This window comes from Lampetra planeri, chromosome 3 (assembly GCF_965212315.1).
Source record: "Lampetra planeri chromosome 3, kcLamPlan1.2.h2, whole genome shotgun sequence".
Classification (NCBI taxonomy): Eukaryota; Metazoa; Chordata; class Hyperoartia; order Petromyzontiformes; family Petromyzontidae; genus Lampetra; species Lampetra planeri.
In genome coordinates, this window is record NC_136109.1 from 7,092,305 (window position 1) to 7,199,281 (window position 106,977).

Consider the following 106,977-nt stretch of genomic DNA (forward strand, 5'->3'; position numbering starts at 1 on the left):
GGTGACTTTTTTTAGGTTTATCTGGTGATTCCCTAACTTTGTAGATCTGACAAAACTGGGTAAATTTCCCCTCGTTTTTCAAGAAAAATAAAAGAGTATGCCTGCAATTGCTAGCATACACCTCTACACTTGAGGGAACTCCAGAGGGTATTTGGCCTACTCTTCCATGTGCTTAAAGAGGTGGGCCTAGTCACAGTTTACCCTACCACATGTTACTAGCTGATCAACTTAATTGTTGTATAACCATTAATGATGCTGGGTGGACAGAGGCTGCACTACTTCCACTGCTGTGCCATGATATCAAATTGAACCATTGTTCTCTGGATTGCAAGTCCAGTATGCTAATCATTACACAATGTTTGAGTCATACAAGCCAGGATAATGTCTGATACCTTACCCTATGCCACATTTGTGCCATGATGTATTTTTATTGAGTACCAAGGAATTACTCGAACCTGCACTGCATGAAAAATCTACGGTGGCTGCACAAGTGGGTCCTCATCTACAAACCAGTGGTCCACAAATTTAAACATCAAGCAACAATATTTATGTTTAATGCCACCACACTTGAACATAACCACTGTCAGCTTCGCAGGTGAGCAGTTGAATGATTATGAGTTGAATGATGACAGGACAATGGTTATGTTCTTGTTCAATTCAGAGCTCACAATAGTAAGGTTACTTTAATCAGACTTGGATTGATTGTTTTTTATTTTATCATTAATAGTGTGAGTTGTTTGAGGTAATGGCTATGCTGGTATATGGATATAGTAAGTGTAATGATTTTACGTAAGTATGTTTACAGAGACATTACTCCAGGAGACGAGAAACTGGGACCAATCCTGAAATTAATATTAAAACTGTATAGTCGATGTATTAAAGTTCTAAAATACGTATATTTATTGAAGCAAAGGATTATATTGCATATCACTTACATTGATTGCAATCATTTAAATTTGAATTGACTTCCTGCAACTGGGCATTACAATATTTAGCTATGGACCTTGGCCTAATGACAATTGCCATGATTTGCAAAAAAGTCCGTACATTAAGACGTCTATGGGTCGTAATCTTGTCTTAGCTACGATTAGTTGCGTATGCGTAACCCTAATTTATAGGGGTGTGGCGATAGAGTGGTACTGAATTTGGCAGCTAAAGTGGGAGGAGAGACTGAGTTGGGCCAGTAAAATTCAAAGTGCTGCAAGAGAGATGTGAAGAAAAGGAAAAGCTCCATCTTGGCTAAACTTTCCCCCAAACAGACACGGGGACCAGCAGGGAATGGCAGGAAAGCATCCGATTTGATACACTGGCCATCTTTATCAAGGAAATGATCAGGGTTAAACTTATGTGGTGTTTTCCAGTGGATGTCATCGTAAAAAGCAGACATGAGGTTTACCATTACATGGGTTCCCTTTGGAAACAAGTATTCGTTGAACTGCACATCTTTAGATGTAGGGTGCAAAATTCCAAATGGAAGAATGTTACCAAAGCGCTGTATCTCATGGATCACAGCATTCAAGTACGGCAGGCTGCGTCTGTCCTTCATACATGGCGGTCGCTCGGATCCCACAACTCTGTCAATCTCCTCATGACATCGGGCTTGAATGTCGGGGTTCATCATCATGAAGAGGAGGCCCCAGCGTAGTGTGTTGGAGGTAGTCTCCATGCCACCGATGAAAAGTTCCATCAATATCAGAATGACGGTCTGGTCAGTAAAGCTCCTGTTGGGATTGTCCTTCTCCTTATCAATCTGAGCTAGATATGAGTCAATCAGGTCCCTGGGGTTGTGTTGATCTCTTGTGGCACGGTGCTCAGATACTTTATCCTTGAGCAAGCATTGCAACTTTGTGTGAATATGGAATACTTTCTGCCATGGCCCAGGCAACTTTAGCAGAAATGGGAATGCATTACACAGTATTACCAGCGACTCTGCTTGTAACTGCACGAGATGCTCAAGCAGGTGTGTAAGCTTTTGGAACTGCTCATTGTTATAATCATATCGGATCCCGTTCAGGAGGGAGCAAATTATGTTGCCCACAGCATTGTTTAAATTACATTTAGGGTCAAACGCTGAGGTTTCCTGTTTGAAAGTCTCTATTAGGTACCTCGCTTCTATCAATATTTTGTCGACTATTGTTGCCTTTCCGAAGCAAAAATTGCGCAATGTTGACAAAGCAAATCGGCGCTGCTGCTTCCATGCGTCTCCATAGGGTGCTAATGCGATACCAATGTTGTGAGTGAGTTTAGTAAAAAGGGGAGTTATTTGTCGGTCAGCAAACTCGTGACCTCGATTCACCAGGACCTCTTTGACTGCCTGGTAGCCGCTCACCAACACAACAGGCGTACTCCCCATCATTATGGTACAGACTTCTCCATATTTTTTGGCCAATTCTTGCATGCCAATGTGGGGATTCTTGCAACTTAAGGCAGTGATGTTCCCCAGCAGCGGTAATGGTTTAGGACCAGGAGGGAAGCCCACTGGGCAGATTGTTGACCCCACCACTTGCAGGGCAGCCCGTACAGTTAGGAACACTATACAGATCAGGGCCAGGCTGATCAGCACTTGACTCATTATCAAGGATTTCCATTCTGGCGAAGTTGCGACATCATCAGCCAGCTGCCCCATCTTGTCGTTCTGTGTTGTAGAGCAGTCAGCAGAGTGAACGCACAGCTCAAGTAGTAGGGTGCACCAAAAGTTGTCTGCACACACAGACACATGCATAGCCTATTTATGAGGACACTACACTAAGCAGAATTAGGCAGCGGTTTACTCGCCTAATTCTACCAGAATATTCAGACAAGTAATAATGAGGGAATCCATTTATATAGATATCATAACTTTAATTGAGGTGACATTGTGAAATAAAGTGTGGCTTGGAAGCATATACTTTTTTTAAAGCAGTTGATATATTTAATCATAAGCTTCAGTAAAAATGCTATTCTGATACAAGCTAGTATGTTCAGTTTTTATAGTGAGTAATGCATATGTTAATCATTGGTCCACATATATTATTATTAAAATGTTAATACATGCATTTGTAATGGTTAACATTCAGGCAGACCTCGCTTAGCTCGATCCCATATAATTCTGATTCGTTATAGTGCTCTTGTCCTGGAGAAAAGTATTTTTTATAACAAAAAAATGAAATCAAAACATAAAGCGCTTACGAGTGAGAAAATATACCTTTCCCCATTCTTCACTCAGACTCCCCCCCCCTCCCCACAAATCAAACTATTTGTGGTCACGATTATTTCTGTAAAAAAAATATATATATATTTCTTCCAACGTTTTTACAGTTTGTTTAGCCAGATGAGAACTCACGAGACCAGTATAAAGTCTCAGGCTCCACCTAAAAGAATCCTCACCACAGAAATTTAACTGAGGGCATCACTAAGACCCTAATTGGAAGCGGAGCAGCTCCAACCTCGTCTTAGCATTATTATTATTAGCACTATTACCAATACCCCAATGAAGCCCTCATATTGCTTATATTAAAAAAATAAAAATGTCGGGAACGCATCTCCACATACACAATAATATAATTAACCCTTTAAGCGCTATTTCAATTTGCTCTCACTTCAGGAATGCCTCTTGAATGTTAAACAAGGTCTGCCTATATAATAAAAATCTCATTGGGTGTTCCTATGAGGTCATGACACTGATTTAAAGTAACTCAGAGATTCAGACATCTTAGATTGTTAGTCAGAATTTTTAGAGATTTTGTCCTGATGTTTAACGTAGTTTCAAATTCAATATTGTACCTGGTAAATATGGTTGTGATGGCTCTTCAGCCTACCAGTGGACTAAACAACAATATTTGGTGCATTAAATGTTTAACCAAGTAGCCGGCCTCTCCTGTCTACTACCATAACCATATTAAAGAAATAATACTGTCTTGAACGAATCTCCATATATACAATAGTATAATGTATAATGAATATACAATTGTATAATCAACCTCCAACGTCGGCAATGTGGTGTGTGGAGCGGGTTGCAGGGATTTTTGCAGCTGCATTAGCATCATTGCTACATAGGCACTTGTGGACCGCCCATGCTCCTGGTTCGGTTGATAGCTGCATTGGCATTGTTGCTGCGCGTTATTGCACCGCCCATATTTCCGGTTCTGTTGATGCACTTGGGCTATGCCCATACCCAAACTCGTATAAACAGCTTGCCTTTAGAGGCTGACTCCTTTGCCTATGACGACCGCTTGTATTGCGATCGAAACGTCGTGATATGTTTATTCACTTAATTTTTTATTTTATTGTTATTTTTTCTGTCTACGTGACTTTACCGAAAAAACCATAGAACATAGAATATAATAAACCCTATTTCAATTAGCTCTCACTGCCTATACGGTCTGTATTATAAAATGTGCTACGGCTCAACAAAATATGTAAGCATTGTTAAACTCATAAACAAAAATAAATATTTACATTTGCATGTAATACTGTAATAAATAGTGTATAGTACATAAAACGTGAAATAACATGAAAAGAAAACAAACTCCGTTTTATTTTCACTTACCTTGAGTCGCGATCCTGGCTTGCTTGTCAGAAGGGGCTTAATAAGTCACTACTTGCACACACACACAACAACGACAACGACCACCCGTATAACCTTAACAGACTGTTTGCGCAAGTGCTGTTAGCCAGTACCTATGAAGGCCGACACGACACATGAGGGGGTGGATGGCCAACACCGCACCCTGCTGCCTTTGTCTCCCTAGTGGCGTTGTCTACACATTGCACCAGGTACTCATTTAAGGCTGACTCGACCTCAGGGAGGCCCAGGGGCCAGGACCGGTTCAGAAAATCGTCACTGGTGTTGGCCATGAGTGGGAATCGAACTCAGGTCGCTGGGGTCGCGCGCTAACCATTGCACTTCGATGATATTTTCTTTTTTAAACATATCTAATGAAAACCTGTTCGTAAGTGCGGATGTTCGTAAGTGGGGCATTCGTAAGTGAATTACTACTTGTATATGCAGTAATTAACCTCAAATTTAACAAAACAAAGTTATTAACTTTCATACATATCATTAAATGAATGTGACCAATAGGTCTCCACCAAAAATGGCAAATTACATAATAGATGCTCAAAAACACACCCTGTATCTAGATCGACCAGCCCACATGCCACACAACACTGCTCAATCCCCGAGTAGATGGAGTTGGAAAAAAATGTGAAATTCGAAATTCGTTATATTCAAAATGATAACAATCAAAAACGTACAATTTTTATCAACATCAGAAATTGTAAAAATAAATGTTTAACTCATCAGGAAAATGTATCCCACAAAAACCCTTGTCGCATCAGTGAGCTTGTGTACCGCTGTTCGCATTTAACCTCGATGGATAATAAGTGGCCAGTTCACTGTTGTGCGCCTCACTAACGTGACTTGACTGGACAATATCACCAAAACGAGTTGACCACCCACTGCGCAGCTGCATTACATTTGACTGAATTTTCATTCCCGATTGGGAAAACTGTTTTTGGGTAACTTCTGGCCTGCAAGAGGTCGACAAAAGGTTCTGAGAAAGTAATTTATTTCCCATATAAATCACTTTGAACATAGCTTCAATCATACATTTTCTTAAACATACACACAAATGTTTCCTTTTAGAATTACATGTAACTTGGATAGTTCTTACGTTTGAACATGGGCGATGCACGAGCATGACGAGGGGTAGAGTGATATTGACCAGTAGCTGCATTTGATAATTAGAAAATGTTTTACTAAGTTCGCCTACACACATACAATGTGTGAGAATTGGTACTGCCGCTTTGAAAGAGATGCCGAATGCGTCTGGAGAGGTCCGTAAAAATGTCATTGTGTTATACATGTTTGTGTGGGGTGACCATCGTATAGCACATTCTTTCCACTTGTTTTAACATAGCACCATTTCCACCACACGTGTGTTAGGTTGAGTCGACATGGAGGCTGTCTGGCACAATGTATTGACATGAGGTAAGTTGCACGTGGAAAAATGCATGGGTGCTACAATTGTGACGCAATACAATAACAGCAAATCTACAAGCAAATTGCAAATATGCGGAACATAAACACATGAACTGCTCATTGCGTACTAACATTCATCAGGATCTGTTCACAAAGTCACAATCTGCATGCATATTCCTGCGTCAAATTTCATCACTGCTCATGCATCTGATGTCTCCGCTCCTCGACAACACCTTTCACGTCTGCCAGATCCAGCAACTTCTGCGCACCACAGTCCCAATAATTTGAAGGCACGTCCTCAAACTGTGAACATGGAGTAACAGACCACCCATTTTTATCTCCAGCAGCAGTACTCATGGTACAGTCAAATATTGACATTCCTTACATTCAGAGTGTGTGTCTGCTACCGTGATGCGGCTGACTGGTATGTGTGTATGTTATTAGAATTCTGGTGAGTGGTGGTACAGTGGAAAGTGCATTTCACCATGAACTTGGCAAACAGACTTTGATTCCCAGGCACGTCTAAAATCAGCAGCAGATAATATCAGAACTCGGATTGGGCCTATTTAGCCTCAAATGAGCACACTGTAAAATGTGCAATCATCAGCACTCTAGAGACAAAGGCGGCCGAACGTGTTTCTGGCAACATCACCTCCTTGTGAGCCATGTTGGCCTTAATAGTAACTTGCTAATAGCGATTATTCATACGCCTATTTAAAACTAGCCCTCAGATAAACGTGTTTATTAAAATTTAATAAGGCTTCGTAGTCTTCAGTGCAGTCTCCAACCTTTATTAATTATATCTCTCCTGGCCTATATGTTTTTTTACAGCAGTGTTATTGACGAGTGTGTTTTTGCACATATTTCTATAGGTAATGATTGAGCATTCACATCAGCAGATATCCCAGGTATGTACATACAGTTGTCCGATTTTGGGTAACGTGCAAACTCAAACAAAAACTGCTTTTAGTATAAAAAAAATTATGATATAAATGGGAGGGAGGTGTATGGATAGAAGGGGATGGACGGCCACGTCCAAAGGGCTTGCGTTCTGCTGGCTATATTTATAAAAGTTTGTGTTGTTAAGCTTTGTTTGTAACCGTTTTATCACTAGCCCTTCCCTATTCACGACCACAGTAATTATTTTAAAAAATGTACTGTTAAATATACTCTGGTAAAAAAAATTGTCATAGAACAATAAAAAAATTGGCTTGTAAACCAAATGTTACATATATATTCAATGTCAATGTTGTTATGTCGATTCACCATTTAACAAGTCGTAGAATGTCAGATTTGTCAGCACATATAAAACTATGTGAATGTGTATATGTGAATGATTGCACAGTCTTATATTTAAATAATAAGGAAATGTGGGAGCATAGAGGTGAGGCATGGGAATTCGAAGCTGTTGAAAACACACTTCCCGCGAGATAACATGAGAGATTATTGGTGGTGAGTGTCTGTTCCCAATGAATATTAGCATCCATAGAGTCAGATGGGTTCTATCACTTTCTTACTTAATTCATGGCTAAAGTGTGCCCACAGGATAAAGTCAATGTATTGCAAATCATTAATGCCTGCGTCGGATGACACTTGTGTAGTTAGTCACTCAGAGACACTAATAGTAGGAGGCACTCTTTATTATAGCCTTCACAGGTACATGGAGTAACTAGACTATGGTCAGGGCAGCTAACAGGCTGCCTGACTAACAACGCCGAGGAGGTTAACACGGTGACGGAGACTCCAGTAGCACGACGGGTTCCAAACAACAGCCCCAAACCTTGCTCGGGATCCCCTTTCATCCACCCAACGTGGCCTCGCTCTGCCTTCCGCCACACCCCCCTTCTAGAACTTACTAGAAGTCCCGTGCTTTACCTCACGTGCCCCCTCTATCACCTTTGCCCCACATCCCTTTCTCCGGCTTACCACATAACCTGCTGGCAGACAGAGCTGCTACAACAGCAGATCCCCTTCTCTGCCAACAACCAGCGCTTCGCGCCATAGTGACCCATTCCATGTCACTACACTTGCACCAGAGCAGAAATGATTGGAAGGGATCGGTTATATGAGTTTAACAGTTACAGGAGGTTGATACACTTCTGGAATCCATGGGCTTGTTATCACCACATGGAATTTGCCAAATTTCACAAGCAAGACCATCCATCCAAATAATCTTGAGACTTAAATAGGCTTTCTGGTATTTAAAAACAATTGCTATTCTTGAATATTTTTGAAAGGGTAAAGTAATGAAAATTAAAATTATGTTTTTAAAACACGCATGCTTTCAGTGAAATAATTCAAATTACGGATATTTTCACGATTAAAATGCATTTATACAATTATAAATTAATATCCAAAATCAGAATGATTAAAACCCATACAAATCTGTTTTATAACGCAGTAGTTGGGTTCCTGAAGAACACTGCGTTATAGAAACATCGCGTTACAATAAATAATATAGGGTAAAGCACTGTCTGTGATAACATGTGAGATGCGTATGCAGACTGAGGTGCGTGGTTAGCATCTAGCAGGATCCAGCAGCATGTCGCCTTTCGTGATGCTGCACCAAGGTAGCCGTATAACCGCTTATTCCTTACTCGTGCGACGTTATGTTCACTCAATTGCGTTATATCCAATTCGCATCCGCGTTATAAAAAAAACGTGTCCTTCATACATTTGTAATGAGAGCGCCATGTGGGGCGTTACTTGTCATCCAGTTGTGGTTTATCTGGGGTAGGGATTACATCTAGAGCAAAGGTGAGGGAGCAGAGCCACCCGGGAAGCCTCTGGAACGTTCCCAAAGGTTCCATGAGGGGCGTGGCCAGAGGCGGTGTTTGGTTGCCGGGGAGCACATATAAGTGGGGGCCGGAGCAAAGTGCAAGGTCGGTTTTGAAGATAAAGAGGAGCTCCCCGTTGCTGCTGCCCGCCATCTCCATTGGCCATGTGGCGGATCGACCTCCAGCCGCTCAACCACTCCCTAGCGTGCCATCAGCCAGCGGCGTGTTAGCGAGCGGGTGAGCGCCACGTGGCATGGGGCAGCGATTCCACCTGGGCGGCGATTATTCTGTAGTGAGAGTGAGACAAGAGACAACCAAGCTGTACTGAAGATTTATTTATAACCGACTTCAAGTTCTTACCGTGTCGGAGCCACTTATTACAGTGCTGTCAAGATGTGCACTGTTTCTGATAGAATTCTACGCAAGACACAATGTCTAAACATCAGAAAAAGAAGAATCCACCTGCAGTGTCCTCCGACGACGACGAGACGGCGACTCAGCTCCTGCAGACCCTGGGTGCTGTGGCCCCGGTGATGGAGCCCACGACGGGTGCCGATATCGCACCTGTGGCGGACGGCGCAGCGGAGCCGGGTCAACAGCTTCGCCCTGACGAGCCGTGGCAGAGGGTGGAGACCCAGTTGGGCACGCTAACAACTGTGCTCCTCCGCCTTGTCACTCTCGTCACACCGATCGCCACTGGAGGTAGTCCGGTGGTGGACCGTACGGGGGTGGACATGCAGAGGGCCGGTGACGGTGCCTCGGAGGGGGTCCCCCTTTGGTGAGTACAGCCGCCATTTTGGGCGGGGTGGAGACGGCTGCCATTTCGCTGTTCCCGCCAAGTTTGCGTGTCACGGCCGCCATTTTGACCACCGCTGCGGAAAGCGGTACGTCGGCCGCTAGTTCGTCGCTGCCGCGCGAAGTTTCACCGTCCATCGCAACGCCCGCTGCGAAGGAGAGCGCCGACCCCACGTGCGCGAGTTCGTGGCAGCTGGCGGCGATTGGAGTGCCTTTCACTGGCGCTTCGAGGCCACCTACAAATCAGTCCGATGGTCGGAGGAAGAGGCGCTCATTGCCTTGCCCACCATGCTGGACGATGATGCATTGGCCGTGTTTCGCTCCATTCCCGCCGAAAAGAAGAAGACGCTTACACAAGCCTTTCATGAGATGGCGGAGGTCTACAAGCCGCCAGACAACAGAACAAGGAAATTTCAGCACCATAGGTGGGAGAGCTCAGAGTCGCCCCTTGCTTACAGAAGCGCCTTGATGGCCTTGGCAGTTTATGCATACCCCGATGTAACACAGGAACTGTTAGATCCGCTGGTGATGGAACGCATGTTGGTGTTGGCGAGGGAGATGGATGTTGCCCTTCCCACGTGCGGCCATGAAATAAAGACGTCCTTGTGGGCCGCACGTTGCCTCAACGCACGTGAAAATTTGAAGCGCTGGGCGCAGATGGCGGCGTGGACGGGGGCTCAGCTAAGGATCGTCAGCCCATCGGCTGGTCTCCATCGAAAGTGGTCATCATTCCCGAGGAGGCGCCGTCGACGGGCGACGTTGCAGCGGCTGTCCCTCGCTGGAATCGGCGCCCTAAAGATGGTCGAAGTCACTATAATATCTACCGACTGCGACACGACAACGATCTGCTCCACCAGCGGCCTCCCGTCATGTGCTACAGATGTGGCTGTGTGGGCCATTTCTCCCAGGAGTGCCGCGCTCATCTTGCGTCGCCGTCTGGATCGCCGACCAGGTCTCCTGCAGCCGACCGTCCGCCGTCACGTCCCTCCATACAGGCGAGTTGGCACACGTCAGGCACCCGGGCACGTTCGCCATCTCATTCATTTCATGTCCCCGGGATGGGTGCATCGCATTGGGATGATTAGTTAAGTTGTTTGCATTTGCGTACCATTGCAAAGGGTTGGCCGGTTTCGCAGACACAGTGGAAAAAATTGGCTCGACGGGTGGTTGCCGCGGTGGTAGGATCGTCGACGGTGGCAGCCACTGTTCAAGGAGTTGATGTCCGTGTTTTGGTTGATACGGGAGCGTCTGCCACAATCATTTGAGATGTTATTTTCCCGTTGTTGTCGATCCCTGCTTCGCGTGTTCAGCCGGTGTATGATGTGTGTATTGCTGCTAACAGGGGAAGTATGGGCATCATTGGCCAGGTTGACACGTGCATCGCCATTGGGGATATTCGCGCGTCAGGACCCATGCTGATTTCGTGTACATTGGCCATGCCATGTTTGCTAGGCATTGACTTTTTGTGGAGAATGCCACTTAAGATTATTGTGGATCAGGGATGTCTGGAATTGCCGTCGGGTCGTAAATTGCGCTTTTTGTCATCACCGCTTCCACGACCAACCTCCTCAGCTACGGTTCAGGCTTTGGTTGATGCCACTATTACGGTTCCATCGGGTTTCCCAAATGTTGGTTCCCCTCCGTTATCGCAAAAAAAATCGCTTGCGATGTCGGGGTGAATGGGATTCTATTGACGCCTTCGAATACTGCTAGGTGAGGGTTGACGTTGGTTTGTGCTCAAACCATTCTCAGAACGGGTCAGGCCCCGTTTTTTCAGGTTTTTAATGGGGGCCCTGGCAATGTTATTGTGCCTGTGGGTCCTGTTCTCGCTCATGCTACCACCGCATTTACCGATTGAGCGGAACACACACCTGCGCAGGCTGTCTGCACTGTCGGGAATAAATGTCTGGTGGATGATCGATGGATCGCCGAATTGTGCGGCGAGAATGCCTCTCTGTCTCCGGTTGCGTATGTTGTTGTCCAAATTTTCAAATGTGTTCAGCAAGGACGACTTCGACTTGGGTCGGACGTTCTTGTTGTCCCATCGCATTGAGACGGGTGATGCTAGCCCATTTGGTTGAACCCACATTGTATGGGGCCGTCAGAAAAAGAGAGCGAGCGGCGCGCCGTTGATGACATGTTGGCTGCTGATATTATTTTGCCATCCACTAGCCCATGGGGCGCCCCGGTAGTTTTGGTTAAAAAGAAGGATGGCAACCTCCGGTATTGCGTTGATTTTAGCCACCTTAATAAGGTCTCCGTGGCAGACACGTATCCTTTGCCGTGGATGGATGATTCTTTGGATGCTTTGTCCTCAGCGCGGTTCTTCTCTCTCCTGCATCTCTCTTCTGGTCTTTGGCAATTTCCCCTCGATGAGTCTTCGAGGCAGAAGACCGCGTTCCATACCCCGCAGGGTCTTTTTGAATGTCACTGTTTGCCAATGGGATTGAATGTCACTCCTGCAACGTTCCAGAGACTCATGGAACTTGTCCTGGCTGGCTCCAATGGGACACTTGTCTCATTTATCTGGACGACGTCATCGTGTTCAGTCGGTCGTTTGATGACCACCTTCTCCGACTGCGCGCTGTTTTTGAGCGCATGCATTCTGCTAATCTCAAATTTAAAACAAAAAAAGTCACTTTTTAAATCCTTTATATTAAGTTCGCTTGCTTGCTTGCTTGCGTGCTTGCTTGCTTGCGTGCTTGCTTGCTTATGACCGTGCAAATCTTTCGGTCGTTTTTTAACCCACTTCCCGTGATCCAATCGAGCTGACATTTTGCACACAGACTCGTTGTGCGTGACAATTTCTTTTCGTGAAACATTTTTTCCAAAATTTTAAAACTTTTTAGGTTAAATTTTTTATATTTAATTACCAATTGCTTAATACTGGCAGACAATCATCTGACCCATAGGTGGCAGCCATCTCAAGCCAGAGGACGAGAAGACTCTAGCCGCCACGCATATAAAGGATTTATAGTGAAAAACTTTATTTTTACGGGTTTACTTGTTACATACTTCTGTGCGATCTTTGGGTCACGTTGTGAGTGCCAACGAGATTTCGACGGATCCGGAGAAGACGGCGTGTGTTCATGATTGGCCGGTCCCTGTGAGTATAGGGGATGTTCGGAGCTTTGTTGGCTTCGCCTTCCATTATCGGCAGTTCATTCCTGAGTTTGCGTCCATTGCTAAGCCATTGCATGTGCATACGGGCAAAAATCATAGGTTCCACTGAGGTCCAAAGGAAGAGGCTGCATTCAATGCCTTGCGTGATAGCCTGTCTGACGTGCCTACTCTTGACTACCCTATTTTTCGTCCCCCTTCATCCTCGAAACTGATGCCAGTGACACAGGTATCGGGGCTGTCCTTTCGCAGGTGAAGGGGTGCGTAGAACGTGTTGTGTATGGTAGTTGGGTACTTTCGCCGGCAGAGACCCGTTATTGTGTCACTCATCGGGAGCTGCTCGCGATCGTTCATTTTGTTAAACTTTTTGGGCCTTATTTATATGGTAGGAAGTTCATTATACACACGGATCACGCTGCCCTCCAATATTCTTTGAAGATCGGGCAGCCGGGAGGTCAGTTGGCACGTTGATTGGAGTGCTTATAGGAGTTCACATTTGACGTCACCTACCGGAAGCGGCCTCGTTATGCCAATGCTGACGCGTTGTCGCAGTTACCTCACACGTCTCAGTGTGTGTGCCATTCCGGTACAAATCGCTGTTCTCCTCTGGGCACGTCTCGGCCGATGGCTGTGTCCTCAGTTGAGATGCATCTGGATGATGCAGCAGTTCCCCCCACCAATGCCGTGTTGCGTCTCTCACAATTGGTGTGTATGCGGGAACAATTTTTTTCTGACACATCTTTGACCTCTTTGCGTGATCAGGCCTTACCGATTGCAGGTGATTCGGAATCTGTTAAGACGGGCCGTTTTTTTGTTCTTGATGCCTTGTTGATGTGGCAGGATGACATGTCGCTCCGACCAAGATTGGTTTTGCCAAGTTCTCTACGTGCAGGGTTGATCCACACGTTGCACTCTGAACGCATTTTCATCTTGGCGTTTAGAAAACGTTGCTTACCTTTCAGAGGGATTATTATTGGCCGGGTATGACGTCTGACGTCATTGGAGCACTCCGCTTGTGCACTGAGTGTGCCCAGAGAAAGTCACCCCGGCAACGTTACATTCCGCCTTTGCAGTCCATCTCTGTCACGCGCATCAATGAATTAGTTGCATTGGATGTGTTGGGACTGTTCCCCGTGACGCTTCGTGGGAATAAATATTTTTTTCCCGTTGGCCAGTGGCGTGGCCCCTGCCAGATCAATCCGCTTTAGCCATTGTTGACGCCTTCGTGAATGGCTATGTGATGGAAAAAAGGGCTCCGGAAAAGTTGCTTACCGATCAAGGTAGGAATTTCACTTTTAAATTGTTGCGTGACGTGTGCACTATTCTGGGTACAAAGAAGATTTCGACGTCTCCCTACCACCCTCAGACGGATGGTATGGTCGAGCATCTAAATCGTACCTTGTCCGCCATGTTGTGCCAGACTGTTAATGAGCGACAGGTCGACTGGGATCTGCAGATACCCAGCGTCCTCTCTGCCTACCGGATGGCGCCTCATGCTTCTACGGGATACTCGCCATTCTTCCTCATGTATGGGAAGGAGAACGTGCCACCTGTTGATGTCCAATTTGGTTCCCCTGTGCTGCCTCGTAAGTCGACTCTTCCAGATCACATCCGCGAGTCCGTTCGATGTGTTTCCGAGTTACTGCCCCTGATGGGCCCTGTCTGCTACTGCAGGTAAGTGCAGGCAGCCCATTTAAAGCGCTACACATACACACAAATATTTTCTTTAAAAACGATGTTAATTGCACAGCTCTCAAGTTCGAAGATGTGATTCACAAGGATGAGTGGGTGACTTCAAATTGACTAGTAGCTACATGAAACAAGGAGGAAATTGCTTTGCTAGCCCTTACATATAAATCGGTAATTCCGACGTGAGATACATGCCGAATGCGGTTTGGGAGATCAATAAACAAGGTCACTGTGGTAGATATCAATCGCTCAACAACCGCGGGGGTTAGGTTCCTGGAAAAGGCTGCGGTAGGCAAATCTGCAGTTGGTAAAGTACAGGGTCTTTTGAAAATAGAGGGCTAAATAAATAAACAAACATCATTAACTTTACATACCTTTTAAATGTAACAATGATGATGACGATGAGATGATGGGGGAATGGGTGGTTAGGAGGAGGGGCTCAGCCCACCCTCCCCCTCTTCCTCCGGGTCATCAATAACAGATCGGTGGGCAGGGGTACGTGTACGTTATCGGAACGGAATCAGAAGAAAAATAATATCACTTCATTGGTACGTATTCTGACCTGTATATATTTGATGCTGAAATCAAACAGAGCTACTTTTTTCATCACGCACATGGTTTGATCGCTGGACTGGCTACAGCCTTTGCAGCGGTTTTACTGGTTTCGTTAGATCGGCCCGGGACCACGGGATAATGTTGAAAGCCAGATAATTGCATGCCAGATAATCGATCAACTATATATAGTATATACAATATTAGAAAAAACTTTGGCTGGCTGGTGAAAGACACTTGTTTACATACTGTTTTTGCTCATTATTTGTATATTTGGTGGGGATTTCATCCTTCAAACGTGAGTTTTTCACTTTTATATATCATTTGATAACTTATTTATTCTTATAGACACTTTTGTGTTCTGTTTGATGTTCATTTCTGCTCATTTGTTTCACCGCTCAGGGCATGGCTGTGTTCTCTGCAGTACTGTGTTCAAATCAGCACTCGTGTCTTGTGTTCTGCAGATCCTCCGTTAAAGTTATGTGTATATGTTCTTTCCTTTTATTCTCCCGTTCTGTTTGTGTTATCTTTTTGGGTGTAATCCATGTTATTAGACCTTTTTTGCGACTGTACCTCACGAGTTTCAAAGAGTACAGATCCGTTGCTGCGCAGATGCACTGTTATAGTGCATGGCAGTGCTCACCTTATGAAGCAAATTAGTTCCTGAGACCCGTTCGTAAGTAGAATACGTCGGAACACTACAATGCACTAGCCATAGCGTCATTGTTATGAAATGCCTTCTGGTTCAACAAAAAGGGAAGTATTGTTTACTCACGATTAAGAATAAATATTGTACATTTGCATGTGTGAGGAAGCTCCTTAGCAGGTTCCATTTTCAAGAGGATAATCTTTATTTTAAATGAACGTAAATACAGCGGTGAGTACAACTATCTCGACTCGCAACGGATTTGATTATCTGCAGCCAAAGTAATTTCCATTACATGTGTAGTGAGTGCAACTGAGTAGCAGATGATGTCTTAGGGAGCAACAAGTTTTATTAAACTATTTGCACAACATACTCCAGGCTATTAACACAACATACACTCGGGTGGTGACCACCCAACTAACTATGTTATGGCGGAACTAGACACGGTTCCGCTATCCCAGTCCGGAGCACAAGCTGGGTCCCGGACCGCGTTAGTGGCGACTTCTTCAAGCTTGACGTGGATCTCTGCCTCTCCAACAGTAAGAACCCGAGCCCCTCCCGGGGCCCCCCTTATATCGGGATGGGCTGGGGCTGGTTCCACCTCTTGCCCCGCTCACCTTCTCGAACTCTCTCGCCCTTGCCCAAAGGCTCTCGAGAGTTCTTCCCGGACCATGTGACCACTCATTGGCCCCCTCTACCGGTGGCCCCCCTCCAGTATCATCCGGTCACATGTCCCCAGGTCAGCCAGAGTATCATGCCCCCAACGTAACCCTAACTGGCTGACACTCTCTCGCTCTCTCAATGGGAGCCCGCACCGCACGCTGTGCGTGGTGCCACCGCACTTAACCAGCGCTCACCCAAGCCCCCACTAGGGCTGGTACTACACCCCGTGTCCGGGGTGTACACACAACAGTATACATCCCACCGTGGCCTCACAGGCCCGGCACCACACAGTGACATTACAGTCACTACATCACCACCCCCCCATCCATAGCACTCAGCCGTCCCGGCTGTCAACTTCCCCTTAACGAACTAACGACGAAATATATACAACAAAACGCACGTGTGCTCCAACAATAACCAAACAACCAATAAATACCCAAACCCACCTGTACAATTATACACTGACTAACAAAAACATTATGCAGAACAACAAGAATAACAATCACGACATGCAGGGCCCCCGCAATCAACATCTTCCACCCACAACAAGTAACAACACTCGTGAGCTCAATGGCGCGTAGGATCAGCCAATCACGCGAGCGTGACAACCAATGACGGCGTGGGAGTGTGCAACGTGCGCGGATTATGCAACCCGAGTCCTTGAGTGAGTCCGTGATGCCAGACCTCCAGCGGGGTTGGGCTTGTCCGCCGTGGATGACCCAAAGGAAAAAAGCAATAAATCATAAGAAGCCATTTCTTCACGAAGAGCAGTAGGCCAGACCATCCGACCTTCCACGTCCGGAGCATACGAGGCCGATACTAGCGGCCGCACACAATTGTGCAGCGCCTGGGGGCGGGACAGAGACACTATCCTGAGGACTGGCATCAGCAGATGCACGCCTCAGCTCGTCGGGCAAACCCGACACTCGGCCCCTGCAATATGGAGATTAAACAAATTCACATGGGGCAATAAACAGCTTCAGACGAGAGAAGTGAACAAACCAACTTCGCTTACCAAGCCGAATCTGGACACATTGTGGACGCACAACCCGAACAACATCAACTGGCCCCTGCCAGGGTTGCAGCAATTTAGAGGATGTGCCCACAGGCACCTGCGGAAAATGCAAAGAGGCCCTGTCGCCCGGCGACCAATCGCACAGGGAAACACGAGCCCCCTTCAGCCGCTCGTTAGCCAACTATCTGGCTCGAGAGTTGACCCTGGAAGCTTCCCACGCTTTGGAGAGCTCAAGAGTGAAACGAATGGAATCTGATTTTTTTTACACTTTCACGGCCGGCGCGGCCTGCAACTGTACATTGATGGGAGGATCATATTCCCGTCCACACATCAAAAAGAAGGGAGAGTAGCCGGTGGACGTGTGAGGGGCCATCCTGTAGGCGGTGAGAACCGCTGGGACATGCAAGTCCCAATCCAGCTGTGCCTTGCTGACCAGGTGACTCAACATGGAGGTCAGCGTTCTATTCAGGCATTCGACCATGCCATCCGTCAGCAGATGGTATGGTGATGTGCGCACCTTCTTTGTCCCCAGCAAATCGCAAACCTCACGCAGCAGTTTCGAAGAAAATTTCTTACCTTGATCGGACAAAAGACGCTCAGGGGCACCCTTATCTAGGACATAGCCATTAAGGAACGTCTCGGTCACAGCTATAGCCAATTGATTCGGTAGCGGCCAGGCCATAAGCCAGCGTGAGAAATATTCAACGCTAACGAGCAAGTCACTACACATGAACTGGAGCAGTCTTGCTCAATGTTTTCTGTCTTGTATATCTCGAACAGTCGGTCCCGATGGATTCCACAATGTAGATCTTGAGTAGTCAGCCCCGATGTCGTCCACCTCCCGTCGTCGATCAGTCCCCGAGCAAGCGCCCCGAGCACGGGCCTCGCTCCCCCTATTATACTCGCAAGGCCGCGCCCCTCTCTAGCCTTGGTCTCCCCACAGTTTGTAACATTGTGACAGTACCTTCCGGCCACCTGTCTTTATGCATCTCCATTCGTCCTTCCAGAGCCTTCCCTCATACAGTACCCTGCACCTGTTTTCAGCCATCTCCACTCACCCCACTCGAACCTTGCTATGTACAGTACCCTACACATGTATAGTGACTAACTCGGAGATGATAAGACTTGGAGGCACTTCTTTATTAACAAGCACCATCGGGGTTAACACTTTTAATAATTAGTCTGTCTATTGTTGGCGATGCTACTCAGTCAGAACAGTTGCTACGCTGCATGAGGAGTGGCGCCCCAAGATGGTGAAGACGGAGACGACGACGAGAAGAATGGTGAAGACGATGAGAACAATGGTGACGAAGGACTTCAGCAGCACGATGGGGATCCCACTGCAACAACAGCCCCGAGATCCCCTACAGGGGCTCCTGTTATACTGTCAGCGTGGCCTCGACCTGCCTCTGGCCACGCCCCCTTTCTGTAATTTCCTCGTGGGTTCTTGGTGTGCCTCTTCTGTTACCTTTCCCCTAGATCCCTCTCTCGTGTTTTTCCTGGCCTGCTGACGTCAGGACTGCCAAACGCCTCAAATCCCCTTTTCCTGCCAGCAACCAGTGCTATGCCACTACACATGTAATACTGTGAAAAAAACTGTATCGTAAATAAAACACAAAGTAACATGAATATATAAAAACGGTTTTATTTTGACTTACCTTGAGACCTGATACCTTGAGTCACTACAATTGCACACACAAATACAAACAGACAAACAGTAATTACAAAATGTAACGTATCGACTTCACACACGTACTGGAGGAGGGCTTCTCATTTATTTCTCGTTGACTTAAAGTTACGACTTTTAATGGCACAGTCACTAAAATGTATCTCTGACTGGCTATATAGTTGGCTGACTATACAGCGACATGGCGATGTCTGACTATACAGCTGGTAGACTATATAGCGACTTATAACAATGTTCACTAAATAGTGAGACAGCTACACAGCGCCTACAATGGCAACGAGGAGACAGCAGCGATGACGATGACAATGAGGAGACAGCAGCAACGACGATGATGAAGATGACGAGGAGGACCCCGAATTCCTCACGCGCCCAGAACCCCGTACCACTCTCCCTTATATCCCCTGAACGCGGCCATACTCCGCCCCTGACCACACCCCTCTTTGAAAAGTCTCTCGCGGGTTCTGGGAGCTTCCCGATAGACCCCCTCTTTGACCCTTGGTCCAGTTTATCTCCCTCTTGTGGCCACTCCCACGTACTTAGGCTCTTCTGATTAGTCCTTACAGCCACCAGTCAGCGCACTTACGCTACACGTGATACTATGAAAAAAACTGTTTTGTAAATAAAACACAAAATAAAGTAACATAAATATAAAAAAACTGTTTTATTTTAATTTACCTTGAGTCCTGATACCTTGAGTCGCTATAATTGTGTAGAGGTGATAGACACTCTATTCGGTAACCTGCGGGGCCACTATGTATTAGAGGGCCAATGCAGTGTTACCGCTCTGGGACCAACGGCCGGGGTCAGGGAGAGGTGAGAGCGGATCGTAAACACGGATTCCCACCAGACCAACAGCCAGGGGTCAGATGAGGTAAAAGGGGATCAAAAACGCGGATTGTAAAGAACCAATCAGAGGGTTCCACGAGGGAGCATGGGATTGGATAAGGACTGTTACAAACGGGTATAAAAGGGCGAGCGCGGGGAGCGCCCGCCAGTTCTCCTCACACAAAGACAGAAGCCCGGCTGAAGAAGCTAGGACCCTGGACCAAGCCTTCCAGCTCTTGTAAGAGCTAAGGCTCAGTGTTCCAGTGGTCAAGGGGAGAATAGGTCCTGGCAGGCAGGACCCTGGCTCCCCAGCCTTCCAGCTCTTGTAAGAGCTAAGGCTCTGCGCGACCAGTGGTCAAGGGACCCACCGAGCCAGCGGTGGGTCAAGCTAGCCTCCCCTAGTTCCCAGCCAGAGGACGCTAGGGCAGCGGATAGACTGGGAATAGCGCCCGCCAGTTCGGAGGCTGTACCTCCCTAGGCTAGCAGTCAGAGCCGTGTAAAGGTCCCGCTAGGTACGGAGACTGTACCTCCTCAGGCTACGGGTGAGGGAACCGTATATCCCTATGTGTGTTTATAGGGACTGTGTCGGAAGAAATACAATAAACCAGTGTGTGCCTTAAGAAGGTTATTCATCTGTTATTACAACACTACAATTGCACACACAAATACAGATACACACCCCAATGACAACGATCCTCTGTATGGCTTTACCAGGCTACTGGGGCAAGTGCTGTTAGCGGGCAGCGCCAATGAAGGCCGGCATAGCACACGAGGGGATGATTGTCCAGCGCCATGCCCGGCTGACTTTGTCTCCCCAATGACGATGTTTACACACCGCACCAGGTGTTCAATTGGGGCTGAGTCGACATAGGTAGTCTCAGGACCCGTTAAAATAATCTTCAGTGGTGTTGGCCATGAGCAAGAAGCAAACAAGGGTCGATGTTTTTGGAGCGCAGCCTGCTAACCTCTACACTACCGCTCCCAAATACACTTACTTTCACACACACGCACAATGTGCGAGTGTGCACACACACTCCCAGCGCGAGGCTGACTCGTTACATCTTGAGGATCGCTCCACTGATCAAAATAGTTCCACAGTTCAGTTTGAAAGTGCGAGTTCTAGTTTTAAGTCAATGCTTTTCTTTCATATTTTACTAGCGGTAAGTACCCGGCGTTGCCTGGGCAAAAAAGACAGAAACACACATCGACCTACACACAGACATTGACCCACACAAACAAAGACATCGACTTACACACCCATATATGGTCTCACACACACAGACATCGACTTTAAATACACACACATGGAATTACACAAATTGATGTACACACATACAGCGACTCACACACATACGTTGAATCTCACACACACATCGATCTAAGCACACATGGACTTACACACACACATCGACTAAGAGACACACACATGGACTCATACACACACATACATGGACTCACACACATATTGGCCTACACACAAATACACATAAGGACTCACACACACAGACATGGACTTTAGATACACACACATATCGACTCACACACACATTGACTTACACACACAGATATGGACTTACACACACATATGGACTAACACACACATATGGACTAACACACACACACATGGACTCACGCACACATGCACATTGATGTACACACACACATCGACTGACAAACATAGACACACACAGTGACTTACACAGTCACATGGAGCCATGCACACACATCGACTAACACACAAACACAGTGACTTACACAGTCACATGGAGCCATGCACACACATCGACTAACACACACATCAACTTACACACACAGACATCTGGCGTTGCCCAGGCAAAAAAGACACAGACACACATCGACTAACACACACACATGGACCTAAACGCACACACAGGTGTTGTATATGTGCCGGATTATGAAATTTTGATAAAAAAAATGTTAATGAAATTTTAAAAAATACTTAAATCGCATACATTATGTTAATAGTTGTTTTGTATGCATAAATTATGATAATCACGGAGATAATCGTATTAATGTATGCGAATGCTTGCGATTATGTTAATGCTTAGCTTCGTTATCCAGAGTTGTATCAATCGGGATAAAACGATTATCTTTGATTAAACATTTACTGATTATCTTAGTGTGTTTATGTTAGGTCTCCAAATTCATATCTCAACGCAGGTTACAGTTCTTATGAATAAGACAGTTTTGCATGGACTTGGAAAGAAACACTCGAGATACTTCTGTGTTAACAATTTTTTTAATTCTAAACAAACATATGACACTCTAACATGCACAGGCAAAAGTATACGTCAATAGATTCATCGGCAAGATTATATGTTAACGAAATGTTTGACAATAGTGGGTGGGTGCATGTGTTCGTGGGAGAGCGTATCTGGCTCTGCCTTAATTAATTCTTCGGCGAGACTCTATGACAAAGAAACAGGTTTGACACGATATTCTCTCTCTGTAAACGTATCGATTCGCAATGAGGATTTCGAGAGTTTTAGTTAGCATCGATGAATCTATTGGTTGCTTATGCGATAAGAGAAACGAAAATAAAAAGGCAAGAAAAACTTCACACTCTTATAACCGACTGATTCTTAATTACTCAGAGGGCCACGATTCCTCACGGCCAGCTGGTGTTCCAACTTTATAATTAGTCTTCTGATGATTGTCTAGGGTGGGTCCCATTGTGGGAGAGGTGGATTGTCTCTTGGATAAATTCTTGCATGCCCCGCGGGAAGTTAGATGTGTGTGTGTATGTGCTTCCTTGAGTTTGTGAGTGGGGGAGGTGATACGACCGATTTGGAGATTTCCTCTCGCCTGTGCGGGTTGCAGCCGTGACTTTCTCCGCTGGGAGGTGAGCGGCGTCGGCCCGCTGCTGTTCGTGGAGAGGCTTGCCCGCTGGGTGGTGCCCGGCGGCGCTTGGCGGCGCTTGGCGGCCCTCGGCGCAGGCACCCGTACTCTGTGACTCTGACGGCGCGGTGGCTCGTTCTCTGTAGCTGACGGCGCGGTGGCGCGTTCTTGTAGCTGACGGCGCGGTGGCGCGTTCTTTGTAGCTGACGGCGCGGTGGCTCGTTCTCTCTCTCCACTGCTGGATGACGAGTCGGTTCTCGTTGGTGCTGGTCGATCTGTGCGTGTGTATTAAACACACGGCGCATGCGCTGGCGCTGTCCTCTTCCTCACGGCCGTTCGATCAGGCTTTCTCCACTGCTTCGTGCTCTCTGCTTTGCTCGCTTGGTCAACGCTTGGCGATCTCCGCCCTTTCTCCAGGTTGCTTGCTGGTTGTCGCTCTGGCGATGAACGCTGCTTTCGTTCGTTGCTGGGTGGACGTTGGGTGTCTTCGTTGGCTCGAGAGTGATAACTGGAATCTCCGTCAGTTTCACTCGCAGCTCGGCGGCTCAGTGTAGCGATTCTTCTTAGGTGGTGCAGACCTCAGCTTGTCAATGCACGTCGCTACTCCGCGAACATCGCCATTCTGGATGACGAGAGAGCTCCTTCGTTGGCGGCGACGATATGAGATGGGGGGCTGAGCCCCGGTGGCGTACACCCGGTGGTATATCGTTGTTGGGATTTTGCCTTGGCTTATATCGGGAAAATCCACTCTGGTTTTTTTTCGAGTTGTTCAAAGGCTGGAACCATATAATTATTTTTTTTGTTTGTGTGCGTGGACACATCTGCGTCCTTGTGTGTCGTGTGTGTGTCCGTCCGTGTGTGTCGTGTGTGTGTCCGTGTGTGCGATTTATTGGAGGAATAAGGTTCTTCAAAGAAGCAGCTGTCCGTAATAATTCTGGAAAGAGGGGTGGAGGTTTCCTCGCGAAACGGCGTCACATATGAGTCATCAACCTAAACCAGACTGACGATTCGCGTTCGCAAAAATCATAATCAACGTTTTGGGTTTGGATTATGAATAATATTGGTCACGAAAGCCTACGCGTTAAACGAGTTATATAATCCCTTCCCTCGCTCTGGGCGTCATCCTTTGTCTTACACAGCTTTAAGTTGTTCGTTTTCGGTTTGGAAGTTAATGAGACTCACTTTACTATTATAGTATTATTGTAATTTGATTGTAAGTGATTCAAGGTATGTGGTAGCCGTGTTCACGGTATTCTTATCGTGGTTTGATTTCTTTATGGGGAGGTGTTATTTGCTCGTGTGCGCAAATCTTGCTGTCCGTGCTGCGGGAAGACAAAGACGGCTGTGCTCCTTCGTTGGAGCACACTGCAGTCCTGCAGCCGTACGACGCGTGTGTTTTATTTTTTTATAAAGGCATCTGTTGAATTCCTTTCTTGTGGGCACCTTCCCCACTCGCCATGAGACTTTTTATGAGGGCCATTTCCCTGTTTTGTTTGTGCCTGCTCTGTGGCCTTTTGAAGCGAGGTGTGAACATCTGCCCGTGGAAGAGGGGAAACGGGTTTTCGCTCATCCTTTGTTTGTTCCCAAGTTGCCACCGGTGGCTGTTAAAAAGAAATATAGTATTGGCAGAATTATTCTTAATATATTTTTTTTTTAGAAAGGGGATAGATACAGCACAGGACTCAAACACACACACACATCGACTGACACACACACATCGATTTACACAGCAATCTCTGATGATGCCACAGCTAGAGCAATTTTCTCTCTTATTTGCGAGCCTTAGCGAGGAGCAGTTAGAAAACAAAGGTCTTCTCAGTACTGGCAGGTGCATCAAGGAAAAAAATTAACCCGTAAAAACAAAGTTTTTCACTATAAATCCTTTATATGCGTGGTGGCTAGAGTCCTCTCGTCCTCTGGCTTGAGATGGCTGCCACCTATGGGTCAGATGATTGTCTGGCACCATTAAGCAATTGGTAATTAAATATTTAAAAAAATTCCCCTAAACAGTGTAAAATTTAGGAAAAAGATGTTAACGAAAATGCATTGTCACGCACAACGAGTATGTGTGCAAAATGTCAGCTCGATTGGATCATGGGAAGTGGGTTAAAAAACGACTGAAAGATTTGCACGGTCCTAAGCAAGCAAGCAAGCGAACTTAATATAAAGGATTTAATAAAGGATTTAAAAACAAAGTTTTTCACTATAAATCCTTTATATGCGTGGCGGCTAGAGTCCTCTCGTCCTCTGGCTTGAGATGGCTGCCACCTATGGGTCAAATGATTGCATGGCAGCATTAAGCAATTGGTAATTAAATATAATATTTTTGTCCTAAAAAGTGTAAAATTTTAGAAAAAAAATTTCATGAACATTAATTGTCACACACAACGAGTCTGTGTGGAAAATGTCAGCTCGATTGGATCACGGGAAGTGGGTTAAAAAACGACCAAAAGATGTGCACGGTCGTAAGCAAGCAAGTGAACTTAATATAAAGGATTTAACAAGTAAACCCGTAAAAACAAAGTTTTTCACTCTAAATCCTTTATATGCGTGGCGGCTAGAGTCCTCTCGTCCTCTGGCTTGAGATGGCTGCCACCTATGGGTCAGATGATTGTCTGCCAGTATTAAGCAATTGGTAATTAAATATTTAATTTGTTTTCCCTAAACAGTGTAAAATTTTGTAAAAAAAATTTCACGAAAATTAATTGTCACACACAACGAGTCTGCGTGGAAAATGTCAGCTCGATTGGATCACGGGAAGCGGGTTAAAAAACGAGCGAAAGATTTGCACGGTCCTAAGCAAGCAAGCGAACTTAATATAAAGGATTTAAAAAAGACTCGATTTGTAGTCTCAATGTCTTCCAACATTTTCGTGGAGGCTTCTATATGTGCATCCATCAGCTTTGGTTAATTTTCCTTAATACATTTTAGAAGCTGTAAAGCATAATAGCATATTTAACGTAGGATCTCTCGAGCAAGGGCATGCAGGTTGTCCCTGTAGGGTGTTGTAGTCCCATAGACGTGAGGTATTTTCCAGCAATGAAGTGCAGTTTGTCGTGAAGGAGGATGAGGGCCTGTTTGAAGATGGCATGAGAAAAGTTGACGTCGAGGTTTGTATTTTGTCATTGAGCTCCGTGGAGGATGTCCTCACTCATGTTCTCTTTGTATTTTTCCATTCCCATGGGGTTAGATATCTGGTTCGTAAGTACAGGTGTTCTTAATTAGAGGACTGCCTGTAATATCCTTGCACCCATATACAGTGATACCTCGGTTCATGAACGCTTCTGTTCACGAACAACTCGGTTCACGAACAGAAAAGTTCATAAAAATATGCTCCGGTTCACGAACTCCGCTTTGGTTCACGAACAGGAGCCGCGGCCATTTTAATGCTATTGTAGTGACAGAACGGTCACTACTGTGTTGGCCTGTACGAAGGCTGGGGGCCCCAAGGGGGTGCCTGGGGGGTCACGTGGTGGAGGGATCCGGACCTTCCCAGAGGTGGGGGAAGTGAGGTGTGTCCTGGGAAGGGAGGCGTGGCCTGAAGAGAGCCAGCCACGCCGGGGCGGAGCCAGCCACGCCAAACGAGATATAAGCGTGGTGTGAACGCAGAGCGAGGCTGTTGTACTGTACTCCGAAGTGAAGACATCATAGGTCGTCAAGTCCCGAGTCGTCGTCCTGGGCCAGGCAGGCCGTTGCCTGCCTGGTCCAGTCTGTGTCGCGTTCCAGAGTGTTAGTGAGTTGAGGAAGGTGGTCACCACCTCATGTACAGCGTTATGTTATTTACCGTTTAATAAATAGTGTTGCCTCCAAGCTGCGTGTGTGTGCACCTAATTCGGTCTTACTACATTTGGTGTAGAAGTGGTCATCGAACTTTCGCTGATTAATTTGAAGAAGCTGTACCCTTCGCTGCCATGGTGTAAAAGCTGGCAGCGAAGTGCAAGACCCAACCGGAGGTGCGGATGGACGGTGTGGGTTGCACCTGGCCTCTCCCTGCGACGACCACGGAGTCTGGGGCCCCGGTGATGTGCCCCGGGGGATGGGCGACTGCAGCCTGCATGGGAGGAGGCTGCGAGCCCGGGCTGGTCGCCATCGACGGCGAGTTGGAGCGACGTCGCTCGTCAACTCGACCAGCTGCTGGTGGCAAGAGAGTGGCCGGGTGTTGGTGAGTGATGGTGAAATTGCAAGATGACGCAGCTGTTGCGTTCGCGCCGTTTCGGCGGTGCCGGCGTTCCTGCATTTCACTGCGGCGGCGTTCCCGCCAGTTTCACAGCGCCAGCGTTCCTGCCATTTGCATCATGCCGGAGGTTTCCCGCCACTTCAACGTGCCGGCGTTTCCCGCCACTTCAACATGCTGGCGTTCCCGCCATTTTTTTACGTGCCAGCGTTCCCACGGCGGCGGCGTTCCCGCCATTTCAACGTGTGGGCATTCCCGCACTTCCCACAGCGGCGTTCCCGCCATTTTCACCGCGGCAGTGTTTTCGCGATGGCGGCGTTCCCGCCTTTTGTGCCTTGTGTGCTGCGCCGGCCTGGCGGCGCGCCGCTGCAGCCCTGTGATTACGGGCCTCCCTCCCCACATTGAAGTAAGAAGAGCGGGGGAGGGCATCGGTGGTGAGAGCGAGAGGGGCCCGTGATTGAAGAGAGGGTTTCGACGTTGGAGACACTGCTGGGAGGGACTTTTTCAGTTTGACTCTCTGGTTTTGTGTTCCTCGCGGACGGTTTTTCCCTCTGTTCTTTTTGCATTTTGGCTTGTGCGAGTGTTATGTGGTGTTATATTGTTGTTGTGATGTTGTGGCCAGGAAGAGGTTGGCTTAGGGCTTTTGGTTTGCTATTCATAGGGATGTTAGTTGGGTGCTTGGTGTTGTGGTGTGTTGCTGTGTGGCGTTTTTGATGCTTGGCGTAGGGGTTTAGGATTGGTTTGTTGTTGCGGTTGTCTGGGATTGTTGTTGTTTATATGTGGGGACTGGATGGAGCATTGCGCCAAATGATTGACTGTACGAACTTCGTATACTGCATATACTGTATTCATCAATTCGGCGATTTTGGACGTTTGTGTCTAGTTTTTTTTTGCTCTCAAAATTCGAATGCCCTGAGTCCCATGGTTAATGTTGAAGGGGATTTTGAAATGACAGGTTCGGTTTGTTTCAAACTCACTGGTTGGTTCCTGTCCGTTGTTGCACAGATGATGTCTTTTGTGCGGGAATGCTCCTTGTGTTCTACGTGGATCGGGGGTGCGTTTCCGTTAATTGCCGTCAAATTGCGTTGCTCTCTCCACTCGGTTGGTACAGCTGCATGCTGCAATGCGAGTCTCGGAGATGATGTGCACGGATACGGGATGTGAGGTGTATTGTTGTGACCATTGAATATTCGGGATCGTCACAAATTGTGCGTACCTGTTCGGCATTGGATCAGTTCTGTGGGGGATCATAATTCAAATTGTATGTGTTGTGATGGTGTTAAATTGCGATGGTGACGTGCTGCCAGGGATTTGGAATTGTGCTGCTGGCTGTCACCTATCTTGGGGCGCAGGTCCTGACCAGGATGGCCCAGTGAGTGTTGCGTGTCTAACATGAACGTTGTGGTCCCGTCATGCTATGGCTGACGGCTTGACCTGACAGCCCGGAGATTGAAACACTCCGTGGTATGTCTAGCCTAGTGGGCTGTGTGCTCACAGGGCTCGGAGAGTGTGGTCCCGTCATGCTGTGGCTGACGGCTTGACCTGACAGCCCGGAGATTGAAACACTCCGTGGTATGTCTAGCCTAGTGGGCTGTGCGCTCACATGGCTCGGAGAGTGTGGTCCCGTCATGCAATGGCTGACGGCTTGACCTGACAGCCCGGAGATCGAGACACTCTGTGGCTTGTCTAGCCTTGTGGGCTGTGCGCTCACATGGCTCAGAGAGTGTGGTCCCGTCATGCAATGGCTGATGGCTTGACCTGACAGCCCGGAGATTGAAACACTCCGTGGTATGTCTAGCCTAGTGGGCTGTGCGCTCACATGGCTCGGAGAGTGTGGTCCCGTCATACAATGGCTGACGGCTTGACCTGACAGCCCGGAGATCGAGACACTCCGTGGCTTGTCTAGCCTAGTGGGCTGTGCGCTCACATGGCTCGGGGAGTGTGGTCCCGTCATGCTGTGTCTGACGGCCTGACCTGACAGCCCGGAGATCGAGACACTCTGTGGCTTGTCTAGCCTTGTGGGCTGTGCGCTCACATGGCTCGGGGAGTGTGGTCCCGTCATGCTATGGCTGACAGCTTGACCTGACGGCTCGGAGGTTGAGACCCTCCGAGGCGCGTTGAAACAGTGGGCTGGAGATTCGTAAGGTTCAGGTGGAGTTGTCCTGTTACGTTGAGACTGTATCCCTCAGTTGTTAGGGTGCATGTTGTGCAGTGAGTGAACGATGGGTCGTCTCAGCTTGGTCGGTACAGCTATATGCTGCGATGCGAGTCTGGGAGAGAGACTGGGTTAAAATCCCACCGATATGGCCGACGCGTGCTGCTGGTTGTGACGCCGCGTCGGAAAGGCGGTGGGGTGGTAACATGGAAATTCCCCCCCCGATATGACCGACGTGTGCTACTGGTTGTGACGCCGCGTCGGAAAGGCGGTGGGGTGGTAACATGGAAATTCCCCCCCCCCCCGATATGGCCGACGTGTGCTACTGATTGTGACGCCGCGTCGGAAAGGCGCGGGGGGGGTGCTAACGGGTGACTGTCATTGCATGCGTGATTCTAACGGGGGGGGCTGTGCTGGAGCGTAAGTGGGTTAGCCAGTTTTCATGTATATTTGTTGTTTATTCCCCGGTTTCTATGCGGTTCCCTTTTACCCTCGTCGATTCTGTATATATTACGTGATTGTATTTCTTATCGGTCGCCGGTCATTTATTGATGTTGCTGGTTCGGAGGCACACCTTTTCGATGCTTCACAGTTGTGTTACAGCCGGGGACGGCTGTGTGTTTATACAGGGGGGGGTGATGTAGTGACAGAACGGTCACTACTGTGTTGGCCTGTACGAAGGCTGGGGGCCCCAAGGGGGTGCCTGGGGGGTCACGTGGTGGAGGGATCCGGACCTTCCCAGAGGTGGGGGAAGTGAGGTGTGTCCTGGGAAGGGAGGCGTGGCCTGAAGAGAGCCAGCCACGCCGGGGCGGAGCCAGCCACGCCAAACGAGATATAAGCGTGGTGTGAACGCAGAGCAAGGCTGTTGTACTGTACTCCGAAGTGAAGACATCATCGGTCGTCAAGTCCCGAGTCGTCGTCCTGGGCCAGGCAGGCCGTTGCCTGCCTGGTCCAGTCTGTGTCGCGTTCCAGAGTGTTAGTGAGTTGAGGAAGGTGGTCACCACCTCATGTACAGCGTTATGTTATTTACCGTTTAATAAATAGTGTTGCCTCCAAGCTGCGTGTGTGTGCACCTAATTCGGTCTTACTACACTATTTCCAGGCTGATAGTAGGTTTTTACCCTTTTAACTGGTACAAAACTGACACCTTTATTCAAGGCATCATGTTTGCAATGACCACAACACAAGTAGTCAAAAAAAGCAAACAAAAAGAAGCAACTCTGATAAGGATGATAATATGCACTGTCCTTGAAGTTGATTGGCCCACACCCGAGACGGCTTTCTTTAGAGCCTAGTCCCCATTGGTGTAGGGCCAGATGACACCAGAAGGCGTACAACTCAAACACAGTGCAATATCAGAGTATTGAGAGCTCGGGGTAAGCATTTACACTATGAGATCTCTTTTACCAGTGGCAAAATATGATAGTAGGTTTTTACCCTTTTAACTGGTACAAAACTGACACCTTTATTCAAGGCATCATGTTTGCAATGACCACAACACAAGTAGTCAAAAAAAGCAAACAAAAAGAAGCAACTCTGATAAGGATGATAATATGCACTGTCCTTGAAGTTGATTGGCCCACACCCGAGACGGCTTTCTTTAGAGCCTAGTCCCCATTGGTGTAGGGCCAGATGACACCAGAAGGCGTACAACTCAAACACAGTGCAATATCAGAGTATTGAGAGCTCGGGGTAAGCATTTACACTATGAGATCTCTTTTACCAGTGGCAAAATATGATAGTAGGTTTTTACCCTTTTAACTGGTACAAAACTGACACCTTTATTCAAGGCATCATGTTTGCAATGACCACAACACAAGTAGTCAAAAAAAGCAAACAAAAAGAAGCAACTCTGATAAGGATGATAATATGCACTGTCCTTGAAGTTGATTGGCCCACACCCGAGACGGCTTTCTTTAGAGCCTAGTCCCCATTGGTGTAGGGCCAGATGACACCAGAAGGCGTACAACTCAAACACAGTGCAATATCAGAGTATTGAGAGCTCGGGGTAAGCATTTACACTATGAGATCTCTTTTACCAGTGGCAAAATATGATAGTAGGTTTTTACCCTTTTAACTGGTACAAAACTGACACCTTTATTCAAGGCATCATGTTTGCAATGACCACAACACAAGTAGTCAAAAAAAGCAAACAAAAAGAAGCAACTCTGATAAGGATGATAATATGCACTGTCCTTGAAGTTGATTGGCCCACACCCGAGACGGCTTTCTTTAGAGCCTAGTCCCCATTGGTGTAGGGCCAGATGACACCAGAAGGCGTACAACTCAAACACAGTGCAATATCAGAGTATTGAGAGCTCGGGGTAAGCATTTACACTATGAGATCTCTTTTACCAGTGGCAAAATATGATAGTAGGTTTTTACCCTTTTAACTGGTACAAAACTGACACCTTTATTCAAGGCATCATGTTTGCAATGACCACAACACAAGTAGTCAAAAAAAGCAAACAAAAAGAAGCAACTCTGATAAGGATGATAATATGCACTGTCCTTGAAGTTGATTGGCCCACACCCGAGACGGCTTTCTTTAGAGCCTAGTCCCCATTGGTGTAGGGCCAGATGACACCAGAAGGCGTACAACTCAAACACAGTGCAATATCAGAGTATTGAGAGCTCGGGGTAAGCATTTACACTATGAGATCTCTTTTACCAGTGGCAAAATATGATAGTAGGTTTTTACCCTTTTAACTGGTACAAAACTGACACCTTTATTCAAGGCATCATGTTTGCAATGACCACAACACAAGTAGTCAAAAAAAGCAAACAAAAAGAAGCAACTCTGATAAGGATGATAATATGCACTGTCCTTGAAGTTGATTGGCCCACACCCGAGACGGCTTTCTTTAGAGCCTAGTCCCCATTGGTGTAGGGCCAGATGACACCAGAAGATCTCATAGTGTAAATGCTTACCCCGAGCTCTCAATACTCTGATATTGCACTGTGTTTGAGTTGTACGCCTTCTGGTGTCATCTGGCCCTACACCAATGGGGACTAGGCTCTAAAGAAAGCCGTCTCGGGTGTGGGCCAATCAACTTCAAGGACAGTGCATATTATCATCCTTATCAGAGTTGCTTCTTTTTGTTTGCTTTTTTTGACTACTTGTGTTGTGGTCATTGCAAACATGATGCCTTGAATAAAGGTGTCAGTTTTGTACCAGTTAAAAGGGTAAAAACCTACTATCATATTTTGCCACTGGTAAAAGAGATCTCATAGTGTAAATGCTTACCCCGAGCTCTCAATACTCTGATATTGCACTGTGTTTGAGTTGTACGCCTTCTGGTGTCATCTGGCCCTACACCAATGGGGACTAGGCTCTAAAGAAAGCCGTCTCGGGTGTGGGCCAATCAACTTCAAGGACAGTGCATATTATCATCCTTATCAGAGTTGCTTCTTTTTGTTTGCTTTTTTTGACTACTTGTGTTGTGGTCATTGCAAACATGATGCCTTGAATAAAGGTGTCAGTTTTGTACCAGTTAAAAGGGTAAAAACCTACTATCATATTTTGCCACTGGTAAAAGAGATCTCATAGTGTAAATGCTTACCCCGAGCTCTCAATACTCTGATATTGCACTGTGTTTGAGTTGTACGCCTTCTGGTGTCATCTGGCCCTACACCAATGGGGACTAGGCTCTAAAGAAAGCCGTCTCGGGTGTGGGCCAATCAACTTCAAGGACAGTGCATATTATCATCCTTATCAGAGTTGCTTCTTTTTGTTTGCTTTTTTTGACTACTTGTGTTGTGGTCATTGCAAACATGATGCCTTGAATAAAGGTGTCAGTTTTGTACCAGTTAAAAGGGTAAAAACCTACTATCATATTTTGCCACTGGTAAAAGAGATCTCATAGTATTTCCAGGCTGTCACATGGTCGTGACTTCCTATAGGAAGATCGTGGAGAGAAGAAACACAGAAAGAAGTACTGTGAGTACTGTGAAGACACTTTCAGTGACTTTTTGCTTTTTGGTGTGCTTTTTAGCACATACAGCACTGTACTGTACTACTGTACTGTACAATACTGTACTTACTGTATTGTACAGTTCACCCGTTTGAGTGCTTACTGAAGTCATCTCAAGCAAGGTTAGTGTTCTCTCTTGATACATTACTATACTGTACAGTACTAATGTGTATTGTAATTTGTTTCATATTTTTGTGCTTCAAAAACCAAAAAAAAAGTCAGAACGGTTTAACCGGATTTACATTGAACCCTATGGGAAAATGTGCCTCGGTTCACGACCAATTCGGTTCGCGACCAGAGTCAGTTCACGAATTAAGTTCGTGAACCGAGGTATCACTGTATACGGCTGGGTGGACACTAGGGGGCTAAACTTACCCCACTTGTTACCACTGCTCGCGAGGAGATAGAAACTAACCACGAGTTTCGAATTGCAAGTCAAGTGTGTTAACCATTACACCATAAAAAATGCAACACATGGTTGTACATGTATCTTTATTGTTAATATCGTATATGTGAAAAACAGGCAAATGGCTTATGATAATTTTGTACAATGTTACCGGTAATGAAAGAAAAGCGGTTTTAAAAAGTGTAGTCTTATATCCAGCGATAATCCGTAACAATTTAGAAAAACTGGCATTTCAAAATCATTAATTAATATCATGCTGCAGAGATGACATCTCGTCTGGCCATTGGCCAAATGGCCCCCCAATCTTTCAGGTATTGATAGCTAGTCACTGAGAAAATGCATTATCTACGCGTAGGCTGAGCATAGTACATCAAACCCTTCCCTCGTTTTGGACAAGCTATCTCGGTTTTTTTTCTTGGTTCTTTCGGTAAAGTCACGTAGAAGGGAAGTAATAAAATAATAAAAATAAAACATAATAAAACAATTCTCACAACGTTTCGGCCACAACGCAAGCAGCCATCCTCAGGCGAAGAATGAAACACCCCAAGCTTGGAGCGTATATTTAAGCTGGGTTAGAGGGGGGGGAGGTGGGAAGAAGAGCGCCTAAACAAAATAATTTGCATATCAAGAGGAATTCAGCATATGGAAAATGCGTAGGAGGTGGGCGGGGGGGGTTCCAAATCAATACTATGCCCGTGCATTATGCAGGATTAGCAGCATCAAAGGGGGGGGGGAAGTGGGGGAGCATTAACAAAGGAAAGGAATGTTAATAGTATGTAGCTGTAGTTACTAAACAACCACGTAAAAAACTACAGTATAAACTGCATGACAAACTAAAGTATAAACTACATAGCATCATCAGTAAACTTACTATACTCTACAATAAGCTGAGTTACTAACAGTAAGTAATACATGAAAAATTCTACGTTGTAAAAAATTATATAATATGCTTCCATCTAAACTTTATTCTCTTACATCACACGCGTCTATACCGTACTATATACTTCCATAGGCAAAACCAACATTAAATTACATACTGTATTGCTATAAACCACCCTATACCTTATACATTTTTAATATAACACTATGTATTATTCTACCCACCCTAATGTGTATCAAAATGGTTTATTACGTCCTTCCAGTGATTGCTAAGCCAGAATCCATCTTCTCGGTTAAAATTGTCTCTGTGTTTGTAAATGTGGATCGCCTCATGTACGAATCTCTCATGATAGCCAGATGGCTTGCAGAGAACCTCTGTCTTGGAGAAGTCAATGTCATGTGAGCCCACTGAGTTGTAACAGTGATCTGCCACGGCTGAGGTGTTTGTCCTACAGTGTTTCAGGTCAGCTTTATGTTCACGGATGCGGTCCGAGACATGTCGTTTGGTTTCCCCAATGTAACTGCTACCACAGAGGCAACTTAGTTTGTAGACACCAGGGTACTGTATGTCTGGAACCACATCTTTTACAGACGGTACCAGATCACGGATTTTATGTACTGTGTTGAATCGGACCTGGATCTTGTGTTTAATCAGGATTTTGGAGATCTTTTTTGTGACCCCAGCAATGTAGGGTAAGGTGATGGTCTTGAAAGGCTCCTCAACAGGATCCTTCTTGGTGGTTGGAGTGATGGCTTTGCGGATTGTGTAGTCGGAGTAACCATTAGCCTTAAGAGCTTGGCGTACGTGTTTGAGTTCACTGGAAATGTGTTCATGGTCGGAGATGCATTGGGCTCTATGATATAGAGTCTTGATGAGGGAATTCTTCTGGGATGGATGGTGGTGGGAATCCGGTTTTAGATAAGCATCCGTGTGGGTGGCTTTCCTGTAGACAGAGTGGCTCATTGAACCATCAGGTCTCCTTTTGATTAGGACATCCAAAAAGGGTAGCTTGCCATCATTTTCGACTTCCATGGTGAATCTGATGGCTGGGTGTATGGAATTGATATGGTCGAGAAATTGGTCTAGAGCAGGCCGGCCATGTGGCCAGATGACAAAAGTGTCGTCTACGTACCTCTTCCATAAGGTCGGGCGTAGAGTGGCAGTCTGGATGGCGTCCGTCTCAAATTTCTCCATGAAGATGTTGGCTACAACCGGAGATAAGGGGGAGTCCAAATTCAACCGCCTCTCAAACAAGAAACCGGACCCACACATTGAAAAGCTAGATGTTAACAAAGTCGTAATTAATCGCAGTAACAGTCCTATTTCTGAAGGTTTGAAATCCGTTTTAGCTAAAGGACTAAACTTTGCAGTCACACCTAGACACATACCAGTTAATGATATAATTGCTCGAGTAGATGTAGCTCTCAAGGGCTTGAGTCACATCGCTGCAGACGTAGCAAGATCGGAAATCTCTGTAACCCTCAAAAACGCTAAGATGCCAGCTAGCAACATCAGCAAAGATGAGCGTTTTGAATTAGCTCAATTAAAAAAGAGGGATGACATTGTCATCCTCTCAGCCGACAAAGGCAATGCCACTGTCATCATGGACAAAATAGAATACAACAAAATTCAAGAACTACTCACCGATGGCAGCTATACAAAAATAAAAAGAGACCCCACCAACAGCCTCGTCTCCAAAACCAACAACATCATTTCTGCTTCAACCGCATTAATTGATCAGACCAAACAGTTCTCGTTGAAACCTTCTGCATCCAGGCCACCAAGATTGTACGGCTTGCCAAAGATACATAAAGAAGATACACCTCTTCGTCCCATTGTCTCTACTATCAACTCCCCGACTTACAAACTGGCTCGTTTTTTGTCCGAAATCCTACGGCCTTTCACTGGAAAAACCACCTCTGCAGTACTAAACTCTACTGACCTGGTATCAACAATCAAGGGGATTGCCCTGTCCCCAGACGACCTGCTTGTCAGTTTTGATGTGGTTTCCTTGTTCACCAAGGTGCCTGTGCCTGACACCATCGCAATCATTGAAGACTTGGTTCATCAAGGACTGAATGCTGGGGTACCCCCCCTGGTGAGACACTGCTTAACCAATACATACTTCACCTGGAATGGAACCTTCTACAAGCAAATTGAGGGCACCCCAATGGGCTCCCCCTTATCTCCGGTTGTAGCCAACATCTTCATGGAGAAATTTGAGACGGACGCCATCCAGACTGCCACTCTACGCCCGACCTTATGGAAGAGGTACGTAGACGACACTTTTGTCATCTGGCCACATGGCCGGCCTGCTCTAGACCAATTTCTCGACCATATCAATTCCATACACCCAGCCATCAGATTCACCATGGAAGTCGAAAATGATGGCAAGCTACCCTTTTTGGATGTCCTAATCAAAAGGAGACCTGATGGTTCAATGAGCCACTCTGTCTACAGGAAAGCCACCCACACGGATGCTTATCTAAAACCGGATTCCCACCACCATCCATCCCAGAAGAATTCCCTCATCAAGACTCTATATCATAGAGCCCAATGCATCTCCGACCATGAACACATTTCCAGTGAACTCAAACACGTACGCCAAGCTCTTAAGGCTAATGGTTACTCCGACTACACAATCCGCAAAGCCATCACTCCAACCACCAAGAAGGATCCTGTTGAGGAGCCTTTCAAGACCATCACCTTACCCTACATTGCTGGGGTCACAAAAAAGATCTCCAAAATCCTGATTAAACACAAGATCCAGGTCCGATTCAACACAGTACATAAAATCCGTGATCTGGTACCGTCTGTAAAAGATGTGGTTCCAGACATACAGTACCCTGGTGTCTACAAACTAAGTTGCCTCTGTGGTAGCAGTTACATTGGGGAAACCAAACGACATGTCTCGGACCGCATCCGTGAACATAAAGCTGACCTGAAACACTGTAGGACAAACACCTCAGCCGTGGCAGATCACTGTTACAACTCAGTGGGCTCACATGACATTGACTTCTCCAAGACAGAGGTTCTCTGCAAGCCATCTGGCTATCATGAGAGATTCGTACATGAGGCGATCCACATTTACAAACACAGAGACAATTTTAACCGAGAAGATGGATTCTGGCTTAGCAATCACTGGAAGGACGTAATAAACCATTTTGATACACATTAGGGTGGGTAGAATAATACATAGTGTTATATTAAAAATGTATAAGGTATAGGGTGGTTTATAGCAATACAGTATGTAATTTAATGTTGGTTTTGCCTATGGAAGTATATAGTACGGTATAGACGCGTGTGATGTAAGAGAATAAAGTTTAGATGGAAGCATATTATATAATTTTTTACAACGTAGAATTTTTCATGTATTACTTACTGTTAGTAACTCAGCTTATTGTAGAGTATAGTAAGTTTACTGATGATGCTATGTAGTTTATACTTTAGTTTGTCATGCAGTTTATACTGTAGTTTTTTACGTGGTTGTTTAGTAACTACAGCTACATACTATTAACATTCCTTTCCTTTGTTAATGCTCCCCCACTTCCCCCCCCCCTTTGATGCTGCTAATCCTGCATAATGCACGGGCATAGTATTGATTTGGAACCCCCCCCCGCCCACCTCCTACGCATTTTCCATATGCTGAATTCCTCTTGATATGCAAATTATTTTGTTTAGGCGCTCTTCTTCCCACCTCCCCCCCCTCTAACCCAGCTTAAATATACGCTCCAAGCTTGGGGTGTTTCATTCTTCGCCTGAGGATGGCTGCTTGCGTTGTGGCCGAAACGTCGTGAGAATTGTTTTATTATGTTTTATTTTTATTATTTTATTACTTCCCTTCTACGTGACTTTACCGAAAGAACCAAGAAGATGAATCCCTGCAGTCACGAAAGCTTTAAATCGAAATTTTATCTCGGTTTTGTGCCAAATTTATTGAGCTACAGTTCACCAATCGTGCCCTGTTGCTGGAGGATGTCGTTCACTGGGAGATTCCTGGATGCATAGTAACTGTACTGCAAGCAATGATTCTGCCACGGAAGGGCACACCATGCCGTCTTGTCTCCATCTTGTTTGCTGAGATCAGGTCACGTGCTGCCAGCCTCCAGTGGGGTTCATCTGCACGATTTTTCGTCCTGTCATGTACATTACTGTACACAGATATGTGTATGGTACGCTACATAATTTTTTTCATTCTATAAATTTACCACGTTAGTTATATTTAACACGAAAAAATAGTAATCATTTTTCATTTAAAACACTTCCTGTTTAATGTTTTGGTTGACGTTGGGAAATATAAAATAAAAGAGGGGATGTTGTATTCCAAACTATTAACCAAACTTTCGATTTAAAGCTTTCGTGACTGCAGGGATTCATCTTCTTGGGTCTTTCGGTAAAGTCACGTAGAATGGAAATAATAAAATAATACAAATAAAACATAATAAAATAATTCTCACGACGTTTCGGCCACAACGCAAGACCGGGTCTGTCGGGGAGACAGTGTCTGAATAAAACAACACCACGCTTGGAGCGTATATTTAAGCTGGGTTGGAAGGTGGGAAGGTGCGCCTTGACAAAAGAATTTGCATATCAATAGGAATTTAGCGTATTTATGGGAAATGCAGGTATGCGATTAGTACTACTTGTAAAATGCGTAGGTGGGCGGGGGAGTTTCAAAGTCATATTATGCCCGTGCATTATGCAGGATTAGCAGCATCAAAGGGAGGGGATAGGGGTAGCATTAATAAAGGGAAGGAATGTAATAGTATGTAGCTGCAGTAAATAAACAACCACGTAAAAAACTAAAGTATAAACTACATAGTATCATCAGTATACTAAATATACTCTCCAATAAGCTGAGCTACTAACAGTAAGTAATACATTACAATTCTATGTCGCAAAAATTATAATATGCACGGGCATAATGACTTCGAAACCCCTCGCCCACCTCCTACCACCATTTTCCATAAAATATGCTAAATTCTTCTTGATATGCAAATTATTTTGTCAAGGCGCCCTTCCCCCCTTCCAACCCAGCTTAAATATACGCTACAAGCGTGGTGTTGTTTCATTCAGACGCTTCTCCCCGACAGACCTGGTCTTCACCTGAGGACGGCTGCTTGCGTTGTGGCCGAAACGTCGTGAGAATTATTTTATTATGTTTTATTTTTATTATTTTATTATTTCCATTCTACGTGACTTTACCGAAAGAACCAAGAAGATATTAACCAAACCTTCGTTATATCTTTGTTTGCGGATAACGGATTTGCCAATTGCAGCTATTTTAAAAAATATAACCCCAATACTTTGCTGTACAGTGTTGTCAAACGTGGCTTACATAATTTTATGATAGTCATAATAGCATTTCGCAACATAGGATGATCAGAAACAAAATAACACCGTTTCATTCCCACCCTCTGGCACTCAGCAGCACTGTCTGCACATGTGGATCTGCACAAGCAGTTAATATACAAATGATATCAACCAAGTGTTGTAATACAAAGGAAAAATTGTTTACAAGTAGGGTTATTAAAGCACAATCGCTAACTTTCTTCAGAGACGGTTACTTATTCTCGAAGTCAGGAATCCGTAATCAATTCCAATGGGACTTTAGTAATGATTGCACTCACGAGCCAGCACAAAATCATAAATTGCACAGCACGTCATCTTTAGGTACCAGTGGTTGGCCCAAGTCTCCGTGTGTTAAGTTCAGTGTTGCAAACCAAAGCGATGAAAGAAGCAGGTTGACTATGGTCGAGTGACTTTTCTAAATGCGAACAGCGATAAAGAAAAGAACGATGTTGACTGCATTATGAAGGGGGGACATGACTGCTGGCTCAAAGCTGCCTGAGGAGCTGTGCAGGTAGCCATTTTTAAAGCCATTAATGAAGAACTACAATATTATATTCATATCTGAAGTCATCCATTTTCACATGATATAATGAAAATACATTTTAAGAATAAGTCATTTCATTCATTCAAGTTACGTATTTTTGGCAACATTTTTGGCAACTTTAAAATGTTAAAATAGCGATATCTGGTGACTTTTCGAGGTTATTCTGGCAATTCCCTACCTTTGTTAGATCTAACAAACCTGGGTAAATTTGCCCTTGTTTTTAAGTCAAAAAGTAAAAGAGTATGCCTGCAATTGCTTGCTTACACCTGTACACTTGAGGGAGCTCCAGAGGGCATTTGGCCTACTCTTCCATGTGCTTAAAAAGGTGGGCCGAGGCAGAGTTCACCCCATCACACGTTACTAGTTAATCAACTTAATTGTGGTATAACCATTAATAATGTTGAGTGGACAGAGGCTGCACTATTTCCACTGCTGTGCCATGATATCAAATTGAACCATTGTTCTCTGGATTGCAAGTCCAGTGTGCTAATCATTACACAATGCTTGAGTCATACACAGCCATGATAGTTTCTGACACCTCACCCTAGGCCACCTTTGTGCCATGATGTATCCTTATTGAGTACCAAGGAATTACTCGAACCTGCACTGCATGGAAAATCTACGGTGTCTGCACAAGTGGGTCCTCACCTCCAAATCAGTGGTCCTCAAATTTAAACATCAAACAATATGTATTCTAATGCAACAAGTCAACTTCGCAGGTGAGCAGTTGAATGACAGGATAATGGTTGTTGTTGTTCAATTCAGAGCTCACAATAGTAAGGTTACTTTAATCAGATGTGGATTCATAGTTATTTTTATTGTATCATTAAAAGTGTGAGTTCTGTGAGGTAATGTCTATGTTGGTATATGGATATAGGTAGTGTAATGATTTTACGTAAGTATGTTGACAAATGCATTACTCCAGGAGCCAAGAGACTGGAACCAAATCTAAAATTAATATTAAAAACTACGAAAGTTTAAGTATCCTTTATACTGTATAGTAAGTCCTAACATACATATATTTATTGAAGCAAAGGATTTTATGTGCAATTCATTCAATTTGAATTGCCTGTTCCTGCAACTAGGCATTACAATATTTAACTATGGACCTTGGTCTAATGACAATTTCCAGGATTTGCAAAAAGTCCGTACAAAGCCAAGACAAAAGGTGTTAGTTTTACACATTAAGACGTCTATGTGTCATAATCTTGTCTTAGCTACGGTGAGTTGCGTATGCGTAGCCCTAATTTATAGGGGTGCGGCGATAGAGTGGTACTGAATTTGGCAGCTAAAGTGGGAGGAGAGATGGAGTTGGGCCAGTAAAATTCAAAGTGCTGCAAGAGAGATGTGAAGAAAAGGAAAAGCTCCATCTTGGCTAAACTTTCCCCCAAACAGACACGGGGACCAGCAGAGAATGGCAGGAAAGCTTCCGACTGGACACACTGGCCATCTTTATCAAGGAAGTGATCAGGGTTAAACTTATTTGGTGTTTTCCAGTGGATGTCATCGTGAAGAGCAGACATGAGGTTTACCATTACATGGGTTCCCTTTGGAAACAAGTAGTCGTGGAACTGCACATCTTTAGATGTAGCATGCACAACCCCAAGTGGAAGAATGTTACCAAAGCGCTGTATCTCATGGATCACAGCATCCAAGTAGGGCAGGCTGCGTCTGTCCTCGAAACATAGCGGTCGCTCGGATCCCAAAACTCTGTCAATCTCCTCATGACATCGGGCTTGAATGTCGGGGTTCATCATCATGAAGAGGAGGCCCCAGCGCAGTGTGTTGGAGGTCGTCTCCATGCCACCGAGGAAAAGTTCTATCAAAATCTGAATGAGGGTCTGGTCAGTAAAGCTGCTATTGGGATTGTCCTTCTCCTGATCCATCCGAGCTAGATATGAGTCAATCAGGTCCCTGGGGTTGTGTTGATCTCTTGTGGCACGGTGCTCAGATACTATATCCTTGAGCAAGCATTGCAACTTTGTGTGAATATGGAATACTTTCTGCCATGGCCCAGGCAACTTTAGCAGGAATGGGAAAACATTACACAGTATTACCAGCGGCTCTGCTTGTAACTGCACGAGATGCCCAAGGAGGTGTGTAAGCTTTTGGAACTGCTCATTGTTATAATCATATCGGATTCCATTCAGGAGGGAGCAAATTATGTTGCCCACAGCATTGTTTAAATTCAAGTGAGGGTCAAACGCTGAGGTTTCCTGCTTGAAAGTTTCTATTAGATACCTCGCTTCTATCAATATTTTGTCAGCAATTGTTGCCTTTCCGAAGCCAAAATTGCGCAATGTTGACAAAGCAAATCTGCGCTGCTGCTTCCATGCGTCTCCATAGGGTGCTAATGCGATACCAATGTTGTGAGTGAGTTTAGTAAAAATTGGAGTTATGGGTCTGTCAGCAAACTCATGACCTCGATTCACCAGGACCTCTTTGACTGCCTGGTAGCCGCTCACCAACACAACAGGCGTACTCCCCAACATTATGGTACAGACTTCTCCATATTTTTTGGCCAATTCTTGCATGCCAATGTGGGGATTCTTGCAACTAAATGCAGTGATGTTCCCCAGCAATGGTAATGGTTTAGGACCAGGAGGGAAGCCCACTGGGCAGATTGTTGACCCCACTACTTGCAGGGCAGCCCGTACGGTTAGGAACACTATACAGATCACGGCCAGGCTGGTCAGCACTTGACTTGTTATCAAGGATTTCCATTCTGGCGAAGTTGCGACATCATCAGCCAGCTGCCCCATCTTGTCGTTCTTTGTCGTCGGGCAGTCAGCAGAGTGAAAGCACAGCTCAAGTAGTAGGGTGCACCAAAAGTTGTCTGCACACACAGACACATGCATAGCCTATTTATGAGGACACTACACTAAGCAGAATAACCTTTATATGGCAAGGGTTTACTCGCCTAATTCTACCAGCGTATTCAGACAAGTAGTAATTGGGGAAACCATTTAGATAACTTTAATTGAGCTGGCATTGTTAAGTAAAGTGTGGCTTGGAAGCATTATTTTTAAAAAAGCAGTTGATATATTCGATAATAAACTATACAATTTATTACAGTTAGTATTAAGCTTCAGTCAACAATGCTGTTCTGATAGTGAGTAATGCATATGAGTGAGAAATGCATATGTTAATCATTGGTCCAGATAAATTATTATAAAAATGTTAATGCATTCATTTGTAATGGTTAATATGCAGGCAGACCTCACTTAGCTCAAATCCGTAGGATGTTGATTCGTTATTGCGCTTTTTGTCCTGGAAAAAACAAATCAAACTATTTGTGGTCACGATTATATATGTTAAAAATCTATTTTTTCCCCAACGTTATTACAGTTTATTGAGCCAGATGAGAACTCACGAGATCAGGATAGAGTCTCAGACTCCACCTAAAAGAATCCTCACCACAGAAATTTAACTGAGGGCATCACTAAGACCATAATTGGAAGCAGAGCAGCTCCAACCTCGTCTTAGCATTATTATTACCAATACCCCAATGAAGCCCTCATATTGCTTATATTAAAGAAACAAAAAAATGTCGGGAACGCATCTCCACATACACAATAGTAGAATTAACCCTTTTAGCGCTTCAGGAATGCCTCTTGAGTGTTAAACGAGGTCTGCCTATATAAAAAAAAAAACTCATTGGGTGTTCCTATGAGGTCATGACACTGATTGAAAGTAACTCAGAGATTCAGACATCTTAGATTATTAGTCAGAATTTCTAGAGATCTTGTCCTGATGTTTGACGTAGTTTCAAATTCAATATTGTACCTGGTAAATATGGTTGTGATGGCTCTTCAGCCAACCAGTCGACTAAAACAATATTTGGTGCATTAAATGTTTAACCATGTAGCCGGCCTCTCCTGTCTACTGCCATGACCATATTAAAGAAATAACACTGTCGGGAACGAATCTCCATATATACAATAGTATAATGAATATACAATTGTATAATCAACCTCCACCGTCGGCAATGTGGTGTGTGGAGCGAGTTGCAGGGATTTTGCTGCTGTATTATCATCTTTGCTGCATTGGCACCTGTGGACCGCTCATGCTCCTGGTTCTGTTGATAGCTGCATTGGCATTGTTGCTTCGCATTAGTGTACCGCCCATATTTCCGGTCGTTGATGCACTTGGGCTATGCCCATCCCCAAACTCTTATAAACAGCTTGCCTTTAGAGGCTGACTCCTTTGCCTATGACGACCGCTTGTGTTGCGATCGAACCGTCGTGATATGTTTATTCACTTAATTTTTTATTTTATTGTGATTTTTTCTGTCTACGTGGCTTTACCGAAAGAACCATAGAACATAGAATATAATGAACCCTATTTCAATTAGCTCTCACTGACCATACGGTCAGAATTATAAAATGTGCTACGGCTCAACAAAAAATGTAAGCATTGTTAAACTCATAAACAAAAATAAATATTTACATTTGCATGTAATACTGTAATAAATAGTGTATAGTACATAAAAGTGAAATAACATGAAAAGAAAAAAAACTCGGTTTTATTTTCACTTACCTTGAGTCGCGATCCTGGCCTGCTTGTCAGAAGGAGCTTAATAAGTCACTACTTGCACACACACACGCGGGCACGCGCACACACACAACAACGACCACCCGTATAACCTTAACAGACTGTTGGCGCAAGTGCTGTTAGCCAGTACCTATGAAGGCCGACACGACACATGAGGGGGTGGATGGCCAACACCGCACCCTGCTGCCTTTGTCTCCCTAGTGGCATTGTTTACACAGCAAATCTGGCTGTGACGGTCCCACCTGATGACGGAAACTTGTGTTGCCTCCGAAACGTCGTGATTTTTATTATTTTATTTTTATTAATTTTTATTTCATTTTTTTACCTACGTGACTTTACCGAAAAAACTAAGAGTATGAATCCTTGCAGTCACGAAAGCTTCAAATCTAGAATTAATACGGTTCAGATAATCCTCACTGGTATTGGTCATGAGTGGGAATCGAACTCAGGTCGCTGGGTTCGCACGCTAACCATTGCACTTCGATGAGATTTTCTTTTTTAAACATATCTAATGAAAACCTGTTCGTAAGTGGGGCATTTGTAAGTCAATTACTACTTGTATATGCACTAATTAACCTCAAATTTACCAAAACAAAGTTATTAACTTTCATACACATCATTAAATTAACGTGACTAAATAGATCTCCACCAAAAATGGCAAATTACATAATAGATGCTTAAAAGCACACCCTGTATCGAGATCGACCAGCCCACATGCCACACAACACCGCTCAATCCCCGAATAGATGGAGTTGATCAAAAATGTGAAATTCGAAATTCGTGATATTCAAAATGATAACAATCAAAAAACGTTAAATTTTTGTCAACATCAAAAATGGTAAAAATAAATGTTTAACTCATCCCGAAAATGTATCACATGTACACAAAAACCCTTGTAGCATCAGTGAGCTTGTGTACCGCTGTTCGCATTTAACCTCGATGATAATAAGTGGCCAGTTCGCTGTTGTGCGCCTCACTAACGTGACTTGATTCGACAATATCACCACAACGAGTTGACCACCCACTGCGCAGCTGTATTACATTTGACTGAATTTTCATTCCCGATTGGGAAAACTGCTTTTGGGTAACTTCTGGCCTGCAAGAGGTCGACAAAAGGTTCTGAGAAAGTAATTTATTTCCCATATAAATCACTTTGAACATAGCTTCAATCATACATTTTCTTAAACATACACACAAATGTTTCCTTTTAGAATTACATGTAACTTGGATAGTTCTTACGTTTGAACATGGGCGATGCATGAGCATGACGAGAGGTAGAGTGATATTGACCAGTAGCTGCATTCGATAATTAGAAAATGTTTTACTAAGTTCGCCTACACACATACAATGTGTGAGAATTGGTACTGCTGCTTTGAAAGAGATGCCGAATGCGTCTGGAGAGGTCCGTAAAAATGTCCTTGTGTTATACATGTTTGTGTGGTGTGACCATCGTACAGTATATTCGTTCCACTTGTTTTAACATAGCACCATTTCCACCACACGTGTGTTAGGTTGAGTCGACATGGAGGCTGTCTGGCACAATTTATTGATACGAGGTAAGTTGCACGTGGAAAAATGCATGGGTGCTACAATTGTGACGCAATACAATAACAGCCAATCTACAAGCATATTGCAAATATGCAGAACATAAACACATGAACTGATAATTGCGTACTAACATTCATCAGGATCTGTTTAAAGTCACAATTTGCATGCATATTCCTGCGTCAATACCTCATCACTGCTCATTCGTCTGATGTCTCCGCTCCTCGACAACGCCTCTCACGTCTGCCAGATCCAGCAACTTCTGCGCACCACAGTCCCAATACATTTGAAGGCACGTCCTCAAACTGTGAACATGGAGTAACAGACCACCCATTTTTATCTCCAGCAGCAGTACTCATGGTACAGTCAAATATTGACATGCCTCACATTCAGAGTGTGTCTGCTACCGTGATGCGGCTGACTGGTATGTGTATGTTATTAGCATTCTGGTGAGTGGTGGTACAGTGGAAAATGCATTTCACCATGAACTTGGAAAACAGACTTTGATTCCCAGGCACGTCTAAAATCAGCAGCAGATAATATCAGAACTCGGATTGGGCCTATTCAGCCTAAAATGAGCAAACTGTAAAATGTGCAATCAATCAGCACTCTAGAGACAAAGGCGGCCGAACGTGTTGTTGGCAACATCACCTCCTCATGCGCCATGCTGGCCTTATTAGTTACTTGCTAATAGCGATTATTCATACGCCTATTTCAAAACTAGCCCTCAGATAAACGTGTTTCATTAAAATTTCATCAGGCTCCGTAGTCTTCAGTGCAGTCTCCAACCTTTATTAATTATATTTCTCCGCGAATTCCTGTTCTCGGCGCCTGTAATTAATTAGCACCGCCACTGACCCCAACTGCACCCACCCATTGCAGTGCCACCACGAGGCACCCTCCCCCCACACGACGAAACAAGCGGGCACTGCACAGGAGGGCTGGTAAACAAGCAGACGCGGGCCACCGTGCGCCCCCGACCGCCACGGGACGCACACAATATTTTTCGAAGTAAACACTTGCTCGTTTTTGCGAATGGGTCTAAATTTTAATTGCTCGTTTTAGCGAATTATCGTAGAAAGAACGCTCGTAAAGCAAGACACGCCAGTATAGTATAGGAATTTTGTCATTGGAATTATGAATGAGGACCTCACCATGCCGTGTGGGGGTGTGGAATTTTCTTTACCATACATTATCATGCTGGTCAGTGCCGATTGGTGAAAGCGGGGAGCATAGAAGTTGTAAATTGGCCAGAACTGCAATGTCTGCTGCCCACAACGTAGACCCACAGTAGCCTGTAACGCCTGTTTTATTCATGGTGGTCGTACATTCCAGCACTATCCAGGCTCAACACATCTTAGCTTCGAAGCACTGACAGGGTGCATTCTAGGTGATTTGATTTGATCCATACATCACATAAACACTGAAACAGACACACAGAAACATGAAGACACAGACTCATTCCTAGGTACACGGTGACAAGGATAAACGAGTAAAGACAAGATGCAGTGAGACAGGGGCTACTGAGAGGGAAACAGAAACAGATCCAGCATTCCATCACCCCCCTCCCCTCCCCCATAAAAAGTCAGGGCTCTGAATGAACCCCGACCTACTAATTCTTGCACAACCTTGCTTTAACACATTCCTGCGGAGGGAGCTGGTAGGAACGTTGGGTTGCTCGGTCAATGGCCAGGGTCAACGGCGGCGTGGTGTAATCCGCAAACATGCCCGACTATGAGGGCGGGCAAAAGCCGGCGTGAGTAGGTTAAACTTGAATTTTATAAGGGCACCACGGGGTGACCAGCCCCTCCCCACCCAGCCCCACCCCTCCCACCCCCCACCCAGCCCCACCCTCCCCACCCAGCCCCTCCCCACCCAGCCCCTCCCCACCCTCCCATCCCCACCCAGCCCCTTCCTCCCCAACCAGCCCCTCCCTGCACGACGGACGGACACAATAATCCCCTGTGGGCTGGTGTAACCAGCAGGTTCCTACCAGTATCACATTACAATGTCTCCATATTTACGTAAAGAGATCAGCATGGCTCGTGCAGCCTAAAACCTCCGCATTTCACGAACGCCTCTTACCTCTGCGAGGTCCAGCAGCTTCTGCAAACTCCACGCCCAGAGCTGCGAATTGACATTGGAATGTGGAACAAGCCACTTCCCGTAGCAGCATGGTACAGTCCATGTTGAACAAGCAACCCCCGTTAATTATCAATCGTGACTTACATTATTTCTGCCTTAATGTACACGCCGTTACATCTTAACAAAGCGCACACAACGCACCTATAGGGAAGCATATATTTTATTTCAAATCATAGCTGCATTCGGCACCGACACAGGATTACCTCGAAGATGAGCGCAGTGACTTTTTTTTTACAAAGTATTATAGTCAATTCATTTGTGAAAGAAAAAATTGCATGCAGACCGGATGTGTTAGAAGAAATGGGCAAACCCACAGTTTACCCAACGCCAATTAACCAGTCGACGGACTTAACATTTGTGTAACCATGTGTAAGGACATTGCGTGGCCCAGTGGGCTTGGGGGATGGTCGTGGTGACGGGAGAAGGGTCACACGAGGTGACTGTGCGTAGCAACCGAACAAGGCTGGGAGCGGTCGAGAGAAGGGGCGTGGCCGGGGGCGGGGCTTGGCCACGCAGATAGGGATATACAGAAAAGGCGGAGAGGGGTTCGGGGCTAATTGGGGAGTCGGAGTCCGGATCGTCGTCGCGGGGATCGTCGTCATCGACGTCGTTGTCGTCACCCTCTGCATCAACACCGGCGCGGACGACTACTCCGACGTCTTGCTATATAGTTGACCAGCTATATAGGAACGTCATGTAGCAGCTATGTCTCATCTGTTATGTCCGCCGGTGATACTGAATAAATACAACTGTTGGACATTACACATGTATAATGCTGGGTGGACAGAGGCGGGGGATTTAATAAACCTGCCCCATTACTGCCACTGCTGCGCAGGGAGATCGACGAATTGAACCATTGTCGTCTGGATTGTAAGTCCAGTGTCCTAACCATTACACAATGCTTTAGTCACACATAAGCTAGAAGAAATTATTTTGCCTCGCTAGACCACCTTTGTCCCGTGATTTATCTTAATTAGAACAAATACATTTCTGAAACTGCACTGCATTCAATTCTACGGTGGCTACACCAGTGGTTCCTCACCTCTACACCAGTGGTCCTCCCCTTTAAAGCTGAAACAATATTATTAGTATTAATGATTTTGGGACTAAAACCCTCCACTAGGCGGTTTGCACCAGGGACCTCTTAGCAAGCCTGTACATCTAAATGTCCTGTGAGTGCAACCAATATTAAAACACTCGCACATTACACATGCGCAATATTACCATGTAATGGTAGGTTGGGTAATAAATGAAAAAAAATACGCAGATTGTTCACTACTATGTTGTAAAATTATAATTTCTATTTAATGTCAGAGTAGAAGACGATGAAAAATACATTTTAACAAAATTATGGTATTAAATCAAACTTTAATTATGAGACAGTAGTCCCAAGGTTAATGTTTTTAATCCGTTCCATAAAAGCTGTTAACCGAATTAACCGTTAATTGAATATGGAAATTACATGTTAAACGCATCAATTCGTTCCAAGACGATTGGAAGTTGATATTAATAATTTAATGCTTTTATAAAGGATTACTTTCCTTAACTTTTCGTTTTGCGAATTAACTTCAGGGGTCATTGCAGTCACTATTCACTTATAAGTTGTAAAAACAAGCAAAAATCACTGGGTGTGCAAGGAAGCTGTTTCCACCGCCATAACAGAAAGCAATGTAAATAAAGCCAGTCGAGATCTAAACGCTCATAAGTGGGCATCGTTAATTGACTAAGGCATGCTCAGCCCATGTACGAGCCCTCAGATTGGCTGGAATTGTCACCCGCGTGCATAACGTAAATAGACCGTTAATGAAAATATTTACATTAGTCGAAACCTATGGGAGGCAAAACATTAACCAAAAAAACGTCAACCAATGTCATTGTTAACCGAGGAACTACTCTATGAACATCTGTAAAACAGCATACGTATACTTTATGGAGTAGACGTTTTAATGTTTTTTGTTTGCATTATGACTGCAGGTATTGTGGTCTATGCAAACATGACTCCTTGTAGAAAGATGTCAGTTTTGTTGCCAGATAGAAGGGTAAAAAACCAATTATCATATTTTTACTGGCAAATGAGGTTCCCATGGTGTAAATGCTTACCCCGAGCTCTCATACTCTGATGGTGCATTGTCTTTTAGTTGTGCGCCTTTTGGCGTAATCTGGTCCAACCCATGTGAGACTAGGCTCTAAGGAAAGCTGTCTCGGGTGTGGACCAATCAACTTCAAGGACAGTGCACATTATCAGAGTTATGTTTTTTTGTTTGCATTATGACTGAAGGTATTGTGGTCTATGCAAACATGACTCCTTGTAAAAAGGTGTCAGTTTTGTTGCCAGATAGAAGGGTAAAAAGCCAATTATCATATTTTTACTGGCAAATGAGGTTCCCATGGTGGTAGTCATAACTTTTCAAACAATGTTATAACTTTTCTAACACTTACACAGGCTAATACAGTACGTGTAATGACCGAAATTAAGAGACACTCACCCCAAGCCAATGTGCAGCCAAACTGTTATTCAGAAAGTAAGCCAAGGCCTCCTATTGTCAGAAAGAGGACTCCACGAAGATTGGTCGCGAGGCAGGGTTTGAAGAGATTGGAGGAAGGCTTTAAACAAGAAAAAGCTGCAAACATTGCGGGAAAGTTTGAGAAAATGGTCTCAATAAAAGGGGATGTTTGAGGGAATGGACGAGCTTCAAGAGCAAGAACAAAGCCTGGGCCTATAATAAAGAGGCTCCCAGTACACAGTCGTCGATGTCATTTCAACTGGTGTCAGAAGTGGTGTTAGAATGTTGCGCCCAAGCCACAAGAATTCTACTGATAAGGAGACCACCCGACAGAACTTCCCGGGAAAGGAGGCCCCGAATACTAACCTCAAGGTTGCGGGAGAGGCAATGATGGCATTGGTTGAGCAGGAGCTACAGCAACTACAGCAGTCAAAGAGCTTGCCTGCTCAGATGCCGCTGGTGACTGGGGACTAAAAGCGGCTGGAAAGGCGGATTGACCGCCTCACTGACGAAGTCTCCCAGCTAATAATTCAGTTCACTGGGAGACAGGAGAGACCAGGAGCGATGGTCATGATGATGGGAGAGCCGGCGGGCGGAGCTATCAGGCTGACAGCTGCGGAGACTGGGGAGCAGGGAGCGTCTAGAGTGACAACCGAAACACCATCACCAGGGACGGGCGCCGTGGCAAGAGAGAGTGGCAAAACGACCTTGCTGGCTGGGGCCGGTGAAGGAGTTTGTGGTGGGCAGCAATTGGGGGGCTTTCGTCCGCCAATTTGAGGCCATGTATCAAGCCCTGGACTGGTCTGAGGCCGAAGCGCTGAAGACCTTGCTGACGGCCTTAAATGATGAGGCCCTCGCCATTTTCAAGGCGATACCAACAGAGTGGAGGACCACACCCCAAACAGCCTGTCGCGAGATCGTGGAGGCCTTCAACCCGCCATTAAACGCAAAGAAGACATTTCAATAACGCAGGCAGGAGGAATCCAAGTCGCCCCTCTACTGCAGTGCCCTGATGCCGCTTAGCCAAGCAGGATATCCTTGCTTGGACGAGGCACCACAGTGGTGCTCCCTATAGTGGAGAGGAGGCATAGATCTTCTTGTAGGTGGCCCGGTGTATGCTGGCTCAAGAGGAGATGAGCTGATGGACCGGGGTAGTGGCTAGTGGCTCAGGTGGAGGAAAGCCCCGACCCTATCGGCTGCACCTCCTGCCAGGACTGTCGGGTGAGAAGTACCATCAGCGGGGTCAGAATCGCTGCAGCTGCCATTGAGGATGGTAGGGGTCCATGAGAGGAGGTGATGGCGGAGGTCCGTGGGTAGACCGGGCACCGCAGGGCGATCCCGCAATGACAGCGAAAATAGGAACCAAGGGGGGAGACCGCGACTCCACAGCAGGGCCCACCTATCACCTGCCATCACTGCGGTTGGCTGGGTAACATCGCATGGGGATGCAGAAGCGACCCACTACCGTGAGCGTCGAGAGCATCCACTTGCCCATCGGCGGCCATGGCTTAACAACATTAGGCGTGTCGTGAAACCCCAGACACCTGGCTAGCTAACCCACCTCATTGATCTAGGGACTCACCGCCACTCACCGCCTCCATCGCTACCCCATATGTAATATCTAATTCAACGACCGTCGGGGATAACGAAGTCGTGAAATCCCCTAAGGAATGTCGGGACGTGCTCCACCATCAGTGGCTCAGCGGGTCGTCGCGGCAGCCACGTGAATCTTGGTGGTGATAGGTTCAGTGGGAAGAGTGGAGGTCCAGTCTTACAATCATTTGTGTTCGGTAGATCCTCCGTTAACGTTATTGGTATGTATATGTTATTTCCTTTTTTCTCCCTTTCTGTTTGTGATAATATATTTTTTGGGTGTGCTCCACGTTATTAGACCTTTGTTGCTACTTTATATCACGAGTTGCAGAGAGTACAGCGCAGCCGGCGATGCGCAGAAGCACTGTTGTAGTGCTTGGCAGTGCTCGCCTTATGAACCTAATTAGTTCCTGATACCCATACTCTGAGGTTTTTTCGGTAAAGTCACGTAGGTAAAAAATGTTTTTTTAAGTTTATAAAAGTAATAATGGAAATAAAATAATAAATCACGACGTTTCGGAGGCAACACAAGTCTCCGTCATCAGGTGGAACCGTCACAGCTAAAATTACTGCATTTATTTTACACAAACGTATTTACAGAGGTGAGAATACGGCTTTCTCAACTCGCAACGGTTATAATTATCTGTAGCCCCAATATTTTCCATTTGATGAACTCGAACAATCTTGCTCAATGTTTTCTATCTGGTAGATCTCGAACAGTTGGCCCCGATGGTTTCCACAATTTAGATCTTGAGTAGTCGGCGCCGATGTCGTCCACCTCCCGTCATCCCCGAACAAGCACCCCGAGCGTGGGCCTCACTCCTCTTATACTTGCTCGGCCCCTGTCCCTCTCTAGCCTTGGTCTGCCCATAGCTTGTAACATTGTGACAGTACCTTCCCGCCACCTGTTTTTATGCATCTACACTCGCCCTTCCAGAGCATTTCCTCATAAAGTACCCTGCACCTGTTTTCAGCCATCTTCACTCACCCCACTCGAACCTTGCCCTGTACAGTACCCTAGACGTGTCGTGACTAACTCGGGGACAATAAGACTTGGAGGCACTTCTTTATTAACAAGCACCATCGAGGTTAACACTCTTGTAGTGAGTCCAACTGAGTCGCAGACGTTATCTTGGGAGCAACACTATTTATTCCGCATTAACACGTAACACAACACACTCTACACTCGGGTCTCGAATGCCCATCTAACCACGCTACGGCTGAACTAGACACGGTTCGCTATCCCGGTCCGGACCACAAGCTGGGTCCCGGACCGCGTGGCTAGAGGCTTCTTCTCCCCGACATGGATCTTCCAACACCAACACTTGAAGAACCCCGAGCTTCTCACGGAGCTCCCATTAAATGCTCACAGGCTAGGCTGGCTCTGCCCCTTGCCCCGCCCACCTTCCAGGTTTCTCGAGCTCCTTCTCGAATGTTCTCGAGAGCTCTTCGGGACCACGTGACCGCCCCTCGGCCCCCAACCACCGGTGGCCCACCTCCAGTATCGTCCGGTCGCGTGACAACAGGTCAGCCAGAGTATCATGCCCCAGAGTAACCCTGGCTGGCTGATGCTCACTCTCGCTACCTCACTGAGAGCCGGCACCACACGCTGCTCGCGGTGCCTCTGCGCTAAGCAGCGCTCACCCAACCACCGCTAGTGCTGGTACTACAGCTCGCAACCCGGGTTGGCCACAATGACATTACCGGCCGTGACTTCGCAAGTGACAAGTAGTCGCTACCCTCTTAATAATTAGTCCGTCCATTGTCGGCGACGCTACTCAGTCAGGACAGTTGGTAGGCTGCCTGACTAGCCATGCCCCAAGATGGTGAAGATGGAGACGACGATGAGAAGAATGGTGAAGACGACGAGAAGAACGGTGACGAAGGACTTCAGCAGCACGACAGGGAACCCACTTCAACAACAACCCCGAGATCCCCTACAGGGGCCCCTGTTATACTGTCAGCGTGGCCTCGCTCCGCCCCCGGCCACGCCCCCTTTCTGGAACCTACTAGCGGGTTCTTGGTGTGCCCCTTCTGTGAACTTTCCCCTACATCCCTCTCTCGTGTATATCCTGGCCTGCTGATGTCAGGACTGCCATACGCCACGGATTCCCTTTTCTGCCAGCAGCCAGTGCTATGCCACTACACATATGTAGTATAGTAGAACGACACGACTGTTTGGCTCGTTATAGGGGCTGTAGGCAGGTGTCACGGAGGTCGTGTCAGGCCGTGACACTCTGTGTGAACCCAACAGGACACGTGACTGGATAAAGGGGGGCCAGGGGCCCCAGGGGGTCACGTGGTTGGGGGCTCGGGCCTTCCCAAAGGATTGGGAAGGGGGGCATGGCCTGGGGTGGAGCCGGCCACGCCGGAGTGGATATAAGCGGGGTGTGGACGGAGAGCTGGGCTGTTCTGCTGGGTCAACTCTGGGAATGAAGCCGCCGTCCACGATCCTCGGTCTCTAGTCTCCGCTAGTGGACCAGACGGCGTGTTGAGCTGTCCTGGTCCAGTCATGTAGTATCCCAGTGTGTTAGCTAAGTTAGGAATGGTGGCTACCGCCCAATGTCGTTATCCTGTTAATGTTAAGTGTTACCAGTTGTGTTAGCTAATAAATAGTGTTGCCTCCAAGGTTCCAGTGTGCGCCTGAATTTAACCTACTACACATGTAATACTGTGAAAAAAACTGTATATATATATAAAAGGGAAATTTGCGGATATGTGTGTCTGTTCGAAATGTTTAGCCTACTTCCCAACATGCTACAAACCTGAAATTTGGCATGTGGGTAGGTTCTATACTGTACACAATGTAAAAAGTATAAAAATAGACTTTTGTATTTTGGATGGGGGAGGGGGGGGAATGACCGTGAGGTGTGTGGCGTCAACCCGCAACACACCTGAGTTAAGCGGTCTGCAATGCTTACCCCTACCGTATGGCTCTTTGCGCGCCGTAGTTCTAGAGCTGTTAACAGCGTGCCGGGAGATTTTAGGTGGCGCTTCGCTCCTGGCCGATGAAGCCATTGGCTTCTCGGAGTTTCAATACATATCCGTGCAAAGAACAGGTACAATTGCTATCTTAAATATAAAGCAGAAAATACATCTGTTTGTGTAAAGCAGCAAGAACTTTCGAACACTGAGCTCTGACGTCATGAAATTTGCACAGCTTATGCTGTCTGGAATTTCTAAGTGAACGCGACTATTTTCAGCTTGCCACATCATTGCTTTCCTGAGTTGCCAAATCGACCTTATGTAGCTGAAGGTTGAATTTCCTTGAGTGAAAAGCATCCGATTTAGTTAAATTGATTTCTTTTGGATTTTTTCTTGCAAACATACATTTTTTCAGGGTTTTTCAGTGAAATATAAGGGAATATTAAATTAATCCATAACAAGAATCCAAGTAAAGCTCGTCGTAAATAAAACACAAAATAAAGTAACATGAATATTTAGAAAACTGTTTTATTTTCACTTACCTTGAGGCCTGATGCTGGCTTGCTTGTTGGAACTGGGAGAATGAGTCACTACAATTGCACGAACAAATAGACGTTACAAAATGTAACGTATCGAATTCAGACACGGACTGGAGGAGGGCTTCTCATTCATGTTTCGTTGACATACAGTTACGACTTTTAATGACACGGTCACTAAAATATATCTATGACTGGCTATATAGCTGACTGACTGTACAGCGACATGGCAATATCTGACTGTAGAGCTGGTAAATTATATAGTGACTTATAACGATGTTCACTAAATAGTGAGACAGCTACACAGCGCCGACAATGGCAACGAGGAGACAGCAGCGATGACGATGAAAATGAGGAGACAGCAGCAACGACGATGATGAAGAATGACGAGGAGGACCCCGAATTCCTCTCGCGCCCAGAAACCCATTCCACTCTCTCTTATATCCCCTTAGAGCGGCCATGCCCCGCCCCTGGCCACGCCCCTCTTTGCGAAGTATCTCGCGGGTTCTGGGAGCTTCCCGATAGACCCCCTCTTTGACCCTTGGCCCAGTTCTTCTCCCTCTTGTGGTCACTCCCACGTACTTAGGTTATGCTGTTTTATCACCCGCAATTAGTCATTACAGCCGCCAGTCGGCGCACTGATGTTACACATGTGATCCTGTGAAAAAAAACTGTATTATAAATTAAACACAAAATAAAATAACATCTGTTCTAGCTCACGGCAGGTGTCTTGCCTCACAGCAGATGTGGGCGTATGTACACAGGAATTTCCTGTTTTTGATGCTAAGTTTGGTCACGTGACCAGGAAGTTGCGATTTAAGATTCCCGCTCAACCACGCGGGCGTCGGCCATTACACACATAATTCAAGATGGCGGCACACATCGCGTTCCAGTGAAGCCAGCCGCAATTGTCCATTGTGGGACTTTAAGAAGCATTGTCTGTAAGTTCGTTTATGTTCTTATAATATTGGCAATGCTGTTATAATGTTAGAATGGCCGTTATAATGATGTAAATGCCTTTATAATGCTGTTAAATTGTTATGATAAATACGAGGCCTAGTTAACAACGAAGCCTGCAACTTTCCTTATTGTGAATGTTACTTGTAATTTAATAAGTCGAGTCAAACTTGTATCCAAGTAACTTTATTGCGATCTGGAGAGCAAGGATGACAAAATGTCTCATTCATAGTGCAGTGTTATGTGTAGTACTGTACATCTGGGGTGCAGTGTGATGATAACACGGTGTGCCTTTATGTAACACAGTAGCTTATGCTCTTGTATAGCTATTCAGTGGTAATGTAGGTGTCTGGTCCATCCAGGATCTATTGTTGAGAAACATGTTATCTAAGACAATGTTATGATGCTGTGGTGTTCATTCATTGTGTTGGTGTTTCCGGGTATTAACAGATGCTGTATCTGTGCTGTTTTCTCACCAGTTTTACCTCGTTAAATTCAATAAATGACGTTTGGAGTCAGGCGTTCATCCTGGCTCTGAGGGTTTATTGGACGCGAGGTTAACTACTCAGCTAGCGGTGCAACGCAGCGCACAGCGAGGCCGAGATAACATCAATGTAAAAAAGTTTATTTTCACTTACCTTGAGTCCTAATACCTTGAGTTACTACAATTGCACATAAAATCAAGACACACACCCCAATAACAAAGATCCCCTGTATGACCTTACCAAGCTATTGGGGCAAGTGCTGTTAGTGAGCAGTGCCAATGAAAGCCGGCATAGCACACGAGGGGGTGAGTGCCCAGCGCCACGCCCGACTGCCTTTGTTTCCCCAGTGGTGATGTTTATGTGGGGGCCGCTGGCCCCCGGGGTCTCTCCCGCCTCCATCCCCTATTTCGTTTACGTTACCCCACCTCCCTATTACCCGCTACGGTTTCGCCTTCATTCGAACGCGACGCCCCTACTGTTACAGCCTCGCGCCGCGCTCCCACGCTGCGAGCATACGTGCGCACAGCATCATCAATCAAACGCCCCACTCCCCCTCTTTACACCGCTACGTACAGCTCTCGCACACTGCGAGCGTGTGCCTATCTATAGCCCTATGCGGCACGTTACCAACGCGCATCCGTATCCGCCACGTAACGAACGTATGCGCACTCACGCACGCAGCTCTGCACGGCACTCACTCAACACGGAGCACTCACGTTGTGATCGCACACCTGTATCATATACGTAGTGAACACACGCGCACCCACACGCGCACCGCTCTGCGCAGTGCTCCCCCGAGGCGAGCCGCAGCACTACAGAATCACTGCGTACACACGCGCACCCACACGTTCACACTGCACGACAAGATCACGCGAGACCACGCTTCGCTATTAATGATTTATTACCTGGTAACTAATGTTGAACGGTGGTTCCGGGCGCTTTTGATCTGCTAAACAGTGAGCGCGTAAATCCTAATTAATCCCTTTCTCACGCAGGCCCCCATCATCGAGGTTCATGCGGCGGCGTCCATTACAAAGGTGCGCCGTGGGAATTTGTGCACGGCTGCCCGCGTGACCCCACTCTCCAGGTTATTTCTACTATTAGCCTTATCCTTTAACTCCCCTAATAAAGGTGCCTGCGTGCCCGGGCGTAATTACGTCGTCCCTCCGCTGCCTGTGCGGGGGTGCCTGATTATGCAGTTCAGATGCGCTGCGTGTTTTCTAATGATGCTCCTCCTTCACAATGCTTATTCCCTCTGCCTGCCCCGTCGATACTCGCGTGTGTGGGGGGAAATGCGCCTCAACCGCGGTGGCCGAATGCCCCACGCCACGACCACACCATATTAAGGCCGACCGCAGCGCTGCGGTGCCACGTAGCACGGGGGAGGTCATCCAATTCCCTGATCGCCGGAAACCGTGAGAATTAATCCCGATAAGGGTTTCTCTGATAAAAACCGGTCGGTCAGGTGACCTTCCCTTCCAGCTCTATGGGGGGGGGAATGCGTGCGGGTGTGTGCTTATGTGGGGGGGGGTGATGGGGGGCAGTGCGGTGGGGGAAGCCGGGTGGCTCCCTGGCTCGGCAGAGCGGCCCCGTCGCTGTGGCACCACATAGCCCCCCGGGGTGCCAGTCCCCGTCCCGGGTTGACTGGAGCACCTCGCCTGGGTTGCCCCCACGAGGTATCGCCGCGGTGTCCGCGGGATTCGCCCGGCCCTTGTGGCTGGCCTCGAGGGTGGCGGCTCCGTCTCCCGGGGCTCCGGCGGTGGTCTCCTCCTCCATTCCAACAGCTCCCCTCGGCCCCTGGCACCTGCGGGCTGGGGAACAAACTCAGAGGCGGTGGGGTTTAAGGGTCGCCGTCCTCGTCGCCCCCGGCCCCGCCTGGGGCCCCTCGGAGCCCGGGGCTCCGTGGGGCCCATATACTGCGCGAGGCCCCCGGGCACGGGGGGTGGGGGGACCCCGGGGTTTCGGGGTACTTGGACGGCGGGGCTCCCCCCCTCAGGGGCTGCTCGCCACGGCTTCAGTCGGCGGATGTTGACCACCATCTCCCGGCCCCTCTCTCCTCCCTGAATCAGCACCGTCCATGGTGAGATCTGCCGTCTCACAATCCAGGGTCCTCGCCAGTAGGTGGTCAGCTTCCCCACCTGTCCGGCACCGACGCGGGGAGTGTACAGCCACACCTCGGAGCCCGCAGTGTAGAAGGGGGGCACCATACGGGGTCGGGCGCCCTGCTCTTGCCGCTGGTGTGCGGCCTCTCCGTGCGGGTAGGCTCGGCCCCTGGCCTCTCGGAGGGTCTCCAGCAAGTGCTCCACGGGGTGGCTCCCTTCCTCCCGTTGCGGCGGAGGGACACCGAACAGCAGATCTGCGGGCAGGCGAGACTCGCGACCAAACATCATTAGGAACGGGGTCTGTCCTGTAGATGTGTGAACGGCAGTGGTGTAGGCGAACAGGGCATAGGGGAGGTGTTCGTCCCAGTCCTGTTGATTCGCGGCCGCCATGCGTTTAAGCTTCCCGGCCAGAGTCTGGTTCATCCTCTCTACCATCCCGTTCGCCTGGGGGTGATACGCCGTGGTTTGGTCCTTCTGGATCCCGAACTCTCGGCACAGCGCCTGGAATAGTTCGGCCTCGAATTCACTACCCTGGTCGGTAATGACTCGTTCGGGGATCCCGCACTTAAGTACGTAGTTTTCCACGAAGGCCCGGGCAACTACGAGGGCTGTTTTATCCGGGATAGCCACCGCCACGGGGTAGCGGGTGAAGTACTCCACCGCTACGAGAATATACCGGTTGCCCCGGTGGGATCGTGGAAAGGGCCCCTGCAGGTCGATTCCGACCAACTGATTCGTCCGACTGACTCGGAACGGCCTCAGGGGTACCTGGTACCTCGCCGGCTTTTGCCCACACTGCTGACAGGCCCGGCAGCCCTGCACCCAGGCGGCCACATCTTGCGCCAATTTAGGCCAGAGATACTGGCGACGCAGAGTCTCCCGGGTGCGCCGTTCCCCATCATGGCCCCCGAGCGGGTGGTCGTGTACCAGTCGTAGTAGTTGGGGTCGCACATGGGCGGGAACGCAGATGCACCCCGGCTGCCCAGCGTCGGCCAGTTCCCTCACCACCCCGTTTTCTACACACAACCGGGCATACAAACCGCTCCAGGGCCCTGGTAGTGCATCCTTCTTCTCTCGCAGTGCCGCCTCCACCGCCGCCAGATCCGGATCCCACTGCTGGGTTTGTCGCAGCTGCTCGTCGTCCAAGCCCGGGAAGGCGCAGCCGACATCCTCTTGGATCCGCCCGGTTGGGGTGGGATTATCCATCTGTCCCCGGGCTCCTTCTGCAGGGGTTCCTGCGGCGCACACCGCACTCTCTCTCGGGGGGGGGAGTTTAGTTTCCGCGCGCTCCTTGGGTTCGGCTGCCTGGCGGCAGCGTCCCCCCGTGAAGCACGGGCAGGCGTCTCCCTCCCTCGTCTCAGCGCGCACCGCGGGCCGTCTTGACAAGGCGTCCGCGTTCGCGTGTGTCCGCCCCGCTCGGTACTCGATCTGCAGGTTGTACTCCTGCAGCTGCGCCAGCCATCGAGCCATCTGCCCCAGCGGTTCCTTGAATGTAAGGAGGAACTGCAGTGCATAATGATCGGTGCGCACACGACATCTCCTGCCGTACAAGTACGGTCGGAACTGTTTACACGCGAAAATCACGGCATACAGTTCCTGACGGGTTACGCAATAGTTCAGCTCGGCCCCGCTCAGGGTCCGACTGGCGTACGCGATGACCCACTCCGTCCCACCCTGCACTTGCGACAGCACCGCGCCCAGCCCACTGCTGCAGGCGTCAGTGTCCAAAAAAAAATCGGTGGTGAAATCTGGGAAAGCCAAGGTGGGGGTGTGGGTGAGGTGGTCTTTGAGTGTGGTGAAAGCCGTCTGGCAGGCCTCCGACCACTGATAGGGGTTCTTAGGGGAGGTGAGTTGGGTGAGGGGCCGTGCAATCTCACTGAATCCCTTTACAAATCGGCAGTAATAAGTGGCGAGTCCCAAGAATGACCTGATCTCCGTCAGGTTCCTCGGCCGCGGCCAATCCACTACGGCACGCACCTTCTCGGGATCGGTGCTCACCCCTGCCTCGCTGACTCGGTGTCCGAGGTACCCCACCTCGCGCTGCGCAATGTAACACTTACGCGGCTTGAGCTTGAGATGGAATACTTCCCGCAGCCTGGACCAGTGTTCGGACAGCGACCTACTGAACACTATTACGTCGTCCAGGTAAATCAGGCACTGTTCCCACTGCAAGCCCCGCATCACCAACTCCATCAACCGCTGGAACGTCGCGGGCGCGTTAGTGAGTCCGAACGGCAACACTCGAAACTCAAACAGGCCCATCGGGGTGGTGAATGCTGTTTTTGGCCGATCCTCCTCCGTCATCTCCACCTGCCAGTAACCGGACGCCAGATCGAGGGTGGAAAAATACCGCGCTCCTGCGAGACTGTCGAAGGTGTCGTCGATGCGGGGTATGGGGAAGGCATCGCCGATCGTGACTGCATTTAGTTTACGGTAATCGACGCAGAACCGGGTTGACCCATCCTTTTTCGTTACTAGTACCACCGGGGCAGACCAAGGGCTCGCGGAGGGCTGGATTATGTTATCGCGTAGCATGTCCCCAACTGCCTCTTTGATTTGGGCGCGTTCGGGTGCGCCCACTCGGTACGCAGGGAGTTTGATGGGTCGGGCTGCACCGGTGTCAATTTGGTGCTTAACAAGATCGGTCCGACCCACGTCCGAATCGTGTTCACTGAATACGTCGGCATACTCCCGCAGTAACTCGCGCAGCCGATCGGCCTCTCCCTTAGGTAAATCCGCCCATGGTACATGTAACGCGTCGAACAGGGGAACGACCTCGGCTCGGGGAGTCGGGCCGACTCGCCAGGCCAGGTCCTGGTCACCCTCAGGACGCCCGGGGTCCTCAGCCCAGAGTGCGAACACCGAGTCGTTCGAGTGGCGAGCGTGCAGGGGGTGTACGGTGGCTACCGGGGTGCGTCGTCATATCATTGCCGGGGTACTGTGTGGGTTAAACACACGTATAAACAGCCGGCAGCCATCTGCGTTTACCAGTGTGGCTGACCCTACCACCCCGTATCGCGATGCCAACTCCGGGTGAGGAGTCAGCATTACCTCGCACGATGGTCGGTGGGTTGGGTCGGTGGAGAGGGTTGCCACTGGCACCAGCATCTCGGCGAGAGGCCCGATGGTGACGGCCGACACCAGCGTAGCGGCCACGGGTGTGAAGCGTGGGCGATTCGGCTCCTGTCCTAGGAACGGAATCCGCTCCCCGCTGCCCTCCACCGTGGCGCATCGTTGCCGGGGCTGTACGTTAAGTCCCAACTTTTCCAGGAGGTCCGTTCCTGCAATGCACTCGTGGCACAACACACTCGAAACGTAGAATTCCTCTGTGCACACCTGGTTTCCTAGACGGACCTCGAGGGAGACCTTCCCCAGCAACCCCATCCCGGCTCCGCTTGCCGTGTGCAGCGCGCGATCCGGGGCCTGCAGGCAGCCCACGTCCACCCCGAGCATGCTGCAGTGCGCGGCGCTCATGAGAGAGGCCACGGCGCCCGTGTCCAGCAGGATCCGGGTGCGCTGCCCGTTCACCTGGCCTTCCACCAGCGACGTGGCTCCCGTTATCCCTGCCACCAGCTCCCGCAGCCAATCGCCCGAGGTCCCTGCGCCCTTGGGTGTTGTTGTTGTAACCTGTTTATGGATCACTCGCTCGCCATTATTATTACAGCTGGTTTGGGTCGGGTCTACGTCGATTTCATCCCCCGGTGGTCCCCTCTCTAGGGGGGCCTTAGTGTTTGACCTATGCATCTGCCTCGCACGGGCGAGCTGAGGGCAGTCCCTCATTCGGTGTCCCCGTTGGTCGCATATATGGCATGGAGGGGGAAGGTTGGCGGCTCTGTGGCGAACTTTCTGCCCACTCCCTCCTCCCCCCGTGCGCTGTTGCTCATACTCTGCCTCTAGTCGCGCCACTCTCCCAGTTAATCCTCCTACCTCGGCCTGGACCGTCTCTACCATTGTCTCCAGCGCAGTCATGTGTGTCCGTACTTGGGTTACCTTGTTGTCTACTTGGGTTACCCTGTCACCTACCTGGGTTACCCTGTCGCCTACCTGGGTTACCTTGTTGTCTGTCTGGGTTACCTGGCCGGAGACATCCTTTATACCCGTTTGTATACCGGCAACCCATCCCGGGGTTGTCTCGCGGGACACTGGAGGCTCTCTTTCCCGGCCCCTTACCGTCCTCGCGAGCTCCTGTTCCTCCTCCTCGTCTTCCGAGAGCAGGCTCGCAATGGCGCGCTCTCGTCCCAGCCCCCGGAGCTGCGCGCGTTCGCTGTGAATTCTTTCACACTTACGTGCGCGCTCGACAAGGGCGTTAAAGGGAAGACGTGGGCAGCTCATGTCTGGCTGCCACCACGCCGTGCGAGACAGGTACCGCTGGATTTTCTCGGCGGCCAGTTCCTCAATAACATCAGTTGCGTACCCCGGGCGTGCGATCTATGTTAACTCGCGCACATCCTCGGTGTAATCACGTAGATCTTCGCCAGTTTGGCGACGGCGCGCCTCTAAGGCCGATTTTGCTTCCTCCTCGTCACGCGTGCCAAAACGCTGATCGAGTCGGCGCATCAGCTCCTCTAGCTGTGTCTGTGCGCTCGCGGGTAACGCTTCTACAAAATCGGCTGCCCGCCCATCAAGATTCATATTAAGTTGACGTACTGCCTGCGCGTCCGTCCATCCATTAATTTCCTTGGCCCCTAAGAGATTGCGGGCGAATGCCTTCCACGAAGGGGCCCCCCGGCCGGTAAATATTAGTCTTATTTTAGCGTGAGGTAACGCGGGGGTCCATCCCACTTCTGACACCAATTTGTGGGGGCCGCTGGCCCCCGGGGTCTCTCCCGCCTCCATCCCCTATTTCGTTTACGTTACCCCACCTCCCTATTACCCGCTACGGTTTCGCCGGCAGTCGAACGCGACGCCCCTACTGTTACAGCCTCGCGCCGCGCTCCCACGCTGCGAGCATACGTGCGCACAGCATCATCAATCAAACGCCCCACTCCCCCTCTTTACACCGCTACGTACAGCTCTCGCACACTGCGAGCGTGTGCCCATCTATAGCCCTGTGCGGCACGTTACCAACGCGCATCCGTATCCGCCACGTAACGAACGTATGCGCACTCACGCACGCAGCTCTGCACGGCACTCACTCAACACGGAGCACTCACGTTGTGATCGCACACCTGTATCATATACGTAGTGAACACACGCGCACCCACACGCTTACCGCTCTGCGCAGCGCTCCCCCGAGGCGAGCCGCAGCACTACAGGATCACTGCGTACACACGCGCACCCATGACAAGATCACGCGAGACCACGCTTCGCTATTAATGATTTATTACCTGGTAACTAATGTTGAATCAGTGAGTCGACGAGGCTGGCCTATTCCACTAAACCGGTACCTATTCCCTATTTATCGGCTATTATCCTACTTCACCTCCCCACTCACTGTTTGGCGCCCGCGGAGGTACCTCGATACGTCGCACGGACGTCCGGGTCGCTGGCTGGAGCTGCTGCTGGTCCGCTGGCCTGGAGAGAAGAGAGCCCCTTCCCCCTTGCGCCCCCCCCTATTTATTCTCCCTACCTCAAAGGGATGCTGCGCTGAACAATGGGCTCGTGCACCTCGAGCCCGCGCACGGTGGTTCCGGGCGCTTTTGATCTGCTAAACAGTGAGCGCGTAAATCCTAATTAATCCCTTTCTCACGCAGGCCCCCATCATCGAGGTTCATGCGGCGGCGTCCATTACAAAGGTGCGCCGTGGGAATTTTTGCACGGCTGCCCGCGTGACCCCGCTCTCCAGGTTATTTCTACTAATAGCCTTATCCTTTAACTCCCCTAATAAAGGTGCCTGCGTGCCCGGGCGTAATTACGTCGTCCCTCCGCTGCCTGTGCGGGGGTGCCTGATTATGCAGTTCAGATGCGCTGCGTGTTTTCTAATGATGCTCCTCCTTCACAATGCTTATTCCCTCTGCCTGCCCCGTCGATACTCGCGTGTGTGGGGGGAAATGCGCCTCAACCGCGGTGGCCGAATGCCCCACGCCGCGACCACACCATATTAAGGCCGGCCGCAGCGCCGCGGTGCCACGTAGCACGGGGGAGGTCATCCAATTCCCTGATCGCCGGAAACCGTGAGAATTAATCCCGATAAGGGTTTCTCTGATAAAAACCGGTCGGTCAGGTGACCTTCCCTTCCAGCTCTATGGGGGGGGGAATGCGTGCGGGTGTGTGCTTATGTGGGGGGGGGTGATGGGGGGCAGTGCGGTGGGGGAAGCCGGGCGGCTCCCTGGCTCGGCAGAGCGGCCCCGTCGCTGTGGCACCACATTTACACACCGCACCAGGTACTCGTTTGGGGCTGAGTCGACATAGGTAGTCTCAGGACCGGTTAAGATATCTTCAATGGTGTTGGCCATGAGCAAGAAGCAAACTCGGGTCAACGCTTTTGTAGCACAGCCTACTAACCGCTACTCTACTACTTCCCACACACTCACTTTCACACACATGCACAATGTGCGAGTGTGTACACACACACTCCCAGCACGAGGCTGGCTCATTACATCTTGCAGAAAATCACTCCACTGATCAGAATAATTCCACAGTTCAGTTTGCAAGTGCGAGTTCTAGTTTGAAGTCAGTGCTTTTTTATATTTCATGGAAGCTAGTTCGTAAGTACAGGTGTTCGTAAGTGGAGGACTGCCTGTAATATTGTTGCACCCATATATCTGGCTGGGTGGACACGAGAGGGATAAACTTACCCCACTTGTTATCACTGCTCGCTAGGAGATAGAAACTAACCACGAGTGGTGAATTACAAGTCAAGTATGTTAACCATTACACCATATAAAAGATGACACGCAAAGAAATGCAACAAATAGTTGTACATTTCTCTTTATTTTTAATATCGTATATGTGAAAAAGAGGCAAATGGCTTATGATCATTTTTTACAATGTTACCGGTAATGAAAGGTAATCGGTTTGAAAAATTGTAGTCTATATACAGCGATAATCAGTGACAATTTAGAAAAACTGGCATCTCAAAGTCATTAATATCGTGCGGCAGATATTGATAGTGATACTGGTAGGAACTTCCTGGTTACACCAGCCCACAGGGGATTATTGTGTCCGTCCGTCGTGCAGGGAGGGGGTGGGTGGGGAGGGAGGGGCTGGGTGGGGAGGGTGGGGAGGGGCTGGGTGGGGAGGGGCTGGGTGGGGAGGGTGGGGAGGGGCTGGGTGGGGAGGGTGGGGCTGGCTGGGGGGTGGGAGGGGTGGGGCTGGGTGGGGAGGGACTGGTCACCCCGTGGTGCCCTTATAAAACTCAACGTTTAACCTATTCACGCCGGCTTGTGCCAGCCCTCACAGTCGGGCATATTTGCGGAATGCACCACGCCGCCGTTGACCCTGGTCATTGACCGAGCAACCCAACGTTCCTATCGGCTCCCTCCGCAGGAATGTGTTGAGAAAATGCATATTCTTCCCTCTTATGGGTGAAGCTATCTCGGTTTTGCACCAAATGTATTGAGCAACAGTTCGCCAATCGCGACCCTGTTGCTGGAGGATATGTAGTTCACTGCGAGATTCCTGTGTGCATAGTAACTGTACTGCAAGCAATGATGCCACATGCCATTGTATCTCCATCTTGTTTGCTGGTATCAGTTCCCGTGCTCCCGGCCTCCAGTCGGATTCAGCTGCACGATTTTTCGTCCTGTCATGTACATTACTGTACACAGATATGTGTATGGTACGCTACGTAATTTTTTTCATTCTATAAATTTACCGCATAAGTTATATTTAACACGAGAAAATATTAATCAAATTTAATACAAAACACTTCCTGTTTAATGTTTTGGTTGACGTTGGGTAATATAAAAACAAAAGGAGGGGATGTTTTCCAAACCATGAACCAAACCTTCGTTAGCCTATATATCTTTGTGTTTGCGGATAACGGATTTGCCGATTGTGGCTATTTTTAAGAACATAACCCCCGCGATGGGCAATGCTTTGCTGTACAGTGTTGTCAAACGTGGCTTACATCATTCTATTGTAGTGACGGTGATTGTCACTGTGTGGTGCCGGGCTTACGAAGCCACGGCGGATAATGTGTTGCCATTATGTGTAGCCCACTTACGGCGCATAGTACCAGCCCTAGCCGGGCTTGGGGGAGCACTCGTCAGTGTGGAGGCACAGCGAGCAGTGTGCTGTGCGAGTTCCCGGTGAGGGAGCGAGAGGGAGTGTCAGCCAGCCAGGGTTACGTTGGGGCATGATACGCTGGTTGACCTGCTGACATGTGACCGAATGATATTGGAGGGAGGCCACCGGTGGACAGGGGCCGCTGGGCGGTCACGTGGTCTAAAAGAGCTCTCAGGAGCCTTTGAGAAAGAGCTCGAGAGATCTGGAAGGTGGGCGGGACGAAGGGCAGAACCAGCCCAGCCCAGGGTGATATATCGGGGGCCCCGTGAGGAGCTTGGGGTTCTTTCGTGTAGTTGGTGATGAAGATCAATGTCAGGGAGAAGAAGCCTCTAGCCATACGGTCTGGGACCCAGCTTGTGGTCCGGGCCGGGATAGCGCACCATGTCTAGGTCTGCCGTAGGGTGGTTAGACAGGCATTCAATACCCGAGTGTGGGTTGTGTTATGTTATGTTGAAGTTGGTTGAATAAATAGTGTTGCTCCCAAGACAACGTCTGTGACTCAGTTGGACTCACTACACTATGATAGGGTAGTCATAATTGTGTAGTGACATAGAATGGGTCACTACGGCGCATAGCGATGGTTTCTGACAGAGAGGGGAATTGTGGGCGTAACAGCCGATCTGCCAGCAGAGCAGGGTGTAACAGCCGATCTGCCAGCAGAACATGCAATGCCATGGAATGGGTCACTCGGGTGCGTAGCGCTGGTTGATATGAGGACAAAGCAGCCCTGCCGGCTAACAGGGTATGTGATAGACCAGAGGTAAGGGATGTGGGCCAAAGGTGACTGAGGGGACACGTGGAGTATAGCCCATCTTCTGGTGGGTTCCAGAAGGGGGGGTGGCCGAGGGCAGAGCCAGGCCACGCCGGGAGGCATAATAGGGAAGTCCCGAGGCTGGATCAGGGCTGTCTGTCGTTGGAATGGAACCCGTCATGCTACGTCTTCATCTCCGGCGTCGTGGGTCAGGCAGCGAACCGGCAGTCCAGATCCGTTTATAGTTATACCGTGTGTGAACAAGTGTCTAAGTGTAGAATAAAAGTGTGTTGCCTCCTACTATTAGTGTCTCAGAAGTGACTCACTACAATATCATTTCGCAACACAGGATGATCAGAAACAATAACAAAACATTATCACCCAGTTTCATACCCACCCTCTCGCACTCAGCATCACTGTCTGCACATGTGAATCATCTGCACAAGCAGTTAATATACAAAAGATGATATTAACGGTTACTTATTCCGAAAGTCAGGAATCCGTAATCAATTCCAATGGGAATTTAGTAATGAATTGCACTCACTATCTATCACAAACTCATAAATTGCACAGCACTTGTAGACTCTTACTTGGTCAACAAGTCATCTTTAGGTACCAGTGGTTGGCCCAAGTCTCCGTGTGTTAAGGTCAGTGTTGCAAACCAAGTAATTGTGTTGCTATGTTTAGTGACTTTTGAGTTTTCCGAAGTGATGAAAAAATATAAGGTTGACTAACTATGGTCTAGTGACTTTTTAAAATGCGGACAACAGCAATAAAGATAACGTGCTGGTAAAGAACGATGTTGACTGCTGGCTCAAAGCTGCCTGAGGAGCTATGCAGGTAGCCAACTTGACTGACATTAATGCAGAACTACAATATTTAATTTATATCTACGTCATCATTCATGTTCACATGTTACGAATAAAATACATTTTAAGAATATGAGTAATTTCATTCATTCAAGTTACATATTTCTGGCAACATTTTTGGCAACTTTCAAATGTTAAAATAGCGATATCTGGTGAATTTTTTAGGTTTATCTGGTGATTCCCTAACTTTGTTAGATCTGACAAAACTGGGTAAATTTCCCCTCGTTTTTCAAGAAAAATAAAAGAGTATGCCTGCAATTGCTAGCATACACCTCTACACTTGAGGGAACTCCAGAGGGTATTTGGCCGACTCTTCCATGTGCTTAAAGAGGTTGGCCTATTTACAGTTTACCCTACCACATGTTACTAGCTGATCAATTTAATTGTGGTATAACCATTAATGATGCTGGGTGGACAGAGGCTGCACTACTTCCACTGCTGTGCCATGATATCAAATTGAACCATTGTTCTCTGGATTGCAAGTCCAGTATGCTAATCATTACACAATGTTTGAGTCATACAAGCCAGGATAATGTCTGATACCTTACCCTATGCCACCTTTGTGCCATGATGTATTTTTATTGAGTACCAAGGAATTACTCGAACCTGCACTGCATGAAAAATCTACGGTGGCTGCACAAGTGGGTCCTCATCTACAAACCAGTGGTCCTCAAATTTAAACATCAAGCAACAATATTTATGTTTAATGCCACCACACTTGAACATAACCACTGTCAGCTTCGCAGGTGAGCAGTTGAATGATTATGAGTTGAATGATGACAGGACAATGGTTATGTTCTTGTTCAATTCAGAGCTCACAATAGTAAGGTTACTTTAATCAGACTTGGATTGATTGTTTTTTATTTTATCATTAATAGTGTGAGTTATTTGAGGTAATGGCTATGCTGGTATATGGATATAGTGAGTGTAATGATTTTACGTAAGTATGTTTACAGAGACATTACTCCAGGAGACGAGAAACTGGGACCAATCCTGAAATTAATATTAAAACTATATAGTCGATGTATTAAAGTTCTAAAATACGTATATTTATTGAAGCAAAGGATTATATTGCATATCACTTACATTGATGGCAATCATTTAAATTTTAATTGACTTCCTGCAACTGGGCATTACAATATTTAGCTATGGACCTTGGCCTAATGACAATTGCCATGATTTGCAAAAAAGTCCGTACAAAGCTAAGACAAAAGGTGTTTAGTTTTACACATTAAAACGTCTATGGGTCGTAATCTTGTCTTAGCTACGATTATTTGCGTATGCGTAACCCTAATTTATAGGGGTGTGGCGATAGAGTGGTACTGAATTTGGCAGCTAAAGTGGGAGGAGAGATGGAGTTGGGCCAGTAAAATTCAAAGTGCTGCAAGAGAGATGTGAAGAAAAGGAAAAGCTCCATCTTGGCTAAACTTTCCCCCAAACAGACACGGGGACCAGCAGGGAATGGCAGGAAAGCATCCGATTTGATACACTGGCCATCTTTATCAAGGAAATGATCAGGGTTAAACTTATGTGGTGTTTTCCAGTGGATGTCATCGTAAAAAGCAGACATGAGGTTTACCATTACATGGGTTCCCTTTGGAAACAAGTATTCGTTGAACTGCACATCTTTAGATGTCGGGTGCAAAATTCCAAATGGAAGAATGTTACCAAAGCGCTGTATCTCATGGATCACAGCATTCAAGTATGGCAGGCTGCGTCTGTCCTTCATACATGGCGGTCGCTCGGATCCCACAACTCTGTCAATCTCCTCATGACATCGGGCTTGAATGTCGGGGTTCATCATCATGAAGAGGAGGCCCCAGCGTAGTGTGTTGGAGGTAGTCTCCATGCCACCGATGAAAAGTTCCATCAATATCAGAATGAGGGTCTGGTCAGTAAAGCTCCTGTTGGGATTGTCCTCCTTATCAATCTGAGCTAGATATGAGTCAATCAGGTCCCTGGGGTTGTGTTGATCTTTTGTGGCACGGTGCTCAGATACTATATCCTTGAGCAAGCATTGCAACTTTGTGTGAATATGGAATACTTTCTGCCATGGCCCAGGCAACTTTAGCAGAAATGGGAATACATTACACAGTATTACCAGCGGCTCTGCTTGTAACTGCACGAGATGCTCAAGGAGGTGTGTAAGCTTTTGGAACTGCTCATTGTTATAATCATATCGGATCCCGTTCAGGAGGGAGCAAATTATGTTGCCCACAGCATTGTTTAAATTACATTTAGGGTCAAACGCTGAGGTTTCCTGTTTGAAAGTCTCTATTAGGTACCTCGCTTCTATCAATATTTTGTCGACTATTGTTGCCTTTCCGAAGCCAAAATTGCGCAATGTTGACAAAGCAAATCGGCGCTGCTGCTTCCATGCGTCTCCATAGGGTGCTAATGCGATACCAATGTTGTGAGTGAGTTTAGTAAAAAGGGGAGTTATTGGTCGGTCAGCAAACTCGTGACCTCGATTCACCAGGACCTCTTTGACTGCCTGGTAGCCGCTCACCAACACAACAGGCGTACTCCCCATCATTATGGTACAGACTTCTCCATATTTTTTGGCCAATTCTTGCATGCCAATGTGGGGATTCTTGCAACTTAAGGCAGTGATGTTCCCCAGCAGCGGTAATGGTTTAGGACCAGGAGGGAAGCCCACTGGGCAGATTGTTGACCCCACCACTTGCAGGGCAGCCCGTACGGTTAGGAACACTATACAGATCAGGGCCAGGCTGATCAGCACTTGACTCATTATCAAGGATTTCCATTCTGGCGAAGTTGCGACATCATCAGCCAGCTGCCCCATCTTGTCGTTCTGTGTTGTAGAGCAGTCAGCAGAGTGAACGCACAGCTCAAGTAGTAGGGTGCACCAAAAGTTGTCTGCACACACAGACACATGCATAGCCTATTTATGAGGACACTACACTAAGCAGAATTAGGCAGCGGTTTACTCGCCTAATTCTACCAGCATATTCAGACAAGTAATAATGAGGGAATCCATTTATATAGATATCATAACTTTAATTGAGGTGATATTGTGAAATAAAGTGTGGCTTGGAAGCATATAATTTTTTTAAAGCAGTTGATATATTTAATCATAAACTATACTATTTATAACAGTTAGTATTAAGCTTCAGTAAAAATGCTATTCTGATACAGGCTAGTTTGTTCAGTTTTAATAGTGAGTAATGCATATGTTATTCATTGGTCCACATATTATTATTAAAATGTTAATACATGCATTTGTAATGGTTAACATTCAGGCAGACCTCGCTTAGCTCGATCCCATATAATTCTGATTCGTTATAGTGCTCTTGTCCTGGAGAAAAGTATTTTTTATAACAAAAAAATGAAATCAAAACATAAAGCGCTTACGAGTGAGAAAACATACCTTTCCCCATTCTTCACTCAGACCCCCCCCCCTCCCCACAAATCAAACTATTTGTGGTCACGATTATTTCTGTAAAAATATATATATATATATTTCTTCCAACGTTTTTACAGTTTGTTTAGCCAGATGAGAACTCACGAGACCAGTATAAAGTCTCAGGTTCCACCTAAAAGAATCCTCACCACAGAAATTTAACTGAGGGCATCACTCAGACCCTAATTGGAAGCGGAGCAGCTCCAACCTCGTCTTAGCATTATTATTATTATTTGCGCTATTACCAATACCCCAATGAAGCCCTCATATTGCTTATATTAAAGAAACAAAAATGTCGGGAACGCATCTCCATATACACAATAGTATAATGAACCCTTTTAGCGCTATTTCAATTTGCTCTCACTTCAGGAATGCCTCTTGAATGTTAAACGAGGTCTGACTATATTTTTAAAAAATCTCATTGGGTGTTCCTATGAGGTCATGACACTGATTTAAAGTAACTCAGAGATTCAGACATCTTAGATTATTAGTCAGAATTTCTAGAGATCTTGTCCTGATGTTTGACGTAGTTGCAAATTCAATATTGTACCTGGTAAATATGGTTGTGATGGCTCTTCAGCCTACCAGTCGACTAAAACAACAATATTTGGTGCATTAAATGTTTAACCATGTAGCCGGCCTCTCCTGTCTACTGCCATGACCATATTAAAGAAATAACATTGTCGGGAACGAATCTCCATATATATAATAGTATAATGTATAATGAATATACAATAGTATAATCAACCTCCACCGTCGGCAGTGTGGTGTGTGGAGCGGGGTGCAGGGTTTTTTGCTGCTGCATTAGCATCATTGCTGCATTGGCACTTGTGGACCGCCCATGCTCCTGGTTCTGCTGATAGCTGCATTGGCATTGTTGCTGCGCGTTAGTGCACCGCCCATATTTCCGGTCCTGTTGATGCACTTGGGCTATGCCCATCCCCAAACTCTTATAAACAGCTTGCCTTTAGAGGCTGACTCCTTTGCCTATGACGACCGCTTGTGTTGCGATCGAAACGTCGTGATATGTTTATTCACTTAATTTTTTATTTTATTGTTATTTTTTTCTGTCTACGTGACTTTACCGAAAGAACACTAGAACATAGAATATAATGAACCCTATTTAAATTAGCTCTCACTGCATATACGGTCAGTATTATAAAATGTGTTACGGCTCAACAAAAGAATTAAGCATTGTTAAACTCAAACAAAAATGAATGTTAACATTTGCATGTAATACTGTAATAAATAGTGTATAGTACATAAAACGTGAAATAACATGAAAAGAAAAAATACTCCGTTTTATTTTCACTTACCTTGAGTCCCGATCCTGGCTTGCTTGTCAGAAGGGGCTTAATGAGTAACTACTTGCACACACACAGGGGCACGCGCACACACACAACAACGACAACGACCACCCGTATAACCTTAACATACTGTTGCTACAATTGTGACGCAATACAATAACAGAAAATCTACAAGCATATTGCAAATATGCGGAACATAAACACATGAACTGATCATTGCGTACTAACATTCATCAGGATCTGTTCACAAAGTCACAATCTGCATGCATATTCCTTCGTCAATACCTCATCACTGCTCATGCATCTGATGTCTCCCCTCCTCGACAACACCTCTCACGTCTGCCAGATCCAGCAACTTCTGCGCACCACAGTCCCAATAATTTGAAGGCACGTCCTTAAACTGTGAACATGGAGTAACAGACCACCCATTTTTATCTCCAGCAGCAGTACTCATGGTAGAGTCAAATATTGACATTCCTCACATTCAGAGTGTGTGTCTGCTACCGTGATGCGGCTGACTGGTATGTGTGTATGTTATTAGCATTCTGGTGAGTGGTGGTACAGTGGAAAGTGCATTTCACCATGAACGTCTAAAATCAGCAGCAGATAATATCAGAACTCGTATTGGGTCTATTTAGCCTCAAATGAGCATACTGTAAAATGTGCAATCATCAGCACTCTAGAGACAAAGGCGGCCGAACGTGTTGCTGGCCACATCACCCCCTCGTGCGCCATGCTGGCCTTAATAGTAACTTGCTAATAGCGATTATTCATACGCCTATTTCAAAACTAGCCCTCAGATAAACGTGGTTCATTAAAATTTCATCAGGCTCCATAGCCTTCAGTGCAGTGTCCAACCTTTATTAATAATATCTCTCCTGACCTATATATTTTTTTACAGCAGTGTTATTGACGACATATTTCTATATGTAATGATTGGGCATTCACATCAGCAGATATCCCAGGTATGTACAGTACATACAGTTATCCGATTTTGGGTAACGTGCAAACTCAAACAAAAACTACTTTTAGTATAAAAAATTATGATATAAATGGCAGGTAGGTGTATGGATGGAAGGGGATGGACGGCCACGTCCAAAGGGCTTGCGTTCTGCTGGCTATATTTATGAAAGTTTGTGTTGTTAAGATTTGTTTGTAACCTTTTTATCACTAGCCCTTCCCTATCCACGACCACAGTAATTATTTTAAAAAATTACTGATAAATGTACTCTGGTAAAAAAAATTGTCATAGAACAATAAAAAAAATTGGCTTGTAAACCAAATGTTACATATATATTCAATGTCAATGTTGTTATGTCGATTGACCATCTAACAAGTCGTAGAATGTCAGATTTGTCAGCACATATAAAACTATGTGAATGTGTATATGTGAATGATTGCACAGTCTTATATCTAAATAATAAGGAAATGTGGGAGCATAGAGGTGAGGCATGGGAATTCGAAGCTGTTGAAAACACACTTCCCGCGAGATAGCATGAGAGATTATTGGTGGTGAGTGTCTGTTCCCAATGAATATTAGCATCCATAGAGTCAGATGGGTTCTATCACTTTCTTACTTAATTCATAGCTAAAGTATGCCCACAGGATAACGTCAATGTATTGCAAATCATTAATGCCTGCTTCGGGTGACACTTGTGTAGTTAGTCACTCAGAGACACTAATAGTAGGAGGCACTCTTTATTGTAGCCTTCACAGGTACATGGAGTAACTAGACTATGGTCAGGGCAGCTAACAGGCTGCCTGACTAACAACGCCGAGGAGGTTAACACGGTGACGGAGACTCCAGTAGCACGACGGGTTCCAAACAACAGCCCCAAACCTTGCTCGGGATCCCCTTTCATCCACCCAACGTGGCCTCGCTCTGCCTTCCGCCACACCCCCCTTCTAGAACTTACTAGAAGTCCCGTGCTTTACCTCACGTGCCCCCTCTATCACCTTTGCCCCACATCCCTTTCTCCGGCTTACCACATAACCTGCTGGCAGACAGGGCTGCTACAACAGCAGATCCCCTTCTCTGCCAACAACCAGCGCTTCGCGCCATAGTGACCCATTCCATGTCACTACACTTGCACCAGAGCAGAAATGATTGGAAGGGATCGGTTATATGAGTTTAACAGTTACAGGAGGTTGATACACTTCTGGAATCCATGGGCTTGTTATCACCACATGGAATTTGCCAAATTTCACAAGCAAGACCATCCAGCCAAATAATCTTGAGACTTAAATAGGCTGTCTGGTATTTTAAAACAATTGCTATTCTTGAATATTTTTGAAAGGGTTAAGTAATGAAAATTAAAACTATGTTTTTAAAACACGCATGCTTTCAGTGAAATAATTAAAATTACGGATGTTTTCACGATTAAAATGCATTTTTACAATTATAAATTAATATCCAAAATCAGAATGATTAAAACCCATACAAATCTGTTTTATAACGCAGTAGTTGGGTTCCTGAAGAACACTGCGTTATAGAAAAATCGCGTTACAATACATAATATAGGGTAAAGCACTGTCTGTGATAACATGTGAGATGTGTATGCAGACTCAGGTGCGTGGGTAGCATCTAGAAGCATCCAGCAGCATGTCGCCTTTCGTGATGCTGCACCAAGGTAGCCGTATAACCGCTTATTCCTTACTCGTGTGACGTTATGTTCACTCAATTGCGTTATATCCAATTCGCATCCGCGTTATAAAAAAAACGTGTCCTTCATACATTTGTAATGAGAGCGCCATGTGGGGCGTTACTTGTCATCCAGTTGTGGTTTATCTGGGGTAGGGGTTACATCTAGAGCAAAGGTGAGGGAGCAGAGCCACCCGGGAAGCCTCTGGAACGTTCCCAAAGATTCCATGAGGGGCGTGGCCAGAGGCGGTGTTTGGTTGCCGGGGAGCGCATATAAGTGGGGGCCGGAGCAAAGTGCACGGTCGGTTTTGAAGATAAAGAGGAGCTCCCCGTTGCTGCTGCCCGCCATCTCCATTGGCCATGTGGCGGATCGACCTCCAGCCGCTCAACCACTCCCTAGCGTGCCATCAGCCAGCGGCGTGTTAGCGAGCGGGTGAGCGCCACGTGGCATGGGGCAGCGAAGCCACCTGGGCGGCGATTATTCTGTAGTGAGAGTGAGACAAGAGACAACCAAGCTGTACTGAAGATTTATTTATAACCGACTTCAAGTTCTTACCGTGTCGGAGCCACTTATTACAGTACTGTCAAGATGTACACTGTTTCTGATAGAATTCTACGCAAGACACGATGTCTAAACATCAGAAAAAGAAGAATCCACCTGCAGTGTCCTCCGACGACGACGAGACGGCGACTCAGCTCCTGCAGACCCTGGGTGCTGTGGCCCCGGTGATGGAGCCCACGACGGGTGCCGATGTCGCACCTGTGGCGGACGGCGCGGCGGAGCCGGGTCAACAGCTTCGCCCTGACGAGCCGTGGCAGAGGGTGGAGACCCAGTTGGGCACGCTAACAACTGTGCTCCTCCTTGTCACTCTCGTCACACCGATCGCTGCTGGAGGTAGTCCAGTGATGGACCGTCCGGGGGTGGACGTGCAGAGGGCCGGCGACGGTGCCTCGGAGGGTCCCCCTTTGGTGAGTACAGCCGCGATTTTGGGCGGGGTGGAGACGGCCGCCATTTCGCTGTTCCCGCCAAGTTTGTGTGTCACGGCCGCCATTTTGACCACCGCTGCGGAGAGCGGTGCGTCGGCCGCTAGTTCGTCGCTGCCGCACGGAGTTTCACCGTCCATCGCGAAGCCCGCAGCGAAGGAGAGCGTCGACCGGGGCCGACACCTGCCCCACGTGCGCGAGTTCGTGGCAGCTGGTGGCGATTGGAGTGCCTTTCGCTGGCGCTTCGAGGCCACCTACAAATCAGTCTGATGGTCGGAGGAAGAGGCGCTCATTGCCTTGCCCACCATGCTGGATGACGATGCATTGGTCATGTTTCGCTCCATTCCCGCCGAAAAGAAGAAGACGCTTACACAAGCCTTTCAGGAGATGGCGGAGGACTACATGCACCAGACGACAGCACAAGGAAATTTCAGCACCGTAGGCGGGGGAGCTCAGAGTCGCTCCTCGCCTACAGAAGCGCCTTGATGGTCTTGGCAGTTTATGCATACCCTGATGTAACACAGGAACTGTTAGATCCACTGGTGATGGAATGCATGTTGACGTTGGCTAGGGAGATGGATGTTGTCCTTCCCATGTGCGGCCACGAAATAAAGATGTCCTTGTGGGCCGCGCGTTGCCTCAACACACATGAAAATTTGAAGCACTGGGCGCAGATGGCGGCGTGGACGGGGGACGCAGCTAAGGATGTTCAGCCCATCGGCTGGTCTCCATCGAAAGTGGTCATCATTCCCGAGGAGGCGCCGTCGACGGGCGACGTTGCAGCGGCAGTCCCTCGCTTGAATCGGCACCTGCGACAGGACAACGTTCTGCTCCACCAGCGGCCTCCCGTCATGTGCTACAGATGTGGCCATGTGGGCCATTACTCCCGGGAGTGCTGCGCTCATCTTGCGTCACCGTCTGGATCGCCGACCAGGTCTCCTGCAGCTGACCATCCGCCGTCACGTCCCTCCATACAGGCGAGTTGGCACACGTCAGTCACCCGGGCACGTTCACCATCTCATTCATCTCATGCCCCCGGGATGGGTGCATCGCATCGGGATGATTAGTTAAGTTGTTTGCATTCGCGTACCATTGCAAAGGGTTGGCCGGTTTGCGCAGACACAGTGGAAAAAATTGGCTCGACGGGTGGTTGCCGCGGAGGTAGGATCGTCGACGGTGGCAGCCACTGTTCAAGGGGTTGATGTCCGTGTTTTGGTTGATACGGGGGCATCTGCCACAATCATTTGAGATGTTATTTTCCCGTTGTTGTCGATCCCTGCTTCGCGTGTTCAGCCGGTGTATGATGTGTGTGTTGCTGCTAACAGGGGTAGTATGGGCATCATTGGCCAGGTTGACACGTGCATCGCCATTGGGGTTATTCACGCATCAGGACCCATGCTGATTTCGCGTACGTTGGCCATGCCATGTTTGCTAGGCACTGACTTTTTGTGGAGAATGCCACTTAAGATTCTTGTAGATCAGGGATGTCTGGAATTGCCGTTGGGTCGTAAATTGCGCTTTTTGTCATCACCGCTTCCACGACCGACCTCCTCAGCTACGGTTCAGGCTTTGGTTGATGCCACCGTTACGGTTCCGTCGGGTTCCCAAATGTTGATTCCACTCCGTTATCGCAAAAAAATCGCTTGCGACGTCGGGGTGAATGGGATTCTATTGACGCCTTTGAATACTGCTAGGCGAGGGTTGATGTTGGTTTGTGTTCAAACCATTTTCAGAACGGGTCAGGCCCCGTTTTTGCAGGTTTTTAATGGGGGCCCTGGCGATGTTATTGTGCCTGTGGGTCCTGTTCTCGCTCACGCTACCACCGCATTTACCGATTGAACGGAACACGCACCTGCGCAGGCTGTCTGCGCTGTCAGGAATTAATGTCTGGTGGATGATCGATGGATCGCCGAATTGTGCGGCGAGAATGCGTCTCTGTCTCAGGCTCAGCGTGAAGGGTTGCGTATGTTGTTGTCCGAATTTTCCAATGTGTTCAGCAAGGACGAATTCGACTTGGGTCGGACGTCCTTGTTGTCCCATCGCATTGAGACGGGTGATGCTAGCCCATTCGGTTGAACCCACATCGTATGGGGCCGTCAGAAGAAGAGAGCGAGCGGCGCGCCGTTGATGACATGTTGGCTGCAGATATTATTTTGCTATCCACTAGCCCATGGGGCACCCCGGTAGTTTTGGTTAAAAAGAAGGATGGCAACCTCCGGTATTGCGTTGATTTTCGCCACCATAATAAGGTCTCCGTGGCACACACGTATCCTTTGCCACGGATGGATGATTCCTTGGATGCTTTGTCTGCAGCGCAGTTTTTCTCTACCCTAGATCTCTCTTCCGGTTTTTGGCAATTGACCCTCGATGAGTCTTCGAGGCAGAAGACCGCGTTCCGTACCCCGCAGGGTCTTTTTGAATGTCACTGTTTGCCCATGGGATTGAATGCCACTCCTGCAACGTTCCAGAGACTCATGGAACTTGTCCTGGCTGGCTCCAATGGGACACTTGTCTCATTTATCTGGACGACGTCATCGTGTTCAGTCGGTCGTTTGATGACCACCTTCTCCGACTGCGCGCTGTTTTTGAGCGCATGCATTCTGCTAATCTCAAATTTAAAACAAAAAAATGTCACCTTTTACATACTTCTGTGAGATATTTGGGTCACGTTGTGAGTGCCGAGGGGATTTCGACGGATCCGGAGAAGATGGCATGTGTTCGTGATTGGCCGGTCCCTACGAGTATAGGGGATGTTCGGAGCTTCGTTGGCTTCGCCTCCTATTATCAGCGGTTCATTCCTGGGTTTACGTCCATTGCGTCCAGGTTCCACTGGGGTCCAAAGGAGGAGGGTGCATTCAATGCCTTGCGTGATAGCCTGTCTGACGCGCCTACTCTTGACTACCCTGATTTTTTGTCCCCTTTCATCCTCGACACTGATGCCAGTGACACAGGCATCGGAGCTGCCCTGTCGCAGGTTAATGGGGGCGTCGAACGTGTTGTTGCGTACGGTAGTTGGGTACTTTCGCTGGCAGAGACCTGTTATTGTCGGGAGCTGCTCGCGATCGTTCATTTTGTTAAACTTTTTGGGCCTTATTTATATGGTAGGAAGTTAATTATACACACTGATCACGCTGCCCTCCAATATTCTTTGAAGATCGGGCAGCCGGGAGGTCAGTTGGCACGTTGGTTGGAGTGCTTATAGGAGTTCACATTTGACGTCACCTACCGGAAAGGGACTCGTTATGCCAATGCTGACGCTTTGTCGCAGTTACCTCACACGTCTCAGTGTGCGTGCCATTCCGGTACAAATCGCTGTTCTCCTCTGGGCGCGATTCGGCCGATGACTGTGTCCTCAGTTGAGATGCTTCCGGATGATGCAGCAGATCCCCCCACCGACGCCGTGTTGCGTCTCTCACAATTGGTGTGTATGCGGGAACAATTTTCTGACGCATCTTTGACCTCTTTGCGTGATCAGGCCTTACCGATTGCGGTAAGGCCTTGTTGATGTGGCAGGATGACATGTCGCTCCGGCCAAGATTAGTTGTGCCAAGTTCTCTACGTGCAGGGTTGATCCACACGTTGCACTCTGAACGCTTTTTCATCTTGGCATTTAGAAAACGTGCTTACCTTTCAGAGGGATTATTATTGGCCGGGTATGACGTCTGACGTCATTGGAGCGCTCCGCTCGTGCACCGAGTGTGCCCAGCGAAAGTCACCCCGGCAACGTTACATTCCGCCTTTGCAGTCCATCTCTGTCACGCGCATCAATGAATTGGTTGCATTGGATGTGTTGGGACTGTTCCCCGTGACGCCTCGTGGGAATAAATATTTTTCCCGTTGGCCAGTGGCGTGGCCCCTGCCAGATCAATCCGCTTTAGCCATTGTTGACGCCTTCGTGAATGGCTATGTGATGGATAAAGGGGCTCCGGAAAAGTTGCTTACCGATCAAGGTAGGAATTTCACTTCTAAATTGTTGCGTGACGTGTGCACTATTCTGGGTACAAAGAAGATTTCGACGTCTCCCTACCACCCTCAGACGGATGGTATGGTCGAGCGTCTATATCGTACCTTGTCCGCCATGTTGTGCCAGACTGTTAATGAGCGACAGGTCGACTGGGATCTGCAGATACCCAGCGTCCTCTCTGCCTACCGGATGGCACCTCATGCTTCTACGGGATACTGGCCGTTCTTCCTCATGTATGGGAAGGAGAATGTGCCACCTGTTGATGTCCAATTTGGTTCCCCTGTGCTGCCTCGTAAGTCTACTCTTCCAGATCACATCCGCGAGTCCGTTCGATGTGTTTCCGAGTTACTGCCCCTGATGGGCCCTGTTTGCTACTGCAGGTAAGTGCAGGCAGCCCATTTACAGCGCTACACATACACACAAATATTTCCTTTAAAAAATATGTTAATTGCACAGCTCTCAAGTTCGAAGATGTGATTCACAAGGACGAGTGGGTGACTTCAAATTGACTAGTAGCTACATGAAACAAGGAGGAAATTGCTTTGCTAGTCCTTACATATAAATCGGTAATTCCGACGTGAGATACATGCCGAATGCGGTTCGGGAGATCAATAAACAAGGTCACTGTGTTAGACATCAATCGCTCAACAACCGCGGGGGTTAGGTTCCTGGAAAAGGCTGCGGTAGGCAAATCTGCAGTTGGTAAAGTACAGGGTCTATTGAAAATAGAGGGCTAAATAAATAAACATCATTAACTTTACATACCTTTAAATGTAACAATGATGATGACGATGAGATGATGGGGGAATGGGTGGTTAGGAGGAGGGGCTCAGCCCACCCTCCCCCTCTTCCTCCGGGTCATCAATGACAGATCAGTGGGCAGGGGTACGTGTACGTTATCGGAACGGAATCGGAAGAAAATAACATCACTTTATTGGTACGTATTCTGACCTGTATATATTTGATGCTGAAATCAAACGGAGCTACTTTTTTCATCACGCACATGGTTTGATCGCTGGACTGGCTACAGCCTTAGCAGCGGTTTTACTGGTTTCGTTAGATCGGCCCGGGACCACGGGATAATGTTGAAAACAAGATAATTGCATGCCAGATAATCGATCAACTGTATATAGTATATACAATATTACAAAAAACTTTGGCTGGCTGGAGAAAGACACTTGTTTACATACTGTTTTTGCTCATTATTTGTATATTTGGTGGGGATTCCATCCTTCAAACGTGAGTTTTTCACTTTTATATATCATTTGATAACTTATTTATTCATATAGACACTTTTTTGTTCTGTTTGATGTTCATTTCTGCTCATTTGTTTCACCGCTCAGGGCATGGCTGTGTTCTCTGCAGTACTGTGTTCAAATCAGCACTCGTGTCTTGTGCTCTGCAGATCCTCAGTTAAAGTTATATGTATATGTTCTTTCCTTTTTTTCTCCCGTTCTGTTTGTGTTATAATTTTTGGGTGTGCTCCATGTTATTAGACTTTTTTTGCGACTGTACCTCACGAGTTTCAGAGAGTACAGCGCAGCCGGCGCTGCGCAGATGCACTGTCATAGTGCATGGCAGTGCTCACCTTATGAACCAAATTAGTTCCTGTGACCCGTTCGTAAGTAGAATACGTCGGAACACAACAATGCACTAGCCATAGGGTCATTGTTATGAAATGCCTTCCGGTTCAACAAAAAGGGAAGTATTGTTTACTCAAGATTAAGAAGAAATATTGTACATTTGCATGTGTGAAGAAGCTCCTTAGCAGGTTCCATTTTCATGAGGATAATCTTTATTATAAATGAACGTATTTACAGCGGTGAGTACAACTATCTCGACTCGTAACGGATTTGATTATCTGCAGCCAAAGTAATTTCCATTACATGTGTAGTGAGTGCAACTGAGTAGCAGATGTCGTCTTAAGGAGCAACAAGTTTTATTAAACTATTTGCACAACATACTCCAGGCTATTAACACAACATACTCTCGGGTGGTGACCACCCAACTAACTACGCTATGGCAGAACTAGACACGGTTCCGCTATCCCGGTCCGGAGCACAAGCTGGGTCCCGGACCGCGTTAGTGGAGACTTCTTCAAGCTTGACGTGGATCTCTGCCTCTCCAACAGTAAGTACCCCGAGCCTCTCCCGGGGCCCCCCTTATATCGGGATGGGCTGGGGCTGGCTCCACCTCTTGCCCCGCTCACCTTCTCGAACTCTCTCGCCCTTGCCCAAAGGCTCTCGAGAGTTCTTCCCGGACCATGCGACCACCCATTGGCCCCCTCCACCGGTGGCCCCCCTCCAGTATCATCCGGTCACATGTCCCCAGGTCAGCCAGAGCATTATGCCCCCAACGTAACCCTAACTGGCTGACACTCTCTCGCTCTCTCAATGGGAGCCCGCACCGCACGCTGTGCGTGGTGCCACCGCACTTAACCAGCGCTCACCCAAGCCCCCACTAGGGCTGGTACTACACCCCGTGTCCGGGGTGTACACACAACAGTATACATCCCACCGTGGCCTCACAGGCCCGGCACCACACAGTGACATTTACAGTCACTACATCACCCCCCCATCCATAGCACTCAGCCGTCCCGGCTGTCAACTTCCCCTTAACGAAGTAACGACGAAATATATACAACAAAACGCACGTGTGCGCCAACAATAATCAAACAACCAATAAATACCCAAACCCACCTGTACAATTATACACTGACTAACAAAAACATTATGCAGAACAACAACAATAACAATCACGACATGCAGGGCCCCCACAATCAACATCTCCCACCCACAACAAGTAACAACACTCGTGAGCTCAATGGTGCGTAGGATCAGCCAATTACTCGCTATGACTCATGTGAGCGTGACAACCAATGACGGCGTGGGAGTGTGCAACGTGCGCGGATTATGCAACCCGAGTCCTTGAGCGAGTCCGTGATGCCGGACCTCCAGCGGGGTTGGGCTTGTCCGCCGTGGATGACCCAAAAGAAAAAGCAATAAATCAGAAGAAGCCAGTTCCTCACGAAGAGCAGTAGGCCAGACCGTCCGACCTTCCACGTCCGGAGCATGCGAGGCCGATACGAGCGGCCGCACACAAGGCATCAATCGTGCAGCGCCTGGGGGCGGGACAGAGACACTATCCTGAGGACTGGCATCAGCAGATGCACGCCTCAGCTCGTCGGGCAAACCCGACACTCGGCCCCTGCAATATGGAGATTAAACAAATTCACATGGGGCAATAAACAGCTTCAGACGAGAGAAGTGAACAAACCAACTTCGCTTACCAAGCCGAATCTGGACACATTGTGGACGCACAACCCGAACAACATCAACTGGCCCCTGCCAGGGTTGCAGCAATTTAGGGGATGTGCCCACGGGCACCTGCGGAAAATGCAACCAGGCCCTGTCGCCCGGCGACCAATCGCAAAGGGAAACACGAGCCCCCTTCAGCCGCTCGTTAGCCAACTATCTGGCTCGAGAGTTGACCCTGGAAGCTTCCCGCGCTTCGGAGAGCTTCTCAAGAGTGAAACGAATGGAATCCGATTTGTTTTACTTTCACGGCCGGCGTGGCCTGCAACTGTACATTGATGGGAGGATCATATTCCCGTCCACACATCAAAAGAAGGGAGAGTAGCCGGTGGACGTGTGAAGGGCCATCCTGTAGGCGGTGAGAACCGCAGGGACATGCAAGTCCCAATCCAGCTGTGCCTTGCTGACCAGGTGACTCAACATGGAGGTCAGCATTCTATTCAGGCGTTCGACCATGCCATCCGTCTGCAGATGGTATGGTGATGTGCGCACCTTCTTTGTCCCCAGCAAATCGCAAACCTCACGCAGCAGTTTCGAAGAAAATTTCTTACCTTGATCGGACAAAAGACGCTCAGGGGCACCCTTATCCAGGGCATAGCCATTAAGGAACGCCTCGGTCACAGCTATAGCCAATTGAGTCGGTAGCGGCCAGGCCATAAGCCAGCGTGAGAAATATTCAACGCCAACGAGCAAGTCACTACACATGAACTGGAGCAGTCTTGCTCAATGTTTTCTGTCTTGTATAACTCGAACAGTCGGTCCCGATGGATTCCACAATGTAGATCTTGAGTAGTCAGCCCCGATGTCGTCCACCTCCCGTCGTCGATCAGTTCCCGAGCAAGCGCCTCGAGCACGGGCCTCGCTCCCCCTATTATACTCGCTAGGCCCCGCCCCTCTCTAGCCTTGTTCTTCCCACAGTTTGTAACATTGTGACAGTACCTTCCGGCCACCTGTCTTTATGCATCTCCACTCGCCCTTCCAGAGCCTTCCCTCATAGAGTACCCTGCACCTGTTTTCAGCCATCTTCACTCACCCCACTCAAACCTTGCCCTGTACAGTACCCTGCACATGTGTAGTGACTAACTCGGGGACGATAAGACTTGGAGGCACTTCTTTATTAACAAGCACCATCGAGGTTAACACTGTTAATAATTAGTCTGTCTATTGTTGGCGATGCTACTCAGTCAGGACAGTTGGTAGGCTGCCTGAGGAGCGGCGCCCCAAGATGGTGAAGACGGAGATGATGACGTGATACTATGAAAAAAAACTGTATTGTAAATAAAACACAAAATAAAGTAACATAAATATCAAAAACTGTTTTAGTTTCACTTACCTTGAGTCCTGATACCTTGAGTCGCTATAATTGCACACACAAATACAGATACACACCCCAATGACAACGATGCCCTGTACGGCCTTACCAGGCTACTGGGGCAAGTGCTGTTAGCGGGAAGCGCCAATGAAGGCCGGCATAGCACACGAGGGGGTGATTGTCCAGCGCCACGCCCTTTGTCTCCCCAGTGGCGATGTTTACACACCGCACCAGGTGCTCATTTGGGGCTGAGTCGACATAGGTAGTCTCAGAACCTGTTCAAATAATCTTCAGTGGTGTTTGCCATGAGCAAGAAGCAAACAAGGATCGACGCTTTTGTAGCGCAGCCTGCTAACCTCTACACTACCGCTCCCCACACACTTACTTTCACACACACGCACAATGTATGAGTGTGCACACACACACTCCCAGCGCGAGGCTGACTCGTTACATCTTGAGGATCGCTCTACTGATCAAAATAGTTCCACAGTTCAGTTTGCAAGTGCGAGTTCTAGTTGTAAGTCAATGCTTTTCTTTATACTTTACTAGCGGTAAGTACCCGGCGTTGCCTGGGCAAAAAAGACAGACACACACATCGACCTACACACACAGACATTGACCAACACACACAAAGACATCGACTTACACACACATATATGGACTCACACACAGACATCGACTTTAGATACACACACATGGAGTCACACACACAAATCGATGTACACACATACAGCGACTCACACACACACATACGTTGAATCTCACACACACATCGATTTAAGCACACATATGGACTCACATACACACATCGACTAAGAGACACACACATAGACTTACACACACACATCAATTTACACACACACACATGGAATCACACACACACACATACATGGAGTCACACACATATTGGCCTACACACACATACACATATGGACTCACACACACAGACATGGACTTTAGATACACACACATGGAGTGACACACACACATATCGACTCACATACACATTGACTTACACACACAGATATGGACTTACACACACATATGGACTAACACACACACATATGGACTCAGACATACATACACTTCGATGTACACACACACATCGACTGACACACATAGACACACACACAGTGACTTACACAGTCACATGGAGCCATGCACACACATCGACTAACACACACACATCGACTAACACACACACATCGACGTACACACACAGACATCTGGCGTTGCCCGGGCAAAAAAGACACAGACACACATCGACTTACACACACACATGGAGCTTAACGCACACACATTAGGACTCAAACACACACACATCGACTGACACACACACATCGATTTACACAGCAATCCCTGATGATGCCACAGCTAGAGCAATTTTCTCTCATTTGCGAGCCTTAGCGAGGAGCAGTTAGAAAACAAAGGTCTTCTCAGTACTGGCAGGTGCATCAAGGAATAAAAAGGCTCGATTTGTAGTCTCAATGTCTTCCAAGATTTTCGTGGAGGCTTCTATTTGTGCATCCATCAGCTTTGGTAAAATTTCCTAAATACATTTTAGAAGCTGTAAAGCATAATAGCATATTTAACATAGGATCTCTTGAGCAAGGGCATGCAGGTTGTCCCTGTAGGGTGTTGGTAGTCCCATAGACGTGAGGTATTTTCCAGCAATGGAGTGCAGTTTGTCGTGAAGGAGGATGAGGGCCTGTTTGAAGATGGCATGAGAAAAGTTGACGTCGAGGTTTGTATTTTGTCATTGAGCTCCGTAGAGGATGTCCTCACTCATGCCCTCTTTGTATTTTTGCCAGTCCCAAGGGGTTAGATGGCTGGTTCGTAAGTACAGGTGTTTCTTCAGTAGAGGACTGCCTGTAATATTGTTGCACCCATATATACGACTGGGTGGACACAATGGGGCTAAATTTACCCCACTTGTTACCACTGCTCGCTAGGAGATAGAAACTAATCAGGAGTTGTGAATTGCAAGTCAAGTGTGTTAACCATTACACCATATAGAAGATGACAGACACAAAGAAATGCAACACATGGTTCTACATTTATCTTTGTTGTTAATATCGTATATGTGAAAAACAGGCAAATAGCTTATGATAATTTTTTACAATGTTACCGGTAATGAAAGAAACGCGGTTTTAAAAAGTGTAGTCATATCCAGCTATAATCAGTAACAATTTAGAACTGGTATTTCAAAATCATTCATTTATATCATGCTGCAGAGATGACAACTCGTCTGGCCATTGGCCAAAGGGCCCCCAAATCTTTCAGGTATTGATAGCGAGTCACAATGAGAAAATTCATTATCTACACGTAGGCTGAGCATAGTACATCAAACCCTTCCCTCGTATGGGTAAAGCTATCTCGGTTTTGTGCCAAATTTATTGAGCTACAGTTCATCAATCGCGCCCTGTTGCTGGAGGATGTCGTTCACTGGGAGATTCCTGTATGCATAGTAACTGTACTGCAAGCAATGATTCTGCCACGAAAGGGCACACCATGCCGTCTTGTCTCCATCTTGTTTGCTGAGATCAGGTCACGTGCTGCCAGCCTCCAGTGGGGTTCATCTGCACGATTTTTCGTCCTGTCATGTACATTACTGTACACAGATATGTGTATGTACGCTACATAATTTTTTTCATTCTATAAATTTACCGCGTTAGTTATATTTAACACGAAAAAATATTAATCATATTTCATTTAAAACACTTCCTGTTTAATGTTTTGCTTGACGTTGGGAAATATAAAATAAAATAGGGGATGTATTCCAAATTATTAACCAAACCTTCGTTATATCTTTGTGTTTGCGGATAACGTATTTGCCAATTGCGGCTATTTTTAAGAATATAACCCCCGCGATGGGCAATACTTTGCTGTACAGTGTTGTCAAACGTGGCTTACATAATTCTATGATATAGTCATAATAGCATTTCGCAACATAGGATAATCAGAAACAAAATAACACCGTTTCATACCCACCCTCTGGCACTCAGCAGCACTCTCTGCACATGTGGATCATCTGCACAAGCAGTTAATATACAAATTATGATATCAATTAAGTGTTGTAATACAAAGGAATAATTGTTTACAAGTAGGGTTATTAAAGGACAATCGCTAATCGGGCAAATTTCTTCAGAGACGGTTACTTATTCTCGAAGTCAGGAATCCGTAATCAATTCCAATGGGATTTTAGTAATGATTGCACTCACTAGCCAGCACAAACTCATAAATTGCACAGCATTTGTGACTCAATTTGTCCAGCAAGTCAAATTTAGGTACCAGTGGTTGGCCAAAGTCTCCGTGTGTTAAGTTCAGTGTTGCAAACGAAAGCGATGAAAGAAGCAGGTTAACTATGGTCGAGTGACTTTTTCAAATGCGAACAGCGATAAAGATAACGTACTGGTGAAGAACGATGTTGACTGCATTATGAAGGGGGGAAATGTGACTGCTGACTCAAAGCTGCCTGAGGAGCTGTGCAGGTAGCCAATTTTAATGCCATGAATGAAGAACTACATATATTCATATCTGAAGTCATCCATTTTCACATATAATGAAAATACATTTTAAGAATAAGTCATTTCATTCATTCAAGTTACGTATTTTTGGCAACTTTAAAATGTTAAAAGAGCGAAATCTGGTGACTTTTCGAGGTTTATCTGGCGATTCCCTAACCTTTGTTAGATCTGACAAACTGGGTAAATTTGCCCTTGTTTTTCAGTCAAAAAGTAAAAGAGTATGCCTACAATTGCTTGCTTACACCTCTACATTTGAGGGAGCTCCAGAGGGTATTTGGCATACTCTTCCATGTGCTTAAAAAGGTGGGCCTAGTCACAGTTCACCCCATCACACGTTACTAGCTGATCAACTTAATTGTGGTATAACCATTAATAATGTTGAGTGGACAGAGGCTGCACTATTTCTAATACTGTGCCATGATATAAAATTTAACCATTGTTCTCTGGATTGCAAGTCCAGTGTGCTAATCATTACACAATGCTTGAGTCATACAAGAAATGATAGTTTCTGACACCTCACCCTAGGCCACCTTTGTGCCATGATGTATCCTTATTGAGTACCAAGAAATTACTCGAACCTGCACTGCATGGAAAATCTACGGTGGCTGCACAAGTGGGTCCTCACCTTCAAACCAGTGGTCCTCAAATTTAAACATCAAACAATATGTATTTTAATGCCACCACACTTCAACATATCCAGAGTCAGCTTCGCAGGTGAGCAGTTGAATGACAGGATAATGGTTATGTTGTTGTTCAATTCAGAGCTCACAATAGTAAGGTTACTTTAATCAGCCGTGGATTGTTTTTTTTTATTGTATCATTAAAAGTGTGAGTTCTGTGAGGTAATGTCTATGCTGGTATATGGATATAGTGAGTGTAATGATTTTACATAAGTATGTTGACAGATGCATTACTCCAGGAGCTGAGAGACTGGAACCAAGTCTAAAATTTATATTAAAAACTAAGAAAGCTTAAGTATCCTTTATACTGTATGGTAGATATATTAAAGTCCTAACATACATATATTTATTGAAGGAAATTATTTCATTGCATATCATTCAATTTTAATTGCCTGTTCCTGCAACTAGGCATTACAATATTTAACTATGAACCTTGTTCTAATGACAATTTCCAGGATTTGCAAAAAAGTCCGTACAAAGCCAAGACAAACGGTGTTTAGTTTTACACATTAAGACGTCTATGGATCATAATCTTGTCTTAGCTACGGTGAGTTGCGTATGCGTAGTCCTAATTTATAGGGGTGCGGCGATAGAGTGGTACTGAATTTGGCAGCTAAAGTGGGAGGAGAGACGGAGTTGGGCCAATAAAATTCAAAGTGCTGCAAGAGAGATGTGAAGAAAATGAAAAACTCCATCTTGGCTAAACTTTCCCCCAAACAGACACGGGGACCAGCAGAGAATGGCAGGAAAGCATCCGACTGGATACACTGGCCATCTTTATCAAGGAAGTGATCAGGGTTAAACTTATTTGGTGTTTTCCAGTGGATGGCATCGTGAAGAGCAGACATGAGGTTGACCATTACATGGGTTCCCTTTGGAAACAAGTTGTCGTGGAACTGCACATCTTTAGATGTAGCATGCACAACTCCAAGTGGAAGAATATTACCAAAGCGCTGTATCTCATGGATCACAGCATCCAAGTAGGGCAGGCTGCGTCTGTCCTCGATACATAGCGGTCGCTCGGATCCCAATACTCTGTCAATCTCCTCATGACATCGGGCTTGAATGTCGGGGTTCATCATCATGAAGAGGATGCCCCAGCGTAGTGTGTTGGAGGTCGTCTCCATACCACCGATAAAAAGTTCTATCAATATCTGAATGAGGGTCTGGTCAGTAAAGCTGCTGTTGGGATTATCCTTCTGATCCATCCGAGCTAGATATGAGTCAATCAGGTCCCTGGGGTTGTGTTGATCTCTTGTGGCACGGTGCTCAGATACTATATCCTTGAGCAAGCATTGCAACTTTGTCTGAATATGGAATACTTTCTGCCATGGCCCAGGCAACTTTAGCAGGAATGGGAAAACATTACACAGTATTACTAGCGGCTCTGCTTGTAACTGCACGAGATGCTCAAGGAGGTGTGTAAGCTTTTGGAACTGCTCATTGTTATAATCATATCGGATTCCATTCAGGAGGGAGCAAATTATGTTGCCCACAGCATTGTTTAAATTCAAGTGAGGGTCAAACGCTGAGGTTTCCTGCTTGAAAGTTTCTATTAGATACCTCGCTTCTATCAATATTTTGTCAGCGATTGTTGCCTTTCCGAAGCCAAAATTGCGCAATGTTGACAAAGCAAATCTGCGCTGCTGCTTCCATGCGTCTCCATAGGGTGCTAATGCGATACCAATGTTGTGAGTGAGTTTAGTAAAAATTGGAGTTATGGGTCGGTCAGCAAACTCATGACCTCGATTCACCAGGACCTCTTTGACTGCCTGGTAGCCGCTCACCAACACAACAGGCGTACTCCCCAACATTATGGTACAGACTTCTCCATATTTTTTGGCCAATTCTTGCATGCTAATGTGGGGATTCTTGCAACTAAATGCAGTGATGTTCCCCAGCAACGGTAATGGTTTAGGACCAGGAGGGAAGCCCACTGGGCAGATTGTTGACCCCACTACTTGCAGGGCAGCCCGTACGGTTAGGAACACTATACAGATCACGGCCAGGCTGGTCAGCACTTGACTTGTTATCAAGGATTTCCATTCTGGCGAAGTTGCGACATCATCAGCCAGCTGCCCCATCTTGTCGTTCTTTGTCGTCGGGCAGTCAGCAGAGTGAAAGCACAGCTCAAGTAGTAGGGTGCACCAAATGTTGTCTGCACACACAGACACATGCATAGCCTATTTATGAGGACACTACACTAAGCAGAATAACCTTTATATGGCAACGGTTTACCAGCGTATTCAGACAAGTAGTAATTGGGGAAACCATTTAGATAGATATCATAACTTTAATTGAGCTGGCATTGTTAAGTAAAGTGTGGCTTGGAAGCATTATTTTTTAAAAAGCAGTTGACATATTCGATAATAAACTATACAATTTATAACAGTTAGTATTAAGCTTCAGTCAACAATGCTGTTCTGATAGTGAGTAATGCATATGAGTGAGTAATGCATATGTTAATCATTGGTCCAGATAAATTATATTAAAAATGTTAATGCATTCATTTGTAATGGTTAATATGCAGGCAGACCTCACTTAGCTCGAATCCGTAGGATGTTGATTCGTTATTGCGCTTTTTGTCCTGGAAAAAACAAATCAAACTATTTGTGGTCACGATTATATATGTTAAAAATCTATTTTTTCCCCAACGTTATTACAGTTTATTGAGCCAGATGAGAACTCACGAGACCAGGATAGAGTCTCAGACTCCACCTAAAAGAATCCTCACCACAGAAATTTAACTGAGGGCATCACTAAGACCCTAATTGGAAGCAGAGCAGCTCCAACCTCGTCTTAGCATTATTATTACCAATACCCCAATGAAGCCCTCATATTGCTTATATTAAAGAAATAAAAATGTCGGGAACGCATCTCCATATACACAATAGTAGAATTAACCCTTTTAGTGCTTCAGGAATGCCTCTTGAGTGTTTAACGAGGTCTGCCTATATTAAAAAAAAATCTCATTGGGTGTTCCTATGAGGTCATGACACTGATTTAAAGTAACTCAGAGATTCAGACATCTTAGATTATTAGTCAGAATTTCTAGAGATCTTGTCCTGATGTTTGACGTAGTTTCAAATTCAATATTGTACCTGGTAAATATGGTTGTGATGGCTCTTCAGCCTACCAGTGGACTAAAACAACAATATTTGGTGCATTAAATGTTTAACCATGTAGCCGGCCTCTCCTGTCTACTGCCATGACCATATTAAAGAAATAACACTGTCGGGAACGAATCTCCATATATACAATAGTATAATGAATATACAATAGTATAATCAACCTCCACCGTCGGCAATGTGGTGTGTGGAGCGATTTGCATGGATTTTTGCTGCTGCATTAGCATCTTTGCTGCATTGGCACTTGTGGACCGCTCATGCTCCTGGTTCTGTTGATAGCTGCATTGGCATTGTTGCTTCGCATTAGTGTACCACCCATATTTCCGGTCCTGTTGATGCACTTGGGCTATGCCCATCCCCAAACTCTTATAAACAGCTTGCCTTTAGAGGCTGACTCCTTTGCCTATGACGACCGCTTGTGTTGAGATCGAACCGTCGTGATATGTTTATTCACTTAATTTTTTATTTTATTGTGATTTTTTCTGTCTACGTGGCTTTACCGAAAGAACCATAGAACATAGAATATAATGAACCCTATTTCAATTAGCTCTCACTGACCATACGGTCAGAATTATAAAATGTGCTACGGCTCAACAAAAAATGTAAGCATTGTTAAACTCATGAACAAAAATAAATATTTACATTTGCATGTAATACTGTAATAAATAGTGTATAGTACATAAAAGTGAAATAACATGAAAAGAAAAAAAACTCGGTTTTATTTTCAATTACCTTGAGTCGCGATCCTGGCCTGCTTGTCAGAAGGAGCTTAATAAGTCACTACTTGCACACACACACGCGGGCACGCGCACACACACAACAACGACCACCCGTATAACCTTAACAGACTGTTGGCGCAAGTGCTGTTAGCCAGTACCTATGAAGGCCGACACGACACATGAGGGGGTGGATGGCCAACACCGCACCCTGCTGCCTTTGTCTCCCTAGTGGCGTTGTTTACACATCAAATCTGGCTGTGACGGTCCCACCTGATGACGGAAACTTGTGTTGCCTCCGAAACGTCGTGATTTTTATTATTTTATTTTTATTAATTTTTATTTCATTTTTTTACCTACGTGACTTTACCGAAAAAACTAAGAGTATGAATCCTTGCAGTCACGAAAGCTTCAAATCTAGAATTAATACGGTTCAGATAATCCTCACTGGTATTGGTCATGATTGGGAATCGAACTCAGGTCGCTGGGTTCGCACGCTAACCATTGCACTTCGATGAGATTTTCTTTTTTAAACATATCTAATGAAAACCTGTTCGTAAGTGGGGCATTTGTAAGTCAATTACTACTTGTATATGCACTAATTAACCTCAAATTTACCAAAACAAAGTTATTAACTTTCATACACATCATTAAATTAACGTGACTAAATAGATCTCCACCAAAAATGGCAAATTACATAATAGATGCTTAAAAGCACACCCTGTATCGAGATCGACCAGCACACATGCCACACAACACCGCTCAATCCCCGAGTAGATGGAGTTGATCAAAAATGTGAAATTCGAAATTCGTGATATTCAAAATGATAACAATCAAAAAACGTTAAATTTTTGTCAACATCAGAAATGGTAAAAATAAATGTTTAACTCATCCCGAAAATGTATCACATGTACACAAAAACCCTTGTAGCATCAGTGAGCTTGTGTACCGCTGTTCGCATTTAACCTCGATGATAATGTAGGGGTGTTAGAGAGAGAGCCCGTTATGCATGGCAGCCTATGGTAAACAAACACAGTAGGCGGGGCTACATGTGTGCACGAGCAGGTGCCCTCTGCGACGTCCGCGCCAGACACCCTGGGGGGTCGATTCGGTCGTTATGATCCCCCGGGGCCCCACCCCTCAGGGAGGGGTTGGGTATAAAAGGGGAATGTATCGAAGGGCTCGGGAGTGATGTTTAGCTAAAGAAGAGGAGGAGGAAGACGTCTGAGATAGAGCCCTGGACTCCCCCTGGTACGCCGTCCTTATCAGGACCGCGCAGGCTCGAGCCAGTGGCGTGGTACCAGAGCCAGAGCCAGTGCTGGTCTGGACTCTGGGTACCGGGCCCGACTGACCAGTGTCGGGCCAAGATAGCCTCCCCTAGCCCATTAGCGGAGGACTCAGAGGCAGGCTAAGGTTAGCCTAGAGGTGTGTCCTCAGATAGACGGGTGAGGGGGCCGATACCCCCTCAATTGTGTATGTCACAAAGTTGGTGTTCAAATAAACAAGTGTGCCTCCAACTCCGGTGTCATCGAGTCGTAAGCGTTACTACATCTGGCGTCAGAAGTGAAACAAAGTACGAACATGGATACACGCCGGACGACTCGAGTCGGGGTACCAGAGGCAGAAGACACCACTGCAGTCGGAGGGCCCGAGACGGCTGAAGATGCCATCGACCAGCCGGGGCTGGGCGCATCCACACCACAGCAGCTGGAGGAAGGGGAGCCGTCGATGGAGGGGCTGAGGGAGGCGCACGCGAAGCTGACCGAGCTGCTGTACGCCGCAGCCGCCATGCTCGACACCATCACGCAGCTGGGGGCTGCGGGACCGCCACGGGGCAACGGCAGCCGACGATCACAGCGCCTTCCCGCCATTTCCACGGAGCAACATTTTGAAACTCCCGCCATCGCTGCAGCTGCTGTTGAGGGCGCGGCCGCTCTAAGCATCGCGTCCAACGGCGGGAGTACAGTACCTGCCGCGTCACCACCAACGGGCGGAACGTCACCACGGGTGCGACCGGCGATGCCATCGCTGGTTCGTGCCGACGCTGAGTTGAGTGAGGCGGACGAGGGAGTGCGTTCTTCCTCTGCAGCCGCTGCCTTACATCAGCGGCTACCTCCACTCAAGGAATTTGTGGGCGAGGATGGCGACTGGGGCGGCTTCCAGCGGCGCTTCCTCGCTCACCAGGAGATGGCACAGTGGACAGACGCCGAGGCTCTCCGCGCGCTGCCAGCACTTCTCGACAGCGACGCCCTCGCCACTCTAACATCGGCTTCGAAGGAGAGGCGCTCCACGCTGCGGAAGGCGATGCAGGTGCTGTCGGCGGTATATGGTCCACCATCGGACTGTCGCCAACTCTTTTACGATCGCCAGCGGGGGACGAAGGAGTCGCCCCTGGCGTACCGCACAAGCCTCCTGGCACTGGCGAAGGAGGCCTTTCCACGAATGGATGACGAGGGTGTCGACGCCATGGTGACAGAGAAGATACTTTTGCTGGCGGACGACTTAGACATCGTCATTGTCGCACAGGACGATGCAGAGATGTGCTCCCTCCAAGCGGCCCGTCTTCTCCACGCAAACCTGTCCTCTCAACGACGGAAGGCCAGCAAGGCGGCGAGCGGGCGTGCCGTCGCTGCAGCCACCCTCCCGGCGGAAGAGGTTTGCGCCATCGACCATCAACGGCAGCATGGAGCGGGAGTACGGGAGGACCGGGCCGGTTCAAGCCGTCTACAACATCCATCGTCGTCACCAGCGCTTCCACGCTGTTACAACTGCGGCATCCGGGGCCACGTCGCCTCGGGGTGCCGCTCTCCTGGGCAGCGCAGGACGACACCTCAACGGGACGCCGGCCCTCGTCACAAGCTCCACCATCATAATCCGGCGAGTCGCGGCACCCCTCATGCTTGGCCCACGCACACGCCCGTCACACACTCAAACACCGCAGCGAAGGGGGGGCCAATATCGCGTACCATGGCACCAACACGCACCGCTCTGGGTACTCAGATTGAACCCAGCCAGTGGTCCGTGTTGGCCCATCGGGTTGTAGCCGCGTCGTCAGGGTCGTCGGCCGTTGTGGGTCACATCGATGGGGTCGAGGTGCGCATCCTGGTCGATACAGGAGCATCGGCGACCATTATTTCGGAGTTGATTTATAACATTCTCCCTGCCCAAAGCCGTCCTTTGATGCCTGTTAACGTGCCATTCTTTGCTGCTAACGGGGGTTCACTTGGCATCATCGGACAAATTCGTGCCCAAATTTGTGTCGGGGATATTAAATTGTCTGGGCCGATTTTTGTTTCCTCCTCGCTGGCGGTTCCGTGCCTGCTGGGGACGGACTTCCTGGCCAAAATGCCGATTAGGATATTAATCGACCAGGGATGCATTGAGCTCCCATCGGGCCGACGCATGGCGTTTCTGCCATCCCCCGCTACGAGCCGGACGGCGTTCGCGACGGTGCCGGCGTTCGTAGATAGAACGGTGCGCGTTCCTCCGGGGGCGCAAATGTTGATTCCTTTGAAACTTCGGCGGCCCTTCGCTAAGGGCATTGGGGCTCAAGGGGTTCTGTTGGGACCGTCTAGGGCCGGGGTCAGTGGACCTGATTTACTCCCGGCCCAGACCATAGTGAGAGGGGAAGGAGAACCCTTCATCGCGGTCCTCAATGTGGGCTCGCAGACGGTGGTGGTCCCACAGGGGACCGTGCTTGCTCACGCAACGCCGGTGCCCTGTGAGGAACCCGTCGCGAGTCATGTCGGCGCTGTCCCTGCACCGCGACCACATTCGGACAGCGATGAAGGGTGGCTCGAGGCGCTTTGTGCGGGATCGACGGACCTGTCAAATTTAGAGCGTCAACGTCTTAAGACACTACTAAGGGAATTTTCCGACGTTTTCAGTCGGGATAAATACGATTTGGGCTGCACTAATCTGCTGCGTCACCATATTGATACGGGTGACAGCGCGCCAATACGCCAGAATCCTTTTCGGTTGAGTCCCGCCGAAAAGGACCATGTCAAATCGGCTGTTGATGACATGCTAGCCGCCGACATCATTTCTCCCTCCAACAGCCCTTGGGGAGCGCCGATCGTCCTGGTTAAGAAGCAGGACGGTTCGTTGCGGTTTTGCGTTGACTTTCGGCGCCTTAATAAAATTACGGTTGCCGACGCATACCCGCTCCCACGGATGGACGAATCGCTTGACGCCTTGGCGGGAGCGCGATTCTTCTCCACATTGGACTTACTTTCGGGATTCTGGCAGCTTCCTCTGGACGATGATTCAAAGCCTAAAACTGCTTTCCGTACTCCGCACGGCCTGTTTCAATTCAACCGGTTGCCGATGGGCTTACACTCAGCGCCGGCAACTTTCCAGCGGTTGATGGAATTGGTTTTGGCTGGATTGCAATGGGAGTCGTGCCTGATTTATTTGGATGACGTTATTGTCTTTGGCAAAACTTTTGATGAACATCTCCAGAGGTTGCGGGCGGTTTTCCTAAAGATGCGGGCTGCTAATTTGAAATTTAAGCCCCAAAAATGCCATTTGTTACGCGAGTCGGTGCGTTATTTGGGGCACATCGTGGGACGCTCAGGTATTTCTACCGATCCCGCCAAAACGCAGTGTGTAAGCTCCTGGCCGACTCCCACCTCAGTGGGAGAGGTTAGGAGTTTTATTGGGTTTGCGTCGTATTATAGACGCTTCGTCGCTAATTTTGCGACTATAGCAAAACCCCTACACGCTTTAACATCAAAAGGGGTTCGGTTCTGCTGGGGTCAGGAGGAGGAAGCTGCTTTTTGCTCCCTTCGGGACGCTTTGGTAAACGCTCCTCCCCTGATTTACCCTGATTTTTCAAAACCATTCTTGCTCGACACCGATGCGAGCAACACGGGTATTGGGGGCGTGCTCTCCCAGGTGGTTGACGGTGTGGAACGTGTGGTTGCGTACGGCAGTCGGGTGTTGTCTCCAGCGGAGCAACGATATTGTGTCACCCGTAGGGAACTGTTGGCAATTGTCCATTTCATCCAACAGTATCGCCCATATCTGTACGGTCGGCATTTCACCGTCCGCACAGATCATGCGGCACTGCAGTACGCCCTGAGGGTTCAACAGCCATCGGGACAATTGTCCCGATGGTTGGAGGTCCTCCAGGATTACGATTTCCAAACCACATACCGTAAGGGCGTTCGCCACACCAACGCGGACGCTCTGTCGCGCTTGCCAACCACCTCCGAGTGTGCATGCCTCCTGGGGTCTGGACGTTGCAGACCTCCAGGGGACACATCGGTTCCTGTCTTGGCGGCCGCCAACGACGACGATACAGTAGTTACTAATTCGATCGAACAACAGGGCAAAGATTCCCTGTTGGGGTTGCCCGTCATTGACTGGGGGCGCCTCCAGATGGAGGATGTCTCCCTCCTCGGGTGGCGACGTCGCGTTGGCGGTGCGGCGGGGGGAAAAAGAGGTGGTTCCGACGCATGGGAAATGTGCCAAGGCCTGCTGATGCATTGGGACGGGAAGTCGCGTCGACATCGGCTGGTGGTCCCTACTGGGTTGCGGGGCAGGGTGGTATGGGCCGCTCATGAGCGCCTCCTACACCTGGGGACCCAAAAGACTCTCGCCTTGCTGCAACTTGATTTTTATTGGCCTGGCATGACGAGGGATGTTGGGGATTTGTTGGGATCATGCCCTCGATGTGCACAACGCAAACCGCCGGCACGGGAGTCTAACCCGCCCTTGCAATCGATCAAAGTGTCCAGGATAAACGAGCTGGTCGCTCTGGACATTTTGGGACCATTCCCCGCCACCCCCAGGGGGAATAGATATTTGTTGACTGGTGTCGAGTATTTTACACGCTGGCCTATGGCCTGGCCTCTGGCCAACCAGTCGGCAGCAGCCATCGTGGAGGCCTTTGTTCAGGGTTATGTCCTGGACAAAGGTGCTCCGGAGAGGCTGCTGACCGACCAGGGCAGAAATTTTTCCGGTAAACTACTCAGACAAGTCTGTGATCTCCTGGGCACAAAGAAAATTCGGACCTCCCCATATCACCCACAAACTGACGGGATGGTCGAACGGTTGCATCGCACCATCACGTCCATGTTATCACAACAAGTTTCGGACTCGCAAACGGATTGGGACCTACAAATTCAGGGGGTCTTGGCGGCGTACCGGATGGCACCCCATGCAGCTACGGGGTTTTCTCCCTTTTACCTCATGTACGGCCGAGAACCAGACCCGCCTGTTTTTGCCCAGTTGCAGATCCCCGTGCCGCAGGGAAAAACTAATCTGGCTGACCACGTTAAATTTAATCTGGACAAATTGACCGAGGCACGGGATGCTGCAATGCAAAACTCTGACCTCCGTCAGAAGGCGAATGAGCGCCTCAGATTGAGTCGAGCGCACATGCTGCAGTGGAAGCCGGGGGACAAGGCATGGCTGCACTGCCCCCAGGTGCCACTGGCAACCTCCTCTAAACTGGTGCGGCCGTGGCGGGGCCCTGTGGAAGTGGTGGAGGTGTTACGACCGCAGTGCGTGCGCATCAAGTGGGGGAAGCGGCGATGGTTCGTGCACCCCTCTAGGTTAAAACCCTTCTCTGCGGTACACAATCACACTTCACACGCGCGTGGCCAAGCATGTGGGGGGTCGGCCGACTCGCTGGGTCCGTCTCCGTCGCTCTCACCTAATGCCTTGCCGGCTGTGCCACCTTCAGGTGCATCAGGAGTGACGGGCTCACGCCCGATCACCCCTCCTGCGGATACTGAGGGTCACGCGGAGTCGGATGAATGCTCACCCCAAGACGGACAATTGCCACCTGATGGTCCGCCACGCGCGGTTACCCCGTGTGAGGGGCCCGCTGCAAGGACGCGCGCTAAAATGCGCAAACTGTTGTGAGGCCGGAAAATGTGTACATAGCTGTTGTGTTCATTGGATGTTGTGTGGGTGGTGTGTTCCCCACTCCTCGGATGTACATATGTTGGCTTCACCGTGTTGTGTGTGCGTGGTGGGTTCCCTGCTGATTGTATATAGGCTGTTTTTTTTACGGAATTCGTATTTATTCGGGGGGGGTGCGACGGGTTGTTTTCTCATCTTGCTGTTGCGTTCTTGTTCTGGTTCCTGTTATTGTTCAAAAATAGTGAGGCACACGCGCGGTCAGGGGGTGAAGGCACCTTTATTGTCAAATTTTTGTATGTTGGCAGCCGGGACGGCTGCATGCTATGCGGGGGGGAGTGATGTAGGGGTGTTAGAGAGAGAGCCCGTTATGCATGGCAGCCTATGGTAAACAAACACAGTAGGCGGGGCTACATGTGTGCACGAGCAGGTGCCCTCTGCGACGTCCGCGCCAGACACCCTGGGGGGTCGATTCGGTCGTTATGATCCCCCGGGGCCCCACCCCTCAGGGAGGGGTTGGGTATAAAAGGGGAATGTATCGAAGGGCTCGGGAGTGATGTTTAGCTAAAGAAGAGGAGGAGGAAGACGTCTGAGATAGAGCCCTGGACTCCCCCTGGTACGCCGTCCTTATCAGGACCGCGCAGGCTCGAGCCAGTGGCGTGGTACCAGAGCCAGAGCCAGTGCTGGTCTGGACTCTGGGTACCGGGCCCGACTGACCAGTGTCGGGCCAAGATAGCCTCCCCTAGCCCATTAGCGGAGGACTCAGAGGCAGGCTAAGGTTAGCCTAGAGGTGTGTCCTCAGATAGACGGGTGAGGGGGCCGATACCCCCTCAATTGTGTATGTCACAAAGTTGGTGTTCAAATAAACAAGTGTGCCTCCAACTCCGGTGTCATCGAGTCGTAAGCGTTACTACAATAATAAGTGGCCAGTTCGCTGTTGTGCGCCTCACTAACGTGACTTGATTCGACAATATCACCACAACGAGTTGACCACCCACTGCGCAGCTGTATTACATTTGACTGAATTTTCATTCCCGATTGGGAAAACTGCTTTTGGGTAACTTCTGGCCTGCAAGAGGTCGACAAAAGGTTCTGAGAAAGTAATTTATTTCCCATATAAATCACTTTGAACATAGCTTCAATCATACATTTTCTTAAACATACACACAAATGTTTCCTTTTAGAATTACATGTAACTTGGATAGTTCTTACGTTTGAACATGGGCGATGCATGAGCATGACGAGAGGTAGAGTGATATTGACCAGTAGCTGCATTCGATAATTAGAAAATGTTTTACTAAGTTCGCCTACACACATACAATGTGTGAGAATTAGTACTGCCGCTTTGAAAGAGATGCCGAATGCGTCTGGAGAGGTCCGTAAAAATGTCATTGTGTTATACATGTTTGTGTGGTGTGACCATCGTATAGCACATTCTTTCCACTTGTTTTAACATAGCACCATTTCCACCACACGTGTGTTAGGTTGAGTCGACATGGAGGCTGTCTGGCACAATGTATTGACATGAGGTAAGTTGCACGTGGAAAAATGCATGGGTGCTACAATTGTGACGCAATACAATAACAGCCAATCTACAAGCATATTGCAAATATGCAGAACATAAACACATGAACTGATAATTGCGTACTAACATTCATCAGGATCTGTTTAAAGTCACAATTTGCATGCATATTCCTGCGTCAATACCTCATCACTGCTCATTCGTCTGATGTCTCCGCTCCTCGACAACGCCTCTCACGTCTGCCAGATCCAGCAACTTCTGCGCACCACAGTCCCAATAAATTTGAAGGCACGTCCTCAAACTGTGAACATGGAGTAACAGACCACCCATTTTTATCTCCAGCAGCAGTACTCATGGTACAGTCAAATATTGACATGCCTCACATTCAGAGTGTGTGTCTGCTACCGTGATGCGGCTGACTGGTATGTGTATGTTATTAGCATTCTGGTGAGTGGTGGTACAGTGGAAAATGCATTTCACCATGAACTTGGAAAACAGACTTTGATTCCCAGGCACGTCTAAAATCAGCAGCAGATAATATCAGAACTCGGATTGGGCCTATTCAGCCTAAAATGAGCAAACTGTAAAATGTGCAATCAATCAGCACTCTAGAGACAAAGGCGGCCGAACGTGTTGTTGGCAACATCACCTCCTCATGCGCCATGCTGGCCTTATTAGTTACTTGCTAATAGCGATTATTCATACGCCTATTTCAAAACTAGCCCTCAGATAAACGTGTTTCATTAAAATTTCATCAGGCTCCGTAGTCTTCAGTGCAGTCTCCAACCTTTATTAATTATATTTCTCCGCGAATTCCTGTTCTCGGCGCCTGTAATTAATTAGCACCGCCACTGACCCCAACTGCACCCACCCATTGCAGTGCCACCACGAGGCACCCTCCCCCCACACGACGAAACAAGCGGGCACTGCACAGGAGGGCTGGTAAACAAGCAGACGCGGGCCACCGTGCGCCCCCGACCGCCACGGGACGCACACAGTATTTTTCGAAGTAAACACTTGCTCGTTTTTGCGAATGGGTCTAAATTTAAATTGCTCGTTTTAGCGAATTATCGTATAAAGAACGCTCGTAAAGCAAGACACGCCAGTATAGTATAGTAATTTTGTCAGTGGAATTATGAGGACCTCACCATACCGTGTGGGGGTGTGGAATTTTCTTGACCATACATTATCATGCTGGCCAGTGCCGATTGGTGAAAGCGGGGAGCATAGAAATTGTAAATTGTCCAGAACTGCAATGTCTGCTGCCCACAACGTAGACCCACAGTAGCCTGTAACGCCTATTTTATTCATGGTGGTCGTACATTCTAGCACTATCCAGGCTCAACACATCTTAGCTTCGAAGCACTGACAGGGTGCATTCCAGGTGACTTGATGATTTGATCCATACATCACATAACACTGAAACAGACACACAGAAACATGAAGACACAGACTCATTCCTAGGTACACGGTGACAAGGATAAACGAGTAAAGACAAGTAAGATGCAGTGAGACACAGGGGCTACTGAGAGGGAAACAGAAACAGATCCAGCATTCCATCACCCCCCTCCCCTCCCCCATAAGAAGTCAGGGCTCTGAATGAACCCCGACCTACTAATTCTTGCACAACCTTGCTTTAACACATTCCTGTGGAGGGAGCTGGTACGAACGTTGGGTTGCTCGGTCAATGGCCAGGGTCAACGGCGGCGTGGTGTATTCCGCAAATATGCCCGACTGTGAGGGCGGGCACAAGCCGGCGTGAGTAGGTAAAACGTTGAGTTTTATAAGGGCACCACGGGGTGACCAGCCCCTCCCCACCCAGCCCCACCCCTCCCACCCCCCACCCCTCCCCACCCAGCCCCACCCTCCCCACCCAGCCCCTTCCTCCCCACCCAGCCCCTCCCTGCACGACGGACGGACGGACACAATAATCCCCTGTGGGCTGGTGTAACCAGGAGGTTCCTACCAGTATCACATTACAATGTCCCCACATCTACATAGAGAGATCAGCATGGCTCGTGCAGCTTAAAACCTCCGCATTTCACGAACGCTTCTTACCTCTGCGAGATCCAGCAGCTTCTGCAAACTCCACGCCCAGAGCTGCGAATTGACATGGGAATGTGGAACAAGCCACTTCCCGAAGCAGCATGGTACAGTCCATGTTGAACAATCAACCCCCGTGTTTTGTCATTACGCGATATTTTCATTTGTCCCTCTATGTGTGAATGTACAAACTGCACGGGAGTCACCTTACAGCACCTACAACAGGCCTCATTACGTTTCCACGTGGTGTGTTTCTCAGTCAAGGTAAACAAATAAATATGCAGCCCTGGAATTGCTTACAGAATGCCCCCAACTAGAGAGAGCTCTAAAGTGTATCTGATCAACTCTTCCATGCTGATCACACAGATTGTAAACGGTGGGTGTAATCACATTTTATCCTACCACAATAATCAACAAATTGTGTTGTACCCATATATATGGATGGGTGGATACAAGGAGGTTAGTTGAAGAAACTTACCTCACTGTTACTAGTGTCTCGCTGGGAGATAGAAACGAACCACTAGCGCTGGATTGCAAGCCAAGTGTGTTAACCATTGCACCACAAAGGAGATAACATACAAAAATACAACACATGGTTGTGAATTTGTTATTAATCAAATGGCTTGTCACCGTTGTTTACAATGTTACCGGTATTGAAAGATAAGGGGTAGTCTATATACAGCGAAACTCAATAACTGGTGAAAATAAAAACAGGACCCTGCGGGGTGGGCTGGTAGGAACGAATAACCAAAGAATATAAACATAATGTATTATTACACTTGGTAAGCCAGGAAAGCCCCACTGAGTCAAAAGGTTTTTGTAGGGTCCTGCCAAGTGTTTGCAGTAGGGGGCGATGTTGCTACACCGAATCGGACGATACGAAGGGAGAGATTGAGGCCTAGTTCTAGGCTTTAGGCCTAGCTGTAGGCTTTAGGGCGCTGTGAGTTAATTTAGAATTTAAATGTTTTAATGATTTATGTAAAAGCTTTAAATTTAAATATTTCTATTTAAAAACATGAGGGAATGTAACATTGTTAAACACAACTCCCTTTCACACACGCGGGGGTACGATACGAAGGGAGAGTTTCAGGCCTAGTTCTAGGCTTTAGGCCTAGCTGTAGGCTTTAGGGCGCTGTGAGTTTTTTTATTTAATTTCAAAGTTTTAATTATAAGCTATCTCAGGGAATTATTAGGGCGCTGTGAGTTTTTTTTATTTAATTTCAAAGTTTTAATTAAAAGCTATCTTAGGGAATTATAAGGGAATGTTACACGTGTTTAGCCAGGAAAGCCTAATTAATTTAAATGTTTTAATTAAAAGCTATCTGAGGGAATTATAAGGGAATGTTACACTTGTTTAGCCAGGATAGCGTCACTGAGTCTAAAGGTTTTTGTAGGGTCATGCCAAGTGTTTGCAGTAGGGGGCGATGTTGATACACGGACGGACGGACGGACACATTAATCTATTGGTGGTCTGGTCCACTTCGTTCCTACCAGTATAAAAACTGGCATCTGAGAATAATTACATCTCCCAAGCAGTCCATCACGAGTCCCAGGGCACATGCTCCAAACCAGCAGTGAGGTTCAGCTGCACGATGTTTCTTCCTGTAGTGTGTAATATTTAACACGTAGGCTTTCGCGACCAATATTATTCATAATCAACGTTTTTGGGTTTAGATCGCGTTATTTATAAATGTGTCGTAACCCTCCACCACCCGACACGGCCAATCAGTAAAAAAGTGTCACGTTGACAAAGGACAATTAGTTTAACACGTAGGCTTTCGCGACCAATGTTATTCATAATCAACGTTTTTGGGTTTAGATCGCGTTATTTATAAATGTGTCGTAACCCTCCACCACCCGACACGGCCAATCAGTAAAAATGTGTCACGTTGACAAAAGACAAATAGTTCACTGCTTTAGCCCACCGGTGTGTTGAAGCCACAACATTTACAATTTGAGTACGACGTTTCGCTGGTAATTGCATCCAGCATCATCGGGCAATTCGCCAGAATGGTGAGGCTCTGCTGTTTCTCCCGTTCTTATATAGAGCAGCAGCAGGGTGACGTCATCATTAACTCATTAACTCATCAGGTGCAAAGATTCAAGGGGGGAGTGATTGTAATTATATACTAGTTAGTAATCAGGCTATTGTTACGATGCGAGTTGTAGATTAGTAATCATTTGGAATGTGTTTTATTGTGATTATGCTACATTAGTAATCAGTTGGTAATTGCATCCAGCATCATCGGGCAATTGTCCGATCGGGCAATTGTCCGATGATGCTGGATGCAATTACCAGCGAAACGTCTCAAATTGTAAATTTTGTGGTTTCACG

The 106,977-nt window shown here is 47.4% G+C and overlaps 1 long non-coding RNA gene and 3 pseudogenes across 28 annotated transcripts; 1 reads left to right on the forward strand and 3 right to left on the reverse strand.

Annotated features, from left to right (window-relative positions):
• Positions 1-531: 531 nt before the first annotated feature.
• On the reverse strand, positions 532-74,543 carry LOC144737091 (cytochrome P450 2F2 pseudogene; annotated as a pseudogene). 20 transcript variants are annotated; one of them, XR_013588874.1, is made up of 6 exons: positions 55,884-56,267; positions 48,260-48,301; positions 46,364-46,436; positions 44,615-44,662; positions 43,295-43,345; positions 39,773-42,911 (listed from the first exon to the last, which is right to left on the reverse strand). The product of XR_013588874.1 is annotated as a cytochrome P450 2F2 pseudogene, transcript variant X7 (transcript). The 20 variants fall into 20 exon arrangements; XR_013588880.1 differs by having other exon boundaries at positions 44,615-44,665; XR_013588869.1 differs by having other exon boundaries at positions 46,364-46,479.
• LOC144737351 (uncharacterized) lies at positions 3,964-26,400 on the forward strand. The gene is made up of 3 exons (XR_013588944.1): positions 3,964-4,755; positions 5,927-5,971; positions 6,835-26,400. It is a non-coding gene; the product is annotated as an uncharacterized LOC144737351 (long non-coding RNA).
• LOC144737270 (cytochrome P450 2F2 pseudogene) lies at positions 69,893-73,914 on the reverse strand (annotated as a pseudogene). Its single transcript, XR_013588929.1, has 2 exons — positions 73,185-73,914; positions 69,893-72,090 (listed from the first exon to the last, which is right to left on the reverse strand). The product of XR_013588929.1 is annotated as a cytochrome P450 2F2 pseudogene (transcript).
• A 13,657-nt stretch (positions 74,544-88,200) lies between the features above and the next one.
• Positions 88,201-104,859, reverse strand: LOC144737225 (cytochrome P450 2F2 pseudogene; annotated as a pseudogene). Of its 6 annotated transcripts, none has more exons than XR_013588919.1 (5): positions 104,658-104,859; positions 102,785-102,900; positions 94,224-94,271; positions 92,900-92,950; positions 88,201-92,521 (listed from the first exon to the last, which is right to left on the reverse strand). The product of XR_013588919.1 is annotated as a cytochrome P450 2F2 pseudogene, transcript variant X2 (transcript). The 6 variants fall into 6 exon arrangements; XR_013588920.1 differs by lacking the exon at positions 104,658-104,859 and adding an exon at positions 103,249-103,614; XR_013588921.1 differs by lacking the exon at positions 104,658-104,859 and adding an exon at positions 103,080-103,235.
• Positions 104,860-106,977: the final 2,118 nt, after the last annotated feature.